This window comes from Haliotis asinina, chromosome 2 (genome assembly GCF_037392515.1).
Source record: "Haliotis asinina isolate JCU_RB_2024 chromosome 2, JCU_Hal_asi_v2, whole genome shotgun sequence".
In the NCBI taxonomy this organism is placed as follows: Eukaryota; Metazoa; Mollusca; class Gastropoda; order Lepetellida; family Haliotidae; genus Haliotis; species Haliotis asinina.
In genome coordinates this window covers 77,990,315-78,099,385 of record NC_090281.1, presented here as the reverse complement: position 1 = coordinate 78,099,385, position 109,071 = coordinate 77,990,315, and the positions used below count along the sequence as shown (strand labels likewise).

At 39.9% G+C, this 109,071-nt stretch overlaps 8 protein-coding genes and 2 pseudogenes across 10 annotated transcripts; 7 read left to right on the top strand and 3 right to left on the bottom strand.

The window, feature by feature from the left end:
• Positions 1–4,184: 4,184 nt before the first annotated feature.
• Positions 4,185–13,836, bottom strand: LOC137272899 (uncharacterized). Its single transcript, XM_067805319.1, has 5 exons — positions 13,495–13,836; positions 9,998–10,177; positions 7,920–8,183; positions 6,779–7,023; positions 4,185–5,647 (listed from the first exon to the last, which is right to left on the bottom strand). The coding sequence occupies exons 1-5, from the start codon at positions 13,797–13,799 to the stop codon at positions 4,980–4,982; spliced, it is 1,662 nt and encodes a 553-aa protein (XP_067661420.1). The 5' UTR covers positions 13,800–13,836; the 3' UTR covers positions 4,185–4,979.
• Positions 13,837–18,418: 4,582 nt separating this feature from the next.
• Positions 18,419–22,181, top strand: LOC137272029 (uncharacterized; annotated as a pseudogene).
• A 16,882-nt stretch (positions 22,182–39,063) lies between these two features.
• Positions 39,064–43,213, bottom strand: LOC137272028 (scavenger receptor class F member 2-like). The gene is made up of 2 exons (XM_067804401.1): positions 43,192–43,213; positions 39,064–40,253 (listed from the first exon to the last, which is right to left on the bottom strand). The coding sequence occupies exons 1-2, from the start codon at positions 43,211–43,213 to the stop codon at positions 39,064–39,066; spliced, it is 1,212 nt and encodes a 403-aa protein (XP_067660502.1).
• A 2,257-nt stretch (positions 43,214–45,470) lies between these two features.
• LOC137272898 (uncharacterized) lies at positions 45,471–49,238 on the top strand. The gene is made up of 5 exons (XM_067805318.1): positions 45,471–45,566; positions 46,295–46,513; positions 46,628–46,840; positions 47,157–47,315; positions 47,801–49,238. The coding sequence occupies exons 2-5, from the start codon at positions 46,300–46,302 to the stop codon at positions 48,154–48,156; spliced, it is 942 nt and encodes a 313-aa protein (XP_067661419.1). The 5' UTR covers positions 45,471–45,566; positions 46,295–46,299; the 3' UTR covers positions 48,157–49,238.
• Positions 49,239–51,149: 1,911 nt separating this feature from the next.
• On the top strand, positions 51,150–55,898 carry LOC137274383 (uncharacterized). Its single transcript, XM_067807540.1, has 5 exons — positions 51,150–51,216; positions 52,220–52,435; positions 52,959–53,162; positions 53,533–53,694; positions 54,377–55,898. The coding sequence occupies exons 2-5, from the start codon at positions 52,225–52,227 to the stop codon at positions 54,535–54,537; spliced, it is 738 nt and encodes a 245-aa protein (XP_067663641.1). The 5' UTR covers positions 51,150–51,216; positions 52,220–52,224; the 3' UTR covers positions 54,538–55,898.
• Positions 55,899–58,872: 2,974 nt separating this feature from the next.
• LOC137274380 (uncharacterized) lies at positions 58,873–64,011 on the top strand. Its single transcript, XM_067807535.1, has 4 exons — positions 58,873–61,033; positions 61,922–62,029; positions 62,630–62,763; positions 63,271–64,011. The coding sequence occupies exons 1-4, from the start codon at positions 60,826–60,828 to the stop codon at positions 63,283–63,285; spliced, it is 465 nt and encodes a 154-aa protein (XP_067663636.1). The 5' UTR covers positions 58,873–60,825; the 3' UTR covers positions 63,286–64,011.
• A 1,261-nt stretch (positions 64,012–65,272) lies between these two features.
• On the top strand, positions 65,273–91,835 carry LOC137272897 (scavenger receptor class F member 2-like). Of its 3 annotated transcripts, none has more exons than XR_010956113.1 (4): positions 65,273–65,543; positions 87,584–88,042; positions 88,644–88,790; positions 90,883–91,835. XR_010956113.1 is itself a non-coding variant. In XM_067805316.1 (4 exons), exons 1-4 carry the CDS (start codon positions 83,889–83,891, stop codon positions 91,011–91,013), a joined length of 786 nt encoding a protein of 261 aa, XP_067661417.1. In that variant the 5' UTR covers positions 83,853–83,888; the 3' UTR covers positions 91,014–91,835. The 3 variants fall into 3 exon arrangements, 1 of the variants encoding a protein (XP_067661417.1); XR_010956114.1 differs by lacking the exon at positions 65,273–65,543 and adding an exon at positions 67,285–67,449; XM_067805316.1 differs by lacking the exon at positions 65,273–65,543 and adding an exon at positions 83,853–83,937.
• On the bottom strand, positions 71,975–72,811 carry LOC137272027 (uncharacterized; annotated as a pseudogene).
• A 3,283-nt stretch (positions 91,836–95,118) lies between the features above and the next one.
• Positions 95,119–98,843, top strand: LOC137272896 (uncharacterized). The gene is made up of 4 exons (XM_067805315.1): positions 95,119–95,589; positions 96,392–96,733; positions 97,388–97,501; positions 97,880–98,843. The coding sequence occupies exons 1-4, from the start codon at positions 95,385–95,387 to the stop codon at positions 98,314–98,316; spliced, it is 1,098 nt and encodes a 365-aa protein (XP_067661416.1). The 5' UTR covers positions 95,119–95,384; the 3' UTR covers positions 98,317–98,843.
• Positions 98,844–101,835: 2,992 nt separating this feature from the next.
• On the top strand, positions 101,836–105,725 carry LOC137272894 (uncharacterized). Its single transcript, XM_067805314.1, has 3 exons — positions 101,836–102,116; positions 102,525–102,884; positions 104,863–105,725. The coding sequence occupies exons 1-3, from the start codon at positions 101,945–101,947 to the stop codon at positions 104,958–104,960; spliced, it is 630 nt and encodes a 209-aa protein (XP_067661415.1). The 5' UTR covers positions 101,836–101,944; the 3' UTR covers positions 104,961–105,725.
• Positions 105,726–109,071: the final 3,346 nt, after the last annotated feature.

Genomic DNA, 109,071 nt, shown 5'->3' with positions numbered 1-109,071 from the left:
TGCCTCACAAACACGTATTGCTGCCTGGTCACGTGACCAACGCTTTACAGCATTACAGATCGCTCTGGTCCAGTAAACGCTCTTTTGAATCAAATCCACCACAACGACCGTGACCTTTGCACATGTGGTTTATACATACTCATGTCATTGTCAACCACACCACCCAAACTAAAAAGCATGCTTACAACACAGTCAAAATCCACATACAGACGGGCATTTCACAAAGCGACCGCAGCGCCACGACTGTCATACTGTGTTAAAGTATGGAAACAATGTCCAGGAAACAGTCAGAACAATCCATGCTAAATTTAGCAGTGATTTGTTGTCACAATCAAACAACAGAGTTATTTTTCTTTGAGACTTTTTCGAGTAAAGTAGGACGACAAAGATCTTAGCACATTAATAAGAAATCCGTGATGAAAGTCTGTCGTACGGATGGGGTTATGTCGTTTTAGGAATCACTGTTTTATAGCCATGACACCAGGATGGCCCTATTCTGTTTCCCGGCTGCGCCTATCACAAAGTCACAAAACGAATCAAAGTCATATGTATTTACTGACATAGCAATACAGTAACCGTTGCATTCCTTAAAAATTTATTTGACCCTAAGTTACCAACGCATCACTAACAGCTGACAGGGAAATGTATCGAATAACAATCTCTGTACTAGAAAGCTGAGATATTTAATGGATGACATCACATGCTACCAACGCCTGTTAGACATTACATCAATTGAGCCCATGCCCGAAATGTTTTTCAAACACTCACAAGAAATGATGCTAGTTATGTAGGTAACGTTTTTATTAGGCGATCGCCTTGACATTGAAAATAGGTTCCTGTTGAGGGACGGAGAAACGTGAAGATTCATGCAAACACTTTCACATTGAAAAAAAATAACAAAAGAGATATTTGCAAAAACTTTGATAAAAACTTCAGTCCCAAATGTTGGGTTGACAGACTGGTTTTTACACATGATGCAGACTTTGATAAGGTCTGTGTCTGTGAAATGCAATCTATTTCCTCTTAGTTTGAAACATAAACGAAACCGTGTAAGCTGCACTCTTAGGGGATTCCCCACAAATTGGCCACACCAAGCTACAATTCTATGTGATGTAAACTGAACAGTAAAGCATTTGATAAGTGTATATTTTCAGCTGTGTCAGCATCGCTGTAGCATGTCACTGTGTGCCCAGCACAATAACATAATCATAATGTTTCCTTGTCTCTGAAGGGAACTTGGTTTATCCACCTGTCTAAAAAGGAACAGGGTTTTCCCTGCTTATAAATACGGACAAGGGGGTTCCCCAGCCTCCCGGAAAAGGAATATCCCAGCATCGTATTTGCGACAGTGAATGAACATAACCAGGCCAGCTATGCTATTTACGGAGCATTGAACTGAAAGAACATCAATTCTGCGGAGTATTTTAATCACCAAATGAACACAAGTATACGTTAGCACTCATGCATGTTATGATTTGTATAGAGCTAAGTTTAGTCATTGCGTGTCTAGACATTTGGCTGACTAAATCGAGCACTCGCATAGATATAACACATGTATCTAGGAAACCAATGCTCACTCCATTTTTCCAGTAACAGAAACACCTCTCACCTCTACACCGCCCTTCTCGTTCAGTTACTCTGAGGTAGGTAGTCGTATACCGTAACTTAATTACATATGTTTGAAACCTGTATTGTTGTTAATGACAGCATTTTAGTTTATTTAGTTTCTTAAGTATCTGTAGTCTACCATGTTTAATGTTAACTATTAATTTCCGGTAATGGTGCGGTTTTAGGTAATGAGTGAGACAGTAAGTGACTTTAGTTTTACGCCGCTTTTTGCAACATTCGAACAATATATCAATCTGTGCCCATGTGGGGAATCGAACTCGGGTTTTCGACGAGCGAACCCTATAAGCACTAGGCCCCCCGCCATCCATTTTAGTTAATCATCTATTTGACTCATCACTATCTTACGGTCAGCATATATGTGTGTGCTGTTGTTGTTTGAACTGGGAATCGTATACATGCGGGGATACACATATATTATGAGCTTGGACTCTTGTTTTGTTGAAACTACTACTTTTTAGGACGATATCGGCTATCCGAAGAACAGAATGTCGAAAATGGTGAAGCCAGGGTTAGGTGAATCTCCACCGCGTTCCCCTAAGAAGAAAAAAGATTCCTCCAGACCAGCTGTTCAGGAGGCCGGGGAGAAGTATGACAGGCCGACCCCCTCACCACAGAGAGGTAGATTTTCATATACAAAATAAAATTTGCTTTTTTATTTATAAAATAAATACTTATCTCATATTTTAAAGATATAAAAATGTTTAACTATAATATGAGGTTCATTAAAACAGTCTATAAAAACTCATTAGGTGAGAGAATGGTTTTTAGCAATATTCCGGCAATATCACAAAGGTAAAAACAAGAAATGGGCTTGAAACATTGCACCCATGCAGAGAATCGAAGTCGGATCCTTGGCGTTACGAGCGAACGCTTCAACCACCGTTCACTACATACTTCGCCTTTGTAAAAGTAAGGGAAGTTAACCTCAGCGTCAAAGATCGACCCAAAAATTCCTGGTTTAACTTTTCATGCCATTATGGGAGGTGATTTATGTGTGATTTGTTTTCTGTAACCCTGTATTTACAGCGTATAATACTTTCAGAAAGGATTCTCATAACCTCGAAAACAGTCAACTACGCTTATTACGAACACACCTACGCCAAAATATCGAATGTTTAGAACTATTTGTTCAAGGCTTGCCACCTTTACATTTCAGTGAAATAGGTATAACAAACTATAATTAGTGGTCTCCTTGAGTTCGTTACAACAGTAGGTTTCAATAGGTAGTTATTCATCCCATGTGAGCTGGGGTTGATTAACGATATCGATTATAGAGATCGATATTCGTTGACGAAATATCTATCGATTATTGATAAATAGCGAGAGTTCTACCTTTAAAAATTGACAATAAAAGGAATTAATATCTTTCACATCACGTTTTAGTTGTGTCATGTTTTTGCATGGATTATTAACGAAGCAGCCTTGTGAACATATAATGAATGAAATATTAAAATTGTTTTACGAGAAGACTTAGCGAAGGGTACTATCGACAACACAATTTTCATATCGATAAACATGAATAATTTTTCATGGGACTAAGTTTTCGACTATCGATGCTTTTAGCTAGCTCAAATGTGTGTTGTTTCTAGGGGTGCGTTGTCTGCTCCAGATGTTTGATATATCAAATATTTGACATAATCTCTCTGTGATGATGTTACAATCAGTGTTTCTACGGCATGAACAGGCATTATATCTGTCTTCCAGCAAGTCATAACCAGGACATTCGCTTGACGAGGTCACAGACCCGGAAGGACAGGGAGCCTGACCAGCTGAAGGACGCTCAAGAGAAAAGCGAGGCGCTGGCATGTAGTTCTGACCAATAAAAGAACAGTTTCTCCACAGATGAGTTTCAGTTTGCTGAACTATTTAAGAAACACATGCATCACACCATACAGTACTCTGGAATAACATACCATCGTATTTTGCAATTACAAAGGAATATAATGTATCGGCAGGCTATGCAGGACGTACGAGGAGCTTTAGTGGGTCAGTTGGATACAGAAGGTATCGAGTTCTTTTGCGTTGCGAGTGTAATATGAATCAGATACGAATCGTTTCAGGATATAAAGTCAAGGTTAAAATATAGACGGGAAAACCAGGTTCGAAGATTATGTAATGCAACCCTTGTCACCTTGCCTTGGAACAACGAGTTCTCATTTTTGTCCTTAATTAACTCATACGGAAACAGCTTGAGTGAGTGTAGTTTAACACCGTTGTAAGAAATACACAGCCATAACATGATATCAGAAATGGGTTTTACATATTGCACTCATGTGAAGAATGGGACCCAGGTGTTCAAGCAGAGTATCCGTTACATGAAGTGAAGTCTCGGTGTTGTGATAAACTGACTGGAATTCATCGTACAGACTGCGACCTATGTGTTTTAGTGAGCCGCCTTTCATGACACAGTACTATTGCATTGTGACACCAAGTGTTTCGGCTTGGTTTAGATCTTCAAGTAGTCCATTATGTGGTACGATAACTAGGGATATTTCAGTTTACAAGGTCTTCTATGATTGTCATTCTGGAAGTTGAGATGAAGAGTGACGACAGTATTTGAGGATATACTGATTTATTCTGTATAGATTCTGTATAGATGCTAATGGTGAATCTCGTTATATACAAATTCTCGCTATAATACCCACGTATTACAGGAAAAGGAACAGAGACCAATGAAAAGACAGATAGGAAGTCGACCTCAGCCAATGAGACAACAGCTTTCTCGAGTCACACGGGTCCAGTTTCAAACTGAGGAGTTCCTTGGCAAAAAATACTTTGACAAGTGTTTTCGTTCAAATTTAAGAACTAAACAAAATAACGCTCTGAACTGTATCGCTGAGGCCGTAAATATCGTTCGGAATATCCTGGGTCAGTCTTTCGAGGCTGCTTCAGTAGAAAACACAGTCCGAATGTCATTTCTCCCGATTAGTTAAATACCCCCTGGGACTTGTTCATATCTCTGTTTGGCGGTAGTGAGAGCAGAGAAGCAAGGCTAAATGAGAGTACATTAAAGTCGAATATCTATTCAACCGTGGATGCTTTGCAATATAAGCCATAAAGTAGTCAAGACATATGAACACAAAAATACAATATAAGTAATCTTATATAGTGCTTGCCTAAATGAATGTGCTGTCGGAGAAGTCTCGCCTATTCTTAAAAATACGATAGTTGCATATGAACACATTTTGCGGAGCATAAGCAAGATATTACAATCGTGTGAAATTGATAATTTTTATGATTGAGAACATCCAACGTTTTTCCACACCAATGCCATTTCGTTTGGATAACAGAATTGTGAGATTCTACACATGGGATTTTGGATAGTATTAATAACTCACTCTTTGTCCTTATCACTTGGACAAGATAATACAAATTACTGCAAACACAATCAGAGGAAAGCTGACCTCCTTGAAGCCCTGCCCATTTGTTCCAGGTTTGGTATGAGTGTCTATATTTTCATCGTAAACACTGATACCTTTGCTAAATGTAAACTTGTAGCCGAGATCAACTTTCGAATACTCTCCATTATTTAACCCATAGAACCTTACCGGGAAAAGAAACGTCTCATTGCCTGGCCGTGAAAGAAACCTCAACGGGTCCCAGATATCCAGTTTGAATGTACTTTTATCAGCCGTGGTATTGAGAGAACCCCGTAACTTCCCGTAGTGTAGTTCCAATGACGATCCTGATCCTCTCCTAACATCAACATCACCAAACAGGTAATTACCGTATTTCCCAATATAACAATCAAGACATTCCACTTCAGCGTTTGTGACGTCGGAATTATTTAGTCTGGGTGATAGCACAGGGAACGCACAAGCCGTGGAAGAATTTAGCCAAGGTGTATCGTCTATCAGTGTATCAGAAATATAGAAAGAGATCAACCTTTCCGCAGTATGTTCATCCATTGTTCCAGCTCCATTGGCGCTTATAAAGATTCCAGTGTCCAGGTCGGGGTAAAGCACAAGGGAGCTGACATAAGATACCAAGTCGCCTGTATGCATGAACTGTTTGTACCCTACAAGAAAAACAACTTGAAATTGTTAGATTGACAAATAAAGTGTTTATTCATACAAACAAAGAGGTTGAGACATAATCAAAATATAATGTATTCCGTTGATTAATCAAAGTACCGGCGTATGGTTCTCTAAGAACTGATCGTGACGACTGGTTTGCAAGTTTATTGTCACAGCGGTCGTGTTGCAGTCACAACATCTTTATAATTTCATGATAACTACACATATTTCAAAAATCTGTCTCGACGAAGGACAGTAAAACAAACTAGTTCAACATAGTATGAGGATTAAATTATATTAGGACAATATAATATTTAAAGCAAAGACCCCCCCAATAAAAAAACAAAACAAAAAACAAAACAAAACAAAACAAAAAAAAAACAAAAAAAAACAAAAAACAAACGAGGTAACTATCCCTATACCACTGAAGGTAGATAACTATACCGGGGACTTTGGGGACTTACAGTACCCCAAACAAATGACAAGAAACAAACAAGAACTATGTGATGCAAGAGGAGTGTCAAAAGTAATGGTCTATTGAAAACCGTCAAAACCAAGAATGACTCTCCATGCACGTGTATAGGGCTACTGCGTTGTGCACGTGCGTCCCATGCGTTGTGTTTAGGGGTGGTCATAAAGAGAAAATGGTGGTGCGTTCATGCCTTTCTTTGAAATGTTTGTTAACGCTTATATTTCCTACCCTTTTAAGTACATATTACATGTGTATTACAACTGCACAATTTAGGGGGGCATGTCCCTCCAAAGCCCCAGTACAATTCTTGTTATGGATGATGTCATGATAAGGCCCCACAGAAAATATTCTTGATTCTCTTCACAAAATATATGGTGGGACGAACGGGTTTTATATTTAGAATGTATTCCCTTTGATTTCTCTGGAACCTTTTATCTGACACAAACGTAGAAGTGTGAAACATTCATGCATATTTAAGGAGTCAATGTAGGATTTTCTTTCTCGTAGAAAGTGAAAAAAGATCATAAGATCTGGTCGATTTTTTGGTCGGGCGGAAATGAGAAACAAGCATATTAATATGTATGACTTAACGGAGATACGTACTGTATTGGGAGTGGGCAATAACCATTATGCAGGTATTTCCAATCTTATTGATTCTTACCTCTATATGTCGATATATACCACCCATAACCGTATCCATACTTCAGGTCTATCACAGGAAATGCTGGTTTCGACAACGCTGCACCGTCTACTATACTCTGAATGGCTTGAAATGCCTCCGCAAGTGTTAGGGGGTTGACCAAAGTGACGTTCTGAGACACCCATTGTCTGAGTAGAAAGTGCATCCATTTAGCCATGTCCTCTGCAGAAGACGCAATGGCCCCTGTGGCTTCTCCTGGATGTAAGCTGTAGAGAACCAACATTAGAACATAAAATCACATCGCCCATCGTCACGGGGGACACGTTACTATGTATGATCAGGAAAGCCTTGATCAAGTCACTAAGATTACCTTTCTACAATGTGCAACAGTAGTTAACCTTACTAGTAGTAAAGGTTGCTTCGTGAAAGTAGCCCCTGGATGTTTGTATCCTTGTGCTGTCAGTCAGAGATAAATCTAGATGTAAGTGAGTTTAGGTTTGTCCCGCTTTCAGCAATATGTCAGCAATATCATAGCTGGGAACAACAGGAACACCAGAAATCGACTTGTGGATGAGTGAGTTTAGCTTTTGTGGCAATGTTTCAGCTATATCACTGCCAGCGACATCATAAACGGGCTTCACAGATTGTACCAATGTGAGAATCGAACCTGTATCTTCATCATGACAACAAGAGAAAGGTTGCAGCGAAGTATCATAATGCTTATTGGGCGTAAAACGGCGTAAAACGTAAATCTATTCCCTGACGTATTGTGAATGAATATATATCTCACCTCAGGTTTCTCACACACACACAGTATGTATTTAATCGCCTCTGTATCAGAGGACAATGCAATATAGTGTAAGTAACTATCCGAACCACTGATGTTAGGGGGTGAATATGTCTCAAAGGAAACGACTAAAGTATTCGAAGGCACTCTTTGGACCATATCGAATCTCCAGTTGGACAAAGAAAACATTTAACATGCTAAATGTACATAAAATGAATAGCTTTTGTTTTAAGGAACAACAAATGTGTAAATATCTCGCCTCTTGATTCACGATGTAGATAATGTATTATGTTTACTTTGTACTCATCATGGATATGCTTGTCTATTTTGTTATCAATGCTTTTTAGTAAAAGCGATTAAGTGTTTTTGTCTTACTCGTAAATAGAAGGATCCGTTAATATCAGCTCGTTCTCCACGAAAAAGTACGGCTTTGCCATTCCTGTTGCATTTGAGGTAATCGTCTTTCCCAGAACACGTGAATTGTTCATTCCCAGTGGCTTGAAGATCCGTTTTTCCAGAGTGGCTTCGTAAGACTCTCCTGACAACACTTCCACAATGCGGCCAAGAAGAGCGTACGGCCAATTGTTGTATTCAAAGACGTCACGGAAGGGTTGGACTTCCGGGAGAAAGCGGAAACGCCTGTGGAAGGAGCAATAATGTTAGAAACCAGATTTGTCTTCGTGCTTCCGTACTGGCTTGTAATCTGTATAAGGAAAACATATCCATGGAAACACCCGTGTTCGCAATAATGTAATGACCACTCATATGTAAACAGTGCGTTATGGTGGGTAATTATGGTAATATAGCACAAAGGACATAATAGAAATATGTGTATAAAAAATATAAGCAGCATTTGGGCTCGCCCAAATGCAAGGTAAGACTGCCGACATATAGCTCTTGCTAATAATGCATTGCAATAATCCATTTCAGCAATTTTTTTATGGTTGTGTGTGTGCGATTTCTGAAGAGTGAAGAGTAAATCTTTACTATACAGGTCATATATATGTATACCAATGTGAAGAAAATAGTTAGGAAAATACATTATGTACATTTTGTGTAAGGGTAACATGGGTTTAAGGCTGAAAAACGAAGGCTAGCATCACAGACAGAATTGCAGAGTGGGTTCACGCTGGATTGCTGGACCAAACGTGTTAACGTCCGTGCAATATTGTAAGACAGACTCCATTAAGGTATACCTGGAGTGTCTTCAACCGAAATATGGCGGTGTGGTAGCCAGGTGGTTAAATCGCTCGCTCGTGACGCCAAGGACAATATGTCAAGCTCATTTTCGGTATCCCCCGCTGTGATATTGGTGGAATATTCCTAAAGAGCGGCTTAAAACCAAACTCACTCTCTCACTCGAAAAACATAAACTTTCCACATTCACACGAAAAAAATACAGAAAAATAGGAAAATTCTTTCAGCTATGTGCAGTGAACAGAGCTTGTTCCATCTCCTTACCGTTTCATTCCAAAATATGTTAACATAAGTTTGCATGAATGGTATTTGCAGTTGAACTGGTCTGTTAGTCTCCCGAGGCAGTACGTCCGGTACCTGTTTCCTCTCCCTTTTCGAGCACCATCTTGTGATAATACATGAGAGACGGAGGCCCAGCTTACTTCCGGTATCAGATATCCGGTGACAAGAGTATATATTCAAGAACCAGTTCTAGGTTCAAACTGCCCGAGCTGTCACAGTTGTTGACACTAGGTAGCTACTTTAAGGTTGGTTAGTTCTGAAATTGATTATTTCTAAAAGGATAATCGGTTCCTTCCTGTCAGCAGACAACCAGAACCTTTCGAAAAGGAATGAAACCTTGTTTGTCACCGGTAGATCTGAACAATGTATAATCTGGCGAAGTGCCGTAACCTACTTATACCAAGCTGACACAACGCATCCCGTTCTCACAGCAGCCGTTCTTTGAACGCACCCCGTTCTCACAGCAGCCGTTCTTTGAACGCACCCCGTTCTAAAAACATCTGTTGACATTTCCATTCAGTTAGCCAGTTACTCCCATGACTTACGGTCTTTTCAGTGTAAATATTACGTGCCAGTTTGAACGTCTTTGGATATTCAAAATGATGATGAAAACAAACTTAAAGTAGACCACTATGTTGGCTCGTGAAGACTGTGTTTGCACTGCATGACTGACATTAACAAAACCTCCTTGGAGGGCCTAGTACAGAATTGTGGAAAAAATGACAGGCAAGGTAATGGCCATTGTGTCATATTGTGTACTTAGTAAGGTAATCCAAGTAAAAGAAAAAACGAGAGAGCACTTACTAGAGAGTACGTGCTATTAAGATCTGGACGAATACTGGATTCGAAAGTCTGTTCATTGCAGATACTGGAAAGTGTAAGACTGGCAACGCCGCCGGCGCACGAAATGAAAGTTCACTTGTATGTGATTTTTACTTTCGCTGAAATAATATTCATGATTAGAACAAACTTACTTTGCTAATTTAGCTCTTGTGAAGTTTCTGTCAGATCCAGCAAAGAGTGCCAAGACTGCAGTCTGGAGTCCTGTGCGGTGGGTGAAAAGGTCCCTCAGGGTAGTCTCCCTTGTTCTCTCCTCGTCCACAAATTCAAAATCTGGCCCCAACACATCCTTCACCTTTGATGTCCACGTTAATCTGCAACACAGTAATATACACTAATTGCCACAGTAATGCGACTAGGTCTCATAATATCACATTTACTACAGAGGTTCTAAGATATCTAACATCAAAACAGGCAAACAACTAGTTCACTGCTTGACTCAGTTGCCCTGAAAGCAAGTTTAAGGTCATGATATGAAATGAAAGTTTGAAATGCATGCTTGACAAATTAATGGCATTAAGCGTCACTCATGCCTTTCGTGAACCTGAGGGCATGCAGGTTTAAGTCTCTGCGGGTTACCAGTAACGGGTGAACCAGTTGGCTACAGATATAAAGGTGTAGGTTCAATTAAATGAATAGGAAGGAAACGCATATTCGAGTTTATATCAATTTTTTATATTCCCTTGGTGAAAGTATGTGTAAATCAAAATGACTCGATGAAGCATTGGCAGTATACATTAGAGATTTACACATCACTAGACTTTAAGATAAACCGGAGAAGGACCATCGACAGTATACTTTGGAGACATAGATAACCCTGGACTTGTGGGTTCACTACAGACTTACTGTCGACAGTATACATAGGAGATATAGATATCCCTGGACTTGTGGGTTCACTAGAAACGGACCGTCCACAGTATACATAGGCGATATAGATATCCCTGGACTTTTGGGTTCACTAGAAACGGACCTTCAACAGCATACATAGGAGCTTTAGATATTCCTTGACTTGTGGGTTCACTAGAGACTTACTGTTGACAGTATACATGGGAGATATAGATATCCCTGGACTTGTGGGTTCACTACAAACGGACCGTCCACAGTATACATAGGAGATTTAGATATCCCTGGACTTGTGGGTTCACTAGAAACGGACCGTCCACAGTATACATAGGAGTTATATATATCCCTGGACTTGTAGGTTCACTAGAGACTTACTGTCGACAGTATACATTGGTGATATAGATATCCTATGACTTGTGGGTTCTTTAGAGACGGACCATCCACAGTATACATGGGAGACATAGATATCCCTGGACTTTTGGGTTCACTAAAAGACTTAGTGTCGACAGTATACAAAAGAGATATGGATGTCCCTTGACTTGTGGGTTCACTAGAAACGGACCTTCATAGTACACATAGGAAATATAGATATCCCATGAATTGTGGGTTCACTAAAGACTTAGTGTCGACAGTATACATAGGAGATACAGATATCCCTGTACTTGTGGGTTCACTAAAGAATTAGTGTCGACAGTATACATAGGAGATATAGATATCCCTTGACTTTTGGGTTCACTAAAGAATTACTGACGACAGTATACATAGGAGATATAGATATCCCTGGATTTGTGGGTTCACTAGAAACGGACCTTCAACAGTATACTTAGGAGATTTAGATATCCCATGACTTGTGGGTTCACTAGAGACTTACTGTCGACCGTACACATTGGAGATATAGATATCCCATGACTTGTGGGTTCTTTACAGACGGACCGTCCACAGTATACATGGGAGACATAGATATCCCTGGACTTGTGGGTTCACTAGAAACGGACCTTGAACAGTATGCATAGGAGATATAGATATCCCATGACTTGTGGGTTCACTAGAGACTTACTGTCGACAGTATACATAGGAGATATAGATATCCCATGACTTGTGGGATCACTAGAGACTTACTGTCGACAGTATACATTGGAGATATAGATATCCCTGGACTTGTGGGTTCACTAGAGACTTACTGTCGACTGTATACATGAGGGATATAGATATCCCATGACTTGTGGGTTCTTTAGAGACGGACCGTCAACAGTATACATGGGAGATATAGATATACCTGGACTTAAGGGTATTCAGGATAAAGTCACCGATGAGTATTCTCGAAATTACTGTTAATTCGTCAAAAAGTAAATCTGAAACCCAATGGGTTTTGTTTCCGGTGGCTTAGGATGATGATAAGACGAACTCTGTTGATCGTTTCTGCTTCAGCTATGCTCATTGACGTCTCTGATATTCTCTGAAGTCAAAAACAAAACGTCACTGATAACCTACATCTGAATTTATATCGGCAACGGTGTATATTCCCGATGGAGTAATTTTATAATAAAAATGATTGTAAACAGGACGGATATATTGATATATTATATTATATTTTTCAAATTATGATTTTTGGTGCGTTGTCAGTTGATGTGCTGATGGTGTGACCATGACACTGAGATTCAAATTCAAGTCTCCTCTCTTTGGTCAATTTTTCATTCCTTCACCTTTCTCTTTTGTAAATCGTATATTCACATGCATTTGTGTGCCTCGACCTACAGATTTTCCTTCAGAAACATTATAATAATCTGTTTCCATCTCCGAATTTTCCAAACATTCACCTTGAGTTTTCAATTTCAGAAAGGAACCGTTTAGTTAAGTAAAAGAAATTACAAAAGTGTTAATATCAATTTGTATCAATTTGGATAGATGCATACATATACCGAATAACCTCTGCTTTGTATCACGGGTTAAAAACCTTAAGTGATCACTTCTATTTCTGAAATATGAAATACTCGTTCATTAAAAATGCAGTAGGTTCAACAGAACTAAAGTCATCTGTTTAACCCACTAAGAGTGATTTCCCCTTGTTAAAGGGACGTTACTCCGGTAGATATACTGGACAGAATTTATAATGACATTATATGAGAAAGAGATTATGACGTTTATGTACTCGAGGATGCTAAATATCCTGTACTGGGTATAAGAATTATTTGTCTGGATCGTCAAGGCTCTCTTAATATCATGTATTAGGAATACGCATTAGGTATCTGGCTCCCCAAGGCTCTCTTATCATCTGAACTCTCTCAAAACCCCATATTTCACTGCTATCTTGTGGAAACCGACAGAGTGCGACCTACAATCAAGCTAACTTCAACAGACTTCAACATATTATGATAATTTATAGCACGTCAGTAGTTAATACCCATAAATTACATAACCTACAACGGATCACTCTTAGGTCAATCCATCAGCTTTTCAGAGAAGTGTCAAGCATGTCAAACGGTGATGACGACCCAACTTTAGCAAACTTTGCAAACACGGCACAATACGATTGCGAAATTCTTAAAGACTTTGCTGAATCATACGCGGAGGCCTAACAACAGGGTTTCAGGTGCCGCCCATCGAGTGAGCATACCACCCACCGCATCTCTAAGTCACTGAATAGTCCTTGATATGTGATAGCTATCTGTCTGTGAGGTTTTATATTTGTTAGTGAAACTGCAAACTATGTTACTCAATGTTGAATGCAGTGAACGAGTGAACGTGGTGAACCTCTTTGCGGTTGAGAAATAATGTATATCTGGCTTACCTTCCATTACTGTCGTCGATCAACATGGCAAGGAGGGTGCTCGTGAAAGCCTTGGTCACTGAGCCAATTCCAAACAATGTGTCTTCGGTGACGTTCACTCCATGTTCTATGTCCGCCTGTCCGAACCCCCGGGTCCATGTCTCATCCCCTTTCACAACAGCTACGGTCAGTCCGGGGATCTGTCTACACCGCATCACCTCCTCCACAAACATAACCACCTTACTGGCCTGGTCATCGGTGAAAACCCCCGCCGACCCGGCAGAGACAGCGGACATGATCAGCAACGCTTGCATACAGTACATCATCTTGTAACAAATGCCACTGGATATGTAGTGCAGCGTCATACCCCAGAATTCCTCTGTCAACACATACGTCCCATACAGACAGTTCAAGTCTATTGACATTGGTGACATGTACAAATACATAGGAGAGGGAAACCCATTCAAAGTTGTGCAATCATCATACAGTTGTTGTTAAGTAAAATAGGGTAGAGGGTAGAGTGGGGTGTGGGTGTGGGCCTGGGTGTTGTGTCGTTTTTTGGGATGTATTTTTCAGCCTCCACCAATCAAGCTGGATGTCTTGAAAAGTATGAAGTAACTCTATCTCTCCTTTCGCTGCAAATAATAAAGTATTATAGAAGAGACCGCCCCATAATACCCTAGCTGTAAGGCAACCAGCTCCCGAATTTTAAATGAGTCTGTTCATGTTCGAATAGCTGCAGAATTACTGAGTAAATCTGCTCATTCACGCCATTATTGTTACAGAGGTGACTCAGCTATAGTGCAGTGGTCGGGATGGAACGTTCCGCTCTATACAGTGCAGTAAAATAAAAGGAAAAGGTTATGGTACCCCAAAAGTGTCATGTCATGTTTAGAGCGTATTAGTACTCATAAACACCAGAAACAGCTCATATACGTTTGATATTTAAGCATTCATAACCCATTAGAAATTGACCATACGTTAACTAAAACCAATGGGATTCAACATTTTGTTGAATCTCAATGAAGCATTGACTCACACGTGGTGGTATAGTAATTGATACTGATGGTTGGTTGGTTTGTTGTTTATTGCCGGTCTCAGCAATATCCAAACTATATGGCTGTGGAATGTCAATAAGCGAGTGTGGCAGACAGTCCGGTGATCAACATCATGATCAACATCGATCCAAGCAGTTGGGATACAATGACATGTGTCAATCAAGTCCGCGAGTCGGACCACTCGATCTCGTTAGTCGCCTCTTAAGGAAAGCATGGGTTACTGAAGATCAACTGTAACCCGGATTTTCACGTGAGTACCAGAATAACCCTTGACGTGGACCAGTCTAAATACTGGTTGTATCACATCAACCATATCATGTAAAACATGCACATGTTCGCACTTTTATAAGACAAACACTTGTTGACACATTTATATAACTGTTAACTCGCGAGTTTGGGGAATCAGCTCGCTTGGCAGCTAGGAGGTGTAACTATACCAACCCACACACAACACGAGAACCTGAGTAAATAAACAAGGAGTTTATTGCGCCACAGTCACAGGATCATTTTTACATAATTAGGTACAAATAATTATTAGAACATATTGACAATCAGTAATCAGTTGCCAAGATACATTATCATTACATGCTGATATACAAAGTACACAATCATCATACGTCGATGTACACGACACATACTACATAAATCAAGATACATTTCTAACACATAACATCAACACAATTTCGTTCATACATCTTATAATACTAGCATATCCAAAACAACATTACGCAGTACATAATGAAATACACAGTGTCGAACACACTCTATACATTATACCAGGATCATTCAACACGGGAAAGTATTTACTCATAATACAATAATTTAAACAATACACGACAAGCTCTACGACAGCCACGAAACCACTATTATCAAACAGACAAAACATGAACAGCAATACAGGGAGCGATTTGGGTTTTACAGCGCTTTTAACAATATTTCAGCAATAGCTTAGGACACCAGAAATGGTTTAACACATTGTGCCCACGTGGGGAATCGAACCCGGGCTTTCAGCTTGACGAACAAACGCTCTAACCACTAGGGTACCTAGCCGCTCCTGAACAGAGCAATGGAGAGTAATAGTCTAAAATATATTAACGACCACGTTCCACCTAAACATAACGACCTTGCCAAGGATCTTAACATGTGGTCACGATAGCAAAAATGTATTGCAGAAAACATTGAACAGTAATGGTAACGGTTTGCCAAGGTAGAAGAAAGTAAAGGGTCTTACCTGAGTAAATAAACAAGGAGTTTATTGCGCCACAGTCACAGGGTGATTTGTGACTGTGGTCGTCCCTGTTTTATACCCTTTCCCAGTTGTCATAGCTAATCGGGTTTACTGATAATATTGCTGATAAGTTGTTGTATCTAAATCCTATTGCCTAATTCGAGTACCGATAACGTACCTACTGCGAAGTTAAGTTACTCTATCTGTCAGAATTACATAAAGATTTTCATAACGTATTTGACCACAACGGCGTTGACAAGCGAAAGACACGATGCATCTGCTGACACATACAAGATATTGGTCTTGGACATTCGTTATCGGTGTGACCACGAGAGAAGTACACGATAAATTGGATTAGCCTATCTCTATCTGTTGACACTTACAAGATACTGGTCTTGGACCTTCGTTATCAGTGTGACCCTTGGCAGACTGAAGATGTGGCACGTGTAGCATTTCGATATTTCAATAAAATATTCTGTCATAGAATCTTTATAAAATATTGTGCATTTCCACCATGTTAATATAACAAGTGCGTGTTTACATTCTTATAAAACAGCCACATGTTCAGACCTTTATAAAAAAGCCACATGAGCACACCTTTATAAGACAAGCATTTATTTACACCTCTATAAAACAAGCACATGTTCACACCTTCATAAAACTAGCACGTGTTAACACCTGTATAAAGCAAGCACACGTTCACACCTTTGCAAAACAAGCTCGTGTTCACATCTGTAAAAGACAAGCACTTGTTTACACCTTATAAAACTAGAACATGTTTACACCTCCACAAGAAAAGCGCGTGTCCACACCTGTATAGAACAAGCAGATGTTCATGCCTTTATGAGACAAGCACGTGTTCAGACCGTATTAAAACAAACACGTGTTCACACCTGTCTAGAACAAGCACGTGTTCTTACCTTTATAAACATTCGTCATCTTCTTGTGTTACTCTGGAATTGATGTATGAATAATGGAACTACATTAACCTGGAACGATAACCCCTAACTCCGTTATTCCTCTTCGATTCCAGTGGTACTTAATATCACCGAAGCACTTGTTGTATTGCAGTTTTTGTATCTGTTTATTTCAAAGGATTAAACCTCTTTGATTGAACTAAAAGATGGAGAGAAACAATATTTGTTAAACATATTCATTTTTCAACCCATATTTCCAAATGTGTATATCTAAATTGGGTTTTGGTTTATTCTACTGGTTCATTCATTCATTCATTCATTCATTCATTCATATCACAAAGAAGATTCTAAAAAATGACTTTAAAATATTTCTCAAATTGAACATTCGTGTAAACCTGCTGCCATACTCCTGGTGGAATTGTGAAAAGGAATATTCTAAAAAACAAATATGAATGATTACCCAAAGTGAGACTAAAATATCTCCAGACGTGTGAAATATAAGCCCATTGATGAAGATTAATTAGTTCTACAGATGTAATATTATTTTTTAAAACTCGACGCGATGTATGATAATGGTTCCTAAACTGTTAAAAGCGTTCGTACAATCTTCAAAACAAGCTCGTAAGATCGTCACCAATACACGCTATTGGGCCGTCATGTAAACACACGCTCGTGTGTATTTGAATATCTCACCATCTATCGCATCATCCGTATTAAAACTGTATGTGTAGGAGAATGTCCGAAAACTCGTGATTAGTTTCGCACGTGAAGCAGGTTCGAGGCCGTAGGCCGAGAACCTGCTTCACGTGCGAAACTAATCGCGAGTTTGAGGACCTTCTCCTACTTAAAACTAAGTTCGACTACTTGTTCGTGCGCATCTAATGTCAGTGTTACGATCAAATGCTTGTCATAGTCTGGAACCGTTTGTACACGTCGCCAAAACGCAGCTTAACACGACGAAAACTATGGGAGTGTTAATCTCGCGAAAACTGATAACGTGGATCATTCAGTTTTGCTTGAAGTCATAGTTTGTTGGGTTCATAATGGAAACCTCTGATTCAGATATGGAGATTTTTATTACACAAAACATTTTTTCTCAAACTTCAAAAGTTGTAATCAATTCAGACTTTGAAGATTTACTTAATACCACTATTTCAGAACCAAAGGACACCCCAAGTTTTGATATAGGTGTTGACATTTCCTCAGGTTCAGATGATTTTTTGTTTGAAGCAAGTCAGGCTATTGAGGAAAGAATATATGATAATGAATTCAATTTGTCTAACAAACGTAAACCACCTGGGCCCCTTCTACAAAAGCAACTTCAGCCATTTGTTCCGGAAGCCGTTACTGCTGAAAATAGATGCCGTTTTGCGGAACCATTGACAGATTCTGACTTCAGTAAGTTGTGTAATTCATCTTATTCTAGAAATACTGAAAACAAAAGTATGTGGGCTGTGAGACTCTATCAGGCGTGGGTAGATGAGAGGAAAACAAGAGAAGGTCCTAGTGGTTGTGACTTAAATTCAAACATTTTGGAATTAGCTGTGAATGAAGGTGAATTGAACAAAACATTAATGTACTTTGTGACGGAGGTCAGGAATCGGAAGGGTGAAGAATATCGGGGCAATACACTGTATGAGGTTATTGCCTCACTTCAATACTTTATTCGTCGGAATGGAATTCAAATAAACTTTTACGAATCTCCCTTATTCTCCGGACTTAGGACTGTTTTGGACGCCAAAATGAAATCTCTAGCGCGACAGGGAATTGGGATCGATAAGAGACAGGCAGCTGTAATAACTGTTGAACAGGAAGATGTGTTGTGGAAACAGGGAATTTTAGGTGAGGACACCCCTCAAAAACTCATAGACACTCTGGTGTATCTGATTGGTTTGAACTGCGCTTTAAGAGCTGGGGATGAACACAGGACTCTAAGGGTGGGACCGAATTCACAGTTCTACCTGACCAATATGGAAGATGGGTGTAGAACTCTTAGGTACACTGAGGATGTTTCCAAAACCAACAAATGGGGATTAAAACACAGGCGCTTGGAAAAGAAATCAATAAGCATATCCGTCAACAAAAGAGCGACCTGAGAGATGCCTAGTACGTCTCTACGAAAAGTACATGTCACTTCGGTGAGTAAGAAATAGTTTTACTATGCTGGCTGTGAATATTTTAGTTTTAGGTCTCGCTTTCACTCCTAATAATTGGTATACACAGAAAGGCATGACATGTGTGACTCAGAAATTATAGTATTACTTTTGTCACGGTTTATAATATTGGAAATACTGTTACAATGCACTGACATTATTGTAAATTGTCACTGAATGGGCAAGATGGTATCAATATTACAAATTCCTTTTTCTTTTTTAGGCCAAGAGATGGCAAGTGTTCTGATTTCTACCTCCGACCACTCAGGTTTGTGAAAGAGGACACATGGTATGCTGACTGTCCTATTGGTAAACATCCTTTGAGAGGAACAGTTGGTCGAATATGCAAACTTGCTGGGTTTGCGGGATTCTACTCCAACCACTCTCTTAGAGCAACAACAGCTACACGTCTCTACGACGCCGGTGTGGACGAACAGCTTATTGCAGAAAGGACGGGGCATAAATCTGGAGCCATTAGGAGTTACAAGGTGTGTATACAGTTATTCTTTATCATAAACTCGTCCCCAAACGACGTTTGACATGAATAGTTTTTTGGGCGAAACATAATGTAACTACTTTAAAATATAGTTTGTCGACTCAAATGTTCCACATTTCAACTTTTTGGGCCACGTCCTTCTGAATATTAATTTGTAAACTGCTATTCGTCTGGCTAAGATTATGTTGTTTAACCTGTCGTCTAAATTTCACATAGCAGACTTAGTCTATACTACATTTACCAGAAGATCAGGATAATATGCTGCTGTGAATAATGTTAACATTTTCATAACGCAGAGAACATCATCGGAGATGGAGGCCCGGGTTGATGACATAATACAGAGGAAACGACGATCTGTCACAGCAGCAGCTACAGTCACATCCACGACATCGTCGCCCACGTTCTCAGTCTCTGCCGCACCAGCCACCATTGAACCTGCCACTGAACCTGCCACTGTAGGCCAAGATGGAACTTCTCCGCGAGATCTTCAACTAGTTTTGAAAGATGGTGTGACACTGTCTCTTAAATTTTGAATGAAAATATAATGTTATTTGTGTTCTTATTGATATGTTATTTTTCTGAACTACTGTCATAATGTTTGCTTTTAACAACCAACTGAATGAGGAATTGCTGAAAACGGTTAGATACCATTTTCAACCAACCAACCAAAGGTTTGTTACTGAATGACGTCATGCTGTCTCCACCTGCTGTATTTCTGCGATCAGTTTTGGTGATATGAGAACGTTGCATACTATGGATCAGAGACAGCTAGACGTACTATGAGAGTGTGCATATGACTATGAGAGAGTAGACTTTAGTTACAAACTACGGGAACCTTTCCTTTAGTTTGTGTTACTAATGGCTTTTGCAGTGAACATGAACATTTACCCTTTTGCGACTAACATTCACATAACTTAGTTTTAATCTACACATAAGGCTACACAATTGTGTCAGCTTATTTCTTTGCACTTTCACCCGTGTGACGACATATATGTTTTTTACTTTTGAAACAATCACATAATGCTATAAGCGATTTAGGTACTCCTGATTATTTTTCCCATTGCCACAAAATAATTACACGCGTTCTGATTGGTTTATGATATTTTCGCACATGACGAGCCTCAAGGCAGGGACTAGTATTCTTGGGGGTTACGGAAAGGGCCGAGTGGTGCTGACTGCTTCTTTAGCAATGCACATCACCAAACCTTTATAACACGAACATGAAAAGCAGACAAACGAATACAACATTTCCATGCAAACTGATTCAGCAAGTCCGATTACTTTTAACCGGTTGCGTAGATCGATGTCAACATGTCAGTCACTGACTGTCTGGTTCAGGTACGATTATTTACATACCGACAGCTATACTATTGGTGAAAGCTGCGCTACGCAACCAACAAACAAAACCATTACATTCTCGCAAACATTTATGACATTTCAGTTAGCCAGGTAAGATGAAAAGAGAAAAGTGCACAAAAACAAACAAAATATACTTGAACAATGATTTTAGAAAAGGATAATATGTAACTTAGCTTCCATTACGGAGAAGCTTTGGAGACAAAATGAGACAGGGTTTAAGGACATGCGAATCTCATGAGGAAGACACTTTCAAGGGGATAAGTGTTTACCAGTAGAAACATCACACCCTACGAAGAACAATGCATGAAAAACAAACGAACAAATAAATACGTATCAGCTGTATTCCTTAGTGCTGGGTAGACTTCGTAAATAAAAACAAGATCATATTCCCCTGGTGTGTGAAAACTCAACAGATATTGCACTCAAATACACCGAATGGACAGATTTGCTTGGATATAAGTATATATAAGTAAAATCATAGACCGATACAACTCATGGGCTTAGATAAACTGAAATATATAGGTAAGTATAACTAAGTCAGCATTAACAGGCACCTGCACGACCCCCACCCCCCCTCCCAACCCCCTACTCTTACGTCTTAAATAAACAGTCACCTTTACACACTTCCTCGTGTTGAAGGTAGTCGCATGTTTTTTTTCTCTCTCTAAGACATGATAAAAACGAATTGTAAATCTGAGTGCATGCGTACATATGCTATAAGGAAGGCAGATCTCCTTTCAATGAGTTTGGCCATTCATTTCTTGACGTTTTAACTGCAGACATGCAGAGTGCGTTCGAACAATATATAAATAATTATGTAACTTTTCGAATTTGAATTTGGTGTCTGTGTAATCAGTAAATCTATGATGAACGCTGTCTGCAAACATTTCCGAGTTTGGATCCATTGTCATTGGGGACAACTCGCCAAAATCTGTTTTCCTCAATAAATGCAATAAATTGTGAACGGGTAGAAATTCCATGCATCATTTCCAATAAAACTCGGGGGCAGTTGATAACCTTAAATTTGGTGTTAAAGTCATGCCTAGACTTACTGAGGCTCAGCGCAACAATGCGATTGGTCATTTGGAGGCGGGGGAGTCAGTAGCAGTTCCGATTGCAAGGCAACTGAATGTGTCACAGAGTACCATAGCAAGACTTAGGCATCACTACTAGCAGCAAGGGTCAACACGTGATCGCCCCAGGTGAGGTCGACCCCATGTGACCACGCCAGGACAGGTCTATTCGGCTTCGACATTTGCGGAACAGATTCACCACAGCATCCTCGAGCTCCACAACATCGGTAGTGCCAGGACTCAGAAGAATTTCTGATCAGACTGTGAGGAACCGCTTACGTGAGGCTGGTACTCGTTCCAGGAGACATTTGCTAGGACCTGTCCTTACACGTCAACAACGCAGACAGTGGTGTCGCCAGCATCTCCCGTGGCCATTGCAAAGGTGGAGAACTGTTTGAAGAGCACGTGTATATCGACGTCGTAACGAACGTTACGCTGCAAACTGTGTACAGGCAGAGAACAGATGTTGTGGAAAACGTGTCATGGTTTGTGCTGGCATCTCATACAGTGACAGGACAGATCTCATTCAGGTCCAGGGCAATTTGACAGCTCGACGTTACCGTGATGAAATCATCAGGCGTCATGTCCTTCCTTTCATGAACCACCAGAACGTCATTTTTCAGCATGATAACGCTCGGCCGCATACAGCAAGAATAACCAGGGATTTCCTTGCCCAGAACAACGTTCACGTTCTTGATTGGCCCTCACGATCACCGGATCTTGACCCTATTGAACATTTGTGGGACGAATTGGATCGTCGTGTGCGACAGCGTGACCCTCAGTCACAGACGTTACCTGCTCTGTTTGTGGCCTTGAGGGAAGAGTACCAGGCACTTCATCCGGAATCTGGTCCAGTCAATGGGATGCCGATGACAAGCAACCATTGATGCTAATAGTGGCCACTCAAGATACTGACTGCTCTGCGACCTTGATCTTGGAACACTTGTCATTTGTGACTTACAGTTTCATGCAGCATTGGACCGTTAATGTTCGTCCAGGTTTTCTTCATGACTGCCCTGTATTACTGAACCTTACATGTATAAACTGATAACAATTTGTAGCTATGCGTTTCTGTTTTTGAGGAGTATATAATACATATATTCTAGATATTGCGAACCTTTGATATGATATGTTTCTCAGCGAAGAAAGTACATGGGAAAATCACATACCCGTAGAACGTAGGACATCAGTAGAAGATGATCTATGACCGTGTGGTGTAACTACTCCCCTCGGACGTGGCGTGACATGAAGTGGCAAATTTGAACGTGCCAACCTGATGGAACACATAATGAACAACAAACCAGAATTAGAGTGAGAGTAGAAGCGCTTGTAAATGAGCACAGTGACATGAAGCAACAAATACGCCATGCAGGGAGAAATACATTCCACGACAGACAATGCTTACATGCTGTATATTAGTAGCCTCATATTCCAAGTCACATTCCAGGTAATACCCATGTCTATTAAACATTCACTGTATTGATGTGCATACCCGTTACACAATTCTACAGTGATGCCATTTCTCGGGAAACATGTCTCATTCCTGGGGAATACACAGTTCGCCTCATAGGTACAGTGTCCGTTTACCAATGGTGGCTGGCACACAAACATTTAAATAGACTCTTACCACCACATGAAATATCAACACCCCCAGGGTGTTCGGTGGGGTAGCCTAGTGGTTAAAGCGATTGCTCGACCACGCACCCTGGATCGGGTTCGGGTTAGAAAATTGATCTCCAGTAACGCATGCTTTTCGTAAGAGGCGATTAACGGGATCGGGTAGTCAGGCATGCTGACTTGGGTTCCTTCGTATCCCAGTTGCGCAGATCGATGCCTATGTTATTGATCTGTGGGTTGTCAGGTTCAGGCTCGATTATTTACAGTCCGCAATCATATAGGTGGATTATTGTTGAGTGTGGCGTAAAACTAAACTCACTCACTCGTCACGAAGAAGGTCCGGGTTTGATTCCCCACATGGGTACAGTGTGTGAAGCCAGTTTCTGGAATACTCCGAGAGATATTTCTAAAAGCGGCTTAAAACCTCACTCAGTCGCTCACTTACTCTCTCTCGTCTCATCAGGTCAACAGAACAGCAGCCATTATGAACCTATCTGATAAACTAACACAGCATGAATATTCATTAGTAGAAACGTTTTGAGCTGACACAGTTTGGCACGAAGTATATGTGAATGATCGGGTAGCCTTCAGTCTGATATATTAATTGGACTTGTTTGGTTTAACTGGTGGCTTGTGCCATTGTTGTGTTACACTGTTTGCAGGGCCTCTGTTTGTGTTTCGGATCAGGTGGTATTAATATTAGAGTGCATAGTCTAAGAATGTAGACTTGTCTATCTTTATATGAATAGAGGTTTTGTATTACCACAGTCAACTATATAACATGTAAATCACGGAAACCTGAAAAAACTGAAAGCCAGGGGATTCTCGAGCTTAATATATCATGACCTTAATTCTGACTACTTCAAACGCTGAAGGGAATGACAAAATGTGACTCTACGCATAGGATAATTCACCTTACAGATATGGGTATGCATTTAAAGCATGCTCAAGTGAATAGCCTCAATACAAAAGAGAGTCAGCAAATTAGAAAGTGAAAGGCTAACATAATATTACGTACGGTCACTTGTGCGATAAGGTTTTTTTCATGAAACGGACCCTTTATGTGAGGAACTGTAATAACCCATGTAATAATGAAAACGAGAAATGGGAAACAGAACTTAAAGGGAAGAGGATAATCCTGAAGAAGGACCTTGAAGAAACATGTACTAGGGGATGTCAATAAGTTTTGAGCCATGAGCATTTTTCATACCCAGGTGCCACAGCCTACGGTACGACATTGAACCTTGGGATGTATCTGATGTGATATATAAGTTTTCGTATTCTAGTCTCAGAAGTTATTGAACAGCTCACATTGACAGAAAGAGACAGAATGATAATGGTATTCCTGGCTATAGCATATTATACAATTATATTTCTGGGAATGTCAAAGTGAATGCGCGACCAGGAAGTGCAGGGTCTCACTGATCAGCGTTACGTCTATATTGAACATCTATGCAATGTCTATTTTTATTCCTATCGTGGGGCCACATGCCCAGCGCGTGTACACTTGACGCTGAAACAAGGCTAGCGGACAGGTCTGTAATAGTTTTTTAATAACCAAATCGCTTATGATCAATTTATCGGTTATATTTCTTGTTTAAATTGTGTCCAACATAAGTGAAATATTTAAAAAAAATGGATTTTCCGATGAAACAGTATGAGGGAAAAGAACATTTTTTTATAATCTTTAGGGTGTAGGCTGGTTAAAATAGTTAAAATGAAAATAGTGTATGTTCCTTGCGGATGGTAACTTTTGGAACTGACTGATAATATTGTTAGGCATAAAAATTGGTTGGTACAGAAAGTGGTACTTCTGAGGAACGAAAGTTGGGATAGCCCGGAGATTTAAACGTTGAGGGGGCGGTGATGAAGCCTGGTGTTTAAAGCGTCCGCTCGTCAGGCTGAAAGCCTAGGTTCGATTCCCGAATTATCATGTCAAAACATTGACTAGAGAACAGTCTCGTTTCCTGTTCACTTGGTTCCGTCCTATTGCGCAACGTAGTGCGATAGCCAGTCCAGAATGTTTAAACTATGTCAGCTAACTGGATGCATAAATATTAATCAGTATGATTTGATAAGTCTATCCACGTGAATATTGCAACACTAAGCTCCTTCTAATCCTAGCAAACACGTCGTACGGTGTGCTCTGTCGTAAAGCGAGCTCTGACAAACGGAAACCTAGAAATCGATGAAATCTCAAAACGAGGCTCTGCCGCTAGAAAAGTTTGGCGGTCTCTGACGGAACTGATATTCCATCAACCTCGTTGTGCGTCACAGGACTGAATAAGCGCAAAAAATACCTAACAGGTTTAACCAGTGAGCCAGATGCATTGTGACTTATTTTACGACCTCATCAAACAGGGACAGTCTGCAATTCCATAGTTAAGATATGCTGCCTGAACCTCGACATAAAGTATAGAAAGACGGTGTTCTTAAAGTTTATAATTACAATTCATTTATAAATATCATTTTCTTATGAAACAAGGAATTGAAATTCAGTTTAACTAGAATTGTTTGAAGTGTCGATTTACACTTTCACACGAGAAAATTCGGATCGGCTGAAAAGTAGGTCATAGTCTGAATAGGTTAATGAGACTTATGTTTTGGTATGGCAATATTCCAGCAATATCGCGGCGGGCGACACCAATATTGTAGCCGGTCATCGACTTGACCATGTAACTACCAGGTTAGCCCACCGCCCAATCTAGGAAGAAAGAAGTCAGTCGCATCATAAAGAATGCCTTGAGTAATAACGCACAGTTTTGTGTTACACTATTATTTTTTAAGAAAACACACACTCCAACATCGAATCCCCACACCCACGGGAATGTTTGATCTGATAATCCAGAAGGTCTTACTCTTGCTTTCGTGTCTGATTATATCATCTCAAACCGAACTCTTTTGTTTGAAGTGATTTCTCATATGTATATTGCACAAATACGCACGATCTGTCACAAAATAAAATGTTGAAAATGTTATCTGTCTTTCGATATGTGTTCAGATTTTATTTTTTCAGACAGTATTGACAAAATTCCGAAACCATGCCGCCAAAGAAGCCCACTAAAACATATCCACCAAGGAGCCCTCCCAAGAGGAAGAAAGAGACATCTCCCGGGAGAGGAGCTAAACGGAGCCGTCTGGATGACAAAGGAGCGGAAGTAGATGCAGAGTTATCTTCCCTTCCTTCTGATGGGACAGATAAACGTGGTAGATCAAATTATATTCTCATATTGTACAGTGACGTTTGCTAAAGTACTACTGCCCGAGTTCGACATTGAGAATATGACAGCAATATACACACTGAAACAAAAACAGCTGGTCACGTTCTAACTTGAGAACACGTAAGCGATATATATACAGTTGAACGAAGATAGCTGGTCACGTTCTAAATCAAGAACACGTAAGCGATATATATAGGAAGGGGTTGTAGGCCGTGTTCGGGCTGACATAAATGCGAACATACCTGAAACAAGTTTTGAGTAGTATTGGAGTTTAGTCAAATCGATATAGACATCACGTGATGTCTTTATTAACGATTTCGTATGTGCTGGTGTAAAACACTTCTGACGGAATATCATGCCACAATTTGGTGGGTGGGTCCTCTTGGGTGCTGAGACAAATACAACTTTTCACATGATATCTCTACACAATTATTATTTGCTCCAAAACAATGTATGCTTAGCATCAAACACACAGTGTTTCTTTATGGTAAGTCCCAATCAAAACACTATCACAGTATTAAATAATTCCAAAGCACAGTCTTTTATGCGTCAGTTTATGTTTGCTGATAATCAAGCATTATCTTTATTTATAGACCGAAACTGTACTGGTATCAAGTTGCCTAATGCTTAGCTGATAGACAAGGAAGTACAAACACATAATTTATTCAAGTTATCACAAACTAAAGAAACAATTTACGATGCCAAATATACCCTCCCAAATATCGAGAAGGGTGTAATTGTCAAGCAGCTGACAACAAATTCTTACGACAATGGTTCTATGATATTGGATACAGCATTGCATTTTAAGATAGATATTAATTCAATTTCAATGCAAAATCACAATTTATCTGTGTTCTCTAGTGCTACATTGCTGACAAAATCCTGTTTATTTACAGGGAGTCCGAAACAGGACATTCGCCTAACCAGGTCTCAGGCCCAGAAGGCCCAGCAGCCGGAATCCTTGACCGACAGACAAGAACGTAGTAGTGAGAGGATGGCCAAGTAGGACCCCATTCCAGTAGACCAAGGGGTAGCCATGTCTGTATTAGAACATACTTGTTTGGCAATAAACATATTAGACTAACTTTTACTCAAACTTATCCTAATTGTATCATTTTGGCCAGTAGCATAATGTCACGAAAACTGTAAAATAAAGTAATTGACGATGAAACATTTGAATTGTGTGTTATTTGTGAGTTTGACCGAAATATAAATAGGTTTTGCAATTATACAAGACTTCAATGTAATACTATTGCATTTCTGCGTGGACATGCATAGTTGGTCAGCTGAACTTCTTGCAGATGCCAGTACTACAACAACAACAGCAGTAACAACAACAACAACAACAGCAACAGCTTTTACTACTGTAACTACTACTGTTTAGTTTTGTGTCGCTTTTAGCGTTATTCCAGTAATATCACGGCGCTCACCCGAAATGGGCTTCACATATTGTACTCATGTAAGGAATCAAACCCTGCTTTCGGCGTTACGGGCGAATGGTTTATCCACTTGTGTAATGAATATAGACTATACGGACGATTTGTACCTGCATACCTACAAAGTAGCTTAAGTTTCATTATGATTTGAGGATCGAAAATATTTTCGAAAGCTCAACTACAATACCACCACATATCTGGAACATTGATGAGTGCGGCGTTAAACAAGAATCGGATCCAAAAAATCAACGACAATAATCTTACTTTAATTCTTTATTGTGAAAATATGAAGACATTCCGACAAATAAGGGACGGTGGGGTAGCCTAGTGGTTAAAGCGTTAGCTCGTCACTCCGAAGACTCGGGTTCGATTCCCCACACGGGTACAATGTGTGGCGTAAAACTAAACTCACTCACTCACTCACTCCGACAAATAAACTGGGACAGCGGGAAAATGCGTAATATCTAAATGTATCGGTACAAACGTTGAAAGCAAAACACAAGATAAGCATCTGAATGACTTAGGAAAGTCTTTTACTCGGACAATTACTGACCCGTGAAGGTCTGGGGGTATAATAGGCCTCCAGCAACCCATGCTTGCCATAAAAGGCGACTGTGCTTTTCGTAAGAGGCGACTAACGGGATCGGGTGGTCAGGTTCAGTTGCGACAGACAGCGTATTAGTAAGTCACACGAGTCGTCATCATTGGGCGGGAAGAGTTGCGTCCCTTATAGAAGCGCAACACCCGATTTGAGCGCATACATTGGAGTAAGCGACCGTGTCTGACGTAACGCCGATTTTGGCAATACTCCAGCAATATCACGGCGAGGAACAACAGGATGGTGAGTTTCAAACACTGTATCCATGTGGGAATCGAACCAGGGTCGTGAGCGGGACGAGCGGGCACTTTAACCATTAGACTACCCCCTTCTAAATAGAAGGGAGCAGAAAATAAAGTTGAAGACGTGCCAGGGGGTTTTAGCCTGATGGTGTGATATGATATGTGGTGGACATCTGCTTGGGGGGATTGTGTGTTGTGGTGATTATACGTGCGCTTCCAGCAGTTCTGGGAACTGTAATTATAAATCGCTAGGAGTTTCAGAACATACCACTTTATCTGTATTACTAATCAACTGTAATCATTAACACTGGGTATACATTCACGGCTCGCTAAAAACAATGATTATGCCTAATGCAAGGACATTAATCATCCCAAAACACACTGACGTGATAACCTAAATGCACTCGAATGATTAAGGAAGATAATTTCATTTTCATTTGTTTTTATTATATTTTAGTGCAAGTTACTTGATTTCCTGTTCACATGATTCTGCCATCATTGGTTTAGCTTTTCCCGAAAGATTGTTCCCATTGTTTAGTCATGACCATGACAACGATCATGGCTGGTTGTATCATGTCACATGTCTGTACCCAACACCGACATGTCGGCTTGTGCAAGATTCTAGAAGACTGACCAGAGATTTGTATGTGAATTTTGAATTTTGTACTGAGTGCTCTTTCCAAAAAATGGTTAAATGATTTCTTCAAACTTTAGAATCTTGAACTTGACACTTTCCTAAATTCATACACTGTTTAGGAAGGAAAAAAACGATTTGGTTTAAATAGGTGAACCAGATATGAAACGTAAGTGTTCATTATAACTTGAATTTAAGATGATATTTGGTACGTTTACAGTATACATAAAGTGACAACGGAAACTAACTCACGCAGGAATCCAGAGAGTGAACCACTGTTCGTGCACATGTTGCAGGGATCTTTGACTGTTCCCGCCTAACCATCACGGGATGATGAACCGCGAACAGCAGCACAACGACTCGGACAGCATGGTATCCGCGCCTAAAGGCCCTACCGTGGTGTACGGCTCACGATTGAACATGGACGTCAACGTCCCCAATGTGCACGTAGAGTTCGTCAGTGGCAGAACAGACAATGGCACAGAGTGACGCAGATTCCCGGTGTTCAGGAATGATGGCAGGCGCCGTGGGAGAACGTGTGCAACGTTGCTGTGTCCAGGAGGTGGGACCGTTCGGTCTCGACGGAGTTATGGTTTGGGGCGGCATTTATGACGATACTATGACAGATCTTGTTGTAGTGTATAGTAATCCCACAGCTCTACGATACACCGATCAAATTCTCATCCCAGTTGTGTTACCTATCCTACAACAACGCCGTAACCGGAGACTGTTCCAGCATGATACTGATACACACCCGATACTGACTACGTGTGTTGTCGAGCGTTGCAAGACCTTAGTGTTCATCTGTGATCAAAAACTGGACACTTCATTTCTTTATTTTTACAGTGCCTCCACAGGCTTGTTATTGTTGTTACTTGAATGAAATTACTGTCAACATGTTGTCTCTACTGCTGTTATTACAACACACTATCTTTTCATACAATGTTCGTTTGATGTTTTATGATAGTCCCAATTTCGGCTTGGTATCGTTTCTTTTGCCCGGTACCTATAGTTTATATGTACTAAATTGATAAAGAGGTTTACCGCTACTGCTCTATTTCCCATACAGACGGTGTCACTAAAGGTTACCACACAAATGTATGACATTGTAGTACTGATATCATCTCAAATACTCACCAGCGAAACCTCCGGGGAAAAGGAATAAAGAGATCAGGAATTGAGATCTCTCCTCGCTGTCACGGAGCGCTAGGTTACGTTGTTTGTGTGTGGGCAACCAATATCGTGAAGAGTCGGATGGTGAGTTATGATATCGTGGTGATATGCTGTCATGTTACAGGTTCAAGTGTACATACACGTGATTCGATGATTGATAATATAAACTGTGTCTGCAGTTTGTCCGATGTGGGGACGTGTACTGTTTTTCCCAATCTTATTAATGTGAATGTTACGTACTTGGCTTCCTGCCGACAACACTATTCGCTACAACTTTGCTAACTTTCAAGCATCGTGGTCCCGGTTTTCAGCTCCTTTCATATCGACGTTTATTTTCTCCACTCTAGATAATATTAGCTTGTTTCCATGATGTATGTAAGAAGTATGTGGTTGATTGCATGAACGGAAATTATGCACCACCTATACTATCAGTGATGAATGAGCAATACCGCATTCATTTTTTGATACTCGATTACATTCAGTGATATAGTTATAACAGAGCATCCAGTGATATGTTTATACTGTAATGCTCTTATTCTATAAGAGAGACGTAGGACAGCCAAGTGATTTAAGCGTTCGCTCACGACTCCGAAGATTCCTAACATGGGCACATTGTGTGAAGCCCATTCAGGTCTGGTGTGCCACACCGGGAGATTGGTGTAATATTGCTAAAGACAGTGTAAAACTAAACTTGCTCACTCACTAACTAATTGAATGTGAAGGTAAATGCGCCACTGCCATGCTTTGTGTCTTGCTCATAGCAACATATTTGAAAGTTCTTATATACTATAATATAGCGCATGGGATGCCCGTGTAGACTATGTGCATATATCTGTTTAAATGATGAGAGGTCTGCCTTAAACATATATCCAATGACCTCTTCAAAATACTTTTAAACACTTGTATTAAAAATATTAATGCATCTCGGTTTATTCATAAAATACAAAAATATATAAATACAAAGGGTTTCCTGGCGACATATGAATGTCAGAATGAGTCAGTCTCAGCACGTGTCAGCGTTATCTGGGCTCTCATTCAGGTCACAATCCTGCACTAGGTGTTTCCGGGAACTCATGAAGTGAGCTTCAGGAGGAAGGAGTTGGTTTTACACGGTCCCAAATCCTCCTGTTGTAGGATTATAGTTCGTACAGAGAGGATAGCTGCATAAGAAATGTTTCAACAGATAATGGACGAACTCTAGGCCTCTTGAAATGTGAGTTTGTGTGATTCGTGTTCAGCATCAGTCTGCGGGGTTTTGTCCTCGGGATGTGACAGTTTGGCTGCTTCAGGTTCCGGTGACCAACGACCTTAAACAACGATGCAAACGTTCTTCAAGAATGTGAAATAATATGGTTTAGGGTGATGTTCTTGTGCATTTGTCACATACGAAGTGATGAAGGGTTCATGTACATAGATTTAAAGATCGAGGTCCTTTGACTTACTAACATATACTGGAAACCATTAAGACGCAATTTGATGTTCATACATTCTTTACTCACACAATTATGGTCAAAAAAGAAACTTCACATTCTTTCTTCTGGGTACTATTAAAGAACAAGAGATGGCAAGATGGTTAAATTGTTATTATTTCATTGCTGAGATCTGTGTGATGTACTCGATACACTGACAGTGTCACAATCAGTTCCATTAAGCTACACCACCGTTCCAAAACATGGGTATACAGAATGTGAACTTACAAGAATAAAAAAAATTCGAAATTTCTCAGTTCAGTATTGTGTATGGCCGCTCCGCGCATCCACCACTGCCAAACACCGTCTCCTCATCGACTGCCTGATGCTTGTGAACACGTGGTTGGGCATTCTGCGCCATTGCTCCTGCAAAGCAGCTCCAAGTTCCTGCAAATTCTGAGGTTGTCTCCTAAGACCACGAAGCCTTCTCCCAAGGGCACCCCACACGTGCTCTATTGGATTGAGGTCAGGGGACCTCTATGGTCAGTTGATTCCAGTGTTTTGAAGGAAATTCCGTGTCAACATCGCGGCAGGCGCCCGAGCATCATCATGCTGGAACTGTAGACCTGGGCCATGAGCCGCCATGAAAGGAACGAGTTCAGGGGTGAGCTCCTGGTCGAGGTAAGCAGCAGCTGTGAGGTTTCCACGGATGACCAGAAGTCGGGAATGGTTGTACCCACAGAAAGCACCCCACATCATGCAACTTCCGTCCCCGAATCTGTCGACTTCCTGAACACAATATTGGGCATGACGTTCACGACGTCGTCTCCAGACTCTATGCCTGTCGTCCGCGAATCTGAGGGTAAACCTGGATTCATCGCTAAAGACGACTCGATTCCAGTCTCTCTGGGTCCATCGGAGTGACCTTGGAACCACAGCAGACTTTGACGTTGATGAAACGGCGTCAATATTGGCCCACGATATGGACGTCGAGAATGGAGATTGGCAGCCCGCAACCGAGTTCAACCTCTAAACATCTCAGCCCTGGTTCGTGAAGCCGACAGAAATCTGTCATGAAGGTGACGTAGGACGATTTGATGGTCTTCTGCTCGTGGCGTCACACGTGGACAATCCGACCTTGGGCGATCAGAAGTGGTGCCAGTTTGTTGAAGGCAACCTCGCAAGTAATACACAGTACGACGGCTGCATCCCATTGCTTTTGCGACGTCAATAACTGATCTTCCCGCTTGCAACATTTCACAATCGTGGCATTTAAAGTACAGTTAGAACTGTGGTTTAAAAGTGTGTTTTTTTTCAATTCTTGAGGCCAATGCAAACACCTGCAAAGGAAGGAAACTTCGATGCGAAGACCTCGTGATCGACTGCATGTGCAAAACCTGATTTGGCACTAACGTCATTTGCACGACGAATGGATGGGTTAGAGTGGGGTTTGCTGACGTTTTTTAGATCTGAAAGATAAGGATCCCATTTCGGATACATAAATGTATCAGAGAAAAAATTATTCATTATTTTTAAAAATTACGTTTTTTGAAGTTTCCTTTTTGACTTTTTGATTATATAAATGTAACTTACAGATATGGTTTAAGTGAACATATGTGGATAATTTCATCTGAAAAATCAACAACATCAGCGACAGAACAACAACATCAAACAAAGGAGAGGTCACTTGCAGTCCATCTCGTGTGTGTCCACCGTGCGCTGCAAGACATGATCAGTCGGACAACAACACCGGTGGCCCGATACGCTGTCCGAGTCGACCATCAGTGTGTGGATGCGCATTAAAGTGTCGGGCAATCATCATCTCTGCAGCGCCTTGGCTGACCATACAGATAGCCTGATTCGCATTTCTCAAAGTGAATGAGTTTCACAATTCCTTGGGCTTTTAAAGGACCTGGGTGTAGTAAATGCACGTGCCCATTTGTGTGTTCGAGAAATGTCAAAGGTTCAGTTCTAAGCATCAAAGTTCATGTGAGAGAGTTGCCCGGGATTCGAACTCAAAACGGGTCAGAATAACAGCCTCTAATCCCTACATCCTCTACATCCTCTTCAGGAAAAAATCCTGAATAGAAACGTTCCAGGACAACTGAGTTGTAATGACTTTCAGGATACAAGTACCGTTAAAACTGGGCAAATCAATGACGATTTTAATGCCATATGCTAAATGCCTCCGTAAGATACACCTTAAGGGTAATGTTATATAGAACTGTATGTATGCAACCGTTTGCTTATTCAATTTTAAGAAAATAAACTTAGACTGCACAAGATGTTAATTAAATCTGAAGAGCCATGCTTCTCTTCCATGTAAAGCGTTTGAAACATGTTGTTACTAGAATGTTTAGTACTGACCTCGGGGCAAACGATCCCATCTTCTGAAGACTGTTATACCCACAACAACCAGTGAAACTATCAGGATGGCACCAAACACGCCACCAATCACGGCACCAGCTGCTGGAGAGTTTGTTTCAGATGTATCCAGGACTTCATTCTCTATTTTACCTAAGTATAAAAATACCATACTAACAAGCATGCACCGATTGGAGGGTATCATTTTCAGCACAGTGGCATTCAGTGTGGCTTCAAGGTGTTTGTTTGCAGGTGACAAGAAAATATAATCTGTGGACACAACCATTTTATCCTCAGAGAGTTTTCCCTATCTGTTTTAGCCATGCAATATTTATGCAAAACTGTCAATCATTTTATTCAGCATAATCAGTGTCATCTGGAGGGTATATACAAAGATGAAGTGTCAATCATTTTCGTTGTGATTTGCACGAGGAATGATGTTCACTCGTCAGTATGTGGCCTGTAAAACAAGTCAAAATGATTAACTCTCAGTCTGTCTCGGGAAGGTATAAAACAACTTGCTGAACTTGCACACAATAAATAACCAAGTAATAACAGCAGTCGGTGTTAAATACTAGACATTGTTCCCACCCAAGTTTAAATGAATCTAGACTGACATCCATTTACACTGGCACCATCATGGCAATAACAACGAGAAGAGTTGCAGGAGGTGCTGCACCGAGTGGCACAATGATGTCCGTGCCAACCTTCAAGACAGTTTCCCGTATAACGATCACAGTACCTGTGTGCATCACTGCCTCTGTAGCATGTTTCAGGACAGCTGCGGTTGGAAAGCTGGTTAATGATCTATTTTCCCAAACACATGGCATTGCTTAAGGTTACCATACATAGGTATGTAATACGTATGATCCTTTCAAAAACTCACCATCAAAACTTCCGAGAAAAATGAAGAACAACAGAAGGTACCCGACTCTATCCATTCCAACAATTGTCTGTTGTGTGTTCTACGGGATCATGTTCTGGGCGACTAATGTGTGGACATACACGGTTTGTAATTATAGTTACGCAGCTGATATCGTAGTGATTGTTACGTCACGTGTAACATCTATGAATAGATCATTAGAATCATTATTTTTATCTGACTTTGTGTCCAGCTGTGATTATACAGGTGATTATTCAAAGCAACGACCCTTGCCTCCAGGTCATGAAACACTACGTCAGGATTGTTTTGATAACAGAAGACTCTGGTGAAGCCCATTCGTGGAAAGTCATCTGCTACAATAATCTGGAAACACATGCCCACTCCTCGAATGAGCACGAACTTCACCCAAATCCCATTAGTGACGGACTGAAAACAAACGAATTCTCCACAAACTCGTACCGGCTTCACTGACCTCAAAGAATTGTGTTTGTTTGTTTGTTTGTTCTGGTCTCTATTTGTCATCTCTCATTTGCTTATAACCTCTTTCGTTAAGAACATGATAATTATACAAATTTGGCTACCTCAAGAATATTATTCCAGACTTGCTTTTCACAGATTGTAAAAACTTATACATACTCGGTTTTTGGTACAAATGTCCATATTCTACATACCTCGGGCAAACCATTACATAATGCTACTCATCTTCTAGGTAACTGGTACACAAAGGACATACTCTATTTGATGTACCTAACTTACTCCGCCGCCCTTATTCCACAAATAACACATAAGAACTTCGCGTTAAGGCTATTTTATATTTAGCTACTTCTATCCTACAAAGATAACGTTCAATTTCAAATGTTTCCTTGATATGTAAATACAATCGAGTGTCGCTAAGAGATGAAAGTTGATTTCACCACGGATACGAATATCATTTACTCTTTGTCTAAATTCATTTAAAACGCTTACAAGATACAGTTTGTGACAGTCAGACATAACCACACCCATATTGACACAGTACATTTCTCATGTTTTACATTCTGGATTGACTATAGCCATTTCTAACAATTCATCATATACAACACGTGTGTATCGATGATTTTCACATTTGATAATATTCACCCAATAATGTAAGATACATAGTATTCTACTTTTATACTTGTCACCATGTATAAGACTTAATGGTGTGGATTATGTAACTTTCAGCAGTTAAAAAATAACTTATATAAATCCGTTCAGTTGCAGGTAGCTCCAGAAAACAAGGGACTTCACAGCCATAGTTCAGAACAGGCATTACAGGAGATTTAAATAATTCATATTGTTGGCTAGCTTGAGTTGAGGGTTTATAATCAATTATTCTATGTGGCGTAAATAATGTTTTGCTAGCTTGTTCAGTGAATGTTCTTTGCGCCTGCGAGAAACTACCCGAGGGAGTAAAAACATATCCCAAACATTCAAAGCAATTAATAATTTCCAGCCAAACCTACCTGCCAAACCTCCCTCCTGGCCAATTTGCCACCCTTTTGAAAGTCTATAACCTTTTTATCTACACTGACGTCTAAGCCTCATTCTTGACAGAATTCATACATTCCCCGTTGAAGATCATGGACAGTTTCACTGATCATGAACAGTACCATATGATCAACAAACAGCAATAACATCACCCTTACTTGCGAAACATGAACACTGAAATCCTGAGAAGTTGATAAGTCATGAACTATATCATTAATGAATAGAGAAAATATTGGTGATAAGCTTTCTCCCTGTCTTAGACCTAATACTTGAGCGAAAACTTCAGTGTAGGACCTGATGTTATTAGCTAGACTCACGCAAGACTTGACGTCCCCATTAAGAAATCTGGAACTAAGACCAAAAGAACAGAGTCGAAAACCATTCGAAAAATCAATGAATCTTGCGTACAACTTCATTCCCTTTCTCAAAGAAAGATTAATCAAACCATGTAAATCTAACAAACAATCCACAATACTGTATTTCCACCTAAACTTTCCTCTAAACCCAGCCTACATTCCGACAAGAACTGAATAATTATGAGCACCACTCAGCAACCCCTGTGTTAAGAATGCTTGTAAATAATTTGTCAACAACAGATAGTAAAGTGATACATCGATAGTTATCGGACAAGTACTGCCTGTCTTGTGTATTGGTACTATTATGCCTTTCTTCAAACCTGTAGAAAATAAACCTCTATGTAAAATAACATGAAATAATGTCTCAAAAACTACAACGCAGTTCACCTTTTATCAGAAACTCATCGATAATTTAATCAACTCCTGCCGATTTACATGTTTTGAGTTTTCAATTCCAATTCCAATTCCTTTATATTTCCGAGCACAGCATCTCCTAGGAACACTACCTGGATTCAGTAAATCCTTGAAATAATCTGCAAAGGACCTGTTGCTTTCGAACTAGTTGATCTATTTGAATAGAAATAACAGGAAATGCTGATGAAGAACACTGTCCAACAACACTCCTAAGATCACTGGTGTCACCAGTCTAGAAATTACTTTTTGATCAGCTCTCGTAAGTATTTAGATGTTCGTTGCCCTAGGTTTCCGATAAGAGAGCAATGTGATGCTTATCTACAGCATACACGAAAGTCTTGGTATGTAACTTGATTCGCAAATCATCGTGTATACTTAAGGCTACAGCTGTCAGTGCCCCAGATTCTGACTCCAGAACAGGCTCTTCTCGACCATTTCGCTAACGGGGAACAGTCTCGCAGAACAGGCACAATTGGCTTGTCTCCCTTGTCTTGTCTTCTTGCTTGTGTCAGTGGTCTTTCATGTTTTCTCTGGCTTCTCGTATTTCTCGTGGGAAATCCTCACTCAGCGAATAAGGTTTTCCCTTTAACACTTTTCTTGCTCTTTTCACAAAATCTCTGTCTTTGAAATCCAGGAAAAACCCTTTTAGCTGAATCTTCTTTTCACAGTCGACGTGCACGGGATATCATCATACTTTTCACTGCTTCTACACAAATAACTCTTTGAATGTCATAGGTAAGGAACACACCACAGTGAAACCACGTCCCCTTGGAGTTAATTTATACGTAAAAGGGAGCGTGAAGTGGTGCCAGAGAACTGGAAGTGAAAGCTGACTGATGCAAGAAAGAGCTATACACAAGCTTACATGATAGTAGGTAACCTCTGTGTTGATGATGTGCTGCAAAGGGGACCACCAGCCAGTCTTAAAACCAGGTCTAGAAACCAGTGTCTGAACTGTACATTGATTCCATAGCTGTTCATGTACATGTATGTCCCCCGGTACACGAGCTAAGTGTCACACGTTTGCACGGGTAGGCAAATTTCGTCTCGGTTTGGTATAATTTATAACTAAGAAATACGTATGGTAATCTGTAAATGTATATCAATCTGTAAATGTCTGTAACTATCAAAGAAACGAAAACTGTATGCGATCGTGTAAACACGTTTATTCTGGAACCTGTATATAATACGTCTCTGAATGTCAAAAAAAAGGAAACTGCATCTGATATAACATTATAATATGTAAACAATAAATCTTTGAATATCATAGATAAGGAAAAACTGCATTTGATTGTGAAAAAAATATATAACAGAAGATTATGTAAACGATAGCTCTTTGAATATTATGCATAAGGAAAATTAAGTTAACTGGTTAAAATAGATAATTAGGTTATCACATCAGCTGGTATTGAATACTAGACATTGTTCTCGGGCCAGTTAACATGAATAACTAATTACATCTAATAACACCAGATTTGAACGCATAGGCAATAGACACAGACACAAAAATATGTGGGGCGTGAGAGCCGCTTGAACCTGATGATGCGTGGATATGGCCTTTAGCCTGCGATTCGACGGCTGGATCCAACACTCTCTTGATCAAACTGCCAGACACACAGACGCCATCATCATCACATGTGTGGCAGCCGATGGGACACCTGAGTCCGCAATTCTCTCCACTCCATCCGTGTGGACAATGTCTACATTTCCCATACTGATCACATTCATCATTTGTACAATTAGTACATTCCCTGTGGCAGTGCTTTCCATAGTAACCCTTTACACAGCCGTGGGTACACGAACCATCTTGACTGGCACACAGTGATTCCTTGCACGTTGTACTGCATGGGGTCCGACAGTGTTTGCCGTGCCAACTAGGTTTACAGCCATCTACACAGGTACCATCATGGCTGTAACAACGAGACGAGTTGCATGAGGTGCTGCACCGTGTGGCGCAACGATGACCGTGCCATCCTACTTCACAACCCTCCAGACATTTACCCGTATAACGATCACAGTGTTTGTGTCCATCTCTGCCTTTGTAGCAATTTTCAGAACAGTTTTGGTTGCAGTGTTTTCCTCGATAACCTGGACTGCACTGTTCACATATACCTGTTCGTCTGTCACAGCCAGTGATCCAACATCGAGGGCACATTTTGTCACACACGTTTCCATAGTAACCCGCTTTGCAGCCATCAAGACAAAATCCGGTCCAGCTGCATCTTGTGCTGAGGCAGTTATCACATGTTCTGTTGCAGTACTCTCCTGTCCAAGTTTCTTGGCAGCCAAGGATACATCGGCCGGTCTCTATGTTGCAGACTTGATTCTTGCAGTGTACACCAGTCACTCTTCCGTCACAGACTCCCGAACAAGCACCAGTATGACGGTCACAGAGAGCAGTTATCGTTGTGATGCTCGAACACCTCCTCGGACAGCCCACACTGCAGTCCCGTCCGAAATACCCTGGCTTGCATGTGAAACATTCCCCAGTGATTCTGTTACACCCGTCTGTGTGACAGTTGCCATTACATGGGATGGTGCAGTTTGCTCCATAACAACCAATGTAGCATGACTGGCATTTTAGTCCTCCGTTTCCATGCCGACATCCATTCGTTAAACACGAGGAGGAACTGGCCAGAGCTGAAGTGTGTCATATTACATGTGTGTTATAATGCATTACCAAAATTAAAGAGCGTTTCTTACCTGCGCGTATTTTAACAGACCGATTGGAACTGTTGTATGCGTCACTTTATGCAAATCACACGTTTGGGTACACTTTGCAGACATGCCATACAAACCGTCAACGCTTCCACGGACTTATCACTATAATGTATATACGGCACATCAAGGTTGATCCCAGAATGTTAAAGTTTTGAAACATTGCAGACTCCTCCATAACACTATACACTCGTCTGGCCAAGAAAGAATAATTTCAGTTTTATTTACTTTGTATGACTGTATTTAATGCAAGTTAGTTGATGGGAGGTAATACAGATATTCTGTTCACATATATAATTCTTCCAGCACTGATGTCCCTTTTCATGAAATCTACACAGTAAAACAAATGCTCCTATTGTATAAACATGACCATAACAAGGAACACTGGTTTTTCGATTTGTCCAATATTCTGGAAGTGTGATAATGATTTCTATCTAAATTTAGAATTCCAAATGGCCAGGACAAACACATAGCTAAAATGATTTATTCAAATTTTCAAATTTTGAACTTATAAGTTCGTTAAATTCCTACACATTTAGGATTGTAAATGTGAATAGTTTGAGGAGGCAATATATTTTGATATTTTTTTCTGATTTTCGACTGATTTTTAGTCACAGAATTGTACATTTGTGGTGAATTGCCAGATCTGTTGTTCCAGATTCTTTTTATACTACCCTATAAACGAAACGACTTATGTATTCCATGCAATGTCGAAACATTCATCTAGACATCAATTGACATTTCAGATATTTTGCATTCCCACTTGCACGTAGATCTGCTATATGAACTGTTGGTGATACTAAAGTGAGTGTCGCAGAGGATTTCACATACTTACCAACACAGTCGCTAAAGCAAAGCACTAAGAGAACGAAAATTCTTTCCACTGGCATCATTGACGGCTGTATACTGCTTGCCTTGGGACTTGAATGCTGTTTGTCAGCCGAGCGGAGAACATGGGATATATATATATATCGATTGTACGTGCCAGTGTCATGTTTATTTTGAAGGTGAACTCCCACTGTGCCCCTTTCACACAAACAACAATAAGGGGATTATTCATGTCTGTTTGAATATAAATTAGTCTGGTGACATTCAGTTCAGTTCAGTTTCAATTTATTACTCATAAACATCACCAACGTTGGTACATGACAATAAAAAATAAATGTATGCCTATATAAGTATATACATGACAAGACCCGTGAAGGTCCCGGGGTAGAATAGGCCTTCAGCAACCCATGCTTGCCATGAAAGGCGACTATGCTTGTCTTAAGAGGCGACTTACGGGATCGGGTTGTCAGGCTCGCTGTCTTGGTTGACACATGCCATCCGTTCACAAAGATCGATGCTAATGTTGTTGATCACTGGATATTCTGATTCAGGCAACCGCCGTATAGCTGGAATATCGCTGAGTGCGGCGTAAAACTAAACTCATTCACTCATAAACATGATAAGACGGCAGATAAAAAGCGAAAAGAACCAAAAGTTAAGGTATCTTTGTAGACTTAAATATTACATTAATGTACACAGGAAGATTTTTAAGATTGCGCGTTTTTTAGAGGAGAACAGTTTGACGACTTTTCACAGGGATACTGAATTCAGGTACGAAGGTAAATAGTTTTGTCTATACTGTAATAAAGCATCACACTTGAACAGATAATGAAATTCATCTCCCATTGCATGAGAATTACATAAAGAGCACAGACGATATTCTCTAGGAACATTTGCCCAACGGCCAACTTCTATAGGGAGGTGATGGTTACTTGTTCTAAATCTTAAAATGGTGAAATTGGCAGAAAGAGATATCTCTCAAATTCAATATTGCTTTTTAGTCTACGATAACAAGACGAATTTGAACTCTTTATCATGGAGGTATGCCATTTCTGTAAAAATGGTCTTTGAGGATCTTATAGGAGAGAAACTTAGTTGTACAGAGAAATGGATTATCAAATATTTCCAATATAAAACCACAGTCATTTAGTGTCTTTCATACAAACCCAATCCATGGAAATATACTGATTTCAGAACGAGCTTGTAGCATAAGAGAATAGATGTTATATGATAGTTTGGCCTGGCGGGTGTTTGTTAGCATTTTGTGCCAAAAACGTAAAAGTCTTTTGTTTAATTTGATATACATCGGGTATCGATCAAATTCTGTGTATATCATATCATCTGGAGTTGAATTTCGAAGGCCTGCAGCAAGCTTCACAAAAGTTATATGTATTCCTTCAATTAAGCTGACGTTTTCGAACCCTCAAACTTCACATCCATATAAGCAAATTGGTTCAATCATTACATCGAAAGCTGAAAGAGCGATGTCGAGTGGTTAGTTTATATTAAGGGATGTTTTAAGAAGAGAAAACATGGCCTTTGTACCCACAGATACAAGTGTCTTAATTGCGTGAATAAATCTTCTATTGCGATGAAGGAAAATACCAAGGTAACAATGAGTGTCTACGACATCAAGATACACCTCATCATAGTAAAGTTGTAACTGAGATGACTTTGCAGGACCACTACCAAAAACAACGACTTAAATAGGCAGATAGCTCCCATTCATTACAGTAATAATAAATTGCACTGAGAGATTTTTGAAGATCATAAGGATCATCGCTGAACCGGACTGTATCATCAGTGTATAATAGTATCACAATTTGAAGCCAAAGAGCTACACAGAAATCTGAAACGTACTGTAATTTTACACCCTGACACCCACTATTTACTAAATATGATTCAAGATCATTTATTAAAAAGGCGAACAACAAAGTCTCACACCAGAGTTACTTGGGAAAAAATGAGATCTTCTTGTTGAGAAGTGTGGTAGATTTAATAGCTTTGTTTTCAGTAAGTTCAAGGAACCTACCTGACACTCCGTTAACGAGCATTTTATTCCATAAACCAACTCTCTAAACAGAAGCAAATGCTTTAGAAAAGTCAATAAATACACAATATAGTTTTTGTTTGGCATTTTTGAGAAGGCCGAATAATTATGACATTACGAAAATATTATCCATGGTTGAATTTTTTCCCCGAAAACCGCTTGAACGGGTATTATGATATTTTCAGATTCCACAAATGTTAGCCTAACATTTGAAATACTCGTGAGCAGCTTGCAGAAGCAACTGAGAATAGTAATGGGTCGGTATGAGTTTGGGTCTAAGGTATCACCTTTCTTCTTCTACAACGGTTTAATCATTCACATTAGCCAATCCTCTGGTATAGATCCAGAGGCCGTATTACGTAAAAGACTTTAGTTAGTATGGGAAGTAACACCTCGAGAGCATATTTAAAGAAACCGTTTTCTATAAAATCAGTTCCTGGAGCTTTATTTCGTTTTAGATTTTTAACTGATGAAATGATTTCATCACGGGTGTCATCTGAATTAAGAATATTTGACTCAATAGGGTTTGGGCTAACAAAGTCTTGTGATGGCTTATGTACATTCCGATCATTTAATTATTTGAAAAATTGAAAAAAAGTGTCCAGATCAGGTTGTTTTACTTGTTCACTATTCTCACCATCATTCAAAGTTTTCCAACAATCCTTTGGAGCATACATTTTATTGTGACGTAAAATACTCCTTATATTACTCCTAACATTGTTTAATATGTTTATCCAGACATTTTTGTACGATTTGGATACAAGTTTATATTTGATTTTATTTAGTATGGACCCATTTTACTTTAAAATGCGTTTTGTTTTATAGACGCGATTTCGCATGATTTTACATTCCTAGTTAAACCGTGGTTTATTTTTGTTGTTGTTATGTTTAACCACAGGGGCTTGTTTAACCAACGGATCCTTTTATATAGTACTAGGGTGGGGTCTATACACATATATGTCTTTCGAACGCCGTTTCAAAACTTTACTTGAGACATGGTCATGATTACGGTTGATACCAAAAGTAGACCGAGCAGCATCAAGGAGTACATTAGAGATATCAGTAACGATGTTACTCACAAACGTCTCTTAAGAAACTTCCGAGAAAATCCTCACGGATCCCTCCGACAAAATGGATTTCTTTACCTGAACAAAGGGCAGACGCGTGTAAACATTGAATGTAAAGATCACCGAAAATCAGTGTAATGCTACACTACACATAGTAAGCGGTTTTATGTTAAATTTATTGCATAATCCATCTTGTCAAACAAAGTGTTTACTTTCACAATACAGCCTACCCTGGCAAAGCCGCCGACATTTGTATAGGGGAATTTGGGAGTGAGAAATCGTGAGGCGTGGTGGCGGAGAAACCGTCATACATGTACATGAATACGAACGCACGCGCGCACGCACTCACGCATTAATAAAACAGAAGCTCTTGTGGGGACATTTGCATCCATACTATTTGTGTTACAGCACACTGACATTCATTGCATCGTATTAGAAAATATTATAACAGTTGATTTACAGAGGGCAATGTGCATACCAATTTATAGTGGTAGTGAATATCCTAGGTCCATTTATGTTAGATTCACCACTTATTCATCCAGTCAAGCTTCGGGTAGGACACTTCATATACAGTATGCGTCACGGCCCGCTACCCGGCCATTTGTAACGTCAGTGCCTTGCCGTGACCTTTCCGAACCACAGATCTAAACCAGATAGAACATCCACTGGGCTCACGAACTCGATCAACGTGTACGTCAAAACACGCCTCAGACACTCCCACAACTGGCAACCCTCGCAAGAGTGGTAAAACGTCTGCAGCAAACAAAGTATTCATGGTGTATCCATCGATTAGGTTCCTTTCACTGGTAGTAACGATAATTTAACCATTACACTGCTTACGGCTGTATATCCTAAGAAATGCATGTGTAGTATTACACATCATGTCATAAAACTGAAAATCGTGAGAAGCGTGTATAGAATATACAGTTGTATTGTGTTTCCTTTCAGAGAAACTACACACGTCTGTTGAAGCAACCATAGTTTAGTACGTTCCTCACAAGTTCTGGGTTTTCCTGTACGTGTTTATTTAAGGACAACAAAGAAATGGTGAAAAAATATGGAAATATATATGACGCGAAGCTTAAATTGGATTACCACAACAAAACGGCATTCTGTCTATAAGTAATGCCACGTCAACTGTCTATTGTGTCAAAGAGAAATTACCGATCTATTAATAACTACACATATACAAATGACAACCCTAAATATGTAAAGAAAAGTTAAACTGCACAATAAACAGTTGATGTGAAACGACATGGGATGCCAGTGCAAACACTGATTTATGCACAGGTATGTATATATCGTGTTTGCAGAGATGTAGACAGTGATAATTTGACCTGAGTAGGCTTTTGTTTTAAAAATGTGATTGGGATACCTGTAATGAGTCGATGTTATTTTATGCCTCGATCGAGCCACACGCAAACTGTGTCTTTGTTGACCTACAGTACAGCTGGTTATCGATTACGTTATCTGTGTCTGACATGTTTCTTTACTACTGTGTTACACGATTTGCTACACTTGTGTGACTACACACTTACGCAGTTTTGCATATATTTTCTTACACAATGGATTACCATGTAAGCCATTTGTTGTTAACCATAAAAGCGTAGGTTAGATTTTTTTGTAAATATAGATAGTGTTGAAGACTGCATTAGATGAATGAGTGAATGTCCATGACCCGACGAGGAAGGTTAGTCCTCGTAACCTGCGGAGTTGCGTTTTTCTTGTAAATGAGTGAGTTTAGTTTTACGAAGGGTGTTAGAAACATTCCAGCAATATCACGGGCGTTCTTTGGACGCGCTGTAAGAATGGGACGGGAATCAGACAGTCGCTTTGACTAAGAATAGTAACGTGTGAAATAACTATATCAAATTTAAATTTGCCACATTGTCCCTTGTTGAAACATCAGATTCAAATCAATTTTGTCATTTTATCGTACGTTATAAATATGATTTCTCAAAATATGTCAGTATTATGTATATATATGATGAATCTAAATCCACTTTTCCTTGTTACAGAGACGATGGTACATGAGCACGTATTGGTAGTACTGCTGTGTGTCAGCGCAGCTTTCGGAGCACCTTTGAACCAGAACTACTTCCGGTGTCACCTTGACCTCTGTAAACGAGGAGAACAGTATTGCGTCGAGGAGAGACAACGTTGTTACCACTGCGCAGACTCAGCTCACCTGTGCAATACAACCGAACTCACGCGAGACTGTGACAGCTATTGCTACCGTACGTACATACATACAATAACGGATAACGGATAAATACATTCCACGAAGGGTCACATCTTTAGATTACAACGATATTACCGTCTCTGTTATACAACAATGTGATCTTTTTCAGGGGTTCAGCTACAAGCGTTGGTGGAACTTGAAGCCAATAAAAGCGCGGAGTTGGCAGACAGGCAGGCAGACCTCCAATACGAACAACAAAAGAACGCTGATCTGAAACAGACATTAAAAGATCTGACGAGTAGCATAAGTAGACTTACAAATTTAAACAAGAATCTGAACGCTGATGTTACCAAAGGTGAAAACCTGAAAACAGAACACAAAGGTGAGATAGTTGAATTCTATTACTGTGGGTAGCCGTGGTGACAGTCATAGTGGTTTCTTGTGTTTCAAAAATACATATCCTGAGTCATTTCTCAATCTCGATCATTCAACGAACCAGATAACAACTGATAACATATGAACGCCAAAAATCTTCGGTTATGATAGTCAAGTCAAAACAACCATTCAGGCTGAAAAAAGTTGATTTCAACACTTAGGATTCAAACTGAGTTTAATCAACTCTTAATACTACATTGCAAACATAGTGTAACATCTAACAACGCTTCGTGTAATTTTTCTTTGATATCTGCTTGTTACAGAGGTGGTGAAACAACTAAAGCAGAGCAGGAACAACTTCTTCATCGTATGCACAGTGACTGGCACTCTTGGGTTTATTGTCATCCTTTTGGCTGGTGCTCTATGTTGCCTCTATTGTCGGGACAAGGGTCATTCACGCTTAATCGACATAACTCAACAAGGTAGGCAGAAATACTCGGTATACTGAACCCTTGTCAGAGCATAGAGAAAGGTTTAATACAAATGAAATTGGATTAATTTCTTTTGCAAAAATTAATGTAAAACATCATGTGAAACAATACTTTTGAAGAAATATATTAATCTTCAGAAAATATAGAGTAGGTTTTTCTAGTCTGATAATCTTACATCTTTGAAATACATCTGGGTAATCACTTTCTATTTCAGTTACATATTTTGTTGAGATAAAATGTGGTCAGTGAATTCGCATTACTCTGGACATTATCAGAAAGTAAATGCATAATTTCCAAAACGCTTAATGCTTTCGGGAAAATATCGGTTACGAGGAATTCTTAACGCATGCTATTAAGGACACAAAACTAGGTCTTGTTTGTTCTGAATTTAGTGTCTAAATGATATAGCCTTGTGTAGCTGTTGGTTTTTAAAACTCCTTTCTCCTCGCATACACACGAACCTGATATATTCACAGGGGAGATTAAAGAAGCCAAGGGTTCCGATCTCGTCCCTTTGATGGACAGATCCAACAACTGTCCTGGCTTTACCATCAATGGTGACTTCACTGTATCGAGACTCGAAGTTCAGTCACCTGACAAAACCATCGACAACGACATCAACAGCACTCCGCCGCCAGTTTACCAGTCACGTATTGAAGCGAAGGAGGACATCATAGACATAACCGTGACAGACAAAAACGACATTAACCAAAGAGAAAATGAGAGAACACCCTCAGTTCTAAAAAATATTCAACCCACTGACAGTTATTCAGGTAACAAAGACCCCACTGATCCGTTGAATCAAATTCTGATCACCGACAACAGAGGCTAAAACAAGTGATTCTTGGAACTTTGAATCTGTGGACATCATTATGGTGATAGAGGTAGTCCCTGGTTGCGTAATTTCAATTAAATAGACAATGTTGGATGATTCGGTAGACTATTGCATGAGAGTGAAGTTGGTTTACTGTCACCTATATCATGACAAAGTCACGTGCAGTGAAAGATTATGCCGTTCTCCGGTGTTTCAGTCAGTTTATGGTATTGATATTGTGAGAGCAGGCGACCCAAACCACATACACGACCACTGTGATGGAACCAGGTGCCACTGATGGTCTGGCTGATCCTGGATTCGAATATACGACATCGGGTTGCAAGCATGTAAAATGGAAGAATCTCTTCTCCAGTACTTGGTGCGCCCTACAAGACTAAGCTAACCACGTGTCCAACAAGAACAACCCATCGGAGACGTTAACCACGTTCACATGGTCTGCCTATGTTGGCATCCTAGTCCTGACTGTACAGAGTAAATCAGCCTTTGACGTACCTTGTTTTACCATTGTTCTTGTTCGTGAAGACTTCATGTACTCTTGTGCACGTGTTTTTTCTGAGAATGAATGTTTATATATACTACGTGACAATAACAAGCAACAAATTGTATGTATATTTTTATGAGCCAAAGTTATAAGTTACAGTTATGTTTGATCTTAAATGCCATTTAGTGATCAGAGATTGTCATACATGCATGTTTTAATTGTATGAAGGTGACCTGTTTCGCTCTGATTATACCTTTGCATGGATGCTATTAACGTTACATGTGTGCCATGCATGCTTATATGGCTGTAATAAGGCGGACCAGACACCTGGAAGCATGAGGTTGTGTTGCGGCACGTACATAAAGTCACAGGGTTATTGCCTTTTCTTTTCAGTTTGTACATTCCATGATGTTAAAAGCTCTAATTATGTGCCCATGTCTGTGTCAAGTTCATTACATATTGAATAAGGTCCAGAAGTCTCTGTGATTTTACTGATCATGTTATTATTTGTTAATTTCCTTCGGCTTTATAGTTACATTTTCGATGGTTTCAAATAAATCAAGTTTGACTTTCATCAAGTATGAAAAGATGCAACAACGTTTTATTCGTTTTCATGTGAGTCATCTCTTCTGATTTCAAGGATGCGAGAAGGCATATCAGGCATCTGTGCAGAAGAAAGACTCCAAACGTGCCATCTCCTTTCACACCCATACCCAACCGAATCCCACTGTACTTTAAATTGGAACAGCATCCACATCCTTGTTGTCAACATGTCAGACTACAAGAATGACACTCTTTGAGGCAATGGACATCAACTAAGTCCAACAATCAAAAGAGATTAAGGTCATGCAGCCCTACAGATTACCATCATCTAATCAAGGCCAATCGAGAACATCCATTCCCTATCTTGTCTAGTTGGCAATGTATAACCATTATTTATAATCGCAAAAAAACTGTCGTCAACTTCTTCATTTTGCATAATCTCAAATGTCCACTAAATCTAAAACGTCGTGAAAAGTGTAATAAAGCAGTTCAATGCAAACCTCTTGCTAACATAAAACACATTAACAACATGAACATATACCTAGAATTAATACCTGCTGTCGGGAACAGAAATGGCTTCGCTTCTTCCATGACTATGGACATGATGCTATATCACAGTTCTGTTTTTTTAAACACTGAGAACGAAAGATTAAGAATAGTTAAATAACACCAAAATACTTCATTTGAAGATGAGGGCTGTATTGCGGCGGTCTGTGATTATTCATCTCGTGTAGCCCAGATGATGCAATCAGCTGCTGACTTAAACCATCCTTTTTAACTGAAACCCGTCATAGTGTTCTGCATGAAGGAAACGCTTTGTGTACAGCAGATGCATTTTCCTTTAAATGGTCTTGCCTATACATTGAATGAGTCGAACAAACTTCACCTTTACACGACAATGTTTTAGTTAATCCACAATTTGCCAACTAGGTTGATGTGTATTTTACTGCTAATGTTATTATTTGTTAACCCCCGCCCCTTTCTCCCTCACTCACTCAGATTAAGGTAATCGATAAGTTCACCAAGAGCATAACTTTGTCGGACACAAACTCTGACTATAATGGCGTCGTGAGATTCGAACCTAAGATCACCAGGAAAACTCCCATTGCCAATTGTGGCTATTTAGGCATTTTACTTACTACCAGAAACATGAACTGATATCATCGGGATTTTAATTTGCAGTTGTTCATGCTATATCAGAGGGGCTGACAAACACTGTACTTACGGAAAGGTCTGTCTTAGCAATCAAAGACATGGATATTTGAAAACAGAAAGTGTTGTGAATTGGGGGTTTAACATCAAATGAGCGAGTCAGTTGTTTGTAGCCGTATTCACGGTGGTGGATACAAAAAAGGCTTCACACAATGTACCTATGTGGCGAATGGAACCCGTCCGGCGAGCGAACACTTTAACCACTAGACTACTTCACTGTCTTACCACATTCAAGGCCTTCTTGCCGGCAATGTATTCAAGAAATATCTCCTTCAGACCAGGAGTGATTATGAACACCGCGGATATGTTATGATGATACATATATCTTCAGTTTAGAAATATCTTTACGTTGGGCATGACGTAAAGGCCCAGGACGGACACATGCTAAACAGTCGTTATATGCACTAATACATCTTTACAATGAAAGATTCGTCAAGGCTAAAAATATCCTGGAAAACCACCACCGTCAAAGATGAGGTGTAGTTAAATTTATCTCATATCGCTTCAAAGACAATGTATTAGACAAATCGAACGTTTGTAAGATATTGCCAGTAAGTTATATATCACCGTATAACCCTCAAACATTAATATAATACTTGTGCTGTGGACAAAATCTACCAGATCAAAATATACCTCATCACTTTCAACCGCTGAATCACTGATCGTACAAATGCGCATGAGATGGAAGAGTCCAAAATGCCATGCTATTTTTAGAGTGACGCAATACATGGTAACTGATGTAAACATAGAATATAATGTAGAGTACGCCAGGTGCTTGGCCAGTCTGAAATTCTTGCTGGAGGTTGTCAACTGACTTTGTGGTAGGTTATGTCAACTGCATGCAAGGTGTTTTGTGAGAAGTGAGTGCGCAGGAGACTCAAAGGGGTATTGTGTATCAATTCCATCCTGGGCGAGATGTCATGCATATGAATGCTACTCAGTTTTGATCTGCACACCTTTAAATGCATATAATATAAAATCACCTCTATGCGTCATGGAAAGGTTTAAGATGAAATTGTTCCTGTCAAAAGTGGAGTGGTATGCCTAATATATTCTTCTAGATTCAGGCGACATTATGACGATATGTATAATCGTTACTCGAAATTTGAAGTATGCAATAACAATTATTATTTTTCCAGTGGTGTTGCTATATGTATGTACGAGATACTTTGCTATGATGATACTTTATGCATAATATTGCATGAATACGTTTGTACTGACATTATGATTTTCTAAATGCGATCACAGCTGAACAGCAATACACACATTTATTGGTATTTTACATCTTCTTTAATCATTGTCACCAGTTAGTTGGAGGGATTCAGTCACGTTGATCTGTTGTAGAGACAATGTTTACTAAGGATATTAATGCTACTCAATTTTGATCTGCACACATTTAAATGCATATAATATAAAATCAGCTCACATTTATTGGTATTTTACATCTTCTTTAATCATTGTCACCGGTCAGTTGGAGGGATTCAGTCACGTTGATCTGTTGTAGAGACAATGTTTACTAAGGATATTAATGCTACTCAGCTTTGATCTGCACACATTTAAATGCATATAATATAAAATCAGCTCACATTTATTGGTATTTTACATCTTCTTTAATCATTGTCACCAGTCAGTTGGAGGGATTCAGTCACGTTGATCTGTTGTAGAGACAATGTTTACTAAGGATATTAATGCTACTCAATTTTGATCTGCACACATTTAAATGCATATAATATAAAATCAGCTCACATTTATTGGTATTTTACATCTACTTTAATCATTGTCACCAGTCAGTTGGAGGGATTCAGTCACGTTGATCTGTTGTAGAGACAATGTTTACTAAGGACATCGTTCTGTGGGTTATCATTACTCTACGCGTGGGTGTTGCTGTCGACACCAACTACTTCAAGTGTTACAAGGACTTTTGTCGTCGTGGAGAGCAGTACTGTGTGGAGGAGAGACAACGATGTTATCACTGCGCTGATGTAGCCCACCTTTGCAACACAAATGAACTCTCGCGAGAGTGCGACAGCTATTGCAACCGTAGGTAAAATCTGCAGGCAGTTAAATTGTTTTTGTAAGTTTGTTTGAAAATGTACTTTCAGATGCTTCAAAACATTTGAAATGTAATGATCAAATATGGTTTATTCCTGGGTACTGGTCAGTTGTCAATGAAAGAGATGGTCCCTGAGCTTTTGCAGATAAAGAAAATAATGCATTAAACTCATTAAATCATTTGACACATATGAAAATGAAATAAATCTTGTAATATCCAGAAGATCCGGGGTAGAATAGGTCTTCGGCAACCCTTGCTTGCCACAAAAGGCGACTATGGTTGTCGTAAGATGTGTCTCTCTGGATACTGTGGTCAGTGTCGCTGACTTGGTTGCCACATGTCATCGGTTTCAATTGCATAGATCGCTCATGCTGTTGATCACTGGATTGTTTGGTCCCCAATGGCTTATTTACATACCGCAGCCATATTGCTGGAATATTGCTGAGTGTGGCGTAAACATAAACTCACCCAATCACTATACTTTTAATGAAACGTATTGTGTTTCTAAAGGAATTGCACTGGAAGAAATGATAAGGGAGAAAGACAAGGCGCTTTCAGAGGCGAAAACAGAACTACATAGTGAGCAAGAAACATCAGCCAAATTGAATATGAAGGTCACAAAATTGAACACGAAGCTGTATCAACTGAAAGAATCAGGAAAATCTCCAGTGTTTTTTGACAGTGAAACTAAAAGAGGCAAGTCTGAGCATGAAGGTAAATTGATTTTCACACACGAATGCTAAAAACAATTTTTGTAAACAGTATTTATTATACACTGAATATCTACATATTCTGTTTCACTTCCATACCGACTGGAAAAGTGAGATCTAATTCGGTGTTAACACTATTATTGTCATTTGTTATCCTTAATGAGAAAATATGCCTGGCCAACGTTGCAGTAACGTTGTGTCGTTGTCGACAACGTCTGAACAACGTCGTCATAACGAATCGCTTTTACAGCGTTCATTTTGGACAACGTTGCATATACGTTTTAAGATCGTGACAGCCATTTCATGATAGGGTGCTATTTTGTGTTTTTATCATGATTGGATTGACATGAACAAAAGACAATGAACCGTTACAGATGTTGTCAAACAGAATGAGTGGTTGAAGGCCTCCCTCATCGGCGTGGGCTCAGCTTGTGGTGTGTTGGGGTTAGTGGTGATCACCCTCACCGGCGTCCTGTGTTCCAGATGCTCCCAGAAAGAGGATAATCCTAATGACGGTGAATCTCCGCTCCCACCTGGTAGGTAGAACAAGCCTTGCTGGATTTACTTTACCGTCACAGAATCGTCAAATGTATATACTTCAGAAAGGTTGCCTTCGGTGAACAGAGAAATGGTTCATGCTTCAAAGTTCTTTGAATTGGCGTATAGTAAGCAGTTTCATATTCAGATCTTCAATAACTTTACGGTTTCTTCATGTCAACTGCAATGCCTCAATGAAGTGAGTGAGTGAGTTTGATTTTACGCCGCACCTAGCAATATTGCAGCTATATGGCGGTGGTCTGGACCCTCAATGAACCCTGTAGTTGCATCATTTCATCTGGTGTTATTAATGAACAAATTAAATGCCGAGTTAGGTTCCTCTGAAAAGATTTGGTAAAATATCACTAGCTGATCACAAATTGGCTGGTATTGCCTTAGTTTGCCGCGAGGCATGGACGCTGGTTAGAAACGACAAGCATCAAGACGAACGGAAGTATGGTGACTTGGTTAGAAAGAAACACTGTAAGTGTTCATCACTGTTAAAGATAGCACATTTCAGCGTTATCATTGACCCCATTATACATTAATCATAACATGAAAGTAGTTTGACCATAAAATGCATCTATAGGTAGTATTTACGTATAGAAATAGGGTTCAAGAGTGTGACTGTTAATGTTTATCACACTGTCATGTGTAAAATCCGAATTTCTGTGTTTACAGTTCCAGAGAAGGAGATGCTACACCAATTGCCGGGTCAACTTTGTCCCCTGTTGCAAGTTTCAGGAGACTATGTAACCATTGGCACGAAGTCTCATGTTGCTACTTCTGAGGACACCAACATCTTCAGTGCAGCAAGACCAAAATGCAGTCATCTTGCATAGGCAGCATGAACAGCAACAACGGGAATGCACCGCCAGAATACAAGACGTATTTAAACAGTGAGCATGCTTGTTGAGATGCTGCCGACGAGATGGAAATAAGAGGATATGTACTGCACTGAATCATTTTTTTTGCATAAGCAGAGATCATGATCATGCCATGGGATTTGATCTGAGAACCCTTGGTAACACGGGGCCCATCATTCATCATCCCTGGGAAAGGTGGCGGCTGGGATTTCATCTGAAAGGGCAGTTTTGTTTCCGGACAGTAACTTTCACATCTTTTTACTTCCACTTCATCCAGGATACGGTTATGTTGTGTAACCAGGATACTGTCCCCATACTGGTGTAAGGTTTTTCAATATAACTTAAATCACAGTTTCTTTTGCAACGAAAGTCCATACAAATGTCCTCCTTTCACATAGTCACCAATACATCAAATGGCCAGTTTCTTTAAGATGAAATACGTATGAGTATGTCCCACGATATAGTTTGATAGTTTCTGTTGTATGGACACCTGAGCACCATGTGACATTCTATCCAGCGTTGAATGTTGAATATATTCAGTGTCATTCTGCATGTTAACGGAGATTATATGTAAGCGTGACGGCAGATAATCCTAACACTGAACCTTTAGTTATTCCTGTGGATGAGGATGAGAATGAGGATAAGACTGGGGCATTTATAAGTAATGGCGCAGGTTGCGGTGGAAGCAATCTCAGACGTAGGTGGCGAATCTCATGAAGTCTTTGTTTCTTTTCGTGGTCTGTTTTCCAGAGGAGCAGATACGTGTTGGTGGTACGTCACAGTGATTACGGCTCGTGTTTAACTATCCTGAAAGATGACAAGGTGGAGTTTTGTTTTGTGAATATTTAAACCTAATCAGTTCGAATTTATGAACTCAGTTTATCGTTACAGTTATGACGCTATCCCTAGAACAATCATTTAGATCTTTCTATGCGTTCCACGAAGGATGCATTATCTGACTTATAGCTTAAAAGTGTACATCACAATGGTTCCGGTCAGGAATAGCGGTATTTTGCCTTATAACGTCACAAAGTTAGTGATTTCCATAATCACTGAACTGGGTTTCTATTTCGTAATGAGAATGGGAGAATTCTGTATATCTTCATGTAGGCATGAATATATGTACTTGTTGCATAGAAAGGGCATTTGGGGATTTAAACCTACGTCGTAAGAGTCTTATATGCCCCAAGGCGGCAATTTATGTGTGTTATTCTTATTCCCACTTATCAAGAAGAAACGCTTCTTCCCCAACTAGACTTTATTGTAAATATTCCTATTTTCTCTTTGAAAATAAAATCGAAGCAAAATTCAGATCACAGCTCTGTTTCGAATTTTAACTCTTGGTGTCGTCAGTGCGTTCATTCGCGTCCCATTTACGGCGTACGTCTTACAACTAATGACGTTAGTTAAAGCAAGAGGACAACACGTTCAACAATATTACACCTGTATGAGGACACTCTGTAAACCAGTGTCTATGAGCGTGTGTACCGATGACCGCCGTCAGAGTGCGCTGCCACTCCACAAGTGGACCAGTCTTAGACCCTGACTATCAGTCTTAGCTTCTGGAACCTCTGCAACATATCACAGGTGGTACGATTATAATGAATACCTTAGACATAATTATTACACGTGATAATACGACCTGCAAAAGCCTCTGGTACCTCTGAGACATATGCCACGTGGTACGACTTACCAACATAAGCCCCAGGAACCTCTGAAACATGTGCCATGTGGTAAGACTACCAGCATACTGCTCTGGAAACTCTGAGACATTTGCCACGTGGTAAGACTACCAGCATGAGATCCTGGAACCTCTGAGACATATTCCAGGGAATAAGGCAACCAGCATAAGCCCCTGGAACCTCTGAGACATATGCCAAGTGGTAAGACTACCAGCATAAGCCTCTGGGACCTCTGAGAAAAATTCTAGGGAATAAGGCTACCAGCATAGGCCTCTGGAACTTCTCATACATATTCCATGGACCAGGACTAATAGCATAAGCCTCTGGAACCTCTGAGACATAGGTCAGGTGGTAAGACTACCAGCATGAGCCTCTGGAAGTTCTGAGAAATATTCCAGGGAATAAGGCTATCAGCATAAGCCCCTGGAACCTCGTAGACATTTGCCAGGTGGTAAATCTACCAGCATAAACCTCTGGAACCTCTGAGACATATTCCAGGTAATAGGGCTAGGTAGTCTTCTTCCCTGGAATATGTCTCAGAGGTTCAAGAGGTATATGCTGGTAGTCTTTCCACATGACATATGTTTAAGAGGTTCCAGAGGGTTATGCTGGTAGTCTTACCACGTGTCATATGTCTCAGAGGTTCCAGAGGCTTGTGCTGGTAGTCTTCTGCCTCTGGAACCTCTGAGACATATGCCAGGTGGTAAGACTACCAGCATAAGCCTCCGGAACCTCTGAGACACATTCCAGGGAATAAGACTACCAGCATAAGCCTCTGGAGCCTCTGAGACATATTCCAGGGAATAAGACTACCAGCATAAGCATCTGTAACCTCTGAGATATAAGTCAGGTGGTAAGCCTACCAGGTTAAGCCTCTGGAACCTCTGAGACATTTTCAAGGGAATAAGGCTACCAGCCTACGCCCCTGGAACCTCTGACACATATGCCAGGTGATACGACTACCAGCATAAGCCTCGGGAATCTCTTAGACATATGACAGGTGGTAAGACTACCAGCATAAGCCTCTGGAACCTCTGAGACATATGCCAGGTGGTAAGACTACCAGCATAAGCCTCTGGAACCTCTGAGACATATGCCAGGTGGTAAGACTACCAGCATAAGCCTCTGGAACCTCTGAGAGATATTCCAGGGAATAAGACTACCAGCATAAGCCTCTGGAACCTCTCAGACATATGCCAGGTGGTAAGACTACCAGCATAAGCCTCTGGGACCTCTGAGAGATATTCCAGGGAATAAGACTACCAGCATGAGCCTCTGGAACCTCTGAGACATATGTGAGGTGGTAAGACTACCAGCATAAGCCTCCGGAACCTCTGAGACATATGTCAGGTGGTAAGGCTACCAGCATAAGCCTCTGGAACCTCTGAGACATATTCCAGGGAATAAGAGTACCAGCATACGGCTCTGTAACCTCTGAGACATATGCCAGGTGGTAAGACTACCAGCATTCGCCCCTGGAACCTCTGAGACATATTCCAGGGAATAGGGCTACCAACAGAAGCCTCTGGAACCCCTGAGACATAAGCCAGGTGGTAGGACTACCAGCATAAGCCTCTGGAACTTCTGACACATATTCCAAGAATTAAGACTACCAGGATAAGCGTCTTAGACCTCTTAGACATATTTCATGGTCAGACTATCAAGATACGATTCTGGAATATCTGAGTCGAATTCAATGTACGGAAGCCCTACAGGGTAACAGTTCAACACGCTAATGCATTTTATGATATTTCTTATACACATTCTCAATGAAGGTAGCACGTGTAGGTAGGAGTAACGATATAATCAAACATATTTTTTATAACGCATTTAACAATATGCACAGTTCAACATGAGGGTGGGGGATATTCTTCAGATTTATACACATATGTACCGGTGAGAGGAAATAATGGAAATATGATGATAGTGACAAATTCTATTGATGACATATTCTTGCACTGTTGTCAAGCAGGAAGTAACACATTTCATATTCGAAATGCACCAAAGAAAATAGAATAACAACACAATTAACACAGTTGCTGAGGCAGCAATTTGATTGAAATGGTGGAATTAACAACATATCTGACCCCCCTAAGATACACCGAAGTTATTCAATTGAAACATGAATAAACATATAAAGCTCGATTATTTGATTGAACACATATTACACATTCACTTTCAACGTATGAAATAAATTGATACACGTTGCTCATGTAATTCATGATATGTGCATAAATATAGATCTATTCATATCACGTTCCTTCAATGGCGAGCACCAGGCAATGAGACAAAAAGAACTATTTTTGTAACATTTTTTTGTTTGACGAGGCTCGAACTTGAACTTTCGCTCACCGGCCAAACGCTTTATATACTAGGCCACGAAGGTGACTAACGTCAGCAAGAAGTATGACCATATGCATGAGCTGCTGAAGACATATACGATATGTAACTATAACACAATGCTGATGACATGCGGACCTCGTGTTAAGTGTGTGATAAAGTGGAGGAAGTACGCCACTACATGCACTACATGTACCTGGCGCGTGTTAAAGTGGAAGGCAGATAAAATAGCAATTAGATCCGGTGTACTTAAAGCCCTACAGGGAAGTGCATAACATATAGTCAACTCACACCAGGGCGGCTGTCTACGCCGAGGACGAACCTCGGTATCTAGACTCAGTCGGACATTTTGAAGGATCTGTGCTCACATCCGAGGGGTGTGGGGTAGATCTGGGATCAGGTAAGGTTGGGTGGGGGTCCTTCCATGTACGACAATAGTGCTTAACGACGTCCTGTGTTATTTTGTGTATACCACTAATATCTAGGGTGATTATCTAGGGTGTGTGCTATGTTTGTACACACTGACATGTAGATAATATTACATTCACACAGGTCTAAAAGGGCAGTATTCTACTTACGTTCCCTACATGCAGGTTGGTATTATATTTGAACACACTTACAGAGTGACAGATCTTTTCCCAAGGCGGGAACCATATTGTGGAACAGTCTCACCAACAACAGCCATGCCATATCCGAACTCAGTTCAAACGAGTGCTACAAACACAGCTTGTCTTTGTCTGAGGTTCTCAGAGCAATTTGCGCTATGTTGATACTATCATAAAGTTTATTATTGGTTGTAAACAGATCTAAATGCAAGTAAATTGGTACTATTAAAATGTATTCATCTGGTTTTTACAGGCTGATATTGCATTGAGCACGCTAGCATTGAGGGTATCATTGCACGCAATGAAAGTATCACATTTGCCAAACTACCTAGGGTACTATAATGCTGAGAAACATTATCACCTGGGGCAGCAGTGCAAAACAATGAGGAGGGCAACAACTCATTCACAGCGTACTATACGATTGTCTTGTCAGACCTCAATTCCAATATTAAAGTGTTAATCCCGACGACAAACATCACAATGATGATAACAGAAAATTTGCTTTGTATTCCCACTCCACCTAGTTAAAGCAACACCCAAAATGAACCCCTCAACAGTTTAAGCTCAGATTGTCAATAAAGTGCAACCTTCTAACACACGCACGCACGCACGCACGCACGCACGCACGCACGCACGCACGCACGCACGCACGCACGCACGCACGCACGCACGCACATGACAGTCGTATCTGTAAGCTGATCCGTAGAACCACATCCCCGGTCCACTGGCACAAGCGATATTTGCCTCTACGACTTTCTTCCATACGGTCATCATATTGCTAAGATCGTTTTGTGCAAGTGGGCCCTCGCTGCACAAAGTCAACTTAGCGCTACACCAGTCGTAAGTCTATGTTAAGGTATGGGAGGTACGATCACTTTAGCACTAGGATCACTTTGTACAACGGCACCATGGTCAGTAGTAATGACTACATAACTACATGTAATACCCGCTCTGATATCACACACAATCACCCATCACCATGGAGAGAAGAGTGTTACACAAGTATGCAGGCATATTCTTTATCTGTCACTGTCTTCAATGGGTCTTCAACACTTGCCACCGCATGGTGGTTGTGTTACTCACACAACAGTCATACGCCCATTTGTATGCACTGCAGCTGTAATTGTGACTACTCAGCAATAAAAAGGGTCTCCCATTCAAATATTCCGTGTGTCTGAATGAAGAAACGTAATTATTTAAACAAAATGTGGAATAGTGTCTATGAACGTGCATTGATACAAGCACACTGATATATTGAGCTTGTCCATCTATAAGCCTGGAGACATGTTTATTTCAGGAGTACTGTGCACCGTTCATTTTCTCACCTTATCAGTCTAACCACGTTAACGAGGAGACAAAGACAGCATTTTTGTTACTTATGACCTATGATTAGACTCTTGTTTTCCACATGAGCCTTAGGTCAGTCAAGTCCTAAATGTTCTACATGAGCCTTCAGTGAGCCAAATCCTAAATGTTCTACATGGTCTGCGGTCATCTAAGTCCTAAATGTTCTACATGAGCCTTCGGTCAGTCAAGTCCTAAATGTTCTACCCGAGCCCTCGGTCATCAAAGACATCACGTAAGGCATCAATATCACTATCCAAGACCGTAATGATTCGTGCCCTTGTTCTGTCGGAATGAAACTTGTTGTGTTTGTTGTTCTGGAGTTTATGTTTGAAAACAGTTTGGCTGCCCCATCAGACACACTTGGTTGCTATGGAGACTTATGTGTCGTCGGAGTGGAGTACTGCTCTGAGGATGTGCATCACTGCGAACCGTGTAGTCAGAAGCAGGATGTCTGTGGTACGGCCAATATCCACATTGACTGTCATCTCTACTGTTCAAGTAAGTATTGTTCGTTGGAAATGAAAATGTGTTTCATGTTTGCAACAGGCGTGATAGGCAAAGGGGACATGGGAGCATCACTTTGGAGTTGGGGTGTCATTACGGGATGCTGAGTGAAATATACTCTTCAAGAAAAGTAGGGGAACCTGAACTTTGAAGTCTGGTAGAACGAAAACCCATAGACCGTTACAATGACATTCATGTTGTGTATGTATCATCATTTCACGTTATCACCACACGCAAACACAATGCATGGAAAGCACGTGCACAACGTGGGAGACTCCAACCCGTGCATGGGGTGTCATTATGAATCTCGACGTTATTCAGGCAGATCGATAAATCATTGTAGACAATTTGTTTCCGATAATTTTCTTGCATCTGTACATGGTCAGGGTTTTCAAGGTCAAATCACACACTACTGACTGAAAATTGTAAACCTGAAATTTTCATGTCATACTCCAGTCACCTAGCAAGGGAGATAACTGAACGAACAACTTTGCTTTGAATGAAATCCATGTGGTGATGTATTCTCAAAACATCTATCATTATTGTATCAATATTGATTCAATCCCATATATCTCCCAATTTCGAGAATCGTTCGTTGAATTCGAAAGTACAGTTCCCCTACTGTTTTTGAAGCGTATAGGTTTAAGTTCCTTTGTCCTGTATCCCAGTTTCATCAGGAGGGAATCCGGGTATCAGATGGTTACCACTTCGGTGGACCCGAGAATATCCGGGCTAGAAATGGCCTTAAAAAACTCATGCTTGTCGCAAGAAGCCACTAACGCGATTGGGGTACAACTTTGGTAGATCCGTGAAATTCTGATAGAAATCTGATAGATGTGAAACTTTGCATGTCTCAATATCTCCTTTTATCAAATTTTGTAGATTTGACGGAGGAAGAGCCAAGCACAGTTCACACCACCGTTAGCATTACGGGAGTTCCTACTCAGCCTCATGCCACTGCATGTCTGAAGCTGACTCAACATGCTGAAGGTGAGTTGACACAGTAATGCACCTTGGCTCGCAACAAAAGCCGTCGATAAGCGATCTTGGTGCAGAGAGTAATACCTGAACGTGTCAAAACAAGCTCTCTTAAATCACAGGTCAATCACGACTATGTAGTTCGCATGCTTCTTTGAAAGGCGTATTGACTATATCATATAAACGTATCCCATAGAATGCCCTGTTTATCAGTCATTTCAGTTTGCTCTTCTTGTGATTTTGATGATACTTCGTCTCTTATATTGTCCTATCAGCTGTCTCGAAGAATGCATAACTGGATTTGTTTTTAGATAATGAGAACGTTAAATAGGCTATCATTTTGCTGAGCCCTTTGGGCCACATTTTGGAAACGTGTTTGTCCCGAAGTATGAATAACACGATGCTGACTGAGAACATAGTGTTAACTGCTTAATTATCAGTTTCATTGTAGACAAACTGCACATGCATAACATCGTGACTTTCCGAAGTACGGGTGACTCGAAGTACCTTGGAGCGTTCAAAATCGTTGACTTCACTTAGACGGCGTCATCCGCCGCAATCCCTGTAGTACTCCACAGATGTTATCATGTTTGGCGACTTCTCCCTTTCCAGAGGAGCAGAACAAGGAACCTACACTGCTCTTCCTAGCCGCAGTGTTCGGTGTCATGCTGGCTATAAATCTCAGTCTCTTCTTTTGCGGTCTCGCCAGACATTATCTGAAGAATGGTCGCTGCAAACAAGCAGTGGTATGTATCGCTGTGTAAGATGAAACATGAGTGAGTTAGGTTAATTACTGCCGCTTTGAACTGTATATCTTTGAACTGTAACGAGATAGCCTGATATGACAAGATAGCTCTACAAACAAAGTTTAAACCAGCGTAACAGCCACTTTGTATATGAGTGGCTTGGCACGAACAACAATGCACTGTGCAACAGACAATTCGGCATTAACTCAGACAGCGTACCGCCTTGAGGACACACACACACAATATATTTAAAGATCTGAGCACTTCAGTACTAGTGCCGTGGGTTAGTTTAGTGTAAAGCGTTCGGGTTCAGTCCCCTTGGGATATTTTATGTCCCCCCGGAAATGATGTTGCTGGAATATTGCTAAAAGCGTCTTAAACAATACTCAGTCCTTCCCTAGTTAGCTAGGATGTCACATAACATTTACAGCTTTCGAAGCTCATTGTTTGATATGTTTTCGTCTTCGTTCACGTGCAGACTTATATTCCTCAAACATTTTATTTCAGATTTACCACCTTTAAAGGAATTGAGGTCGTCAAATGGAAAAAAGAGAAGAAGTCATTGCCCTTCACAAAACGATGTTGGTATCTGATATCCACACTATACTGTTGAAATGATTAACTTGATGACTGGAAACACCTAAATGCCCCTGGTACCAGGCTTTATAACAACGGTTAAACCACTGAGGAAAGTTGTGTCCATTTTCCTGGACGTGTTTTATTAGTATAGCTGATTAACTGACAAAGGGCAATTATTTCAATTCAAAAACAGTAAAATTGTACTTATTTTGATAATCTCCGCCATGCCTAATGCATTACACGCCCATTAAATAGTATGCGTTCTTGGTGTAAACTATTTCCCAACCTCATTACAGTCGTTACTTAAATACAATCTGCACGAGCAAAGGCATCACCGAGTAAATTTAAATAACTACCGTGTAAGGGCGATCAACGTATGCATAACCCCTGAGATAAATTATGCTTTATAGGAAGGACTGAACGGGATCTGTTTTGCATCTTGAACGTATTTCAACTACAGTTTCTGGTCTTGCCTGTTTGATATAACAGTGATGCAGATGTGAAGTGATGCAGATGCCATAAGTTTGCAATGAACATGGAAGGATCATATTCAGTTATGACGGAACTGGTAATCAGATCCATGGTACTAGGCATAGACGCGCACGCCTGTAAACTGAAGAGTTGAAGAACAGTTATTAAATGAATGAAGTGAATAAAGATGTGCAGGCAGTTGCTACTTCTGTTTTAGTGAACGAATGAGTGAGTGAGTCATGACGACTTGGTTGACCATTATGGTCAGCATGAGCCCATTCAGTCCCTTGAGAAAAAAAAGGTTGAAAAAGATATCGTTCTGGCATGTGCAGCGGACACATTCGTGGTTTTATTGACGTCGGTCAGTTGTCTGATACCTCACTGTCATATGCGTATGGCGCATCGGAAGATACCAAGGATGAGATAGAAATGATGAGATTATCTGAAGGTGATGAGACAGCAAGGGTGCAAGGTTTCGCTGGAACCGATATCACAGAGTCTGTGAAAAGACGGTGTCTTTAAGCCAAACAAGGATTTTACATTTCAAGAAAAGTGGGATAACAAGTATTCATTTTGGGAACAGAAACGAGCCAGCAAATTTAAAGAATACTTGGCCAGATGTAGTGGATGCTGAGGGCACGATATAAAAAACCGCTTTTGTAGGACTTGTAACGTAACTCAAGTAGCGAGAAAACCAAATCAGATCAATTTATACTGCAAACTTATACTGTAACCCCGAAACTAATACTCTTCACAAGGACGCATTCTCTCACGTGGCAGAGGAACCTAAGGATGGTTTCACCCCTCTCCACCAGACCAATCTCACTGTAAATCTGTTAATCCACATAGGCTCAGGTGACCTTCCCGGGTAATGTCGTTGGCGACAAAAAGATTGGGAAAACCTAATCAAAGATCTGTTGTCATGATCAAATATATGTTGCCATGGATTCGATACAAAGCATGGCACTAATCCACCTGTGTGGGCTTGCTGTTTTTATTGTATCGTCCTCTATAGGTAAACTGTTTTAGATTTCATTAATAGATGTAAAATATCTGTCTGTGATAGTCTAGTTGTTATACTGTCCATCGGTGACAGTTTTACCATTTTCCATTCACTATTATGTCTAATAGTGATGGTGCTCGTGACGAAATGGCTAAAATATTGCCAATGTGACGATAAATTTGAACTCACTCACATACTATAGTATGCGCATGTGTAACTTTCAGCTGTCCGTATTACAGCTGTACTATGTTGTTTGCTAACAATCACGTCTGGACCACACAAGCCTGTGATTATCACCACAGGGCATATATTTATGAAACAAACGATAAGCTCATAAGTAATTTCTATGTCCTATTTACTGATAAAGTAAATTGTGCTTCATTCCATTTCTATCTAGTTTTACACACAGACTTGATAATAATCGATCGGTGAAAGTCGAACTGGTGGAAGGTTGTCAGTGGATGAAAACCGTAACAAAGCGTATAGATGTAATACTGTTATGGTCAACCATTTTGTGTATTGCCAGGCAGATAACATTCCCACAACTAGGACGGTGATCTGGTCACCCTTGAAAACAAACCTATAAACATTACGTAATAACAGATCAACGCTATCAGTCACGTGACATTTCACAGACTGACGTCACAAGTTCAGCAACAGTTAATGATGGCGATGGAAAGAGTCATTCGTATGCTACCGTTGTTCCTTTGCTGCGGAAGTTATGGAGGTCAGTGTATCAGGTGATTTTCGATATTACATACATTTGTGGTACCGTTTATAGACATCCGGGTTTGTGCGATCACCAATGACTAATATTTGGTATTTCAACACCGAGTACCTCGGTATGACTTTGTACAATAGACTGCCGTGGTATGCAGGTGTCTGACATAACCTGACATATTAAGCATGTGAGCACTTAACACAGATCCAATGTTATTGAATAGATCCAATGTTATTGATATCACTAGATGTATTTGTGGGGGTGTAGCATATATAGTTGTACCCATGCTTGTACCTGTGCGCTGTATGCTGGTCACGTCCACTAACTATTTCCTTGTTTCGAGTCGTGCCATACAATCATAAAGTAATGCTTTATTCGTGAACAGAGTATACTGTGAACCTTGCATTATGCAGTATGTGTTTTATATCATAGAACATTTAGGATTTACACTTTTGATCAGCAAACAAATAGCTAACTTGAACAAAACAAAGACTACTCCATAACCAAACATTAAATATTGCATAGCTAAAACTCATTAATCGCACAAGGTTGGACAAACATTTTTGTGTAATGATTAAATGCAGATGCACAGATTTGGTGTGACCCTATATTCCTGAAATGGAGAATTTTGGCTGATAACTTTTATTGGATTGTAACTTCAGTGACTTTCAGTAAATGTATATATGACAAATGGAACAATTTTCAGAGAGTCAGTTTATGACAAGTTAACTGCATCTGGTTGCAATGGACAAGTCTTCCTTTTGTGATGTGTTTGTGTGACTGATGGTCATAGATCAGCGGGTCACGTTTTAGATAGAGATAAATTATCAAATCTTTGAGAGAACCCGCTCGGGAAGTTTCGGCTGCAGATACATCAGTTCGACACCCATTATACTTAGGTGTGAACTAACAGCAATGCATGTTCATATCGGTTTCATTAAACTAACATTTTCCTTCTTAAACCATTGAAAAAAACTATTTTGTCTGTCTAAACGTTGTGTTCCTCTGAATAAAGAATTTGACATCCGTAAAATTTTCTTCCCTACGCGAATTTTCGACTCACCGAATTCCAGAATGCATTCAGAAAATGCCCAGTGTCTTATCTCAAACGTATTCCGATTTCCAAAACCCTATCCACTTAAACAGCTAATCACGTGACATGAGATTTCCAAACGTTTCACGAATGCATTCAGAAAAAAAATAATTTACCACCAGTAAATGGTGACAATGCATCCCGTTATTGACTTATCTACAAAAATAGGTCATGTTATACAGAGGCTTCATAGGCTCTGTATAAGCCTATATATAGATCCACTGTTCTCCTATAACTTTAACATTCCTTAGGCGAATATCGATCTTGATAGATAGTGAAAACCCAAGCACGGGTACAATGTCACCCAAATTCACTGTTCATGAGTCAGTATCATGCACAGGTAAAACCACCTATGTCGACAAAATCTATTCGAGAACAAAGAACTTCCCCCCATGCGTTGAGACATTGCTATAGCCACAGTAAACAGTAATGAGATCGCAAACACCCATTGTGGATACGGTGTATTATCCTAATAAGGAACATGTTCCACTGGTTACAAGAATTTATACTTTCCTAAGAAAGTGTAATCCTAAATATGACACATGTTACATATTCTGTTGGTGTTGTCATGGCTCATTTTCTGCAATTAAATGGTTAAAGGTCATTGCAAAAAACTAGTCACGAGGTCTGTGGAGTGTTTATCGACTTGTTTACAAGTACTTTAACACCTGATGAATAGAAGCATACAGTGAGGGTAGCAGTACAGTTGTAATACGTCAGGTGAGAAAGCTGTTACTAAAGCTGTGTAATTGCGACTTGTTATCAACGCGTCACCGTGGGTTCTTTGGGAAACTCGCAAAGATTCTGGGAAGGAGTCCGGTAAGCCTACTTTATCGTAAGGGGGAATAAGTGGTGAAAGGTGCCAATAAGGTCCCCTTTATCAATCAGTCAGTATGAAATACAGGCAGATCCATGACCAGATTACATGCAATGTATTACTTAAATACAGTTGTAAAACATATAATGGTCATATATACATATCGCTTGATTTCAGACATGAGCCGTATGTACATTCATTTAACCAGTTAAAGGAGAATACGAGAGAATTTCAATAATTTTCCGTGTTAAGGATAAAGTCACAAGAAGAATATTCCCAAAGTTTCATTTACAAATTATGAATAATTACGTCTTAATTTCGAAAACAGTTTCTGTTATCTCAGCTTCGGCCATTATGCATATTCCGCTGGACGTCACGTGACCTTTCCGCCCGTGACGTCAAATGTGACTAGCTTCTAAAGACCAAGCGCTCCAGTAATACAAGTCGTGTCTCTGACGTTTTAGCAAATGGTACGATGATTTATTCAGTTACCTGGAGATGCATGGAATCATCGAATAATGAAAAGAGGCACCATTTTCCAAGTATAAAGACATATTTAGGCAAGTTCATTCCGAGTCAGGAGCGCTTACTTTCAGGACCAGTGGACATCGGAATGCACTCACTACAGTCACACCTAAGACTATTTCAAAGTACAATGAAAACATCTCTGTGTGTGTGTGTGTGAACTGTGATACCATAATCGATATAATTCATCTGTTAAAACGGTCTGACTGATTTTGTATGGGTGGGCAAATGGGGTGAGATTGACGGGCAAGGGTGTCAGGGTGTGGATGTCGTCAATGTTTGTTTTTTTTTTGTTTTTTTTTTTGTTTTTTTTTTTGTGTGTGTGTAATACCATTTTTTTAATTGTTTAGGCAGTTTGACTGTTGAAGGATTGGAGGAGTGTTATGCAATCGTTCAGTTGCGTAACTGCATGTGCTTGACGACTGGTTGTTCGTATCACTGTCTGATGGTTGTTATGCTATGTGTGTTGACTACAGGTGTGCCATTTTAATGTCATCGTGGTTTTTATCCTTGTGTTATTGTGTCTCATATGCCTAAAGATGCCGTACTCTTTATCAGAGTCTGACACAGTGTAATAAACAATTTCCTCTTTATCAGAATGAGAATCAATCAACTTTACCCATCAAACATAAAACGCGCTTATTGCTTCGAATGTTATCATAAACAAACACCTCATAAGCCGTGTATTTTACAAGACGATTTGGTACAACAAAACGAATTCCGATGAACGTTAGAATAAAACGGTACCTATTGCATGGATTGTAAGACGTGAAGAAATGTCAACAGCGTGAAAAGCTAGACAGCAATTAGTACTTCATGAATATAGGGGATGCTAGGTATTATGGATGCACAGAAAAGGTACAAACTACATACTTAAAATCATTTCGAAATGTTTGCAAGTGTGCATCAAATAATGCCATATTTGGTGCGTGTGGCAGATACGCGCACGTGTCTACTCAAAGGCGTGTTATAAAGTTTTGGTTAAAAGTATTAAGAATGGAATCAGACCGCCTTCCTCACCAGTGTTATCTATTCCTATAAACAAACTTGATGAACATGGTAAGCATACATATGTTTCACATGTCCGTCACTTATTTTTCACAACTGGTCTTTCATATATTTGGATAGAGCAATGTGTAGGAAAAATACAAATGTTTAACAGCACTTTTGCGCAACGAATCCGTGATATATATTCCCAGATTTGGCATGAGTCTCTTTGTACATCCACAACTTTAAGGAACTGCTCGACTTTCAAATCATTATTACAACCTTACACCACTAAGTGATAACACCTTGATTCGTGACATTCCGTATTGCATTGCATTAGTTTAAAGTTAATTTATTGAGAAAAAGCATTGTACTAATGAAAGCATTCCTGTATGCACTACGTATGCATGTTGTAATCTAGCAGTCCTCGAAGATGAGTACCATGAATTATTTGTATGTGAAAGGTATGCGCATCTCGGAACAAAATAATTATAAAAGTCTGTCTGTCCTCGGTAAAACATAAATTACCCAAAACATACCTTCTGTCGCAATTTTCATGAAGATGCACATATGTCCTTCCTGTGACATGTTAAGTCATCACAATCAATTGTACTCAATTGAAATCCAGGTCTGTATATTGATGTCCTTATGTCTGTTTACTACAAGAGCTTTAAGATTATGTCTATTTGGACATGCCTGTGTAGCCCAAATATAGCTCATTATAATTTTGTCAAAAGTATCCTTAATACAGGCAATCCATTTATAGCGAGATATATTACGGGTTGTGTCATTATATAGTAATTTATAGACTTGGACGGAAAATTTAGAGGCCTTTCCTGAAACGAGTGTTCCCCAAAAGAGAAGCATTCGCGATTTAATTTTCCATCGGGTATCTCCCCAGTTCTCCATAAACCATGAATAAGGGGGTGCTTTTCTTTAATGAGAGAAGTTCCTTTAGAAATTTTAAGTGAAGATTTGATTTTCTACCCACGAATCATTATCAAAGCCCCACAATTCACACCCATCATAAAGGAGAACAGGGGCATAGTCGTAACTGACAATCATAAGACCACTTAAGTAATCTGCCTTTGCTTGAAACAGAATACGTAGCTTTCGTGGCCTTCTCAGCTAGCTTCTTTTTAATTTTGGTGAACGTATTGTGGTAAATCGTAAAGTATGGTCCATTGTGGAATACCTTTTCCTTAATCCAGCTTGTGCTTCAGATAAAATTGTATTAGAGTTTAGGAATTCTGTAAGGCGATTGTTTAAAATAGACGTAAATAATTTACAAAGGCAACTCAAAAGTGTAATAGGCCTATAATGTTCCGGTTTGGTTGGGTCACCTTTTTGTTTATAGATAGGCATTATTACTCCATTCAACCAGCTTTCTTGAAAGCTCCCAGTATCTAAAACCATGTTAAACAATTTTTCATAAATGTCTAAAAATATATCAATGGCGGAGGAAATATACTCGTTTATAACATCATCAAGGCCGGCGGCTTTATTATTTTTCACTTTTGTGACTGAGGCAATGATTTCTTCCCTTGTTATGGCGCCATTTAACAGTGCACTGTCATTAATATCGAGATCGTTAATAGAGTTAATGTCTAAAGCAACATTTCCTGGGCCTTCGTTTAACATTTTGAAAAAAATCAACAAGTGATTGTTTGTCCGGAAGCTTTGTCGTGTCAGCTTTTTTATCTTTTAGTAGTTTCCAAAATGAGCGTGTGGATTGCTTGGGGAATTTAATGTCTCTGTCAATGGTATCTACGTAATCATTAACAAGTGTTTTGTTCCATTTACGAATGTGGCGTACGTGATCGAGAGCGGCGTGCTTGGCTTCGCTTGTATTGTTGTGGGAAACTGAAAAGGATAAGGATATAGGAGCGTGGATATCAGAGTATAATGGGTTAAAGTCATGCACTCTAAAGTTTTTCATAGGTCGTAGGACATTTGCGCTTGCGACTGAATAATCCACTAAACTAACCCCTTTACAAGTTACCTCACCTATACCTTTGTCTGTTCCGATTCTACTGTTGACAATGTACATGTTATTGTTTTTACACAGTTCAAGCAGTTTATATCCGTGTGAATTAACTTTGCCTTTGTCTTGGTTAAATCTCTCGAGCGAGATATCAGCTGATTGAAGTTTTTCAGCATCGTTAATGAAGTCACATATTTCACCAGGTAATAAATGTTCGTTGACGATATCATACTCAACAGTGACATAATCTCGTAAAGTACTCAACAGTGACATAATCTCGTAAAGTACTCAACAGTGATATAATCTCGTAAAGTACTCAACAGTGACATAATCTCGTAAAGTACTCAACAGTGATATAATCTCGTAAAGTACTCAACAGTGATATAATCTCGTAAAGTACTCAACAGTGATATAATCTCGTAAAGTACTCAACAGTGACATAATCTCGTAAAGTACCTGTTCGCGAGTTCATTTCACCAACAATTAGTATATTTTCAGATTTAGCTGATATTTCAGAATTTATCGGGGATAAATTTTCGCCTGTGTAATATCGTGATCCCTCAAGGGGTATATATGTTATACCGATATACACAGTGCAATTTTCTTTATAATCTGTCACTTGTAGGAACTCGCATGGTGTTTCAAACCAGAGAATATACTCCGACTCACACTCCAACCTTTTGAAGTGACTTGTGATATCAGATCTGATCGCAGCTAATATTCCTCCTGAATTTCTGTTATTGTCCGTTGTTCTGTTGTAGTAGAATATTGTAAATCCTAGTATATCAATAAGGTCATGCCTGTCTAATTTTGTTTCCACGAAGCATACCATATTATAGTTCTCCAGCATGTTTCTGAATTCCGGAGTTAATAACCTGGTTTTTAGTCCACATAGGTTAATATAGAGTATGTTGAGCGAGTCACAAGGTGTGACAGTATGGTCCATTGACATGGTTCTGCTAGGTCGCGTTGCACATGTTGTAAGCGCATTATTGGTGTCCTGCAGGTCACAGAATTGTTGACTGTCATCGTCAGATCATTCCTGATTTTGAATCTGGTCGGTTCGCGGTACCTTGTTTGGTGGAATGTCGTTTTGTCTTGGGTTGACCGTTGCTATCCGACCAGGTTTCAAAAGGGTTGTCACCAGGATAATACCGTCGTCCTTCGATGTACAGTCTGTCCACTGTCAGGTTGGCTCGCATACCTCGCCTCTTGAACATTGGCATTAGTTCTTTGCGTCTCTAAACAATTTCAGGGGGAAACTGTTCACTGATTCCCTAATTGGTGTTTTTAGAGCCTTGCTGCTGGTTAAGACCTCCCAGCGCTCGTCAGGATTGGCAAAGTTTGCAACTATCGTGCGAGGTTTATGTGGCGTACGTGGCCCAGTCCTGTGCATCCGTAACAGATTGATTTCGGTACTACATTTGAGATCATTTATAATAAATGTTTTCACAATCTCCCTTGGGTCCTCTCCTGGCATTTCTGGAATTCCAAGGAATAGTAGATATTTCTCTCATAGATCTCGTCTTGAGATCGATTACTGCTTCCTTCATGTCTCTCTGATCTTGATATATAGTATCAATATCATAGAAAACATCTCTCGTAGTTTTATCACGGTCTTCAGTGTAAAATCTTTCTAGTTCCCTCATTTTGTGATTCAGTTTCAAAGTTTCAGATTTAACGTCTTCACACTTTGAAACTGCGGTTTTCAGACACGTTTCAAGTTTGTCAACACGTGATATGGTCTCCATGATGGAGTGATCAAGCGATGTGAGTTTCTTGTCAATGTGAGTAACTTTACAGTCGATACTTTCGACACATTGCATACGTTGTTGAAGACAGTGGACCATACCTGTGAGATGCTTCATATGGTCGAATAGTGTCTTAACCCAGATGGGTTGGCTGGTGTCAGTACTGACCTGGTACTGAGGTCCATGAACATGCCCTTGCCCGTTCAGTTGTGCGTGTTGAGTATGTCCTAAGTGGTCAGGTACGGGGTCCAGAGTGTGTGTGAAATCACAGTGAACTTGTCCATCCATTGCACACCTCGTGTCATACACAGCTGACCACGTTAATATGATATATTCAATGAGGGTTCCGTTTTCACCAATTGTGTAGTATTATACATAATAAAATGCTCTATAGCGAGAGCTGCTGAGAGGCACGTCAGATCGCTATCACAATCAAGTCAATTCCCCCAATATGTTCCAGTTGGATGTCATTTCGAAGAAGTGAGTTTTCAAATTTAACATAAAGTTTCGTTTGAGTTTAGGTTTAGTTTAGTTAAACATAAAGTTCTGTTTGAGTGTCTGAGTGTTGCTGGGGTTGTCTGTGAATGAATTTAACAGTACGGGACTAGCCTTGGGAAGCTTCTATCGCCATAAGAAAGAGTGCGTGTTTTTGGAAGGAGATACTGAGGAAGTAAAGATCGGGGTGGAATATGATATTTAACAAGATCACAAATATATGGTGGTGTTAGGCCATGTTTTGCCTTGCAGTAATCCAACTAGGATATACAGAGCTCCAGATAAGGCGCTTATGCTAATCAATAAAAATCACAATTACTCAATTAAGTAGAAATCTGGGAATACAAAAACGCATAAGAGTCACTTAAAACCCAATAGGTCTGTTATACCTTGCGTACATCACTCAACTAAATGGGCTTGGCGCACAAAATCTACAACAGCATTAGTTAATAAGGTAAGCAATGCCTATATATACATATGCTATTATAGCCCTAGCCACTGTCCGGGTTTACTCAGTCTAACAGTCACATGACTTCCATGTTGAGTATTTAGAAATGGCTGCAAAGTGTTTGGCAGTTTGACAATTTGACAATTTGACAATTACTAAAAACGTTTAGTCTGTTGAGATGCATTTATATTTATATATTTAAGTGCTCAATAAGGATAAGAAACTCTGTGTAAAAGTACTCAATTCTTGTGGCTAGTGGGGGTATTCAAAATGCTAGTTACTCCTCAAAAATGCAATTACTCATTCATACACAGACATGGGAGTAAATACCCAATTGCCTGAAAACTTATCTGGAGTTCTGTGATATAACATGTGCTTGAAGCAGTCCCTGAAAATGCTAGATTTACAAATGATGCTAAGAACAGATTTGGGAAATTCCTGTTAAATTTCAGTACTATCATGCAGGAAATAGAATAGATAGTAAACACATGCCTTTGATTCTTAGAGTTACTGGTCCAGGTGAAAAACTGGAAACTAAAGACGTACGTGCAAGTGCATTCAAGTAGGAATAATGATCATGTTAGAACTTTCATTGAAAACATATCAAGTATAGGTTTGCATTTAGACAATTTCGTACATGTCTTAGAGAAGGATATGTAGGTTTAGCTATAGAGTCTTTTGTAAGATACTTACTTGATGCTGCGGACTGTATGCAAAAGAGAGTGTCTGTCACTCCGAAAGTATTCACATCTTATGGACCAGAGTGTCATAAGGCAAAAGAGAAAGCTAAGAGCAGTCTACGCATATTTAGACGAAACAGAAATTCACTGTGTAAAACCCAATACTGCAGACTTAAAATAGGTATGAAGGTTTATGTAGACATTGGAAACGTAAATACCAACATCACAAAACAAAGAAACTATATCTTGCAAGGAACGATTCCACAGTATTTTGGAGGGAGCTGAGAAAGATTTCAAAGCTAAAATGCTCTACGAATAGTATAACTAAAGAAAGATGACATGATCATTTTTATGAACTTCAATAGGACAGATATAACCGAACCAGATGTACTGCTCAATTTAGACCAATCTGTAGAAATGAGTGAAGTTGGTAAGGAGACACTATAATCCATCATACGACGTCCTCATAGAAATGATTAAAACAAGTGAATCTAAAATAATGCATTTTCTATTGGCAATGTTTAATAAGATATGGTTTAAACCATTTTATATGGTTATTTTCCACAAGCGTGGAGTAAAGCAATCATAGTTTCTCTGCATAAAAACGGTGATGTAAATATTCCCGATAATTATCGAAGGATATCCCTTCTCAGGTCACTCAGGAAAATATATACTAGTATTCTGAATGAAAGACTAACAAAATGGGCAAATGTTACAGATAAAGTTTCGGAAACGCAAGCTGGTTTTCGGAAGGGCTATTCAGTTTTTGACCACATCTTCAAATTGTACGCCATCCTCGAGAAAGACCTATGTCGAAGAAGAAAAAAGATATACGTGTCTTTCATTGATTTTTAAAAAAAGCTTTTGATTTTGTAAATAGAGATAAACTATGGAAATTACTCTCATCACACGGTGTAAACGACCAAATGTTACCATCTATTAGGGGCATATATAAAACAGTAAAATCGTGTGTGAGGGTACAATCCGAGGTAACGGAACATTTTATCTGTCCATTTGGATTACGTCAGGGTTGTATGATGAGTGCAATGTTATTCTCATTATTTATAAATGAACTTTCCGTAGAAATCACAAAATACGGTAAGCATGGGGTCCAACTGTTTCCAGATGTAATAGAAATTCTAATGTTTTTGTTTGCAGACGATGTAATTCTTGTGTCAGATACCATTGGTGGTCTTCATTGTCAGCAGGGTTGTTAAAATTGTATGCAAATGAATGTGGATTAGCTGTAAATTTGTCCTTGTTTTTAGGAGAGGTGGGATTAAGGATTAATTAGCGGTTAAGGAAAATTGGCTTTATAATGGGAGAAACATTCAAACCGTAGAAAGCTACAAATATCTAGGTTTTGTGTTCACATGTAATTGTAGTCTCAGGCAAGTGGTCTCAGAACTTGCATCCCGCAGTAAAAAGGCTTTAATGGGATTAACTATAAACTTAAGGAAATTAGGAACAATACCTTTGGAAGTATTTTATAAAATATTTGACAGCCAAATTCAGCCAATATACTTGTATGGGTCAGAGGTATGGGGATTTAAAAGATACGACAGCACTGAAAAAGTTCACTTACTTAAAATATTGTTAAATGTCGGTCCACAGACATCAAATGTAATAGTATATGGAGAATGTGGACGTTTTCCAGTTTATATTAATTCCTACGTTCGAACGATGAAATACTGGCTTATGTTAATGACAATGTATGAGGGACATATCCCAAAAGAGGCATATAATATGTTTTACTACCTAGACACAGCTGGGGACCACATGTGGGCGTCTCAGATCCGCCATCTACTTTGCTCGCACGGCTTTGGATTTGTCTGGTGGTATTCACAAGCAGTCGGTGATCGGTGTGCTTTTATTCACATTTTTAGAGAACGCTTGATCAATATGTTTTATCAAAATTGGACATCTACACTTGAAAAAAGCTCACGTTACAGGTTAAATGCACAATATGAGAGTCTTCTTCAGCCTCAGGGATATCTATCCTTAAATTTGGAATATAAATTCCGTAAAGTATTGGTCAAATTCAGAGCTGGTGTATTACATTTAAAGAATAACGTAGGTAGGTGGTAAAATATTGATGTATCTCAAAGAAATTGTCCCGTGTGTAAAGTAAACTTAAATGATGAATATCACTTTTTATTGAAATGTCCAGCTTACAAAGATCTTCGGGAAAGATTTTTGCGTGACTACTTGCAAGTAAATTTGATATCGTTTAAAAATATCCTTAAACAAAACAAAACTGAAGACATAATTAATCTAGCTCGTTTTATCTATTATGCATACAAAATAAAAGAAAGGTTAGAATAATAGAAATTAGTATTAGAATTATATTTATAAAAAATACAGTACCGACACGTGTACATACATGTGCTCTGATATTTCGCATTGGAGATGTAACTGATAGAACAATTAACTCAGGCAGACAGGTAAATGCTTAATCCTTTAAAAACATTTTCACTTTTTATGGCTGTTTCGAAGATGTATATTACTATGTATAAGGGCCTGTGGCCTTCAAGCGTAATAAAGACTTTCATGATGATGATGATGATGATGAAGGGTAGCCGCTGTTGTTTCGCTGATATAACAGCTATTATACAGATATTTCCGACGCGAAAGAATCCCCACTTGCAGTTCATACTAACTTGTAATTCCAGGCTTGGTTCATGGTGTCAGCAACTGGTTGGAAAGCGCTATTACTCAGAGGTGAACGGCATGAGCGGACACGTTTTGATGTTAACACAAGAAGTTCTGTATTATCATCATCATTCAACATGATAAAATTGTGGTTGATCTCATGTTTGAGACACGGTCAGTTCATGCCAAAAATGCTTTGATGAACTGGGGTTTCTCTTACGTTTGATGGCACGATGCTGTGCAGATGCTGCCTGTTAGAAGAGGGTTATTCGTTATTCAAATAATATTTGATATAAACTGACCAACAAACCCGGAGCTGGTTAGCTTATATCTTATATTTTGTATTTAATAGCACTAATGGGCATAGAGTGAATAACAAACGCACAGCTAGCACGTTATTTGTTATTTGAAAAACGAATAACGAACCCTTAACTTCACAGTTAGATATCATCTACATATAAATGATACCCCCGTCCATGAGTCTTGGTGACGTCACTAATAGCTCAAGTATACAGCGAGAACAAAAAAGATCAGTCCTTGTGGAACTCCATGTTGGACAGGCTGACATCTTCCTGAGAGATATAACCTAGACACAATCGGATATGCCAAAGTGACATTGTAGGTCGTGCTTAATTTCTGTTAATAAAAATCGCCATATATCCTTTGCATTTGTTTTGGGAAAAGACAACTTGATAGAGAATGGAGAGAAAAACGTTGATATGAAAAGATGAAACCCATGACCACGGTACAGGTAAGATACAAAGTTAAAATAAAGAGTGCTATTATAAAAAACAGGTATATAATGTTCCCATTTATGAAATTATAGTGATCGACAATACTTTACACTACTGAAAAACTGAGAAACTGCAAAAACATATTGTCTTGCTTATTAATGTTTGAATCACATGTATGTGCACTTGAACATCAAAGTTATCTGATATTATGCGGATCATATACTTAACATGATAACATATCACCACAATGTCATATTATCAACACACCCGACGTGACTGACTCTCAGCGACACTTCAGATATGGAGTCCCCCGCCTAGACACACACACACACACGAGCCAAGCAACGGAACCTATTGACTAGTTCACTCCTGATTCATGACAATGGACTACGGTACCTTTTGTTATTCCTTTTTCACGGAAGTTTTGCAAGTGAGATGATTCAACGTGAATCCCATTTTCCTTTTTGCGACAATGTGTGCTAATGCAGTAAACCGTTTAGTTTACTTATTATTGTTGGTGTTCTCAAACATTTATATTAATACTTTGTTTTTAAAACGGGGAAGGAAAGGTGGGTGTAGTTTCCGTTGTCACTTTATTAATTCTGTGTAAGAAAGCACATCCATCATGTTGCACATCATCTGAACATCCAGAGACAGTTATAACAGTGGCTACGTATTATATCTGGTTTTCCTATTTAAACAAATAGGAGAATAGCTAATCCAAACAATCCCCAATTCACCAGTAACGTATGAAGACCTACTCTGAGGCTAATACTCCGCCCCAAATCGGAAGCAAATGTCCAAAAGCAAAACTTCCTCCTCACTGTTGTAACAGTTTCTATCCTAAACAGTGTAGAGTGAGTGAGTGAGTCATAATTTAACGGCACATCGGCAATATTTCAGCCATATCGTGAACACACATGACTGTAAAGATTGTAAAGAACATGTATATATTATAGAATATGTCTTCAAAGTACGGTAAAACAACTAGAGTATCACAATTCTAATTTAAAACTAGCACATAAAGTTAAAACTAGCAGCACAATTTGGACAAGACATAATATAAAAATAGGCTAAAGATCACCAACAGCTGAGGGTAAATGACTACACTAGGGACCAAGGGGACTTACATTACTTTTGCTAACTGCATGGACCCTAGTTGGATTTACACCAACCCCTCAGCCGCTGGCGATTGTAGGGAAATGTAACCAAATTAAAATGACAAAAATACTGCGTTTAATAAATTGGTAAGTTTAAATTTGACTTTGAAGGTTTTGGGAATAACGTACCCTCTCAATACAATATTTTTACGATACTTTAACCCCCTTTGAGGGCACAGTCACTAACAATCGCAGTTGCTAATTCATACTACCATGTTTAAAATACGAACTTTCTATTCACAAAACATATTATTCAAAAATTATGTAATAATTTACTTTAAAAATTCAATGATTAAATGATAATTAACATTAAAAAGATCCTTCATTGATTTGACATTAAAATATTTATCCCTTGTGATGGCAAAATTAAACAGTGTAGAAATTTAAGGGACTTACAAGTTCAAAATCTTGAAGTTGGGAGAAATGATTGTGTATTATGTAATGGGAATATTTACATAGATATATCCATTTTTCGTCTGCACAGAGCTGAGACCCCGTCAGTTATTACAAGTCCCTGTGTTACGCTTTTGATGTGTGACAAACTCGCAAAGCAGTACACCAGTTTGAATTGACAGTTTGGGCGGTCTGTTAAAATAAGGTCGGTCATAAACTCCCTTTACTTTTGGTTATGGAAAACGCTACCGGACGTCATGGAAGGGTTTGAAATGTACAAATGATAAATGTAACGGGTATGGGAGCTGCAGATATTTTCAAAATAGACTGAGGGTCAAGCGGCCCACTCACCTACACATATGCATTGTGTCCCCTTCCTCTATCTAAGCGCTCAAGGGGTCACAAGGTGGAGGTGTGGATAGGGATAGTCTAATGGTAGAAGTAACGCTGAAGACCCTGGTTCGAATCCCCATCGGGGTCAAATGAAGCCCATCTGTTGTGCCTCCCGCCGTAATATTGCTAGAATACTGCTAAAAGCGTAAATCAAAACTCACTCACTCATAATAACGCCCAAATCTGCTTTGACATGAGTTGGCGTTATAACGAGGGCAAGCTACACACATGAAAAGATGTCTGTCACTCAGAATGACAGGGTGTCACATACTGAAGTGTGACCAACACTGTTATCTGATATGTTATAAGTTGTTTGGAACATAGTTGGATGTACTCTCGATGTTTGTTTCTGTTCGTTTGTAAACAAACATCGAGGGTACATCAACCCATGTGCCCCAAGGGACCCGTTGACAACGTATTTATCTTACCGATCATCTCAATGTTAATTTTGCATTGTTTGAAACACGGGAACAAGTTTTCTTGTAGACATCGATAAATTCTTCAGACAAGATAAACATATTTAGAGTTATTTCCCTACCAGCGGTTCCCATTCACAAAACATCGCTAATTTCCTTACATCGTACGTGATTCAATGCCATTTGTGGTAAAGAATCGCGGCCACGAAGTACCACATAAGTTCGGAATATTGGAGCGGGGTACATAGAAAATGTTACTGTAATGGGTAATAACTGTAATTACTGTAATTACTGTAATGGGAATGGGTTGAAAAAAATAGAAGAAATAGAAGTCAGAAAACGATATTTATGTGGAAGGCAAAAAAATGGTTTTGTAGCAAGCAAGAGCCTTTGCCATTCTCCCATTTATTTGAGTAAATTGGAGATCCACTCTATTGACCATGCTTCCGGATACATGGTATTCTGTCAAAAATGAAAGCACATATACATTTTTAAACACAATTTACGGCAAAGCCGAAACGATGTTTTTCAGTTTCATCTTTTGAAGTTACATTTTTCCATCTTGTGTGAATTGTTATGTATCAAGCGTGAAGTTATTGTGGTGCTACTGTTGTGAATGCACAACAGATACATACATACATGTATAGATTTTGTATAATATATCTAATTTGCAACATATGCTTACCTACAAAAATATATGCATACACACAAACACATGTCATATACACCCATACATACATGCAAATACATATACATTATGCAAAAAACTTTGAGATTTCATAATATTCTACTATTTGTTTTTGAAAGATTAAAAAGCTTGGTTTAGTCATTTTCCTAATGAATTTGTAAAGGAGAGATTTGGTTATCATGATAACAACATTCAAAGGATAATTATGTTTACCCTTTACCCAACAATATAAGTTCCTCACTGGAGGTGATTCTGGCTTCTGTATAATTTCTGATAGCTTATAGTACATAAGAAATATTCATTAGATAATTTCTATTAATGCTTTGTAAATAACTCGACATAGCTTGTCTAATTCCTTGATAGGTCACGAAATTGGTTCTAATTCTATATATTTTAACGAATCCATACAGCTCATGTATTTTACTATGTTTATGCATAAAATCATTCAGAAATGTTATACCCTTTTTATGTCACTGTGCAATATATATGGGCTTACCATAAATTTGTATGGAATCATTACACCAAACGGATTTGCTCATAATGTCTTCAACAGTTGTTTCTTTAGTGTGAAAACAGTTCAAATATATATATATGCAATATCTCTGTTCCAAACGTGTTATAAATATTTGGAACAATATTTTCATAAGCATATGCATATATTTCATATCAACCAATGTCTTGACATTTATGGTCACTACAAAAATTGACCCGTGAAGGTCCCGGGGTAGAATAGGCCTTCAGCAACCCATGCTTGTCATAAAAGGCGACTCAGCTTGTCGTAAGAGGCGACTAACGGGATCGGGTGGTCAGACTCGCTGACTTGGTTGACACATGTCATCGGTTTCCAATTGCGCAGATCGATGCTCATGTTGTTGATCACTGGATTGTCTGGTCCAGACTCGATTATTTACAGACCGCCGCCATATAGCTGGAATATTGCTGAGTGCGGCGTAAAACTAAACTCACTCACTCACTCACTCACTACAAAAATTATGTTTTAACCCATCCTTATTTCTGAACTGCAATTATTTTGTCCACAACAGGTACACTAATGCCACCATATTCTGGCTGTAGTGACATTACCTCTCAATCCTCTTGCCTGGATTAAACTGCCAGATAAATTGCAAACATTTGTTTCTGGAATTTGTCTATTCCATGCTTTTGAGGAGTAGATATACTGCTGAAAATATGAATAAGCTTAGGTTGAATTCCAATCTTCACATAGTTTATATCTAGACTTTTTCTTTCAGCCTTTCCATATCAATTTAATTCTTTCAGGATTAACTTTTAAACCTGAACATCTAGCAAAAAACTTAATCTATTCATTGTTGCGTAGAGGCTTTTACCGATCTATCTAAAGTGAGCCTTGTGTCATCTACAAATTGTGCCAATAGAGCTTTACGTTGTGTGTATGAATTCCTTTTATGTTATTAATATTTCTAATCACGATTGCTAAGATTTCAGCACGAAGAATAAATATATAGGGAAATAATGGGTCACCCTGTTGACAATCTCTTATGACTCTTGTAAATTAAACCCATTTTCTTAAACGCTAGACTCAATATATGAAGAAAAGAGTTTCATCCAATGCTGAATGCTTAGTCCAAAGTTGAAAAAGTTTAAAACATTTAGGATAAACTTCCTTTCGACAGAATTAAATGCATTTTTCAAAATCAACGAGTAATAGTAAACCTGGTATCTGGTAAGATTCTGTGTGTTCCTGGGTATCGTATATGATTCTAGCTAGTCACTTCACCTGTATATCTACCTTTCACAAATCCCTTCTAATCTGCATGAAAGATTAATGGCAGAATTGGTTTTATCATATCAGTTGAAGCTGTGGATAACTTATAAGTTGCATTTAAAAGGGAGATGGGTCGCTAGTTTTTTCAAATACATTTTATATATATTTTCCTTTGGTATATAAGTTATCAAACCTTGTTTTTTGAGATATGGATAAGGACCATGTTTTAAAAGCATAATTTAGTTTACAAATTCAGCTGTGAAGCCATCTGAGCCGGGGCTTTTATTATTTTTCATTTTTGCAATGCTTCAAGCAACTCTCCATAAGTAAGTTCACCTCCCAAAGAGTGTGATGTTTGATAATCTAGCACTGGAACTAAAACTTCAGAAAATAATTTTTCAGGGTAAATCTGTGTACAATCTTCTGTTTTGTATGATTTAATATAAAACTTTCTTACATCTTGCATAATTTCACTTTGTTTTTTTTCACTTTTGTTCCATCCTCACTTCGAGAACTTGGATGAATTTATTTAGAACGTTTCTGTGTTCTAAATTGAGGATACAGTTTGTGTTTTTTCACCATTTTCAATCCGAAATCGATTTTGCTAGCACCTGTTTCAACTGTGGGGAAGGACGTTTCAGCAAGAACTTGGCATCTCCATTGGAACCGACTGACCTGGGGGCTGTAAAAATCTATTTAGGTGTAGGTAGGTATAACATCAGACGTGTCTGCTTCTACAGACTAGTGTTATATAAACGTAAATAAAACTTGTTTGATATATTTGCATTTATGCCAGTCAGGACGTAAACTTATCCCTTTACTTTCAACACAACCTTCCTCAGATCTGTTTTCTTTACTATTTGAAGCAGGGGATTAATGGCTCATGACACTATACGGATTTTTCACAAGTGTATCTATGTAGAAAGCACAAAAAGACGTCTTACAGACACCCTGACGACTCCGCCTGGTTTTGCATGATTTTGCTATTGACCAATCAGAATTAGAGAAATGTCTCTTAAAGATATTGATATTTATATGCAAAAGGTTGGCAGAAATGTTGCACCCGTGACAGTCGTTGACAAAGAGAAACCAGGCATATAAAACGACCATTGACGCATATGACACCACTCTATCACCCTCAGATTGCAGCCATGATTTATCTGATCACATCACTTGTATGTCCGTCTTGACGCCAAAGTTTGACAAAAGTATCTCATGATACATTGCATTCAAAATGCCGTTCACCGAAGAGATCCTCCCGACAGAGATCCTGTCAAAATGAAAACCACGATAACAGTTACATGACTGAATTACAACCGCGGGATTTCCCGTCATTATATTTTCACACCTGAGTCACCCCAAATAACAACCCTTTGTAGTAAGTCGTGGCAATGGAGAGATACCTGTGCCTTCTGTCGTTATTCCTCGGAAGTTTCGCTTGTGAGTATTAGAGATGATATCAGTATTACATACATTTGTGTGGTAACATCGAGTGACTGTAGAATAGTTCGTTAACCATCAATACACCGTTTAGTATGCAGCGTTTACCTACCACCGAATCATGGACTAATCAGTAGCCCAGGTGTATGTGTAACGATGAATGTGAGACAAGCCAAGGAGTCTTTAGTGAACAAAATTATACTGATATTTGTTCATACTGTCCATGATATGAGGTGTGTGTGAGTGGTATGTGGTATGTGTGTGTATAGGGGATGGGGAGGTCACGGTGCTGGTGGTGGCGAAGTGGGATGTGCGTGGTGTGCCAATACAGTTATACACATATACACATGCCTGTAGGTGCGGGCCGATAGCTGTGGCGACAGTCACGGAGTCACGGGATGTAAAGTTCACCTCCCACCTAATACTTCCTCGTTTCAATATTCATACCTTTAACAGCATTATGACTGACTGGATTAATTCAAGGGCATTGCATGATTCGAAAATGGCACTGTTACTATTGAACTTGACAGGTCAAACTTCAGTTTAGACTGTACTGATAATGTCCGTTTTCTAATAGAAGCATAGATATTGGTGACCTCTATTCCGACAAGGACTGCCCATGTTAACATTTATGATAAATTACCGAAGCACGTTCCTGTGAAGATGACCCGTGAAGGTCCCGGGGTAGGACAGGCCTTCCGTAACCCATGCTTGCCATAAAAGGCGACTCAGCTTGTCGTGAGAAGCGACTAACGGGATCGGGTGGTCAGGCTCGCTGACTTAGTTGACACTTGTCATCGGTTCCCATTTGCGCAGATCGCTGCTCACGTTGATGATCACTGGATTGTCTGGTCCAGACTTGATTATTTACAGACCGCCGTCACATGGCTTGAATACTGCTGATTGCGGCGTATTGTATCAAACATTATCAGTGAAGACAATATGACACTTTATCAATATTAAGGTTCAGTCATTTCCATATGTTTGTATGAAAGGTGAAATATGTTGAAACCGAGTTCAAGGTTGCGTTCAAGAAAATTTCTCTTCCACAGCAAGGGACATACACATGCGTATGTGACATGGGTATACTTGACCGGACAGCTGGGATACCAGTGTTATTTGAAAGGGATACCAGAGTTATTTGAAAGGGACACCAGAGTTATTTGAAAGGGATAGCCCACTTAGGCAAACAGTTGCTATTGTTTTTTAATGACATGAATACATGACAACAACAATGTCACATTGTAACCACTCTGGTGCGATTCCTTAAGACATGTTGAAGGGTCACTGGATATTTCTTTAAAGTCACACACAGCAATATTCAGTCTATATGGTCTGTATACCACAACAATCCAATGATAAACATCAGAAGTATCGATCTACGCCATTGGGATACGATTTCACCTCTGAAGCAATTGGGACGCTACCGTAAATAGTGCAGAAGTGAATTTGTGAATAAGATGTATTTTGCATAACGAAATAAAGGAGTTTGTTAAAGAGCGTCTGAGTGGTATAACTGCTTGGTATTTCATACAGAAATGCAATATAACTGCCACACGCTGGGGCATACCGTGAGTGATGAACTTTATACAGCTAACACGAAAGCTGCTCATCACGCGCACGTCTCTTTGATATGTTTGATATGGTGTCTGATCTTATTCACATGACGTTCAATGAGCTTGGCGTTTAAAATATCGCCAACTAAAACTCAGAAGTACAGTTGTAACCCTTTTCAGTTGCATTATTCGTAGTAAATATTTTTCAATAATGTCATATGTCCAGAAATTATTGGGTTTTCCTTCCGGACAGCTAAAGATTTTGCACTCTTTTGAATCGTTATCTCAGCCCACGAGATTTACACCATTTTGTTATTTGTTTCCTCAATTTCGTATTAGGTATGGGTAGGTATAACATCAGACGTGTCTGATTCCACAGAGTAGTGTTATATAAACGTAAATAAAACTTGTTTGATATATTTGTATTTATGCCAGTCAGGACGTAAACGTATCCCTTTACTCTAAACACAACCTCCTTCAGATCTGTTTTCGGTGCTACTTGAACCAGGTGTTTACTGGCTCATGACACTATACGGTGTTTTCACATAGTTGTGTATGATTTGGCCATTGATGACTCAGCATTCGACAAAATTGTCTTAAGGATATTGATATTTATATACTAAAGGTTGGTAGAAATGTTGCACCCGTGACAAAGGGAAACCGGGTATATAACACTCTCTTTGATCGATATGACACCACTCTAACACAATCGGATTGCAGCCATTTTTTATCTGATCAAATCACGTGTATTTGCGTCTTGAGGCCAAAGTTTAACAAAAGTATCTCAAGATACATTGCATTCAAAATGCCGTTCACCAAAGAGATCATCCCGACAGAGATGCCTGTCATAATGATAACCACGGTAACAGTTACATGACTTGAATTACAACCGCGGGATTTCCCTTCATTACATTTCCACACCTGAGTCACCCCAAATTACAACCCTTTGTAGTAAGTCGTGGCAATGGAGAGGGCGGCGAGGCGGGGTGTGCGTGGTGTGCCAATACAGTTATACACAAATATTCATGCTTGTACGTGCGGGCCGATAGCTGTGGTGACAGTCACGGGGTGTCAGGTTCACCCCCTACAACTTCCTTGTCTCAATAGTCATACCTTTAACAGCATTATGCCTGACTGGATTAATACAAGGGTACTTACTGCATGAGTCGAAAATGGCACTGTTATATTACTATTGAACTTGACAGGTCAAACGTCAGTTTTGGCCGGACTGATAATGTCCTATTTCTAATGGAAGCACAGATCCTGGTGACCTCTATTCCGACAAGGACTGTCCACGTTATCGTTTATGATAAATTACCGAAGCACGTTCCTGTGAAGATCCGGACCGAAATTGGTTTTCAACAACCCATACTTGTCGCAAGAGGCAACTAACTTGTGGTCGGGCTTGCTGACTTGGTTGACACATCATATCCCAATCGCCATACAGCAAGAATATTACTGAGTGCGGCGTTAAACAGCAAATCATCTAATCCACCAACCAATCAATTGAGTGAGTGAGTGAGTTTTACGCCGCAATCAGCAATATTCCAGCCATATGACGGCGGTCTGTAAATAATCTAGTCTGGACCAGACAATCCAGTGACCAACAACATGAGCATCGATCTGCGCAATTGGAAACCGATGACATGTGTTAACCAAGTCAGCGAGCCTGACCACCCGATCCCGTTAGTCGCCTCTTACGACAAGCATGCTCGGCTTTTATGACAAGCATGGGTTGCGGAAGGTCTGTTCTAACCCGGACCTTCATGGGTCATCAAGGCATAAAACTCAACACATGTTGCATTTTATGGTATTAAGCGTGATACGATTCTCATGCAGTGGCATTCAGTCTGGCACAGTTTATATGAAATACAGCATAGAACTTGGCAAGATTTTCCTTTTAACTGCATTAAGCCACAGTTTGGCACAATTTGCAATCACTGGCATAAAGATTCCATTATATACTGTATAGATCAGTCATTACTGACATTATTTAACAGTATACACTACAGTAAACCATAAAATCCGTATCAGATGAACGTTATACGATTCGGTTGTCGCTGAACAACATTTTACATTATATTTTGCAGATATACTTCCCCTAATGTCACACTGCGCACAGACCTGTGATACTTGTCAATGGGGATGGTATGGCCCAAACTGTACCCTTGCATGCACAAACTGCCAAAACGACGAGTGTAACCAAACTACGGGTGTATGCGGCAACTGCAAACACGGTCACCACGGAAGGGGATGTACCGAGACATGTTCCCCGCATTGTGGAGGAAGTGGAGCGTGTAACCGTCAGACGGGACACTGTGATGACAGCTGTGATAAGTCATTCTGGGGAGACAAATGTGAGAGGAAATGCAGCCAAAAGTGCAATGATTCTGTCTGCATACAAGAATCAGGGAAGTGCCACCGGGGGTGCCATGATGGATGGACTGGTCCTAAGTGCAATGTTACTTGTGAAACCTGTTGTGTGAATTCCCCGTGTGCGCAGATAACAAAAGATTGTACAGAATGCAAGAATAGAAATAGCATCCCAGGTGAGAGTGAATATATTGGATTGTGTCATTTTATGTGCAGTCAATGTTGAAAAAAAGAGATTTGCAAAGCAAAGAGTACTCGAAGTATGTAAAGTTGTTAAGATATTTGGTTGAAGATATTTTATTATTGTTAAGATGTTGAAAACTAGTTCCCTCGTGTTTGGTTGTTGTTTTACGTTGCAATATTCCAGCTATATGGCATCGGTCTGGACCATACAATCCAATGATGCAAATTGTGATAAGCTGTGTGTTTAAGGTGAAACTCCTATCTCGCTCTATCTCCGCTTGGATGCTAATTCTTTCAAGCTTCATGCCCTCAGATATATATAACGCGTTATTCTCATGCTGACTAATGCACGATGTATGCCATTCAATGCAAATGGTGTCAAGTTATACGCCATTGAATGGAAATTGTGTCATGTCATATGACGTCACGTGTAAAGCGCAACCGCTGTTGAAGTATTCGACATTGATAATTTGAAGGGTTTTTCTTAGATTTAGGTCAGAGAATCTGGTTCTGATTTTAACTTGTATCCATAAAGAACAGTTTCATTTACGATGGAGTGGTGCTCATGTTCCTTATATTGGTATTTTTCCCTAGTTAAAATGGAGAATGGAACCTTGCATAAATCCGAAACAAACAAGCCAGCAGCTGGTGCCGTGAGTGGCGGCGTGTTTGTTGCCATCTTTATAGTCTCACTGGTTGTTGGTATAATAGTCTACAGAAGACGGCATCGTCAGAACCGAGGTCAGTACTAAATATTCTAGTCGAGAATGAAACTCATATGTTGCACTGAATTATTGATGAATAGGTCGCATTAAATAATTCCTTAATTTCAAATTCTTAAGTCGCACTGAATGATTCATGGGATTTAGATTCATAGGTTGCATTTAATGATTCGTAAAGTTCAAATCTATGAGAAATGTAAACCAGTTGTTTCAGGTCGCATTGACTCATTTGTTTGCATTGAAAGACTAATTACGTATAAATCGAAATGTCTCATTGAAAGAAACATGAAGTTACAATGTTTTTTGACGAGTGTTAGCATTTATTTGACGAGTTTTAGCACTGTTTGTGTGTTAATATGTTATAGGACCTCGATCCTACAGTGCCATAGCGTATATACTGATGGTAAAATTTGAAGCAACACCTGATTGATATGATATAAGTAGAAAAAGTGTAATGTACACAACGTTATAGTAGCAGTGTGACATGGACTGGTAATTTGGCTACCTCAGGGAATAAGCCATATGCGCGTGCATTGAGAGGTTTTCACGTTTATGCAGAGAAAATGCGTGCACGGTCGTATCTCTGAAAAATCAGTCTCGAGGGTAGTAGTGAGTAGGTTTGATATTCATTGAAATAGCACGTAATCAGTGAACTGAGGTTACCAAATGGCAGATCGTGGGCATGAGACAAAGTGCAAGACGTGTTAATATTTGCCATAGCGTTGTAAGCAGGTTGCTTAAAACACATCGTACAGACGGTGAAGTCAAGGTCGCTGCTGGAAGAGGTCGTGTCAAAAAGACCAATTTGAGGGATGATAGACGTTTACGTCGTATGGCACGTCAGGAACCATTCTGGTCAGCTAATCGACTTCGTCAGTGGTGGCAGCAAACAACAGGAATAAATGTGTCGCGGGAGTTAACAAACGTATATAGCCGCTGGTTTACGAGCTCGTCGTCCCTTGAAACGACCCCGACTGACCGATAATCACATGCGTCTTCGTCTGGTTTCGGCACATGCTCGACTAAACAGGAATTTGCGCACATGGCGACGTGTCATTTGGTCTGACGAGTCGAGGTTCAATCTGTACATTGCTGACGGGCGCTTACGGGTCACACGTCTTCCCAAAACAGCACTTAACGCTCAAAACATACTGACAACAGTAGCTGGAGGTGGTTGGTCAGTCATGGTTTGGGCAGCCTTCTGTCATCGCCAGAAAGTAGACATCAATATCATCCAAGGCACGATGATTGCAGAGAAGTATAGTCGTGACATCATCGAGAACATTCTCCTGCCGTTTTTGCATGCCAATCCTCACGTTGATTACCTCTACCAGGATGGTAATGCCCCCACTCATGGTGTTGGAATGATCACTGGTCTCAAAAGGCAGCACAACACCGAATCCCTTGACTGGCCAAGTGTCAGTCCAGATCTTAATCCAATAGAGCACGTCTGGAATGTTAGGAGCATTTCCTCGAGAGATCGCCCCCTGACCAACGTTAGCGAACTCAGACAGGTTGTCGTAGACGAATGGAACAATCTGCCAATGCAGTTCCTGCGTAATCTGGTGGTATCAATGAGACGGCTTTGTCGAGAGGTGGTTCAGGCTCATGGTGGATACACCCACTGCTGACGCTAAAGATACACTCCCTAGAAACGTTAACAGTGGATTTCATTACAGGACATGATGGACTTCCATGTGACATGATGGAATTGGCAAAGTGCTGACATTTCGTTAACAAAATGTGCATACTTTTTAGACAACACTTTTGTGTTGATTTGACGTTATCTTTCTAAAATGGAATAAATGATCTCGATTATTTTCAACACACATTTTTATCACTGAAGTAGGGCACAAGATGATTAAACATGTATTGGGAAATCATTTTAGACTAGTACACGCTAATGTCATACTTATAGAAACATGTAGAATAGGCCTTGTCTCAAAATACGGGTGTTGCTTCAAATTTTACCATGAGTATATTTGCTCTAATTTGACAATATCAGTGCTCCCCTCACCCATTTTTATGTGACAAATGCTTGTTGTTTCCTGGGACATTTGCGATTCAGTACTATTTCAGATTCTTGAAGAACGTTTGCATCTTTGTTTAAGGTGATAGTGAGTCACAGGATCCTGAAGCGTCCCCCCTGCCACAAGCAGATGACACGAGCCCGCAGACAGATGCCAAACAGGAATCAGACAAGTTGCCAGTTGAGGATGCTTCGGGTTCATACAATATCTGAAGAAACATTCTTAGCACAGCCAAGGAGGCTGTGTTGATGAGAAGTCGTGAGGTCCTATCCTCTCTATGTGACCCTTAGGACTGTCCCGGTCAGTCTGTGTAAATTCAACCACGAACGGCAACTCCTTCCTCGAGAGGTTCATCAGGTCATCTGGTTCGGGAAACATCAAGTGCAGGATCCTGACCTGAATGAGGCCGCTGATAACGCTGACACGTGCCGAAACTCATTCATTCTGACGCCCATGTGATGCTGTGTAAGCTTTTGCTGACGCTGAGATTGTATCAAACATTATGAGTGAAGACAATGTAACACTTTGTTAATATTAAGGTTCAGTCGTTTCCATATGTTTGTATGAAAGGTGACAGATGTTGAAACCGAGTTCAAGGTTGTGCTCAAGATAATTTCTCTTCCACAGCAAGGGACATACACATGTGTATGGTTGCCCATACTTGACCGGACAGCTGGGCTACCAGTGCTATTTGACAGGGATTGAAATGGAACGCGAAAAACGTGTCTACATTACAACAATTCCTTCAATAAACCGTGAAGATCCGGGTTAAACTTGATCATCAATAACCAATGCAACTGACGGGCAGCGATGGTCAGATATTTTTTTAAAGCCCCACACAGCAATATTCAGTCAACATGACAGCGCTTTGTATATCACGACAACCCAGTGATAAATATCACGAGTATCGATCTACGCCATAGGGATACGATATCACCTCTGAAGCAATTGGGATGCTACCGTAAATGGTACAGAAGTGAATTTGTGAATAAAATGTATTTTGCATAAAGAAATAAAGGAGTTTGTTAAAGAGCGTCTGAGTGGTATAACTGCCTGGTATTTCATACAGAAATGCAATATAACTGCCACACGCTGGGACATACCGTGAGTGATGAACTTCATACAGGGAACTCGAAAGCTGCTCTTTACTTCTCTTTGATATGTTTGATATGGTGTCTGATGTTATTCACATGACGTTCAATGAGCTTGGCGTTTAAAGTATCGTCAACTAAAACTCAGAAGTACAGTTTTTACCTTTTTCAGTTGCATTAATCGTAGTAAATATATTTCAAATAATGTCCCATGTCCAGGCCGGAATTTATTAGGTTTTCCTTTCGGACAGCTAAAGATTTTGCGCTCTTTTGAATCGTTGTCTCAACCCACTGACGGTATTTACATCATTTTGTAATTTGTTTCCTCAATTTCGTCTGCGAATGAAATGTAACGTGTAGTTAATGAAACCATTGTCCGTAATATGCATAATATTGTAATGTCTGGGTTTACCCTGTCTGGAGGTTTACAGCTACATCAAGACAGTGAACATAACCAATGAGCTTTTGTATTCGCATCCACTGGAATTCGAACCCGGACCTTCGGCATGACCCCCATGCCCATAAGGAAGAACATGGCCATTACCTTTGTGTAAGCGTGTATTCAGCGCACTTAATAACAGTGTCGTTTAATCCTATCGGACTGAAGTGCTGCTCAGCAGATACTTCAATACAAACACTTGGGTGTTCTCGGTAGTCCCCATAGTTTGTGGTTAAATCACATTAAAACACAATGAAAAACTTTGTGTGGGTTATACTGTGTGGTTGCGCATACTTTACCAACCATAAGGTCGATACAGGTATTGATCAGTGAGGGTCGTAATGCATTCAAGTTGTTTCAGGTCAGACTGGTACGATTTGTGGTGTAGTTAGCTGTCAACACTGTGTCGCCAGTGGGCTCTCAGGGAAACTCGTGTTGATTCCGGGAAGGACTGTGGTAATCTTGCGTTATGATAGGGGGAATCACGTGGGGATATGGGGAATAAAGTGTGTCTAAAGTCCCTTGTTATCAAAGAAGTCAGTTAAGGCTCCAGTCACTAAAGCAAGTTTGTCCTTACGTATAAAATGTTATAAATGTCCCCCTATAATTGACGAAGTTGGTAAGCAAACATTTATGTTTCTAGAGATGTGCACAGGGGTTGGGACACATGGGGTAAAGATTTGTTTGTTTAACGCCACACTCATATTATTCCAGCCACATGGTGTAAATACTCGAGTCTGGACCAGACAATCCAGTGATCAACATCATGGGTTTCGATCAGTACAATTGTTGACACCTTGACATGTGGCAGTCATGTTAGCGAGTATGACCACCTGATCCCATTTGTCGTCATGGGTTGCTGAAGACCAGTTCTAACCCGGCTCTATCTATCTATCTATCTATCTATCTATCTATCTATCTATCTATCTATCTATCTATCTATCTATCTATCTATCTATCTATCTATCTATCTATCTATCTATCACAACGGAAATGAAATAAACATTGCCAATGAACTTCCTCGAAGCATACCACTGAAGCATACATTTCAGCTTCTGCAGTGAAATATGGACTCGTCATGTGGCACAAGAAAATATATGAGAACCACGGTGAGATAAACCGAACATTCCTTTGAAAGCACATGACTGCAGCCTTGAAACCCTTGAACGGTAAATACAGTCTGACCTTGTGTTTACCAAGTATGTAAAAGCGTTATAATTACAAACATTACACATTAACACACTTCCTGTCACGTGATAATTCCCACCGTGTAGTTCCTGGACTGAAGTCAGCAGCTGCAGTCAGCAATGGCGATGGACAGTATAATCCTTTTGATGTTGTTACATTGGACATTATGTGAGATCATGATTGTTGGTATGTTTGTTTGTGGTAACGTTTAGAGTCCCTGGACTCGTTTCATCAGTGGATGGTAATGGATCTATTTAGTATTGAACAACAAACACTTATAATAATGGATAGCCCGGGTATGCATGTGTCAGGCATATCCCACCATGAACACGAATGAGTGAGTGAGTTAGTATGAAACAGACAATACTGTGATCAACAGCATGCGCATCCATCTATGCGATAGCATGACGTGTGAAACAAGTCTTACTGAAGACCAACTCTAACCCACATCTATACGCATCGTATTGAAAGGTACATGAAACCTCTTTGTACTACAAACAGTATGTCTAAGAGTGAGTGAGTGAGTTTAGTTTTACGCCGCACTCAGCAAAATTCCAGCTATTTTATGGCAAGAATGGGTTGCTGAAGGCCTGTTCTACTCCGGGACCTTCACGGGTCGTATGTGTAAGACTTGACAGTAATTCGACATTATCCACAATGTTCTAAATGACTGATGACAGGTGAAGCATAGATGTCAGCTTCTATATTGTGAATAACACGACGTTTCGGAGCGTGCATGTATGAGGTGCTACAAAGAAACCATGTTTAACAACGTCGAGGAATGAATAATGAATAGAATAAAGTTGACATCCATAAATCTTGTTTTTCATATGCATTCCACTTCAAAAGATTTGATGACAGTTGACTCATGTGCCCATGTTTCAGAAAAGCAAGAAAGAACACTCGTCAGTGTGTGAATATGGTTTTAGGCAGCTTTTAGCAATATTCCAGCAATATCACGGCAAAGTACATTAAACATAACACGTTGACACGAGTGTAGTTTGTTTCGCGTGAGTCATCCAGGTCATGATCAGACTAGATATCTGTGATAATCATGAGCTGGCTTTGTAATTAGATTTACCTGTGCTCATGCAGGTGATAAACATCAATGTTGGGGACCCCAATGACATGTATCTATTAATAGGTAAGACGCAAAAAGCAGGTAATATATCGCGACCAATCGGACGAGGCTGGAGTGTGTCGCCTAACTGTGTGCATTTGCGTGAAAGTGTGTGCTGTGATAAGTGAGGGTTGGGACTGGGGGGCTTGGGGTGGAGTGGGGTTGGGGGTATGTGCTGCAATGAGTTTGGACTGGCATACATAAGGGTTGGGAGTTAGAGGGAGCAGTTTTGAGGCAGGGCAAGGCAGGGCAGGAGTATATGAATTGTCACAGTGCGTTTTAAATCAGTGAAGACTGAAAGGTATGGTTACGTGATCAAAGCAAAGCTCATAACACAGAATGATATATAAGCATGAGTTTGCGATTAAATAGACATCACGGCTTTCCCTACCTGGATCTAATTTTAGTCCGGAAATACCCGTGTATTACGAAAGAAATATATAAACCTAATATATAATCCCCGGCTACAAGACAGTTGCAAAAAATCCAGAAGCGGATATGACCAACAGTTTGCTGTTTTAATCCATATACCCAAAATAGGCATCAGACCTGACCAGGTACCATTTAAGGAAACATAGATCCAGCTGCAATTGCTTGAAGTGAACAAAGAAATATTTACGCAGCATTTCTATCCTCTTCATCACTGGTGGTGCAGAGTGACTGTTACTCAAATCTGTGCTGTGGATTTAATCACACAACGTTTCCGAACGAGTAATTAACTGAACCCCCTTTTAGAAGTAACAAAATGTTTACCGCTCTGCTTGTCACAGGCGCTCTCTGGCTGTTTCCAGAGATTGTCGCCCTGGAACGTATCAAGTGTTACAAAGATGGATGTGAGAGGGGAGTTCAGTACTGCGTGGAAGAGAGGCAACGTTGTTACAACTGTGACGACGTCAAACACCTCTGTGGAACTGAAGACTTGCCCTTACAGTGTGACGCCTTTTGTGCAGGTAGCAAATGTGTGATGCGTAAAGATCGTAGAGATTAGAAATGACCTTTGATAACCAATGTTTGATGTGAGAGACAACTAAGGGGACCGGGTGTCTTGGTTGACACTGATCATCGTCTCCCTTATCCGTAGATCGATGTTTATGCTGTTCATCACTGGATTCCACCAAAAAGGTGGAATATTGCTGAGTGCGGCGTAAAACAACACGATAGATAAGAAAGATGACTATATCTGACGGAAATTAGGTCAGCTGTACCCAGTGCATGTTCACTGATATCCTTTATCTTGCCGCGGCGCATCAAACTGAACGCGGTTATGACCAGTATATCAAATGGGTATCTACAATAGGTAAAGCACTTGATGACCCCACGGTGGTAAACCTGAGTATGTTTGTATTACTGTGCCTGAGTGAGCCCCGGGTCTGTAAATCAGCCTTGAGATCCCTCAACATTATTACTATAACCTTTTTAGCTGATGACACATATTTTGCCTTTCCTGGTGGTTTGAAGTCAAATGTTTCGTTGTCCTTATGAAGTGTTCAGAACATACAAAAAATCATATCCCAAATTGAGTAGATCGATGCTCATGATGTTAATCAATGGATTGTCAGACGTGGTTATTTACATATCGTAGGCCATATCACTGTAATATTGCTGACTGGGGCTTCAAACCAACCAATCAACAAATTTAGCCATTAATACTCGTATCAGTACGAAATAGGAACTCAAGGAAGTTCACGTAAAATCTTCAATTTCAGTCCAGTTATCAGACGATGCATTACACTGTGGGTGTTTTAATTTCAGTAATGACGGCCTTGGAACAAGAAAAACAGCAAAACGAAAGGATTAGGGAAGTCATTCAACGCAGCAATACAACAATCGAGATGCTCCAACACGACATCGCTACAACCAACCAGTCTCTCCATAATGCAACGAGTTACCTACAACGTCTCCAAGCCAACAACGACGACCTCAGAAACACCATAGCAGCAAGCAATGTCACAGTGAAAACATTAAAAAATGACATCCACCAGCTACAGATGCGCAATGAAGACTTACAGACAAAGCTTGCCAAAATGTCCTATCTACATACAAACCATACAATAATGGCTAAACGACAGTCTGACCCGGAACAGCAACTTGAAGGTAACTCACGGGTTAGGGTGAGGCCTCTTGATAATCGAATTGGAGTTGTTTCTGGTCTTTTTTAAACGAATATTATTTCAGTCACTAGGGTCATTACCATTAGTAGGGGCGGGTGAAGTACCCTCATGCCTAAAGCCCGGGTTCGATTCTCCACAGAGTACAATATGTGAAGCCCATTTCAGGTGTCGTCCTGGAAAAGGTGATACTGCTGGAAAAGTGCAATAAGCGACATAAAATCCAAATGACCTAGTCAACCAGTTTCATTTGCAGTGAACTTAAGGTGTAATCTTTGCATCCTGCATACTATCTTGACAAATGTGCTTATTGTCAGTAGAAAGGCGACAGTACTATTTTTAAGTATTAGCTTGAACAAATATGTTGTAAAATAAATCCCAGTAAAGCGATAATTATCACATATCACGTGAAGTACCTCCATTTAACTGTACCGTTTTCAGACTCTCTCAGTGGACTGATTTTGTGCTCGCTGTCTTGACTGAATTTATCTTCTGTCGTAGTAAAACTAGGATAGAGCTTACCGCAGTTTAAAATAACACTTGCATGCGTGTAAAATCATTAAGTCCTCTTGGTTTTGTGTAGTTGGGTTATTTATGAACCCTTCATAAAATCATTTGGTTGTATATTTTCTTTGTTTAGATCAGAAGATAGCGATACGTGTACTCTCGGGGATCCTGCTTACTGTGTTGTGTGTGATGGTCGTGTTGTTCCTCGTACTGTGCAGATGTCGACCTGACAAACAAACTCTCAAAGGTATCTATCTATCTGCTTGTATCTAGATTCTCACTCTTTCACACTTTAAGGAGGGGAGTAAAGTAGCCTAGTGGTTATAGTGTTGGCTCGTTACGCGGAAGACCCGCGTTCGATTTCCCACATAAGTACAATGTGTGAAGCCCATTTCTGGTGTTCCCGCTGTAAAATTGCTGGAACGTTGCTAAGATCAACAGTATACAGTATTTCAGCTGTATCATTACCCGTACTTGGTACCCCCAACTTTCATTGCTAAGAATTTATGCGTGTGTCCAGAGGGTTTCTAGGGCTACTTAAAACATGTTGATCACTGAAATATAATTTTGCATTTCCATTTTGCATTTCCATTTTGCATTTCCATTGCATTTCCGCTTGATCCAGAGAAGAGGTCCTTAGTGGGTGACACCGACCTTGAACTGAAGGACACCAAAACGACCCTGAATTTTGAGGAATCCATCACAAAGGCCAAGGCTGACTTTTCACATCGAGACCAAGAAGAAGAAGATGCGGTGTCAGATGACAGCGCTGTCGTCGCTGGATCCTCAGCTGAGAGCGTTAACGCGCAGGAGTGCCCTCGGGAACACAACCTTGATGGGTCTGGTGTAAAAGCCAAGGGCCACCCTAGCCCCACATCTGATTCTCCAGATCATAGGGACGTCAGGTGTGACAGCTATGGCTCCAGTCAGGACACCCGCGGGATCAACCCAACACCCGATGATCAATCAGCTGACATAAGACTTGCAATTGACAAGCCTTTCAACAGTGTATATAAACATGCGGCAATGCGAAATAATGCCATTCGGTCACAAGAAGTATGAGATGATTTGACGTGTTAGGAAATAGGAAATTGATCAAATCATGTTTTCCATGAATTAGGTTGATCCCAGGTTATTAAGCAGATAGATAATATTTACTAGACACTGTCACGTTTTGACCTTTCGATATGTGTCAGTGCCGTTTAGACCACTGGTCAAGAGAAACTATTTAACGTATATTTGAAGTAAAAATAATACGATAATCAGAAGCCAAAATAGGTCCTCACCGACGTCATAATCTATGTTAACTCCAGCAGATGAGTGCCAACTTAGTGAAAAGTCCACTTACGTTAATGTAAGACGTTCCTCAACGCATAATGGGACCTGGTGTTACGTCAAATACGGTTACGTCACATGAACGATACTCGTCAGAGATTAAAGAAAATACATGAATGTTACCATCGTGTGCCAAAAAGAGGATTTGTCGTCTATTTCACCACAGTTCCATGTGCTGAATTTCTGCACAAGAGAAAACTGTAATCGCTTTTCAGAGCTTGTCGGTATTAAAATGTCGATGGATCTCTCCGAAAGTGCTTCCAAGTGCGGTGATAGATGTATAATGTCAAAGTGCGCCACAGAAAAACAAGCAAAGAACAGGGAAATTAAACAAATATGAAAAATATACACACCAACACCAACAAAAAACATGCAAACAATCGAACCCTGGTCTTCTTCAAGACGGGCGAACGCTTTACCCACAAGCCACATTGTGCAGTGGATGTACAGAGACATTCTAGGTCTCTATGCATTCATGGCACATTCGACAGTTCATGTAAATATTTTCTTCACGAATCATAGTTTGGCAAATGTGAGGGCTAGTCTTGTTCAGCCAAACGGAGGCCCTGTGTTTCATTTCACATTTAAAATTACTCTTTACTGATGAAAAGCAGCATGCAGTAGAGAGGTTTCAAGTGATCTCGGCATTGTCAGGCTGGTAAAGGACCGATCATAATTTAAGGCTAGAGGGCTGATGCTGTCTTTAAGGGGGTGGTGGTGGACGCCCATTTTGATCTGGGTAGACAGTGGGTCATCATTCTTGTACACGTAATCCTAATCTGGGAACATATGTATTAAAATGTACATAAGAAACAGGGAGTCACTTAACAGTCATAAATTGTACACATTCACATTGTACATTTATTCACATTGTACATATTTCACCCCACACCCACCCCTACCTCTCTGCCTATTTCATACCACGAAGAACTTTCCGGAGAATATGTACACTCAACAAAGCTGCCTGTGGGTACCACAAGGGCTGCGCTCTCGGTGGACAACCCGGGCACTCTTCTGATCTACAAAAAGAGATCAGAAGGTACCAAACCATGGGCACAGAGAAAAAACTATGGGGAGCTTTACGACAGTGTACTTGGGATGCAATCGAGATCTTTCAAAGGCGAGTTCCGCATTTTGGCACACTCTTTTTTAATCTTGCCAATCACATTGCCGTCAAAAGGGGCAGAAAAGTCAGCGATATAAATCAATTCATTGGTTTTATTAACAAGGACAAGATCAGGTTGGTTGTCAGAATTCTTCTAATGCTGGATTTGGGTCTATTCCAAAGATGTTTAAAGGATGATTTTTCATGAGGCCCAGGACATGTTCAGTCAGGGTAGTATCATGGATGGATCTCGGAGTCAAACCCACAGGCATTTCGAAGACAGTAATGCAAGCAGCGAGTCATGTCATCATGTCTTTTAGCATACGCTGTTTGTGCCAATGAAAGACATCCATTGAAAATGTCAATATTTTGGCGATTGCGACTGTGAAGTGACTGGTCTTGGGCAACAAAAGGAAACCCCTCAGTGTCACATTTAAAAGCAGTCGGCTTTACCCAGGCGAAGGAGACAGTTGGATTGCTATTCTGACAGTGCATATATCAACACGGTCCTCGGGAAATACTTTCGTTGACCTTATATGATGTCCTGGCAACTAAGCATGCAACGAAGAATTGAAGACATGCATATCAAACAGGAGACATTCAACACACGTGTTAGATAGTGGTGAATCTAAAACGTGCAACGACAGGTTGCCCTTGTATGACAAGGCTTTTTTTGATGTTTTATGGTGTTTGTATTTAGTAAGGTCCATAATAAACTAGTCTTGACCTGACAAGACCAGCTCTAACCCGGGTCTTCATGGGTCGTATCATGGTATTACAGTCAGGTGAAATATCATAACAATCAACAGGTGAATTCGATAAACGTTGTCAGGACGGGAGATTTCAGATCTTCTGGAACTGGAGCATTTGGGCACTGTCACTGGTTTAGTCGTGACATGTATACGGTATAATAATATTGATCTGTCCTAAGATCAACGTGAAGTTCAGGGGAAGACAGATAAGACTTAGAAAACATTCACCGAAAAAAACTGATTTACTGAATTTTGGAAAATGCCCAGCATTGTTTGTAAACGTGAGATTGGACACAGTAGAACACTTGTCCTTTCATGTGATCCCTTATTTTTCCTTCAGTATATATCAATGGTGTGACGTCATTCAGGCTAATGCTCATTGAACCCGAGTTGTGTTGGTCTCGTGTGCAGATGAACCGTTCTCTCAGAGTGAACCGTTCTCTCAGAGTGAACCGTTCTCTCAGAGTGAGCACAGTTTCAGTAATTTCTGATAACTTGAGAACCCGATAGCTGAATTGTTTTGAGGTGGTGTGTGTTTGGTGTGTTATGCCGCATTCAACAATATTCCAGATGTATGGTGGTTCGTAAACAATCGAATCTGGAACAATCCAGTGATCAACAATATCAGCATTATACAATGACATGTGCCAACTAAGTCAACGGGTCTGACCACACGATTCGTTAGTCGTCTTTTATAAGGATGGGTTACTGGAGACCATTTCTGATATGCGTCTTCACGCTTAGGCGTTGATACAGCACCGGGTAGCCCATTTCTGGTGTCCCCGGCCGTGATGTTGCATGAATATTGCTACAAGCGGCGGACGTAAGTCCAGCTCACTCACACACTCACTCCTGGCTCCAAAGAGAAGAAAGCATCGAGACCAGGACTCAGAAATCTCAAGTGAAGAGTGATGTGTTGACCAATACTGCAATAGTTTAAGTGGAATGTGCATATTAAACTTTCTTCTACTTCGAAGGATTATCGGCCGCCATATACATGTAGCTGGAACATTGCTAAGTGCGGTGTAAAATTAAACTCGTTCACTCACTCCAAGGATTATTCAAATTGTTTGCTAATACATGTAAGAACAGCATCATAGACCAATGTAACCCAGAATATGTATAAATCCGACAATGTGTCTGTGTCTGCAAGTCAATCAGTCTGTGTGCGAGAGGTAAGTTACAGGTTACATTTCTGTTAGTTTGTTGTTGACATTCAATACTGGGCAACAGATGAAAACAACAACACAATTTGTCTGACGAGCTTTTTCTGTAGCTAGCCCAGGCGTTGAATAGACGAGTGTTCTCACTATTTATGTACGCTGAAAGTCGGTCAAAGCGACAGATAACGATACGCTCTGACAAATTCTAAACGCATTGCATATCTCAGTTGAGCGGGAACACCTATGCGGTACCGGTTGGCTCAAACATACTTCCTCAAAATGAAAAATAAAAACTGACGAGGAGAAGAAATAGCTGAGGAAAGATATAGTTCAGGATGAAGATTGTTTTGTGGGTTGTCTGTCTTTGCATAGGCGGAACTGTATGCTGGGATCGGTCCCGATGTTATGAAGACCATTGCAACGAGAAGAGATGTCAGATTTGCGAGGATATGAAACAGCACTGCAGTCGTGACTACATGTCATCCCAGTGTGATGGATTTTGTAAAGGTAATCCTTTTGATTTTTATATCTAAAATTAGTCCATTTCCATTAATGATTTGATGATGATTTGATATTAGAAAAACAATTTTGCCAGCTAACTACATTGGGCATTTCATGTTGAAGGCTGTCACACAAAAGATAGATGGAAATGATTTCATCATAATTTATGCCTGGGTGTATGGAGAAGTGTACACAATGTGAAAGCTCAACCCCACCACCACCACCAACGACCCACCCTCCACCCACGACCTAAAATAGGGTTGAGTATGTATGCCATGTACACACCGGTTCGTCTGGGCTATGACCTCATTTACGAGGGGGTCTTGATATAGCTTTCCTCTAGCTAGAACGTTAAACACCAAGCAGTGATTTATTCCAATATCTTTTGTTTTTAAATTTCCTGTTGCTTTTCAGCTCTGGAACTAATTGGTAACAAAACGCGAAATCCTGATAGTTACATGGACGTAACTACAAATAGTGACGAAAGAAGAATACGGAAACTACAAAATATTCTTGCTAAAAGACGACGCGATTTTGAGACAGTCAGCAGATCTTTAAAAGACGCCCAGGAGTCTATAAAAAATCTCATATATGAAAATAATTATTTGAGAAATATTATCTCGGATCCTAAGGAAATGCTTTTTTATGAGCCTAATGGCCAAGGCCAGCACAGGAGTTGTGACTGCCGTATCCAAGAAGATTCCTTGAGTCAATGTTTGACACAACTAAAGGAGCAGGCAAGACGGACAGATGTGGTGATTGGTAATGTCATAGGTAAGATCATCATTTCGTATGGGATCGGTTATTTAGTAGCCAAGGTACAAAGTGTATAAGCAGCATGTGTTTCAATGCCGTATATCATCACATAACAGTAATGTTATAATTATGAAACAGTTGGGAGCCTTATTTTGTAGGATATTGATAATTTAACAGGTAGGGTATGAATCCCTAATCTAAAAAAATAGTCAGATAAAGGGATTCAAATGCCGAAACCCGAATATGAAGAGACCTCAAACTTGAGGTTAAAATATGGAAAAATTTAGGTTTGGGTGTTCATATTTTTAAGATACCCAGGATCACAAGGATCCCCTGGTATGTTAAAGGGGCTGAAATACTGTATATTGACACTGTTCGTCAGAATTTCGTATCAGATTAATTTCGAATCAGATTATACATACATACATGTTCTTGTATAGCAGTTTCAGTTTCATAAGACCTCACATATCAACAATGACAAAATTATTAAACATCATAATTAATTATAATTACATTAATTACAATTAATAATTATTGATTTAATTTAACATTATGAACTGTGAACACTAACAGAACAAATAGCTTTTGAAGGTAGACATTGCAGACTGATGCTGTTCTATGTTTAAGAGTCTCACAGACTCTGTCAGAAATGTACTTCCCTCATGGCCATGGAAAGACCAGGTATTTCACAGTGCATAGAATAATTTGCCTTTTTAGAAAAAGGCTTAACTAAAATACGTATGCATGCTATTGTAAATACACATAAGCAAACATCAGCCATAACGAAGTCAAAAGGACCACTAAGTTTACTTTTACCTGCTGGTTATTATGATAACATGAAAATGTTTTTGCACAAGACATTTTACAGCTCGATATGGTGTTGAATGCCCTCACTTAATGTGTACACTTAGTGATCGAGAATATAGGTCAGGCGTGGCAGGTTGTAAACACTTGACTGACACAGCGGTCACGTATTAACTGTACAACACACGCAGCTTTTGATAACAAACAAGGTCAAAGGCTGCTATACCTGTGTGTAAGAGTGTCACAGAAACGGGCACGCTTATTCACTGACAAATATGTTAACATATCTATGCACTCTAAACACCAAAGAAACGCCACACCCCGTGTCTGATGACGCATGTTCCTATGTGCAGCTGGCTTTGTGATGTGTGGACGTTCACCTCAGTCTGTTGCGCTAAATAAGTCTTATAACCGTGATAATGTGGCATCTTTCGGCAACAGCATTGTACGGCGACTCCACCTGCACCACTCCGATGGCTCTCCTGTCTTCTTTCTTTTCAGCTGTTAATCTTGGCATATACCTCGTACTTGTATACATATATATCATGCATTCTAGTCTCTCTGTATACTCTACAGAATCACTCTACACGTGAAATAGATGCAAATACTGCTTGAATATTGATACGTTTTTCCGATCGATATTATGTAAGCAGAAAGTGTAAAAATGTTAACAGTTGTTCCTAAACACTTGTTCACAATATCAAATACTCCCTATTTCAAAACAACAGAAAATGAGTTTAATGACTGAAAAGACTTTATAGTGGTTGTTTCTTGTTTAGTTAAATAAAAAAATGATGACTTTAAATGTTTACCTTATATTTCAACCTTTTCTTTTGGACAATGTCTTTTTGACACGTATGTAAGTAAAACGCGCGCGCGCGCGCGCGCGCGTGTGTGTGTGTGTATTGCCCATTCACATCCCGACCGGTCGCACTGAAAGACGTTAAAATGTGGTACTTGTTGGTCCCTGCCTGGCACTCGGCATTAAAGGATGGTCGGCTTACAGTCAGTATAATATGTCTGAGTGAGGTATTCATACATTAGTGCGGCATGGTATCTCAGTAAGATAAAGCATTTTGAAAGTCTGGGCTATTACAAGCAGCCCCACATACACGCCGTCTGATGAGTGAAACATACCTAGGTGCGACGTTAAACCCCATTTCACCTCACCATTATGTATTTAATGTTTCAGATGTCTGCAGACATGAACTTGTAGTGCTGCTATCACTGGCATGTCTCATAATATATCTGATGTACACATGCAAGTCTTCATCCAGTCAGAACTCCTGATTGACACATCCAAGTCTTCATCCAGTGAGACCTCCTGATTGACACATCCAAGTCTTCATCCAGTCAGACCTCCCGACTGACACATCCACGTTTTCATCCCATCAGACAGTGTGATGTACACATCCAAGTCTTCATCCAGTGAGACCTCCTGATTGACACATCCAAGTCTTCATCCAGTCAGACCTCCCGATTGACACATCCACGTTTTCATCCAATCAGACAGTGTGATGTACACATCCAAGTCTTCATCCAGTGAGACCTCCTGATTGACACATGCAATATTTCATCAAATCAGACAGTGTGATGTACACACCTAGGTCTTCATACAATCAGACGACCTTATGTACAATTCCAGGTCTTCAACCAATCACACCGCCTGAGGTACATATCTAAGTCTTCATCCAATCAGACGGCCTGATGTGCACATCCAAATCTTCATCCAGTTACCGCCTGAGGTATTCATCCAAGACTATGTCCAATCAGACAGCGTGCTGTACACATCCGGGTCTTCATCTAGTGATACATGTAGTCAGGCTGAAGACCCGAGTTCGATTTCCCACATACGTTCAATGTCTGAAGCCCATTTCTGGTGTCCTTCTTCACTGTGTTTGTCTGCTTGTGGCAGTGATTTCTTATGAATGTGGAAAGGGATTTGTCGATTTGAATAAAAATAAAACTTTTTGAATAAAAATTTATAATCCTGTCTGTACACAAATATACAAAAGCTGAAACAGCTTCAGCAGCTGACATAATGCCATCGTCTCCAACCCGTTACACTTAGTTCAATCTGTATATAAGTAGTAAACTTAATAAAATGTGCACATACATGAGATCCACACCTGTTTCACTTTCCAGCACACTATATACAGTAAATCCTGCAATGAACACGGTGTGCATATGGACACCCCTACCGTAAGTTGCACACACCCATACGATGTTATGTTTAACTAGAGCGAGACCATAAGTTGGTCTCTTGGGCCCAATCCGACTGCCTTTTAGAAAAAAACAAACAATATCTTTAAAACAAGTAAGTGAAACATTTTCTAAAAAATATGCCCATGAGCGAAAGGTCCGTGATATAGCTGAAATAATGCTGAAGGTGAAGTATAACCCAACTCACTCACTCACTCAGGTAACACATGGGTGTGTCAGTCAGGTCAGCTTCGCATAAAATCGTGCACAACACGGCAAAGAGGGTCAGTATACATTACTTTTGAAAGGCGTTTTGTCAAATTCAAATGCGTGAGATATACGACAGAGTGTTTGAATTGGCTGTGGCCTCAACACATGTTAAACAGTGAGTATTCCAAACACATAAATCAACAGATACTGTTGCTAGTATCGAAAAAATGGTATCTCTAACATGTTGTACAAACACCCACGGTGACCTATAATTGTAATTGTGAACCATTTATATATATTGAACATTTTTGAACATTTGAACCGCTGTAAGAATGTGGTTGTGATCGTATTACGTTTCAATGTGTAAATATTCACACAAGTTAATCTGTATGCACACTGTTGTCAAGACGAATAATGCTAGTGTCAAATCAGTTCTGCATAGCTTGTGCACGTATTGAAATCCGTTCGATTGTAAACATACGGTAATATGCAATCTCTACTATGGTGGACCAGTAATATACACTCAGGAGCAAAATAGCGAGTTTGTGTTTAACCCTCTTGAGGTATTTGAAATAACACTGTTTCAAATCGTTTTCCATTGAAATATGAACACATAATACAACCAGCTTAGAGATGATTCTTTCATTTTAAACAGTGTCGATTTGTGTGTGCATTATTCTATGGGTGTTTTTTTTCATAAATATTCATGAAAATAAAAAAAAATAATTATAGAGAGTTATGAAATATCCAGTTAGGTGAGCACAATAGTATTTACTATTTGCTCAGGAGACAACCCGCCTTGATGCAGATTAAGCACGTCACATGTAGATATATGACCTTGTGGGGCAGAATAAGCTCGTGTCTGCCCGAACACCTGGCATCATCACAGTTTCACAGTGATTCATAAACACATGAACGATGTGTCGCATGGTGATAATCACTTGATTGCCTGGACCATGTTCAACTGGTGTGCAAACAACATCATACAGCTGTAATACAGCTGACACAAATATATGCTCATGATACAGTCACAGTGGTACAACTGACTCTTCTTTATAAACGTTATGTGGAAAGGGATTTGTCGCGTCTAGTTTATTTGAGAAAGAAACAGCAAAAAGTCCCAGTAGGTTATGGAAGCACAAATTACTTTCACTTTGTATGGACCCGTGAAGGTCCCGGGGTAGAATAGGCCTTCAGCAACCCATGCTTGCCACAAAAGGCGACACAGCTTGTCGTAAGAGGCGACTAACGGGATCGGGTGGTCAGGCTCGCTGACTTGGTTGACGCATGTCATCGGTTCCCAATTGCGCAGATCGATGCTCATGTTGTTGATCACTGGATTGTCTGGTCCAGACTCGATTATTTATAGACCGCCGCCATATAGCTGTAATATTGCTGAGTGCGGCGTAAAACTAAACACACTCACTCACTCACTTTGTATGGTAAAATGAATGTTCCTTCAAATATTTCAACCTGTGACCATGTCTTCAATGATAATCAGTATACACAGATGTAGGTTTATATCAATATGCATGCAAGACAAGAAGTGACTGGTGATTTGGGGTAATATGTATTGTCTGAACTATAAACATGTTGCTGTTTTTTGTTGCATAAACTGAACCTCATTGTAAGAAAACTCTTTACTATAGTATACACATTTAATGGTTAGTTTTCACATTATACCCCATCGAAAAGAATCTTTTGTGCTTTTATTGATATTTCAAAGGGGTTCCAAAATAGCTTCGTATAAAGTAGAGGGTATTTCTTTCAAGTAAGCTTTAAAAAGAGAAAATAATCTTCACAGTATCTGCAGTCTCACAGTAATTGATCTGTAATGCAGGAGTTAGACAAGGAGAAACAAACTCCTGCTTTCTATTCACCTCACCGACTTCAAAAGATGTATCCTTGACCTTGTGAAGGCGGCAGTCTTAGTTATATGCACTATTATGCTGCTTTTACAATTTACTTTTAGCAAAATGATACAGCCAAATCAAGTCCCGTAATTAGTATCACGAATACCGAATAGCGTACTACTTCGAAACTTCAGTCTCGGAAAAAAGCCCAAAGATTAGTGGTAGTGGTAGTATAAGCAACTTTTGTGCAGTGATGGGTGTTGCGTCATTCTGATTATAAGATTGTTCCCCACTTCGAGTTAATTTGCAGTTGATGCGAGGGGATGTCAATAAGTTTTGAGCCTTGAGCATTTTTCATACCCAGGTGTCACAGCCTATGGTTCGATATTGAACCTTGGGGTGTAGCTGTTTTGGTATCCTACTCTCAGAAGTTATTGAACAGCTCACATTGACAGAAAGAGACCCCCCTCGCGGCAGTGAAAATGCATACAATTGAGTATAGAGCAGTAATTAAGATTTTAGTTCTTGAAGGAAACTCGGCGAAGAACATTGAAAAGAGGCTTTCAGCAGTTTATGGGAAGTCTTCCCCTTCATCTGCTACCATCAAACGATGGGTCAATGAATTTAAGCATGGTAGAGAGAGTCTTGAAGATGATCCCCGTCCAGGTCGCCTAACAACAAGCACTAGTCAGGAAAACATTGACAGAGTGCACAGACTTGTGCTGGAAAATCGTCGAATCACACTCCACGAGTTAGAGGAGACCACAGGCATTTCACACGGATCCATCGAGACAATTCTTCATGAACATCTCGTCACGTCTAAGGTGTGCGCAAGATGGGTGCCAAGAATGCTTACAGATGAAATGAAGCAAACAAGGGTCACCATAAGCAACTCCATGCTAACCAGATACAACAAGAATCCAGAATATTTTCACTTTAGGCTAGTAACCTGTGATGAAACCTGGATCCACCACTATGATCCTGAGAGCAAACAAGAATCCATGGAATGGAAGCATGTCACTTCTCCCAGGACCAAAAGGTTCAAAGCTTCCAGATCAGTGCAGAAGGTAATGGCGACAGTCTTCTGGGATAGCAATGGCGTCATCCACATACTTACTAAAACGGAAGAACAATGA

Coding starts and splice junctions, on each gene's coding strand:
- LOC137272896 (XM_067805315.1), top strand. CDS start 95,385: ATGTTTACCGCTCTGCTTGTCACAGGCGCTCTCTGGCTGTTTCCAGAG. Junction 95,590..96,391: donor GTGTGACGCCTTTTGTGCAG/GTAGCAAATGTG, acceptor TTTTAATTTCAG/TAATGACGGCCTTGGAACAA. Junction 96,734..97,387: donor CCCGGAACAGCAACTTGAAG/GTAACTCACGGG, acceptor TTCTTTGTTTAG/ATCAGAAGATAGCGATACGT.
- LOC137274380 (XM_067807535.1), top strand. CDS start 60,826: ATGAAACTTGTTGTGTTTGTTGTTCTGGAGTTTATGTTTGAAAACAGT. Junction 61,034..61,921: donor CTGTCATCTCTACTGTTCAA/GTAAGTATTGTT, acceptor CAAATTTTGTAG/ATTTGACGGAGGAAGAGCCA. Junction 62,030..62,629: donor GCTGACTCAACATGCTGAAG/GTGAGTTGACAC, acceptor CTCCCTTTCCAG/AGGAGCAGAACAAGGAACCT.
- LOC137272028 (XM_067804401.1), bottom strand. CDS start 43,213: ATGCTCGTTAACGGAGTGTCAG. Junction 40,254..43,191: donor GCTCGTTAACGGAGTGTCAG/GTAGGTTCCTTG, acceptor GACACACTTCAG/CTCTGGCCAGTTCCTCCTCG.
- LOC137272897 (XM_067805316.1), top strand. CDS start 83,889: ATGGAGAGATACCTGTGCCTTCTGTCGTTATTCCTCGGAAGTTTCGCT. Junction 88,043..88,643: donor GAATAGAAATAGCATCCCAG/GTGAGAGTGAAT, acceptor ATTTTTCCCTAG/TTAAAATGGAGAATGGAACC. Junction 88,791..90,882: donor ACGGCATCGTCAGAACCGAG/GTCAGTACTAAA, acceptor TCTTTGTTTAAG/GTGATAGTGAGTCACAGGAT.
- LOC137272898 (XM_067805318.1), top strand. CDS start 46,300: ATGGTACATGAGCACGTATTGGTAGTACTGCTGTGTGTCAGCGCAGCT. Junction 46,514..46,627: donor CTGTGACAGCTATTGCTACC/GTACGTACATAC, acceptor GATCTTTTTCAG/GGGTTCAGCTACAAGCGTTG. Junction 46,841..47,156: donor CCTGAAAACAGAACACAAAG/GTGAGATAGTTG, acceptor TGCTTGTTACAG/AGGTGGTGAAACAACTAAAG.
- LOC137272899 (XM_067805319.1), bottom strand. CDS start 13,799: ATGATGTACTGTATGCAAGCGTTGCTGATCATGTCCGCTGTCTCTGCC. Junction 10,178..13,494: donor ATCGACGACAGTAATGGAAG/GTAAGCCAGATA, acceptor ACTGTGTTGCAG/ATTAACGTGGACATCAAAGG. Junction 8,184..9,997: donor ACAAGAGCTAAATTAGCAAA/GTAAGTTTGTTC, acceptor CTCCTTCCACAG/GCGTTTCCGCTTTCTCCCGG.
- LOC137272894 (XM_067805314.1), top strand. CDS start 101,945: ATGAAGATTGTTTTGTGGGTTGTCTGTCTTTGCATAGGCGGAACTGTA. Junction 102,117..102,524: donor GTGTGATGGATTTTGTAAAG/GTAATCCTTTTG, acceptor GTTGCTTTTCAG/CTCTGGAACTAATTGGTAAC. Junction 102,885..104,862: donor GGTGATTGGTAATGTCATAG/GTAAGATCATCA, acceptor TTAATGTTTCAG/ATGTCTGCAGACATGAACTT.
- LOC137274383 (XM_067807540.1), top strand. CDS start 52,225: ATGTTTACTAAGGACATCGTTCTGTGGGTTATCATTACTCTACGCGTG. Junction 52,436..52,958: donor GTGCGACAGCTATTGCAACC/GTAGGTAAAATC, acceptor GTGTTTCTAAAG/GAATTGCACTGGAAGAAATG. Junction 53,163..53,532: donor AGGCAAGTCTGAGCATGAAG/GTAAATTGATTT, acceptor GAACCGTTACAG/ATGTTGTCAAACAGAATGAG.